At 39.1% G+C, this 117,520-nt stretch overlaps 3 protein-coding genes across 5 annotated transcripts; 1 reads left to right on the forward strand and 2 right to left on the reverse strand.

Moving 5' to 3' along the window:
* The first annotated feature begins 16,416 nt into the window (after positions 1–16,416).
* On the forward strand, positions 16,417–17,784 carry LRRC10 (leucine rich repeat containing 10). Its single transcript, XM_032855396.1, has one exon. It carries the CDS (start codon positions 16,497–16,499, stop codon positions 17,334–17,336), a length of 840 nt encoding a protein of 279 aa, XP_032711287.1. The 5' UTR covers positions 16,417–16,496; the 3' UTR covers positions 17,337–17,784.
* A 3,834-nt stretch (positions 17,785–21,618) lies between these two features.
* On the reverse strand, positions 21,619–39,323 carry CCT2 (chaperonin containing TCP1 subunit 2). The gene is made up of 16 exons (XM_032854840.1): positions 39,214–39,323; positions 38,391–38,465; positions 38,223–38,288; positions 37,508–37,619; positions 36,915–36,991; positions 36,682–36,794; positions 35,583–35,785; positions 33,417–33,517; positions 33,098–33,225; positions 30,948–31,051; positions 27,882–28,001; positions 27,391–27,519; positions 27,090–27,193; positions 26,706–26,805; positions 25,630–25,771; positions 21,619–21,908 (listed from the first exon to the last, which is right to left on the reverse strand). Exons 1-16 carry the CDS (start codon positions 39,214–39,216, stop codon positions 21,878–21,880), a joined length of 1,608 nt encoding a protein of 535 aa, XP_032710731.1. The 5' UTR covers positions 39,217–39,323; the 3' UTR covers positions 21,619–21,877.
* A 6,419-nt stretch (positions 39,324–45,742) lies between these two features.
* On the reverse strand, positions 45,743–108,613 carry FRS2 (fibroblast growth factor receptor substrate 2). Of its 3 annotated transcripts, XM_032854842.1 has the most exons (10): positions 108,518–108,613; positions 107,495–107,537; positions 96,496–96,542; positions 71,397–71,501; positions 59,162–59,256; positions 53,354–53,445; positions 51,920–52,106; positions 50,948–51,106; positions 50,397–50,560; positions 45,743–48,777 (listed from the first exon to the last, which is right to left on the reverse strand). In XM_032854842.1, the coding sequence occupies exons 6-10, from the start codon at positions 53,417–53,419 to the stop codon at positions 47,827–47,829; spliced, it is 1,527 nt and encodes a 508-aa protein (XP_032710733.1). In that variant the 5' UTR covers positions 53,420–53,445; positions 59,162–59,256; positions 71,397–71,501; positions 96,496–96,542; positions 107,495–107,537; positions 108,518–108,613; the 3' UTR covers positions 45,743–47,826. The 3 variants fall into 3 exon arrangements, with proteins under 3 accessions (XP_032710733.1, XP_032710734.1, XP_032710735.1); XM_032854843.1 differs by lacking the exon at positions 96,496–96,542; XM_032854844.1 differs by lacking the exons at positions 71,397–71,501; positions 96,496–96,542.
* Positions 108,614–117,520: the final 8,907 nt, after the last annotated feature.

Genomic DNA, 117,520 nt, shown 5'->3' on the forward strand with positions numbered 1-117,520 from the left:
GGCTGGTGACAGAAAGGCATCCACGCTGGGTCTCCATATCACTGATCCTAGAAACTGGATCCTAGAAATCCAGTTCCTAGGAACGCAGGGTGGGAAGGAAATTCTGGTGTCGCCTAGTTCAGGACCCCACTGCATGACCGAATCCTCTCTACAGTAGCATTGCCAAGATTCTTCCAGCCAGAACCCTCCAGTGGAAGGCAGTTCGCCCCTCGTGACCCTTTCATGCTCTACGACTGCACTCAGTAGATGGCCCTCACCACACTGAGCCAAAAGCTGCCTCCTGCCAGACGGATCTCACCATTCTCATACCCCCTCTGGGTCCATACCTAATTTGTCCATCCTTCTCCATGGTGAGGACCACCTGCAGACACTTGAAGAACGCCATTATGCTGTGTCTCTAGAAGCCTCCCACATGCATGCACGCTCTTACACACGTGAACACACACACACGCTCACCATTCCTTGAAAGCAAATCTTGCCAGATAATCTTTACATTTCCTGATCCCCTCACCATCCTTCTCTCTCTCTACACTGAAGTGTCATAAGTTCACATGGCCCTACTCAAATGTGCACCCAGAAGCAAGTATAATACTATAATTTTTTTTTTGTTTTTTTTCTTACCAGTGCACAGTGAAGCAGCACAATCCACTTCTTGTTACAGACGTTTGGCTTCTATCCATATAGCCCCATAATGGGGGTGGGGAGAAGGGATCAAGCCTGTTCTGCTCACTGCTGTGATCCCTCCCCAGAGGTTAGACCAGTGTCTGGCACTAGGTGGACACACAAGAAATATTTGTTTAGCAAATGTATGACATTTTGAGAGTATGGGCTCACTTTTGTTTTTGTTGTAGTAGTTGGTGGTGGTGGTGGTTGTTAGTAGTCAGGAAGAACAGTTTTATTTTGGGTATGCTTAACCTTATCCAAGTAGACACATCAAATGACAGCTGGCTATCAGACAAGTTTGGAGATTAGAGGAGAGGTCAGGGCTGGAGAGAGAGATTGGAGTCACCAACTCAGGGAGTGTGGCCTTCTTTCCACTTGGCATCCCAGAGCCAATGACCAGTAGAACACCAGCCTCTCCTCTCCTCCCCTCCACCCCCCACTCTTCCCAAGTAGTAGAATCCCCAGACTCACTTGCCTGCCCCTCTCTATCCCCACTCTCCCCAGAAGATTCCAGTCCTGAAGGCGGAATGCTTGCCCTCTTTGCCGAGCTGAACTCCACAGGAAATATCGGAATCCTTCGCATACGCATTTCTGTGAGCAGCACAGTCAGTTTTTTTGTTACTGCTAGAGAAGTTCAGCCCTTCCAGCTGTAACACAAATTTTCATCTCAGCACATGGCTGGGAATTTAGAGAGCAATGAGCAAGGCAGGGGCACTTGTGTGCTGTCTCCTCACATCCCTCCACCCAGGACAGGCACACGATAGTGGAATCCTGGTGTCCAGCCATCCCGTGGACTACCGGGGCCAGGAGTGCCCTCTGCTGGTCACAGGAACACTGAGGCTCCTGAGAGTAACTAATGACATCAGGAGCCAATTAGTGATCATGATGACTACCACTTCTCACGAGCATTTACCATGAGCCAGATTTGTAATCAAAATTTTACCCAGCTGGGGCGCCTGGGTGGCTCAGTGGGTTAAAGCCCCTGCCTTCGGCTCGGTCATGATCCCAGGGTCCTAGGATTGAGCCCCATGTCGGGCTCTCTGCTCAGTGGGAAGCCTGCCTCCTCCTCTCTCTCTCTCTCTTTGACTGCTTGTGATCTTTGTCTGTCAAATAAATAAATAAAATCTTTAAGAAAAAAAAAAAATTACCCAGCTAATGCCATTTAATGCTCATCCTAACCTTACCAAGCTCACTATTTTCCCATCTCACAAATGAGGAAATTGTTCAGGGCACTCAGATGATTTTTCTCCAAGTCCCAAAGAGGAAGGTTGGCTGGTTGGCTGGTCTGCTCCTGGCCATCCTTTTCAAATGCCTCAAGATAGACATAAGCCACCACAAAAGGAAAGGGGGAATTTAAACATGTATATTTAAAATAAATAAATAAACATGTATGTTTTCCCTTGTAAAACTAAACACATTATTTTCTGGAAAAATGGAAAGAAAAATACATTGCCACACATCTGAATGACTGTTAGCATTTTAACATGCTTCTTTTCAAATCTTTTTTTTTTTCTCATATCCATCTTTTTTTTCATGACTGAAATCAAGGTCTAGGGCAAATTCTTCACTAAAGAGGATTCTTAAAGATTTCTTTTCTTCAAGAATTTTTGTTCTCAAGGGGTGCCTGGGTGGCTCAGTGGGTTAAAGCCTTTGCCTTCAGCTCAGGTCATGATCCCAGGGTCGTGGGATCAAGCCCGACATAGGGCTCTCTGCTCAGGGGGAAGCCTGCTTCCCCCTCTCTCTGCCTGCCTCTCTGCCTACTTGTGATCTCTGTCAAATAAATAAATAAAATCTTAAAAGAAAAAAAAGAATTTTTGTTCTCTGATGAAATTTTCACATTTCCTAGTCAAAGCAACAGGTATCTACTAGGACCTCCAGGAAGAATCTGACCTAGAGCTCCTTGCAGGAGTTCTGCAATACCCCAGCCTGCGCAAGCCTACTTCCCAGACACCCAGGGGTGCTATGGAGACTGAGCGTGGGAAACCTCAAGGCAGGTCACACGGCCAGTCAGCCAAGCGCACTGTCCACAGGGCAGATGCTGAGGGCGAACTTCGGGGGCTGGAGCCTGGTTCACGTCCAGCAGAGGTTAGCACAGAGGCTCTGAGCAGGGGGTACCCCCAGGCAGCCATCTCCAGGGCTTGGGATTCTTGGCGAGTTTCCCTGTGGCCACCAAAGGGACGTGGCCTTGTGGCAGCCCTCTCTGTGAATCTGTTTCACTTTTCTGCACTGTTTCCTGGAAAGTGGCTCTTCTTGCCAGAAGTCTCTGTGCCTCCCTCTGCCTTGGAAAGAAGCTGTTCCCCTCCAGCTCAGTCCCTGTGGAGCTGTGGCATCTTCGGTCAGACTCCCAACTCTGCCCCGGAACCAGCTCAACGAGCTGAGCACAGCTGAACTTCTCAGACTCATTTCCTCATCTGGAAGATCAGGGTAACTGTTCAGATTCCCCAAGAGGAGTGAGGAAAGGTCAATGGATGTTTATCTGAGTACTGCGCACATATCAAAGGTCAAGAAATGGTGGCTATTCTCCAGGTAGGCGGCTCCTTGAAGGAACGTGGAGAGCAGTTTTCTGTACAGAGGGCAGCTGGAGACCACTCTTCATTCATTTGGAATGTCCAAATTCCTACATCCTCTTAGTTCTATGCAAATGCCAGGGAAATGGACATCCTGCCAGAATCTTCCCCTGCTCCTCCTCCCCTTTCTCCCCTCTTCCCTCGACCATTTCCCAATAACACAGGAAGGACTCTACCAGGGGTAATAGTCAAATTATGTAAAAACTCAGACTGAAGAAGTATGACTCCAGCCGTGGAGCTGAAGCAGGGTCTTGGGAGCCTCCTGTCACACATTACCGCCCTATTTCCTGGATTGTGGGGAGGTAAGGGGTCTCAGGAAAGGGCCAGAGAAACTGGGGCATCAGCACACTCTGGGTAACGGTTCTTTACCAACCGGTAGAGCAATATGTTTACATTTTGACAACAAATATGACCAAACCACCATGTACCAACTGATTTATCTCCAGTTGAGACCCCAGGAAGGGCATTTTGGGACCCCCACCCCAAGAATATAAGGGGCCACAGAATGCATTAAGCCCATTCGGGGTTCATGCTCTGCTCACAGAGTTGGTGAGCTGGGGAGAAGAGCGTTGCTGTTCAAGAGTCCACCTAAGTGTTGAAACACCCCTACCCATGGCATTCCTCACTGCACTCCCTGCTCTTGCAATAGGAAGAAGAAATCCAGAAGTTGGATTACCCCAAGTCAAACACCATGGTGAATGCCTCAGGTGGGATGTCAATGCCGATGTCCCAAACTGGGTCTGGAAAAAAAAACCACCAAACCCAGTGTTGCAGTCCAGCACCAACCCCTTATGTCCAGTCATTCAGTCATTCATTCCACTAATACCTGTTAACCCCACCTTGGGGGCCCGGTGTCATCATGGGGGCTGGACATACAACAGTGGACAAGACCTCTAGCATCTCTGCACTCATGGCGCTAACCCTAGTAGGGGAGCCAGACACAGCAGTGTAATACAGGGCGGCAAGAGCTACAGTGGGGAAAAGACAGGGTGCTAAAAGAGCAAAAGGGGGCCCCTGACCCAGAAGTCTCACTGCATTAAATAATGTGGTGGCCAAGCTCTGAGGGCGAGTGGGAGCTGGCCACATGAAGAGGTGGGGGAAACGTGCAGCAACATGGACGAACACTAGAAAATGGCCGAGCCCTCAGAAGAGCAGAACAGTCAACCTGAATTTCAACATCACCATTTTAACCTGTCCAGTTTGGGGTTAATTAATACTCACATGGGAACCTGAATTCTGACTTCACCAGAGAATGGGCTGGAAAGACTATAACCCTGTGAGTCTCAACTTCCAAGCCAAAGATGCAGGTGGGTTGGCAAGGAGACCAGGTTGGGAGAGGCGGTGTCACAAGGGGCTAAGGGTTGGACTTTGGTGTCCCATGATCTCACGCTGAAGTCTCACTTGACTCAGCTTCTTTGCTGGGTGACTTCACCTGAGTCAGCGCAACCTCTCTGGGCTGCAATTTCCTCACACGGAAATGGAGAACAAGGCAGGTATATACTGTGTAGTGTCTTCAAAGGAGACCTAACAGGAAGTACTCGGTGTGGGAAACGGTCGGGGGCCGACTCTCGTTATGTGCAACCCAGCCCCAACATACACATCATTTTGTGCCCAAGAATCTCACATGCTTTTGAAAACAGAAATCCGACCGAATCCAAACGTCACAGTTAATATTTCTTGAGAGTGTACATACCATGCCTTGTGTGAGTGGCTTTATTTCATCCTCACGACAACCCAATAATAAAAGGCGCTGTTTTCCAGATTTCACAAACTAGGAAACCAAGGCTTAGGGACTTGTCTCAGATGATCAAAGGATTCAAAAATCTAGAACCCTGACAATAGCAAGTACTGGCAAGGCTGTGGGACCACAGGGTCTCTCATTCATAGCTGGTGTGAAGGCAAAACAGTACAGACATTTTGGAAGACCTCTGGGCCATTTCTAACAAAACTTAGCATTCTCTTCCCATATGACCCAGCAATCACACTCCTTGGCATTTACACAAAGAAGTTGAAAACTCCATTCATAATTGCCAAAAATAAAAAATAAACACAAAAACATGGGAGGAAGCAAGATGTCCTTCAATTGGTGAGTGGATAAACTAAGGTACATCCAGACACCAGAATATTAGTTGGTGCTAAAGAGAAATAAGCAATCAAGCCGTGAAAAGGCATAGAGGAAATTTAAAGGCATATGACTAGGTGAAGGAAGCCAATCTGAACAGGCTACAGACTCCATGATTCCTATGGAAAAGGCAAAGCTATGGAGACAGTAAAAAGACTGGTGGCTGCCTGGAGCGCCTGGGTGGCTCAGTGGGTTAGGTACCCAACTCATGATTCCGGCTCAGGTCCTGATCTCAGAGTCACAGGGTTGGGCTCTGTGCTCACTAGGAAGTCTGATGGAGGGTCTTGCTCCTTGCCTCTGCCCCTCCCCCAGCTCATGCACACACAATCTCTCTAAAATAAGTAAATAAATCTTTGAAAAAAGATCAGTATTCTGCTGTTAGAGGAGAAGGAGAGACAAGTGGGCAGAGTACAGAGGATTTTTAGGGTAGTGAAACTACTCTCTGTGTTACTACAATAGCAGACGCCTCCCTAGCCATTTGTCCAAACCCATAGAATATACAACACCCGGGGTGAACCCCAGTTAGACTCCGGACTTTGGATACTAATGACGGGCCAGTGTGAGCTCACTGATTTTAACAAACGTACCATCACATATGGGATGTCCATTTTAGGGGACAGGACTGTGTGGGGACAGGGCTATGTAGGAACTCTCTGTACTTTCTGTCCAATTTTTCTATGACCATAAAACTGCTCTAAAAAAAAAAAAAAGAAAAAGAAAAAGAAACAGGCTTCAAACCCAGGAAGTTTGGCTCCAGAGTGCCCGTCTTTAACCACTATGTTATACTATCCCCCAACTTCTGGTGGTAGAAAAATCCAATTTTTGGTAGAAGTTAAAAAAAAAAAAAATCTGTCCATGTAAAGTGAAACAAGGAGCTCTCTGGGCTTTGGAATGTGGTTCCAGCTCCGGCTGCCAACACTTCATAATCCTTTCTAGAGGTTCTGGCAAGCCTTACAGGCTGATGACGCCGACTCCGGCTTCACACATCGTGTTTGATGAAAAGTGCCTGACATGAGGGGCAAGGCCAGTGTCCCCAGGGCCCTTTGGTCTGAAGGACAGCTGTGAGCCATCTGGGGCACTGGGAGTAGACGGTTTTATCAGCTGGCCTGTCTCGAAGCTGCTGGGAAGACTGTCTGCTGGGGGAACCACACCTCCAACTGCCCTATTTTTAGGGAAAGGCATTTTTTGCAGGGCCATGCTTCTGACAGAGGAGCTCAACCCAAGGTACCGCCGGCGACCGTGGAGCCACTTCCACGGGTTTGCCTGACTTAGGGCTCGTTTTCTTCACGTCTGTGGACCGCCATCCAAAGCAGTAAAGGAAAGGATTTATCAATGCTCCCTCTTCCTCCAGCAGAGGGAACCTGGTGTGAGGCTGCTATCTGCCCCTGGAAGGAGACATAAGCCATTGCCAGATGCTATTCAAACAACGGCCATCTGGCCAACATGTCAAAGAATATCATTCAAGGTCAATACAAAGCTGTTTTTGCTGTATGGAAACAAAACATCCGTATGGGAGATCATAGGATTAATTTCTGTTTAGATACGCCATGGTGCGGGGAGGAGTTGGGAGAGTGTATAGTGGACCAAAAGGATATAGAATTGGCCCAGTGGGCTTTGGGTCTTCCCAGCACCGAACCAGGAAGCCAACTAGGACCCAGGAACTGAGATAAACAGCTGGCCACTAGGGCTCCCTGCAATAATCCCAGCCCCATAGCTAATCATAACACTAATAATAAAAGGATAATAATATCAACCATTTTTCAAGTGCCTTCTAATGTACAAGATACTTTAAACACATTATCTCGTGACAACCCCATGCGGTGGGTACGACTACTCCAATTGTACACGTAAGTGAACTGAGGCTCAGAGAAGGGAATGGCAGAGATATGCAAAAAAGGAAAAAAAAAAAAAAAAGGAAGGCCGGGTCAAGGTCTTTGCCATTTTAACTTAATGTCCCAGAATTTAAACTAAAACAGAAATAACGTTTTTCTCAAGCACAGTCTGCACCCTAATGAACCTCCATTTGTCCTGCTGAATGTTACACTGTGTGTGGGGACACTGAGATCATGCAGTGGGAGGTCTCTGCTGCCGAGCTTGATGGGGACCTTATGGCCCACCTGGTCCAACCCTTTCGTCTCCAGATGAGGGAAAGGAGAGGGCGAGAAGTTAAACAACTTGCCTACAGGCATACAGCAATTAAAGAAATTCCAACACAGACTCCTGGAGTCCGAATAGGGGCCTTTCCCACAGCAACCCCTTCCCATCAGTGTGACTCTTAACTGGGCAGGCAGGACTCAAATTGAGCCCCACAATCTGAACGACACCGTTGACTGGGCAATATTGAATGAATGCTGGTCCTCCCTCCAAAAGTAGATGGGAGAGGGGTGCCTAGGTGGCACAGTGGGTTAGGCCTGTGACTCCTGGTTTCGGCTCAGGTTGTGATCTCAGAGTTGTGAGAATGACCCTGGCATCGGGCTTCATGTTCAGTGTGAAATTTACTTCGGATTCTCTCCTTTTGCCCCTCCTGCTCATGTTCTCTCTCTCTCCCTCTCTCAATTAAATAAATAAATCTTTAAAAAAAAAAAAGAAAAAAAAAAAGTAGATGGGAGAAACTCTCCAACAAGAGAAAAAGAGAAAAACACAGCTTATCCCAGGCCTCTGGGGAGTTCAGGTTAGTTTGTGGCCTTTCAGGGCTAATGTCCCCAGACCCCCAGTCTACTCACAGAATCTACTCTGGTAAATCACATTAACTGCTCTTCTGTCATTCTCTCATGTAAATACACTTCCTAAGGGAAGTGTCACAGATAGCTTCCAGCAAAAACTTGTGGCTGGTGGTCTTTCCCAAACTCCTCCAGAGTCCCTGCTTCTCCAAGATGAGGCCTGCTGGGTTTTACTTGGATCAAAGAAATTCTGACAAGGTAGAGAGGGATGAGTGAGCTTGAATGGTCAGGCCAATCCCCAGTTTCAATTTGTCCCATCCCAGTGTCAGCTCAGCAGGGGATGGGGGATGGCAGGTGACAGTCAAGGAGAGACAACATCACAGCCTCTGGCTGTGCCAAAGTTCTCTACCTCTCCATGCCATGATGAGCTGAAGGCACAGCAGAGCCTCGAAGATCAGCTTCACTGTCCTTGTTCAGTGGCTCTCTGCTACTCACCAGGCTTTTTTGACAGCTCACTGGTTGCAAAAGTTGTGAGGTTGCTCCATCCATTCTAGGAGGTTCTAAGTTAGCAGCGGTTTTAGGGATGTAACTGGAGCCTGGGCAAATACTGACATTCCTTAAAGACGTGACATCATACCAAGCCAGTATTGATTGATAAGAGAGAAAGTATGCTGTGGGAAGGTGGAAAGCCGACATTGTATTAAGGTTCTCCTATGTTCCGGGCGTTTACCGTCATTCAATCCTCACCATGACATTCTTATCATCTCTATTTGACAAATGTAGAAAGACTTTCAAAGAGATTCAGCGACCTCTCCAAGGCCACAGGACAGGAAATGCTAGAACTACAATCCCATCCCAGATCCACCGAACTACCAACCCACACACGCTAGATGTGCCCATGGCAGGCACTGCTGGTTTCCCTCCTAACCTTTCCTTTCTTCCTTGTTAATGGAACCCTGCTCGCATGAGGCAGCGATGGGCTCAGCTCTGGGTGGTCCCAGAATTCAGTAGCACCAACCATCCTCTGAAAGCCCCTCTGGCTACTGGTCCTGATGCTTGTGCCGCAGCTCAGCATCCATTTCCTCATGGAAACCATCTTATACACTAAAGTCAGTAAGAATGCAACCACTGTATATCATCCCGGCACTTCCGTTGTTCTATGGATTAAGCCAATTCTCGTAGACTAACTGGGATTTCCAGTTTCTACTGGGAAATGCATTAAAGATTCACCCACCCCCTGACCACTATTCCTCAAAAAACAAAACATAGGAAAGACCCAGCAACTTAGAAGAGAATTCATGAGTCCTTTATAAAGTTCACAAGCAATTCCAATTTCCAAAGCTACTTTCGCATTATCAACCCTTTACTTGTCAGAAAAATCTAAGAATATTGAGAATGCCAAGGAATTTCTCGAAGGTATAGTTATACAATGGGTCTTTCAATACCATCCTACTCCACCTTATTAAAACGAAAGAAAATCTTTCCCATGGCTGAAAAATATGTATTCTAGTCAAGAAGATAAAATACTAGCTACAATGTATGCATTTTACAAATTCACTGCTGCTTTTCCTGGAGAGGACGGCTGGCATTAAGATATGGCCCATGGCGTCTCAACCTCTACAACAGTGGCTTTTTGAGCCAGACAATTCTTTGTTGTGGGGGCTCTCCTGTACACTGTAGAAGGTTTGGCGGCAATCCTGGCCTCCATCCACGGGATGCCCGGCGCCCTCTGAGTTGTGACAGACAAAAATGTCTTCAGACGTTGCCAACTGTCTCTTGAAGGGCAAGATCACCCCTAGAGAAGCACCACAGGCAAAGGCTGACAAACTGGGAGGACCTATTGCCTTACAGGCAGAGCCGGGAGACACTCCAGCGAAGTAGAAAGTCCTGATCCGTGCTCTGGTAGCAAATCCTACCCTCCGCACAGCAGGGAGCAGAGGGTCTCTGAACCGGCCTTCAAGGAAGCCCGCTTCAGAAGAGGTGTCCCCTCACAGCTGGCTCCTGAGGGTTGCCAGACAGAATCCCCTCAAGGCCCATTTTCCTGAGCGGGTCCTTTCACTCACCTGCAGGCTGTGAGGCGACTGCCATTCCACCTTCCGGTCCGCTCCAGCCTGGCTCTCCCTCCAGTGAGGCCGGAGTCCGTGGAACTCCCTCAGGGCCAGCGTTTCAAGGCGCTGCTCACGTTGGAAGCTCCATTTTCTCAGAATAATTGTCTTGGCTCAGCAGTTGCTACTGAACCGATTCCAGCAGTTCACGCCTGAGAGACAATCTAGTGAACTTGACAGAGTATCTTGGGAGCTGCTTGGGAATCCACCGTCGGACCTGTCCACGGGGGGACTCGGCCCATGCCAGGGTCATGGGCTGCAATCTCTGCGGAAACCCTCAGCTTCCGCCCCAGCACGGCACTCGGGCAGGTTCAGAACAGTCGTTCATTCTACTGGCCACCAAGTGGCTGTGACCTCCGTTCCGGGTTCTTCCAACTATCCTGGGTAAATCCGAGTCTTTCTCAGAACCTACTCTCTTTTACCTCTGTGATAATCAGTGGTAGAAAAAAATCTATTTACTCAACATACATTGTGAGTCACTGGCTGCTAGTGATTGGAATTTCTGTTATCAAACTGAGAGCAACGCATCCTTCTTTCCTTCATTCAGATGCTCGAGGAAGACGGGGAATTCTGTCTGCAGTTCCTCACTTATTTGTGGAATAAATTGATGCCCACTTTGTCTGAGGTGCTGTCGTTATTCCGAGAGCGAGAGCGCAGAAGTGAATGCAATTGGCACAGCCCTGGCCTCAGGGACTTCACAGCTCTGCAGGAGAGCAAGACAACTAAGAAAGAAAGAAAACAAACGCAAACTGGTATAAGAGCTAAGACGGGGCGGCGGGGGACCACTGTAGAAAGGAAACAGCCTCACTAAATAGGGTGGAAATGCTTGCTAAGCTGAGACAGGAAGATGAGTTGCTGGCCGGAAAGCATTTTCAAGGAACCACATACATGTACACAGGCACACATGCACGTCTGCACACACACATGCATATACCCGCGCACCGGCATATATACCACATGCATATACCACATGTGGCAGCCACACACACACACATGAATATGCACGCCACATACATACACACAGAGATATACACGCACACGTGCAGCTACATGCACATGCCACATGCGTGCATGCATAAATATGCATGCACAGATACATATGCACAATACAGACGTGCATGCACACACATGCAAACACACATGTGCACACGTGTGCGTGTGCACCACACACGAATGCCACATGCATGCACACATAAATATGCATGCACACACACAGATGTGTACACATGTTACACACACACACACCCTTTGCTTCAAGGGAACATTTCAGGGCTGAGGGAAACGACTCGAGTACAAAGACCCTGACACTTCGTTCTCTGTATTACTTAGTAAAAAGGGTAGAAGAAGACACTCTTATTTCCCATAACAATTACCACAACACTGGGGGATATATATGTAAGAAGACCTTGACCTAGTGGAGCTGGAGGTGACAGGAAAAGAGAAGCCTTTATTCCCAGGCCTAACCTTGGACTTCCTCCAAGATATATAGATTTTATTTTTTTAAAGATTTTATTTATTTAGAGAGAGTGAGCAGGGGAGAGGGAGAGAGAAACTCAAGCAGACTCCATACTGAGTGGGAGCCCAACACAGGGCTCGAACTCACGACCCTGAGACCACCACCTGGGCGGAAACCAAGAGTCAGATGCTTAACTGACTGCGCCACCGGGTGCCCCAACAATTACTTTTATAATGTGAAACTTTATACTTATATATCACATTCTAAATACATTGTAAGTACAATCAGGTGTGTGTGTGTTAAACTCAAGGTTTTTTATACAAGGTACTCTCTATAGAAGTACTGATGAGCATAATAAATCACATCTGTGTTCCTTCCTATATTTAGTGCTGTCTTTAGTACTTAAAAATAATATCTTCTGAAAAAAATAATAATATCTTCTGTTTGCAAATCAAGGGTTACTTCAGGGTGCCTGGGTGGCTCAGTGGGTTAAAGCCTCTGCCTTCAGCTTAGGTCATGATCCCGGGGTCCTGGGATTGAGCCCCACATCAGGTTCTCTGCTCAGCAGGGAGCCTGCTTCCCCCTCTCTCTCTGCCTGCCTCTCTGCCTACTTGTGATCTCTGTCAAATAAATAAATAAAATTAAAAAAAAAAAAAAAAGGTTTACTTCACCGGCCAGTTAGCATCAGCTCATTTATTGTGGCTTGCTGAGGACCCACCAGGGGCCAGGCACGGAGTGGGAGACAGACAGATTGAACAGGAAGGCAGTCCCAGCAAATCTGCCCTCATGGGGATTATAGTCCCTTCATGGAAGCGGACGATCAGTTTTATAGGAAAGTATCATCAGCACGGTGTAAAATCACTAGATGGAGTGAAACCCCATCTGAGAGGTCAGGACATAACACACACGGTACAACAGCAGAAATCAGAAGAGTGGAAAGGGTTGGGGCTTGGGGAGGGCATCCCAGGCGGAGGGGGCTGCATGGGGTGGGGCAGCGACGTCCCCTCTGATGCAGGACAGGTGGCACATTTGATTGCGCTCCAGGAGGCAACAGGGGAGGAGAGAAGCTCTCAATGGACTGGAGAGATGGGCAGTGGCAGATCCTGGAGGGTCCTGTACGCCTCTCTGAGGAGTCTGAGCTTCGTTCTGCGGGAATCAGAAGCCCCTGCTGAGATTTGAGGTGGGGCTTTGACGCCACAAGGAGGCATTGCGGCAGACAGGTGGGAAATGGGTAGGTGGGGGCTGGTAAGGGCACAGTGGATAGAACAGCAGATGGAGGGCAGAGATGAAGCAGTCGGTGCTATTCTCCTGAAGCCTCAAGATCACAACCCTATGTGCCTTAAGGAGTGGGGAGCTATGAGCATGAAGCCCTTGGGAAACCTCCCAGGAACCGGTCATTGTCAGCAGCAGGCCTGTCTCCCCCATCTCTTGCTTTAAACCGCTGCTTTCTTACACTGTTCTGACACTCCCTTTGAGAGACTTCTCACCATCTTCAGTTCTTGGCTGCGCTGAGCCTTGAACATCTCCTACCTGTCCCTTAGATCAACCAGTACAGAGCCCTCTGGGGTCACAGGGGTCATGTGATGCATTTTATGTATTCACAGACATCTGTAGCCAGAGAGGATGGGGTCTTTTGTGAAGAGGGTCGTGTGGGCCTATGAATGCCATTGAATCTGCAGGCTGTCCCTTTGCCAGGGACAACCACTGAAGTGGGTAAATACACCAGTCATGGTAATGGTTAATCCATAACCCTCTGCGCTTCCTAAGGGATATTTTATTCACTTAAAACCCAGTACAAAAGCATGAAAAATGAGGGCAGGACAAACTATGAAAATACTGTAGTATGGCTCGTTATAATCCTCTCCTCTCTCCATTATTTTTGGTTTTTGTTTTTATTTTTGTTTTCTTTTATTCTGCTTATTTCCATCTCCATCTTTGATTAAAAAAAAAAGAAGAAGAACTTTTCTCAACCACAGTGTTATCCTTAGCTACCTGCTCATATTTAGGGGCTGGTATTTAAGTGCCGAGTGGAGGGGCGCCTGGGTGACTCAGTTAAGCATCTGCCTTCAGCGCAGGTCATGATCCCAGGACCCTGGGATTGAGTCCCCCATCGGGCTCTTTACTCAGCAGGGAGTCTGCTTCTCCTTCTGCCTGCCTGTGAGCTCTCCCTCCATCAAATAAATAAATAAAATCTTCAACAACAAAGACATAAAAAATGCTGCATGGAAGTTCTATGAGGGCAGAGTTTGTCAGTTGGTGGGACTGTCACTCCAGGAAGAGAAACCACCATGCCCGCTCCGGTGGAATTGTACACTTAGTGAGCTAGAATCCTAGCTATCTTGTTAGCCACAAGATTCCCTGCATCTAAAACATAGTGGGTGCTCGATAAATATTTGATGTTGTAAGGTAAACTTTTGGAGCCTCCATTCTCTCATCTGAAAATGGGGGATAAAAAATATTTATCTGAGGAGTGCCTGGGTGGTTCAGTCAGTTGAGCATCCAACTCTTGATTTCAGCTCAGGTCATGATCTCAGGGTCCTGGGATCGAAGCCCTGCATCGGGCTCTGTGCTCTACAGTCCACTTCTGTCTCCCTCTGTCCCTCCCACGCAGGTCACTCCCTCTCTAAAATAAATAAATCTTTTTTAAAAAATGTATCTGGCAGGTGTTCTGAGAAGAGATGGTAGATGGAAAGTACCTGGCACAGTGTTTAGTATTTAGCAGATTAGTTACAAATAATAGTAACAGGTAGCAATCATTGTTCTCGTTATTTCTAGGGGCAAGTATTTAGCAGATTAGTTACAAATAATAGTAACAGGTAGCAATCATTGTTCTCGTTATTTCTAGGGGCAACAGGGCAGCGGCTCCATGACCATCTGTGGTCACCAGTGGCGAGGCTAAATATAGAAGGCAGGCACAGTCCTTGTTGAGAGGCTAGTTATTATAGTACAAATCAACAAAGCAAGGAGAAGGCTCAAGATAATAGCCTCTGACATTCAATGTGTAGAAAGTCCAAGGACGTTCAGTTTTGGACTGAGTTGTGACTGAGAAGGAAGGCAGGTAGTGGCGCGGCATCACCAGAGAGCTCCGGAACAGCCGTCCACGCAGAATGCTCTTCTCCTGCTCCGCTCAGGCTGTCAGGGGCAATTTGAGCAGTAAAGGCCCTGAAGGAGAGTAAAGAGTATGCCAAGCCTGCCTCAAACCCTAGCCCCTGCCCATACGGCAGGCAGGCTGACGGATTATCTCTTTTGGAATAGGTTTAAAATACAGGTCTATAGTTTAAAAGAGAAAAAACATTCAGACAGTGCAAGAGGATACTTGCAGAAAGATGGAAAGGTCAGGATCACCCCCAAAACCTTCAGGCAGATACTCACTCTTATGGCTCAGCGATCTTTTTATGCACAGACAGGAATATATGCATATCTGTTCACAGATGGGCTCATAAAATAGTTTGGAAATGAGCCTCGCCCCACACACTTCACTTACCCTGAATATCTTTGCATATCAGTCTCCATAGACTTACCTCCTTATTTTTAACGAATATTCTATTCATTAAGATATTGTAATCCATACGCTCTCAGATCTGGATGGCTTAACAAAAGTGAGGTTTATTTGTCACTTACTAAATCCAGCGGGTGGCAGGGAATGTGTGTGCAGGGAGGCGGGGAAGTGTTCTGATCCTAGCACTGATTCAGGGATCCAGGATGACCAAGGCCCTGCCAACTTCAACATGTGACTTCCACACGGTGGCTTGTGAGGTCACCCTGGGTGTTGATATCCAGCAGGCAGATGGGGAAAGACAGTGTGCAGGAAGGCAAGGTTTGTTTTATATGAGCCAGGCCTGGAAGAGACGTGTAGCACTTCTGCCCACATTCCACTGGCCAGAATTAGATTCTCTGCCTGAGACCAGTACTAGGCCCTGTCCTGGCTGGCCAGCTGCTTCCTACAGCTGGACACTGTGGAGGAAATGCAGAAACCTTAGATTGGCAGTTAGCTGTTCTCTGCCATAGACAGCTGGAGAAATACATCCTCATTTATTTAAGCTTCAGGAGGCTGGCCTACCTCTTCTCTCTTTTCTGCTTATCTTTTGTCAAAGGCAAACTGTAAACTATGGAAAACCATTACCTGGGAAGGGTACGTACACCAGTTCAGACGTGGTAGGGGTAGGGAGGAACACTACCAAGGAAAAGCCTTTAAAAGATGTGTATCTTTGACCCAAGAGCACATCTAAGGACATGTCCTGGGAAATTAGTGGATGACTGCTCACACTGCATGTACGAGGAAAACTGGAAGCCAGCTAGGTGCCCGACATTAGAGACATGTATGCACTTACGATGCCTCCATATAATGGAATACAGGTGGTTAAAATAATTGTGTAGATACCTGCAAACACAAAAATATGTCCATCTTATGATAAAAGACTCCTAAACAGTATAAGTAAATTTTTTTAAAATAAATTGGTTACTTGTAGCAAAAAGGCTAGAGAATGTACATTAAAATGTTTACAATATTTACCCATGAGTAAGACATTAAAATGTTTACAGTATTTATTCTGGGGCAAGAGATCTATTTCCTTCTGTTACACATTGATATAATGTCTGAATGTTTTATCCTTAGAAAAAACAGCAAAGCTATTTTCAGCTTGAAACGAACAAAAAAATGTAGATAAAGGCCACAGGAGCTTAGGTGACTGAAAGTGAGTCTGCAAGTCAGACCTGGCCTCCCAGACCCTGTGCGTCAGGCTGTCACCCGACACTCAAGTGGCTGTCATGAGCACTTTTCTCTGTTGAAGAGACTGGCTTTCGTCAGGCCGATCCCAGGTTATAAAGGAAGAGAGGAGAATGGGGCTCTGGGCAATCCACCTCCCCCAGGGTAGCCCCTCAGCGAGTCAGTGGGCTGGGGCTCTCTGTGCCTCCACCCTCTGCATGGGGAACGCCATCCGGGCCCTGGTGGCCTTCGTCCCCGCCGACTGCTGCCAGAGCTACCTGGTCAGAGACCTCCGGGAGATGCCGAAGGACAAGATGGTGGATCTGAGTGGGAACCAGCTCCGCCGCTTTCCCGTGCATGTGTGTTCCTTCCGGGAGCTGGTCAAGCTCTACCTGAGTGACAACCACCTCAACAGCCTGCCTCCAGAGTTGGGGCAGCTCCAGAATCTGCAGATCTTGGCCCTGGATTTCAACAACTTCAAGGCTCTGCCTCAGGTGGTGTGTACTTTGAAACAGCTCTGCATCCTCTACCTGGGTAACAACAAACTTTGCGACCTCCCCAGTGAGCTGAGCCGGCTCCAGAATCTCCGGACCCTGTGGGTCGAGGCCAACTGTCTCACGCAGCTGCCAGATGTGGTCTGCGAGCTTAGGCTCCTTAAGACTCTGCACGCCGGCTCCAATGCCTTGCGTCTGCTGCCGGCCCGGCTCCAGTGCCTCCGGGAGCTGCGGACCATCTGGCTCTCAGGCAACCTGCTGACCGACTTCCCCGCTGTGCTGCTGCACATGCCCTTCCTGGAGGTGATCGATGTGGACAGGAACAGCATCCGTTACTTCCCCAGCCTGGCCCACCTGTCGGGTCTGAAGCTGGTCATCTATGACCATAATCCTTGCAGGAATGCACCCAAGGTGGCCAAAGGAGTGCGCCGTGTGGGAAGATGGGCCGAGGAGACGCCAGAGCCTGACCCCAGAAAGGCCAGGCGCTATGCCTTGACCCAGGAGGAAAGCCAGGATGGAGAGGCACCTGCCCTGCCTTCTCTACTTCTTCCTCCCAACTCCTGAATGCTTCAGTTGTCAGTCGAGGCCAAGGACACAACTCTGGTGTCTTCTGGAGACCTTCTGGAGACCTCTCCTTTAGAGTGCAAAGGATTGCTTGGGGACATGTGGGGTGCCTTTGCAAAAAACTTCTGGCCAACATCTCTACCAAAGCGAAGCTGTGTGCTCTGGGGAGCATGAGGACTTCTTTGCAAGAAAATCAACTTCTCCAAACAGATATTTTGAAACACTGAAGATCAAGAAGTGCTAGGACATTTTGTCCTTCTCCCTCTCCAGAAATGGCTGGTCACGATGCTCATGACCTCCTCGAATAAGGTATTTATTAAAGAATTCACCCGAGTTCTGGTGGCCTGGCTCCAGCTCTTTGCAGGGTAGATTGGTGTTACTGTGAATGACCATAAGTGATATGAAAATATTGCTAATTCAGGTCACTTTTTAAAAGACATTTCTACCTAGTCAGACTCAGAGACTCCGTGCTGTTGCAAAGGCTCAAGATGAAGCTTTTTCCCTGCAGCTCATTGCATGCCAAGAAGACCCCTGATGGAAAATGCCTCCTGATGGAGTCTGGTTGCCACTTCACACTTGACAGAGGTTCACGCTGACTGAGCTGGTTTATCCCTAAGGGGTTTGACCCAAGGTCTGCTCTCAACTGCTTACTGTTACTACAATGCTAGAAGTCATCCAGACAGTAGACAACGTGGTCTTATCAAAATCAAGCCCAGTTGTAATCCTGCCTGCCTTTGTAGAGCACAGCCCTTCTGTTTACTCACATTAATGAACCAGAGCAGAACTGAATCCCATTCCATTGAGGGAAACCACATTTCCAGAGCCATATTAGAATAAAGGTAGTAGGTGAAAAAGGTTTACTTGAAACAAGCATCTGGAAATCTGAGTTGCAGGTTGTGGTATACATAGGACACTTCTGACTCTAGCCGTAGCTTCTCAGCCTTTGTTCTGATTTGTTTTGATTTTTGTAGATAGGGACTTTTGATGGTCAGTGTAGAGCTTAGATATTTTGGCTGTTTTTTAATATGTAAATTGTGAACTTTCCTTCTTCCCACAAATACATCAACCTTAAAGATGCTGCTGTCACAATGGGTGATTTAATATAGTACTTAATGTTCTTGAACCTTTCCGTCAAGGACACAAAATGTATTATCTTTACTAAAATGGTTTTGTTTCGTTTTTAGTTACTTTTGCTGTACAAGCATCTTTACCCAGCAAAGTCTGGTCCTAAAATGACACTGCACAGACTATTTTCATGTGTTTTCCTACTATAAATATTTCTTGCTAAACCAGAGGAAGTTTGGTATCACAATCTCTTCCTATTGCTACCTCCCACTATGCAGAATATCTACAACCCACTGATTAGACTGCCAAGAGATCCTTTTAATCATTCAATGTCATAGGCTATCAAATATTTAAGTCCTTTAGTAACCAATCCAGATTTCTATTAGGCAGCTAGGATTTACAGTTTATTTTCTCATGTTTGACTGAAATCAAACTATACTCAGCTGATGCTAGAAACCTTATGCCAACAGAACTGCCTTCTGGACTATATCTATAGTCAGCCTTATAGATGGCTCATTTTCTTTTGACCCTGTCTTCCTCCTCCTGAGATTAATGGGCCCACCTTTTCCAATACAGCTGTAGGCTGCAGCCATCAAACAAGTGTGACACCAGCTGACGTGTACACACTGCTCATCTAATGAGCTAACTGCTCTGAACTGAATGCAAATTATAAACATTTGGCACACAGTCAAGAGATTGTCTTCTAATATACAACAAACATTTTTCAAACAGTATGTTTAAGATTTCACCACTGATTTAGCTACCCAAAAATGTTTTTGCTACAGGATTTCAATTTTATAAAGTAACCATGTAAATGCATATTAACAGTTCCACAACCCACTGATGTTTTCTTGAAATTCTGACGTAATTAGAAAGTTCAAAAGGGGAGAAAGCACCACCAAATATAACTTTTTTCTTCATAATTTTAGAAGTCCCCAAACCCAAAAGGTTATGTATCAGGAGAAAAATCTTTTTAAGATTGATTTGAGAGAGAGCACACAAGTGCACACATGGGGTGGGAGGGGCAGAAGGAGAGAGAATCCTAAGGAACTATTACTAAACAAGATTGATGGGATGGAAGGAATCAAGAGAGTACTGAGACAGCCAGATACGTAGGCTATGAGCAGCAGTCACCACTCATGAGGCTAGATGAACAGGGAACAGCAATGTTATCCTAATTTCCCAAGAGCTAAAAGACATGAAGAAAGGGGCTACCAGCAGAACAGCACTGATAGGTCTCACAAGGATGCAGACATTTCCAGAGACAAAGAGCAAAAGCAGGAAGAAAATACCAATTCCCTATCTCCACATCCTGCCCGTGCCTCCTGAAGTTAAACCACAGGAATCTGAGAGGCAGTCAGCAAGGAAAGTGGGCCAGTGGCCTCCAAGCAGGCAAAAAACGGATCCTCGCTTGAAGACAGTAAAAGGAGAATAAAGAGTATACATATTAACCTTCAAAGAAAAACTGAAAGCTACTTAGAATAGACTTAAAAATCCCAAGAACTTAGACAATTTTTCATGTGGTTACTATTTACATTCCAAATCTCTACTTCAATGTCACAAGTTTTGTGAAAAACTCGTTGCTGCCATATTTACGGTTTCTGAGTTATAAGAAACTCCATCCTAAAATTCTTACAGGAATATGGGGGCCTATGCTGATAATTAAGTTCTGGTTGAGGAGACATTAAAATTCATGATCATGAGATAGTCTAGGTTTATGATAACAATGTAAGGGCTTCAAAGGTTATGAATTACAAAGAGGATAAGAGGCATGGGTGTATCCTTGGATGTAACAACGAAGCTCCCATGTTTCCACCTCTTTTTAGATTAATACTTAAAGGTGTATTCTTTTTAAGACCTCTGGAGAAAACATGCCCAAGTATCCTTTTAAGATCTTACACCAGACTATCTAGTACTCTCAGCACAGATGCTTAAACCTACTTCTACTGAAACCTCTGTAGGTTTTCTTGGTCGTGATATGCTCACCTGTTCCACTGGAGGTGTGGAGATGAAAAATGATGTTATGACGTGATAAAGTACTTAAAAAAAATCAGTACAATTCTCTTTGATAATCTCAGGAAGTTTCTCCTTTATGTGAATATTGGAGGACATACATACACCAGGACCACAAAAAAAACACAAGTTTTCCCAGTTTTAATAGCTTCTACAAAAGTAGTATTATAAAGTTCAAACTTTTTGGACAAAAACAAAACAGATTGGGGGCGCCTGGCCAGCTCAGTCGGTAGAGCATGTGACTCTTGATCTCAGGGTCATGGGTTCAAACAGCCCTATGTGGAGCCTCCTTTAGAAAAACAAACACAACAAAACAGGTTGTTTTATCAGCATTTCTTTGGAAAATCCTTTTGCTCCTCTATGGGAATAAAATATCTCTCCATTAGGTAGCAGAGATACCTTGTAAGAACTCAACCAATGGCTAGGCTTTCTCATTTCTTGGACATTCTGCTATACACTGACGCATTAATAACCTCCAAACCTGGGGCGCCTGGGTGGCTCAGTGGGTTAAAGCCTCTGCCTTCGGCTCAGGTCATGATCCCAGGGTCCTGGGATCGAGCCCCACATCAGGCTCTCTGCTCAGCGGGGAGCCTGCTTCCTTCTCTCTCTCTGCCTGCCTCTCTGCCTACTTGTGATCTCTGTCAGATAAATAAATAAAATCTTTAAAAAAACAAAAACAAAAACACCTCCAAACCTAAATTCACCTTTAAACCATTAACTCAGTACAAAGCTATCCCTATTCCTACTCTTTCTTGAATCCATTTGCCAAAAACAAAAAAATCCTAAACCAACAATGTCTAAATCTAACCACATCCATCTTCTTTAAGTGAGAGGATATTACCCGTTAAAGCATAAAAGATGCTTGAGAAGCAGCCTGTAACAACTTTTAAAACAGGACTCTTTCAACCCTGAAGTAACAGAAACCACAATCATTTTGTCCTATGTTAACAGACAGTATTTAGACAACACAAAATTAAATTGGGAACTAAACTTTAAGATACTTTCACTAAACAAAATTAAACAGCTAATAAAGGTTACATATGATTACAAACCAAGAGATTAATCTATGTTTATCACATCTGACTTGGACTTGACAAGATCATTATTTCATAAATGTGTAAGATCAACCAATAGTTAAGCCGAACAACTCCATACTGAGAGGGTACAATCACTTGCTCCCATTAAATAAAAAAGTACAAATAAGAACAATTAATTGTTCAAATTTTTATTTTGATGCACAGTATGAGAAATGAACTTTTAAATCAACTGAATTTTATGGAAAATGAAACAGTAAATAAATTAGACCCATGTTAAAATAGAAGGCCAGTTAAATGTCCAAACTTAAGGATATAAGAGCCACAGATAAACTTCGATTCCACAGTCTTCTTTAAAAGGTCGAAGTCTTTCAAACACAACTCTGCTATGAACTAACTGGTCCAGAGCTCAACAGCACATGGGAATGTTTAACAGGGGTGATGATCAGGGACACGTTTCCTGCAAGTATTACAAAACAAACATTTAAGAAAACGCAATGATAAAATTAAAAAGCATGATTGTAACCAAAGGTTTATATAAAATACAAACACAGATGAAATCCTAAATTTTATCAAAACCATCATAACCAATTCTTTAGAGCAAGTATGTTTCTACCTCATTACTAACATCCCTCAATTATTACTATACTAGTAAAAAAAAAAAAAACAGTACAGAATCTGTGGAATGTGAAGACCTGTAGGTATTTAATAATTTTCAACTTCTCATCCAAACACCCTATTTAACAAATACATATTCTCCAGAAAAAGATTAATTCATGTTTTCAACTAATATGTTAGGGCATTTTACTAGATCAGTCAAAGACAAAGAGAGTTTACTCTTAATCAGAAGTTGTAGAATGACAAGGCTTTGGGGCCTCTAGATGAGAATCTCTGTATCACTTTTCTAAATGAATGAAAATGAATGCCAGTAGATAGGCTAATGACAGGGTCAGGTAACTCACCTAAGAATGAAAACACTGCTCTTCACGTACATCTTAGATGTTAAACTTTTATTCTTTGGTGAGGAGGCATGGCAGGGTACTAGAGAATTTTTTTACTTTACACCTAAATAAGCACTGCTTCTAGAGTCAAGTATAATAATCATTTTAAGAGAAGCAAAAAAAGTGTAAAAACAAATTCAGAGAGTACAGCATACTGGAACCATATAAAGAAAAAGATCTTCCAACCCTGGAAGCTTATGGAAATATAATTAAGGATGCTAAAAGATACCAATACAGAAAAAGTTCTCCAGCAGCTATCAGAGGGCAACTAATCTGGAAAATGAGTCCAAAAGAATCCTTTGGGAAGGTTGAGTTAAACACAATTACCCATGTTTCTTTATTGAAAATTACTGAGTACAGCTACTAAATTTAATTGACACTTAAACAGGGGCGCCCCGGTGGCTCAGTCAGTTAAGCGGCTGCTTTCAGCTCAGGTCACAATCCTGGGGTCGTGAGATGGAGCCCTGCATTGGGCTCCCTGCTCAGTGGGGAGCCTGCTTCTCCCTTTCCCTCTGCCTGCAGCTCCCCCGATTGTGTGCTTTCTCTGTCAAATAAATAATTAAGTCTTTAAAAAAAAAAGACACGTAAACCACTGAAACAGTGGTCTCAGATCAAATGAGGTATTTTAGTGCATATTTCAAATGTGGTTGAGGGTGCCAAGTCATGGAAAGATTTCTGAGGGTGGGTGTGGTTATGTGACCTTGCCACCAAGCCAGAAAACTTAATGGACCTCAGTTTCCTTTTGCTATCATTCTGCTTAAAGGCAGGAGAAAACAGAACCAGACTCAAGCATCTTTGCTTGCCCAGCTTCCAAGAAACTTTCAACTCTTCCTTCCTTCATCAGTGCTCCATTCCAAAATAGGACTATTCCCCATTACCCTACCCTACCAGTGCCCAAGGTGGAGAATCTTCAGTTTTCAGCCCAGTCCTCCTTCCACTACACCACAGTAGATTTAAATACCACTCCCCTTTTCTCTCCACATCCAAATCACTATTTTCTCCTCTTTCCTTCTAATAATAAAGGGACAGCTACCATTCACAGAAGCCAGCCACTGATGTGGGTGCTACTGGGTTCTGCACAAAGAGATTCCTCGTGACAGAGTCCATTTAAGGTGCCATCTCCTGATAGTGCTCCTCCTTCCCTTCTGTTCCCAGGGATAAGCTCTCCGCGCTCCCATTCCTTCCCACAGCTACTTAGCGGGCTGCTCCCTCTTCTGCATCCATCACCCCCCTACGAGATCACTCCCACATACAGCACTAACTGTTCACAGTAGAGACCCATGTCCTCTAGCTCCCATCCCACTTCTCTGCTTCTGTTCACAAGAGACTCCTCAAGAAAGCAGTCTATATACACATCCTCTGTTTCTTCTTTTCCTGGCTTCATTGTACCTACTTCGGATTTTTGACCCCTCCACTCCACAAAACTGCTTGTCAAGAATACCCATGGCCTCTGTCACTAAATCCAATCTTTTAAGGTCAATTTTCAGTTTTTATCTTACTTGACCAATACAGTTGTACCGCTATGGCAGTTGATCACTCCCCATCCCTAAACACTTTCTTCATTTGGCTTCTGACACACACATTCTCTGGTTTTCCTCCTACCTCAGGGGCACCCATGCTCCCAATCTTTAAAATTTTGTATTATGGAAAATTTCAAATGTACAAAAAAGCAAAGATTAGATACCGAATCCCCAGGTATCCATCACCCAGTTAGTAATTACCCTTTATCTGCACTTCATGTTCCTTTTTAGTGTCCTCTGCCACTTGCTCTGAATCTCTCCAAACTTATTACTGGAATTCTCAAGTGTCTAGTGCCTAAAACCCCTTCCTTCCTTTAGCTACATTCCCTCTTTTGGGAACACTGTCAGTCTCATGGCTTTAAATACCACATGTAGGCCGACAATTTCCGAACTTAGAATTCTAGCTCAAGCTTCTCTACTTCAAGCTTTGATTACCCAACTGGTTTCTCAATGGAAAGCTCAAATGTCCAAGACTGACACCCCCAACCTCCTTTCCAAAGTTTTCTGCATCTAGAAGAAACTTTCTTATCCCAACAAAAACCTTAGATTATCCTCCATTCCCTTTCCTTTCACACCTTATACCCAAACCACAATCAAATTTTGCTGGCTTGGGGCGTCTGGGTGGCTCAGTGGGTTAAAGCCTCTGCCTTCGGCTCAGGTCATGATCTCAGGGTCCTGGGATCGAGCCCCGTGTCAGGCTCTCTGTTCAGCAGGGAGCCTGCTTCCCTCTCTCTCTCTCTGCCTGCCTCTCTGCCTACTTGTGATCTCTGTCAAATAAAAATCTTTAAAAAAAAAAAATTCTGCTGGCTCTACCTTCAAAATCTTTTATCAACTCCTTCTCACCACCCTTACCTCCATCTCCTGGTGTAAGCAACCATCGTCTCCCATCTCCCTGAACCACAATAGGCAAAATTTAACGTTTTAGTAAATACTAGTAAGAACAATTACAATTATTAACTGAATCTTCAAAAGTTAAGATTTTCTGGCTACTTAACTATTTTTTGTGTGAATGAATTTCTGAAAGAACCTAACAACTTAGAAAAACTGACAAGGGGCCCCTGGGTAGCACAGTCAAGATAAGCATCTGACTCTTGGTTTTGGCTCATGATCTTAGGGTTGTGTGACTGAGTCCCACATAGGGTTCTAAGCTCAGCGAGGACTCTGCCAGAGTTTCTTTCTCCCTCTCCCTTTTGCACCTTCCTACACTTGTGCTCTCTCTCTAAAATATATAAAACTTTAAAAAAACAAAACAAAAACTGCTGAAATAGGAACATGTTAGGAACTCAGCACATTATGAGCTTAAGATAATCTATATGAAAAGTGAACAGGACAGAAAACGACTGGAGCGGACTCAGCCTGGGGAAAAGACATTTGTTCTTACCACTACAGCCCTTGCCCCCACGCAGTCTGGTTCTTGACCTTTTCAAGCCTGGCTCTTCATGTGACCTTTCAATCCTGAGAGCTCCTCCATGTCACACACACGTCTTTCCCTTTATGCTTTCCTGAGTTCAATCTAAGAGTTGTGACTATGTATTTTAAATAATGTGCTTAATACTTTTAGCTGGGCAGAAATGCCTTTTACTATCAATTACAATTACCAAATACATGCAATTACCTATTTTTTGCTTCCTAAAAAATGTCTGTTACAGTGCTACGATACCTTGGTGCTGCTTTGATAATGTTGTCCACACGAAGAATCACCTCTGCTGCTTCAGCTGCGCTCAAAAGAACTTGTCGCTTCACCTGGAAACTTTCTGTTATACCCAGTACTGCCATATCTCCAATGGTACCTTCCTTCATATCTGAAAAGAGAAAAGTATTTACTAAATAAACAATAGTTTTAACATAAATTATCAAAATCTCTAATGACTTACAAGTAAAATTAATACTTTTATGAAAAGTGGGATTACAAGACTCACCTACTCTATTTAGTACATTCTCATCAGCTTAACATTCAAGAAAAGCCTTTTAGAAAATTAAAAGGTCAACGACTGATCATCTGTACTAATGGAGGATAACTAGCTCAGGTAATGGAAAATTTACACAGAACACTCTGACCTTTTCCAATGACCTTTTTTACATACACAGATGTACATGTGCGTGCCTATGTGTACATATAAATATATATATAAAATTATTACAGAAAATGTGCTTGTCACTAATTACCACAGATTTTTAAGAACTGGAAGAGAATTTAAAAGTCACCTACTTCTCCTCTTGTGAGAAGAGTACTTTACCTTCTGAAAGATCATTAATTATTCATTTTAACTCTCTTCTCCAGTGGCAGGATTATCTACCCTCTATTGACTATTCCTGTGTCTTGGACAGTACACTGGGAAATTTTTCAATTTGAATTAAATTTACCCTTTTGGCCACTGTTATCTATGTAAAGACTACACTCCAGAATACCCCATAATATGTTTCCTGTGAGAACAGGATTTAATATAAGAATTTAATAAAGTTTATACTTATTTCAGGATATTAGTACTACTTACGAATTTAAGTCCTATAGTCACCACATAATAAATTACAAGTCTTCTAACTAGTTTTATACCCCTTATGGAAGAACAGTTCTGACAATGTTGAGAACATGAAGTTAAACATTCTCCTAGGAAATACAATGGTGACAGATGCAACCACCACAGAAAGCTTCTCTATGATTATCCTAAGAATTCATCTTAAAAATAAAAAAATTTAAAAAAAAAAAGAGTTATATGTCTACAGTCGCTTTTTTACCCAGTCCAGCAGTCGTGTTGCCTTCACTATGGGCAGCTCGGAGCTGTGCCACCAGGTCTGCACTGTCATAGCCTGCATTATCAGCTATGATAGTTGGCAACTGTTAAGTGAAAAAGACAAATGGTAACTATTCTACAATAAGAAAGTTGATTTAGTCCAAACTAGCACAGCTTTTTAAAATTATACATTTAAGAACAATGTAAAATTGTTCCTTTTAATTACTGCTCATAAAGATAAGCTCCAGAATCAAATTTAAGTGTTATGAACCAGTTCTTTTTCTTAAAGACAAAAATTAGCAAACATGTCCAAGAGAGAAAAATGTATTCATTTAAAGAACCATCAATACTCACAAATGTGTAAGTTCAGATGTCTTTATTAACTTACCATTCTCAGTGCTTTAGCGTAAGACTCCATCGCAACAGCTTCTTTGCCTGGTGTTCTACTGGCAAGCTGTGTCACAGCATGAGCCATCAGCATCTCAGAACAGCCTGCAGATGAAAATGAAATTCCAAGAACTATGATGTTTAGTTCTCTCCAACACACTGACTTACTGATTTCCCTTAGACATGTCAAACATTTAAAAATTAAATGCAAATGCATTACATACAAATTTTCTAAAAATCATTAAAGCCAAAACCATTACTATACTTGAATAAAACATGTTTAATATTTTTAAAACACTTACCTCCTCCATAAACTGTTCTAGAATCCTTCACAGTTTGGGCAAGAACACAAAGAGCATCATGCAAAGATCTTTCTGCCTCATCTAAAATTTGCTGAGTGGCACCACGAAGAACAATGGTACAAGCTTCGCCTAAAGTTAAAAGAAAAATATTCTTAGGTCACAGTGATTACAAAAAATAAGAGTTTGCCTTCTATTATTTATGTAGATACTGGTTATGATTATTATTTGGTTTTAAAAGCTGACATGTCCTCTCTGCTGTTACACATTCTTTTTGATAATTATCCATGTTCACAAACAATCATGTTGAATACACACTGTTCACAAAGGCAAGGTTAACATGAGTTTGACCTCGACTGAAATTAACATGCACCCTATGCTTCTCAGGAATTAAGATACATCATACTCTAGTAAATATAGTAACTATTTCTTTTAATGTCAACAGAGCCTCTCAAAGCCTTAGGAATCTTATCAGGATCTACATAATCACTCACCAAGGGCTACCCCAGAAAAGTGGATGAGTTTATCCTCTCCAATCATGACTTCCTCAATAAGCTTGCAACTTCCAAGCTTCACTAGTTCTGGGTGGTCAAAGGTAGAGGCAATTTCACCACCTATGAACATAAACACATATAAATTAAATGCACAATATGTTTAAAATTTGTTTTCTAAAGAGAACTAATGAACAGACTTTAAGTTGACTGCTTACCATATGCCAAGCACTCTTGAAGCACTTCATATAAACTGACTAATCTTTGTAACAACCCTCGTAAGAGGTGCTCTATTATCTGATACAGAAGTAAAAAAACTGAGGCAGAGATATTAGAGTTTCTTATTCAAGGTTACACAACTCAAACAAATATATGGTGAAGCTGGGATTCAAATCCAAGTAGTCTATCTTTAAATTTAAATGCACATACTGTATAATACTATTTCCCAAAGGTTAAATTGGGACTTTAACATTTACTTTTAAGTCTGAATTTAAATTCAGATTCTCTTTTCATTTAGTACAAGACCAGTACTCCTATGATCCAATTTCCCAAAACCTGAAGCATTTGACTAGTTCTATCATGTCAACAGATACAGCCATTAGAAACTGCTGACAGGAACACCTGATACCTGCTAATCATAAGTGAAATCTCACAATGCCCCTATAAGGCCCAGGAAAAGGGGAAATGTAACTGAGAATATCCCAGAGCAAAACTAATGAGGTATCAAAAAAGTGAATTATTTTGGGGCGCACGGGTGGCTCAGTCAGTTAAGCATCCAACTCTTGGTTTTGGCTCAGGTCATGGTGAGATCTAGTGGTCCACCAGGCTCACACTCAGCATGGAGTCTGCTTGTCTCTCTCCCTCCCCTTCTGCTGCTCTCCTCCCATGCACTCTCTCAAATAAATAAAATCTTTTAAAACAAAAAGCAAATTTTTTATTTTTAGGTTTTATTTCTTTTCCTATTTTCTCTGCATCTCCCACAGTGTAAGCTGAAAGATTCAGCTATTTCCTTCCCTGGTTCTTAACTGCTAAAAAGTTTGGTTTCCACTTTAAAATCCTTTTCTCTAGTTCTTTACTCTTTTTTAAGAAAGTAGATTTCCTCTACCATCAACAATCAACCCCTCATTTCCTACTCTTTACTGGTAAGTTTGATTAGTTGGTACTATGTATCTATTTTCTAAAAAATTTATTAAAACTCTGGTCTTTCCAACTCCACTGATTTATAATCGTCTATTTAGCTGACTTTTTGACTTCTGACTGGCCTGAACCTGAGACTGCTGTGTGTTCTAGATTGAGATACAATAGATATTTAGGATACCATACCTCCAAATGAGACTGATTGGCTTATGAGAATTTTCACTTATCCTAAATTCACTCACTTATGTAGAATTTGCTGACAATGTATTTCTACCGACATTTATAAACCAATTTCATACACCTTGACAACACATAAACTAAGGATGGGAGGCGCCCTGGGGTCAACTTTGCAGTGGGTTGTGCTTGGTACAGTGAATTTTCTTCTGAATATACATGGCAATTCATGTACCAACTTCTTATGATATCAACTTATCCCATGAACATGCTATCATTCACATTTATGTCATTATCTTTAATTTTGTTGCCTTAAAGGAGGAATTACACCATAAATTTTATCACCTTAAGCATCAAGTATGTAATGGCTCTTAAAGAACTTTAATTAAAGCAAGTAAACGCACTTCAAAGTAACTGATTAAAGAAAAATATCTCTTTTTAGGTAAGAAGACACGTTTCTCAAAATATTAAAGGTGGATTTAGAAGTTATTCTGAGATGAAACCAATTCTACTCTTTCCAGTAATTAGTAATACTTTTTATTTCTAATACTTATGGCATTTGAAAACTGAATTCAACATTCCTAATAGCTTTATATCTCAAACCCCTCTCCTTAATTCTCATTGCAAGATCTCAAGTCAACTTTCCAACCCATTCATTCATTATCAAGGGCCTGAAAATTAAATAAAGGCTACAAAACTTAGTCTTTCAAGGGCTACTTAGCAGTTACTTTAAAAACTATTACTATAAAAAGTAAACAATTTGCACACTATGTCATTTTGGCGTAAACATTTCTTACTTATAAATACATTTCTATTCCACGTAACTGGGATTAGGAAACTCATACCTCTATTGAAGAAAATTACAGGATACTAACTTTTCATTATTCACTGGATTGTTTCGCACTATTTCAACATTACTTCCACAATTTTTATTTTTATTTTTAATTTTTTAAAAAGATTTTATTTATTTATTTGACAGACAGAAATCACAGTAGGCAGAGAGACCGATGCGGGGCTCAATCCTAGGACCCTGGGATCATGACCTGAGCCGAAGGCAGAGGCTTTACCCACTAAGCCATCCAGGCGCCCCTACTTCCACAATTTTTAAAAAGGATTTGATGGGTGGCGGGGTGGGGGTGGGGGGTGGCATGAACACACGAGTAGCAGCAGCAGAGGAGGGAGAAGCAGGCTCCTCACTGAGCAGGGAGCCAGATGGGATGCGGGGCTGAATCCTAGGACCCCAGGATCACGACCTGAGCATAAGGCAAATGCTTAACTCACTGAGCCTCCCAGGCACCACATTACTTCCACAAATTTAAAAAAATTAACAAAAACAATATTTAAAAGCACTTGACCCATTCTCTGACATATAGTTAAGTGTTCAATAAAGTTATTATTACAACTTACTACCACAAAGGGCACAGCACCAGAAATAAACGAATAAACTAGATAAAACTTAAGAGAGTCCTTTTTGAAGCTTTAGTTTCTTTAGACAAGGAGTGGAACATTGGTCCTGTGGGTTTGTGAGAAAAGATCTGGTATCTTTAAAACAATGTAACAAAGGTAATTATAACCTATGGCAAATACGACAGATAATTTGGTATCTAAGGATGTAAAAAAACTGTAAATCAGAATTCAGAATATTTTTATTCAAAGTCCCTTAAAAAGTATTTCTTTGTACTCTCAAAAGTTACATATACTAACCATCAATAAATCAGAGTGTTTAGCATTAGAAATTAATGCCTTTTTTTCCCATACCTGTGACAAGAGCTAGGCGTTCCACACCTGCAAAATCTGCATGTTCTATCGCCATGACACCGGCAGCACCAAAGAGCTGCTCAGGATAATTATAAATTAACTGCCTACAAATAAAATAAAAATGTTCGCAATTGTTATTTCACAGGTCTAAAATTCATCGGACTAAAAAACGTGGAACCATTTTTACCTTACCAAATAAAGAAATACAAATTAGAAATATCATATACAATAATACATAAATTACACAACTTAGTGCCTCCATGCTAGCACTGCAAGCAAGTTGTTTTTTTTATATTGCTGCTGATACAGTAAACTAGACCATAATTCTGAAAACCAATGTAGCAGAAATGCATCAAAAATCATATAAATGTTCCCAAGCTTTAATTCCACTCCTGAGGCTCTACAGCAAGAATATTCAGATACTAAAAATCTTTAGTGAAAGTATGTAGAAAAATTTTACAGAGAATGGCAAAACCTGTCAATGACTTCAATGTTCACTAGGAGTGTGCCTGCGTACACACAGTTTACCAATTATAAAAACTGTAATTTTAAGTAAAAATTTATACTGTTGGGTTAAAAAAAGGGCAAGTTACAAAAGTTAGTAACATGTGTTCACAGCTAAGTGAAAAACGGAAACTTGAACACCATACATACATACATACACAAGTCAGCTTAATTAAAGAATGAATTTCAGGAAGGTTAGACCTCAGATTCTGTTCCTTCTTTATACTTTCCTATTTTCCAAAATGCGATCTTATTTTTTTTTTTTTTTAAGATTTTACTTTTATTTATTTGACAGAGAGAGAGATCACAAGTATGCAGAGAGGCAGGCGGGGAGGTAGGGTCAGGAAGCAGGATCCCCGCTGAGCAGAGAGGTCAATGCAGGGGCTTGATCCCAGGACCGAGATCATGACCTGAGCTGAAGGCAGAAGCTTAACCCACTGAGCCACCAAGGCGCCCCAGATCTTATTTTTTAATAAGAGTAAAAATGACATGTTTAAAAGTATGGGATGTAAAAAAAAGGCCAAAATTTTTTTTTAATTAGTGTAAGGGACCTCTGGGTGGCTCAGTCAGTTAAGCCTCCAGCTCTTGATTTCAGCTCAGGTCATGATCTCAGGGTCGTGGGATCCAGCCCATTGGCTCCATGCTGGACATGCAGCCTGCTTAGGATTACTCTCTTCATCTCCCTGCAAATATTTGATTTTTCACCAAATATTAACTGTCAAAGTTAACCACTGCCATTTCATTGCTAGAATTAGGCTGTTCCTCTTGGTATTTTCACCATTTAAAAAAAATCTGAGAGATCTAAGCAGAGGGAAAATTAGACACAAAGTCCCTGATGTGGGAATGAGCAAACAGTTCAAAGCAGTCAGGACTTCTTGCCAAAACTCCAGCCTGAGCTTCTGGGGGCAAACAAGATTCCTCTGCTGCCCACTCTAGACCCTGATATGAGGTAGCACACAGTACCACTGGATCCTAGGTACTTGACCCCGTAATATCAGGAACCCAATGGTAGGAAATGGCCAGAGAGCCATGGAAGAAAGCTGTGAGCCCAGACTGCCTGCCACCTAGACACTGATTCCACATCATGCTGCCTCAGTCCACTGGACTGGATAGAGTCATGACTTTTACAGAGCCTTTTCTAGTTTTACTGAAAAAAATTTTCCACTGCCTTGCCTTCGGAAAAACAATCCATAAACACCTTTGATACTAACAATTAAGAAAGAAAACATGGGAAAAGTTACACATACTTTTTCATACAAATTAAAGCCCTAAAACTATTACTTTTCATTTCTTCATTCTTATTTTATTCCTTTGCTATTAGCTTTTTGCTATTTCAAAGTCCCACCATTAAATATGAAACTGAAGCTCTCCACCAAATATATGTATACAACAGCCCAAAACTACAATGTAACTGCCAGATCAGAAAATTCACTATTAATATAAAAAGGTCAAGTATATTAACCTTAAACATCACCAAAATGGTGATGGAAATGCCTTGCTGTAGAATGGTGGGAAAAATACCAGTTCGTAAATAACAAGTCACTAATAAAATGAAGTCTTTGCAAATGCCTTTGTAGACAAAAATCATTAGATTGTTACAAATAATAGCAAAAGCAAAAGCAAAATTAGCAAAAGCACATACAGACCTGTTAATAAAGCAATTTATGCCATGCTTAAGAATTCGTTCAACTTTCTCCTTCATTTTCTCCTTTTCGGCATGTTCTATTTCAGCAACCTTTGCTGTAGAATCAACTCTTACCCTGGAACCAAATATCTAAGACAAAGGAAAGCATAAAAATAGCATCATTTTCATTACTCCTGAATCCCACAACATAAATACTTTTATGTAAAGACACTAAAATTATGTATTTGAATATATTCTAGGTTTTTTTAGTGCAACTGCTTCACAGCCTGAATTCATAAAGCAGCTAACAATTAGAATTCTAAGAAATGTAGTTAACATACCTTTATTTTGTCTGTATCCATACCAGTATTTGCAATGAGAATTTTAGCATTTTCAATTCGCTTTGGTTGATTTACTCCAATTTTTTTATCCAACAGAAAGCCTACAATACAGATTATTTTAGTAAATACTTCAAAGCTATATTGATAAATCTTTATCTCTGCTTTATCAAATTACTCTTTCAAAGAATCCATTTAAGTCCAATTCACCAAGTCCCTAGAAGCTATAAAGCATTCCACTAAAGCAAGTGACCATAAAAATCAATTTAGCAGGAAGAAATCTAAGGGCACAGCACAAACCTTAAGAATAAACACAGTATTCTGAAACTTTTGTTTCACATACATACACAATACGCAGGTGTGGATTGTAATTAAAGCTGGTTAAGTCCACTTTCATTAGTAAAACTAACACAACAGAAAACTGAAGATTCAGGAAAACGAGGTATTGCTAGAGAGTACTGAACTTTTTAAAGAACTGACACTGGTGATAAAATGAAAAACAAAAAAAACCCCAAAAAACTATGTATAATGGAGTCAAACGAACCTAACCCCTGTCTTGCCCATGCTGCTTACAACCCTGAACAAATTAACCTTAGCTATTCATCTGTAAAACAAGAGTTAATCACTGCACTAGTTTCCAGCCTACGGGCCTGCTATCTGGAACTCTCTCTCCAGACTTCTTTTAGATGCATGCGTAACTTTTACCTTTTTAAGACATTATCATCTTGGGTTTCTGCTCTAATCAGATGAACCTAATTTTCAAACACTAGGTCAACATCATGAGGAATAAATAAGATTTTAAGTAAAATTCCCATTAGAATGCTTGCACAGAACATTCAAAATGGTAGCTATCCTTGTTCTCATTATCTTACCTTAATTAGCCTCTATAAAAAATGCTACACAGCCCTTGCATGTAAAATCAACAGTATTTTTAGAATTGTTACTCCTCTGAAACGGGGACAAATGGGGTGCCTGGGTGGCTCAGTTGGTTAAGTGCCTGCTTTCAGCTCGTCATGATCCCAGGGTTCTGGGATGGAGCTCTGCACTGGGCTCCCTGCTCAGTAGGGAGTCTGCTTCTCCTTCCCCCTCTGTGCCTCCTCTCTCCACCCCCACCCCACCCCAGCCTGTGTTCTCTCTTCTCTCAAGTAAATAAAATCTTTAAAAGAAGCAAAATAGAAATATAACAAAACCTGGAGTACAAATCACTGGTAAAGCACAACTTGTTCCTGTTTCTCCTCTATAAGAGAACGTTTACACATTCCACTCCGTAAGCCATTTTGTAAACACGATATAAAGATGTTTTGAAAAATTCATACTCTAAGAACAAAATACACTGTTACTAAGGAAACAGCAGTTACTAAGACTTATTTACTACTTTTTAAGAACACCAACAACTGTAACCTCAATACCTACCAATAAATGATAGGACTTACACAAACTCTTCCTGAAAAAAGCCATTTAAGAAGAGCTGACTTACTAAAACTACCATTTCTCTTTATTAGAGACTGCACAAACTTCAAGGTATAAAGTAAAACCTAGAGATTATCAAAGAAATGCTGGGATGGTGTGAAATGAAGCACAAAGTATAATAAATGGATTAAAAAGACAAAAATAGTTGTAATATGATCTGTATTTTTTTTAAGATTTATTTACTTGACAGAGATCACAAGCAGGCAGAGACACAAGGCGGGGGCAGCGGGGAAAGCAGGCTCCCTACAGAGCAGAGAGCCCAATGTGGGGCTTGATCCCAGGACCCTGAGATGATGACTTGAGCTGAAGGCAGAGGCTTTAACCCACTGAGCCACCCAGGTGCCCCTGATCTGTATTTTTTTTTTTTTTAAGATTTTATTTATTTATTTGAGACAAAGATCACAAGTAGGCAGAGAGGGCAGGAGAGAGAGAGGAGGAAGCAGGCTCCCCGCCGAGCAAAGAGCCCAATGAGGGGCTCAATCCCAAGACCCTGGGATCATGACCTGAGCCGAAGGCAGAGGCTTTAACCCACGGAGCCACCAGGCACCCCCACCCGCCGATCTGTATTCTTAAAGACAAATTTTCTTTGTAAAGTGTCACCAGTCCTGATTAGCTAAAACCAGGATTCACTCTATAGCCCTCAATGTCTGATCAAAGCCTGTTTTCCCATATTCAATATATATATACATATATATATACCTTCATCTAAATAGGAATCTGCCAGACTTCCTCCTAGCTTCTTGATGACGTGAATTGCCTCCAGATTACCAGAACCTTTCAGTCTGAGAACAGCTTCTACAGCTAACTGAGTAAAATGGTCTTTGTGATGAGTAAGAAGTTTTGAGGACAATGTTGTTCCCGCAATGTTCATTAAATCTTGGCGGAATTTAACTTCATCAGAACTAAAAGAGAAAATCCAGAAAGACTCATGCCTGTTTTTGAAATGCTTCTTCAAAGGTATCAATCCTATTTTTCTTTTTAAGAAAATACTTGTCAATAGATAATTTCACCCCAGTTAGGGCTCAAAGCCATAGCAAAAAAATTAAAGTTCACAGTAATCAAACAATGCAAAATTAAAGGATACTATTTTCCCCACCAATCAGGCAAAAAAAGAAACACAAAAAGAGAAACACAAGCAAACAAAATACCAAATTCTTCAAGGACATGGATAAATAGGTATTGCTATACAGATACCAGAAATGAAAATAAACGAGTGAAATTAATAAAGAATTAATTAAGAATGAAAATAAAGATTACTTATAAGTAAAAATGCCATAAAATACATATGTGTTTAGACCCAGCAATTGTACTTCTTGAAACATTCTTGAAGTTTGTCACAATTATAAATCTAAAACTTATTAAAACAGACTATAGATAGGTAAATTACACTACAGTCGCATAACCAAATGCATAGCCCTATTAAACTACTGCAGAAAAATACTGACACCCAAATATATGCTTATTGATCAACTAAGTTAGAATGATTATGCAATGATTCTATTTGTTTTGTTTTTTTGTGATTTTTACCTACAAAAAACTGGAAACCCAAACTATATCTGGAGTATAATGTGGGGGTTTGTTATTGGGGCAGGATGAGGCAATAGAGTCATATTTGTGTATGCTTTTCACTCTTTTTCAGACATCCTGCCTATTTTAAGCCTATTTTAAAATTTTTTAAATTTTAACTTTAATTTAAAAATTTTAATTTTATTTTAAGCCTATTTTAATTTAATTTTATTTTAAGCCTATTTTAAAAAGAATGTTAAATTTTAAAATGGTATTATTTTGGTATACCAACCCATGATCAACTGCAGAATTCAACAGAGCTTGTCTTGCTGCCTTTGTGGCTTCTCTCCAACCCGCAATGATGGTCTGTGGGTGAATCTTTTTTGCAATCAACGATTCTGCTTCCTATAAATAAGTAGTAGAAAACATTCTTCAATAGAAAACACAAACAAAAGTACCTGACTACTTCTGATACAAGAGTAAAAAAACAATAAAATGAGGTTAAAGTTTCTCGGATACTCTTACCCTTAGTAATTCTGCTGCTAAGACAGTAACAGAGGTAGTGCCATCACCAACTTCATCATCTTGAACTCTAGACATATCTAGAAGAAAGAAGCTAGTTAGTTAACTCATTTATATTTGATACAAATGCATTCTAGGGACGCCTGGGTGGCTCAGTTGGTTAAACCACCGCCTCTGGCTCAGTCATGATCCCAGGGTCCTGGGATCAAGTCCCGCATCGGGCTCCTTGCTTGGCAGGGAGTGTGCTTCTCTCTCCGCCTCTGCCTGCCTCTCTGCCTGCTTGTGCACTCTCTCTCTCTGACAAATAGATAGATAAATAAATAAAATCTTTTAAATGCATTCTAAGTTACTTCTCCATAGCTCACCTAATTCTCCAAACATACCCACTACCAACCAGAATCTCACTTATCTAGGTTTCCTCACCTGACAAACTCTTTGGAACTTCTTACTGTGAACATGTTTTATCATTAAAAACTGCATGAAACCACAGAGACTTATATTTTAATAATAATTAAAAAGGGGACATCAATTAATTGAAAATAGTCAACAAAGCCTATTTAAAAATGTTAATGAAAACTTATCATTTTCAGACTCACCAACTAAAACTTTAGCTGCTGGATTGTCTACACCGATGTTTTTTAGAATAGTTGCACCATCATTGGTTACCATAAGAGAGGCATCTCGTCCACTGCTTAACAGAATTTTATCCTAAAAGGAACATACTTGATTCAAGTTAAGATATAAATACACCTCAAGAATGCCTGGGTCAATATGTACTCTGATTTACTAATGTGTAAATACTCTGGATGGCAATTTGGCAGTATCCATTCACACTTTTTTAATGCATACGCTCCAAAAGCAAACCCTGGTGTCTGTCCCTGAAAATACTGTAACAGGGAGACACTAACAAGGTTGTTTCAGCATTGTAATAGCAAAAACAAATGAGTAAATATAAAATATAAAAATCTACAGCAAAAGGGATTTTAAAAAGCAACCTTCAGAAAAATACAAATACTTACAGTAAAAATACTTATAACAAAACACCTAATACATAATATGCACACATATCTACATAAAAACAAGTATTAGGAAGACTTACATCCAATTATAACTATGGTTGTCACTGGGGAGGGGATTGAGGATGGTGACCCAAGGGGACTTTAGCTGTAGGAGTACGGTTTTGATTTTCAGGAAGGAGAACATATCCATGTCTTAGGCATACAGGCTTCCCAAAAAAGTGAGCTATTAACTAGATTTCCAAAAACAGCTGTAAATCAGTATCAAAACACAAAAATTCTTTGTTTTTCTTACCATGCCCTTAGGTCCTAATGTGCTCTTTACCAAGTCTCCAACAGCGATGGCACCAATAAAAGAAGACTGCAGTAAAAATCAGAGATTGAACAGTAAAAATCAATTTTACAGTCTTAAAATTCCTGAAGTTCAACTGGATCTTTAAAAGAATGGGAGAACAAGGCTTACCAGACGAGCAGTCTCTGCCCTCTCTTCATCAGCCCCAGCCTTGAAGATGTTAACAGGTGCAAGGGAAAGGGACGCCTAAAAGGGAAAAATCAACAATCAGTTTGAATACCGATTCTTTAACGCGTATAGATACATTCCGCCAGAAATACATATACATATTTAAAAGAAATTTAATTTATAGCACAGCGTAATTTTTCAAAGAAATTACGTTCTCCATCGCTGGGACGCTCATTCACTAAGGGGGCGTGAGGGACTTACACAACTTGTACAGCAAGGAGGGTTTGCCTTTGGGTCTACAAGTACTCCATGAGTAAAAATTACACACCAAAAAGAATGACTGTTAAATACGGCAAGACTTGAGATGACTTTAAAGGTAAGACAGGCGGGGGGTGCAGACCACTCGCGCCAACAACCGCCAGGCGGACGAAGCAACGCGGCCGACTCGCCTCCATCTTCAACCTCCAGCTCTTCCAGCCCTGCTGCCGCAGGCTCCGCCCCGGGAGTGAGGGCGGGGCCTGTCGCGCCGACCCGCCCGGGGCACTAGAAATTTCTCTCAGGTTGACCCCCGGGCCTCGGGGCTGAAACTATGGAGAGGCCGAGTCGGCACAAGACACTGGCATGGAGGCCCACACCTCCCCGTTAGGTATGGAGGGCTTCGCCGGCGGACCCGGCGCAGGCCACACGCCGCGGCCCGCGCCATGTGCTACGGTCTCCGGGACAAACATGAGGAGCCTGCGGCCGTGGGAGGACAGAAGGGGCAGCGGGAGGCAGGGCGCGGCGGGACGCGACAGGGTTTAGATAGGGCCAGCGGGGCCGGGCTCACCATGGTTCCGAGGAGTTCGGCACACACGCGAATTCCTCAGCTCACGCCCGGGACCAGAGGGAAGAGAAGCCGGAAATGACGGCACACGTTCTCCCGCATGGGGCGGAGCCCCGGAGGGCGCGCAGCTCCGGCCTGGCACCGCCCTCTGGGGAAAGAGAGGGCGTGCTGGTTTTGAGTGGAGGACCGCGCTCAGAAACGCCGCTCCTCACGCTGGGGGGCGGGGCTTTGACTCGCGCTCCGCCCCCTGCGACATCCGCTCCGCATGAAGGAGGGGAGGATCTGACATATTGGGTGGAGCCCGGGAGTAGAACTCCCCGAAGAACAAAAGGAAAGCTGCGACGTGGAGTTGCTATAACAACGGAGTTTCTGCTCGCGTGTTTAATTTTTCTTAAATTTAATCTTTAAAAATTTGCCTTAAAGTACCACATATACACAGTTTAAAGTGTTATATGCTAATAACGAAAAAACAATGCACCGATCTCACCACTTCTTTCCTCAGAAGCAAGCGCATTCAGCTTTTTCAGTTTGTGGAGGTTCTGGGATTACGGTTACCTTACTAAATATTTCTGTTGCGATTTTAATTTTAAACATTATTGATTGAGTTACGAGGAAGTGTTACAGTCCTTTCATTGAACTTTAAAAAGTGTCTTTTAACTGGACGTTGACTGTCTAGGACAAAGTCTTGTGAACTTTGATGGAGACATTTTATCTTTGCCCTGCTTGCTCATTTTCATGTATCACATTTCACTCGTTCTTTTCCCCTCCACTAGTAGAGATGACTAATATACTTTTACATAATGTGTTGGTAAAGACCAAGATTGAGTCAAAATATTTCAGTTTATTAAAAACAAAATTTTCTACAAGTTGACTGCCTAGGACGGTTACAGTAAAATGTGCTTTAAAAAAAAAACTTTTAGTTTTATATCATCTACTGATACTCTTTTCTCCCTCTGAATAATTGATCACTTAGCAAATGCTTGGACTTACTGGTAATTGTTAGATTTCACTAAGTGAAATAAGTCAAGCAGAGGAAGTCAATTATCATATGGTTTCACTTATTTGTGGACATAGGGAATAGCATGAAGGACATTAGGAGAAGGAAGGGGAAAATGAAAGGGGGAAACCAGAATGGGAGAAGAACCCTAAGAGGCTATGGACTCCAGGAAACAAACTGAGGGTTTTAGAAGGGAGGGGCTGTAGGGGGATGGGTGAGCCTGGTGATGGGTATTAAGGAGGGCATGGATTGCATGGAGCACCGGGTGTTATACGCAAACAATGAATCATGGAACACTACATCAAAAACTAATGATGTACTGTATGGTGACTAACATAACAATTTTTTAAAAATGGGTAGATGTTTACAATTTTTAATTGTTTTAACTCTTCAGATATACTTTAAGAGGGTTAGTTTACATCAGGGGTTGACAAAACTATGGGGAGGGAACCAAATCTAACCTCCCACCTATTCTTTATGGCTAGAGAGCTAAGAATGTTTTTTACATTTTTTAAATGATTGGGGCAAAACAAGAAGGCTATTTCATGATACATTAAAGTTATATGAAACTTGTATTTTGGTGTACATAACGCTTAGTTGGAACACAAGCAGACCCATTTTGTTTAATATATATAGTTCTAAAGTTGTTTTTTTGTTTGTTTTTAGTAATCTCTACACCCAAAGTGGGTCTCGAACTCATGACCCTGAGATCAGGCATCACATGCTCTTCTGAGCCAGCCAGCTGCCCCAGCCCACTCATTTTTATACTGTGCAGCGCAATACAGAATTATATACAATAGCAGAGTGGTTATGACAGACTGTCTAGCCCATAAAGCTTAAAATAGTTATTATCTGATCCTTTCCAGAAAAAAATATGCTGACCCTGGTTTACACTATTCTCAAGGTCCATCATGAAAAGTGGTGTTCACATTGGACAAATTGCTGTTTTAAATAAACCAAGATTTTGAAAACTTGCTCTTCTTGCAGGAAATGCACTTTAATGGGCAGATCCCAAAGCACATACTGAGAAGAGTCACAGTGAATGCCTGCACAACATTAAAAAGGGTTGTTTTCATTGTGGACCAATGGACCCACAGGCCTGAGATTTACCTAAGCCTGAGACTGTGGGTGATGGAGAAACCAATCAATGCCCCTCCCTTCTGGAATTTAGCGAAGTTGGGGGGATAGCCAGGGGCATTTGGATGGAGGACAGAAACTAGGAGCTAGGACATTTGGAGCTAGGACAGAAACAGCCAGGAGACCCCTTATTTGGGGACTCTAGGCAATCTGTCCTTTCCCCTTTGCATGTGTTTTTGACTCTTCCACCTTTCCGACTTCCTTTGGTGTCACCCTTGTACCCGAGGGACTAAACGCTCAGCTTCTGGGACCAGGCTGCCTGGGTTTGGATTTCAGCTCCTCTGTTTACTAACCTTGTAAACTTTGGATGGGTTCCAAGGTCTGCTCACCCTTATCTATAGCTATAGCAATGGGAGAAATAACAGGATTTGGTGCTTTAAGCCACTATATTTTAGGTGGTTTGTTGCACAGCAGTACCTCACCTGTACATACTCTTTCAACAATGCCTTTGAAGAGGCATTTATCCAGTTTAGGTTCCATTTTTACAAGAGCCTAAATCAATCTCCCTGCTTCATTACAATGTCACACCCTCCAGTGTTCCTCTATGTTGATGTCAAAGTCATCTTTCTAAACTATTGTTCCTCCAGTGGTTAAAATCCTCCAAATTCTCACCTCATTTAAGCAAAAATTCCTTCGTGTTCTACACCTTTGTGCTCTCATTTCTTCCTCCTCCTCTATCCCCCACCCTGCCTTTGCAATCTATGCTCCAGTCATACGGAACCCCTTGTCACCACTGAACAATCATGATCTATGTATAGTTATATACAACTGTGTCTTTTGTACCTTATTCCTTCTCCCTAAGACATCCTTTGCTCTCCTGCTCTAAATCTACAAAGACTCTCATCAGACACCTTAGGGATTACCTTCTCTAGGTTTTTCTTGAAAATCTCCGCTCTTAGACTGAGTTCGATGCCCTTCGTGTGTATCTTTATCATACCACTTTTATTAATAATTGGAGTAACAATTTTTTTCAATTCTCCTAAGGTATACAGCTAGTACCATTCTAGAAGTATCAGAAGAATTTATTATATTTGTCTCAGGGCTTAGTTCTCCGGGATGGGGGCGGGGCAGAAGGGCACTGCCCCCATTAGAAAAGCAATTCTAAACTTTTGAGCACAAGGACTGCTATCTTTATTGGTAGCACAGGACCTAGTTCGTGCTCATCCATTAAATAAGAATAACGTGTGAATGGCTAGTCTTCAAAGAAACTCAAAAGAAAAATACAGAAATAATCCAAAGAAGTTTTAAATTTCTGAGAACAAATGCTCTAATTTCCCAAGATGCCATCTCTGCCACATCTTAACCAATCTATGGGTTCCATGGTATCTGGCACACAGTAAGCAGCCAATCATACGTGAACTTGTGTACCCCTCCATTGTTTAAATGATCTCCATCTTGAGCTGTACCCAAATAGGCTTTGCAGTGCTCACGCTGTGACTCAAAAATAGGTTTGGAGTCTCAAAGCTTAGAACTACTAGTTTGAATGGCCACATGGATAAAACTGTGAGAGAGTCTGTCAAACACTTACAATTTCATTTCACTTTGATGAAACATGGTCTTTTAACCCATTCATTACACGATCGCTTTGAAAATGGGAGGCAATGATAGGAGACTAAGAAATAAAACCTCTTATCATAAAGTTTTAAGAAATGTATGAAATATAAATACAGGAAAACTTTAAATAGGTATCCAACCAAACTTTTATTGGGGTTTTATTGCAATCTACTTTCGGCAAGAAGGGGAAAGTAACCATAAGAACTCCAATCAGATTTTATTCAACAAAGCAGTTTTTCATGAATGCTTAAGGTCAGTGTATAGTCAGCTCAGATTCCAGTATCAACTTGAGTACCTCATTATGGAAATTTATGCCAGAATGACAACAGTAAGGCATTGCAAGATTCTAAATCATCTAAGATTAAACCATATTTTACATATAATTTTTAGGACAGTATACTAATACTCTACAATAAATAAGGATTTTAAAAAATGTGTTGCTTAGCCCTTGTTGAACTAAATTCAATTATTAGCTTATTCTTTAAGTACTCCAGTTAATAAAGGTTTGATTGTACTCCAAGAACTGTGTCTTTTCCAAAGATAAAAAAATTAGTTCTTATTTGTTATGACAAAAATTAAGCTTAAAAGCACATTCACACTTGTCCTTAAAAGCATGTTTACATCATATATGAGATAACTTCTCATGCCTGGAGATATGGTTTATATGGCAAAAAGTCATATGCAAAGAACGACTAGAGGGCAATCCTCCCAGCTCCACGTCCTCCAAAAAGCCACACTTGGCCTCAGTGTAAAAGTTATATTTTATTGCCATGCTACAAAATGTATGAAGTTGGCACTGATAGGGAGAAACAGAGAACAAAGGGTGGGAAGGGATAGAGGGCAAAAGATGTTGTTACATATACAACAAGGTTTAATCAACAGTGGTAAATTTTGCCAATATTAAAAATGCAAACCAAAATTTAAAATGCTGATATGAAACAGCATTAATATACAATTTATGCATAGTACAGTATCACTTATGTCTTTTATTAGAGAAATATGGAATGTTTATAAAAGAAATTAACCATAGGGGATAAAATTCCTATTTCATATACAATTTGGCAATGGTAGTCCCACTGTTAGACAATTTTTATAAAAGAAAAAATTAAAAATCTAACAAGCTACCTTTATACAAAGTTGCTATATTTATGCCTTTACGTAGGAAAAAAACATTTATAATGCAAATTAGGACATACAATAATCTTACAGTATTATACAATGTAATGAAAATAAAAAACGTAACACAAAATTTTTCCTTTATAAAATGTATATTTTGCATTTACTAATGCAAATGTGGCACACCGGTGACTACTGTACTATTAATACCAGTCCGTTTCCATGCTACTATTATTGTCCAATTGTCATAGAATTGTAATTGTATTGATGCTACAAAAGAATTGTGTTATACCAAAAAATGAGGAAGTAGGAATGGGGAATAGGGGTGTAAAGAACAGGATAGATAGGGTGCTGGTTTGGGCAGAGTATACTGTGGTATGTCATAAAATATCTGTTAGTTTTTCAAGCCAAAAACATTTTCTATACATTCTGTAATTTTGTACCAATGCCTTTATTCAAATTTGGCAAACATCAGGGAAAAGGTAATTAGTACCGTATACCTCACATATCAGAAATATGAACAAGATGCCAATACATCAGTTACTTCTGAATGTTGTCTCTGATGGTATGTCTATTTCAAGGAGATATATACATATATATGTATATACATATACATATATATATTTTTATACACACACACTACACATTGCACAAAACACTTGGGCATTATGGGTTAGGAACAGCACAGCGGGGAGTGGGAAGTACTTTTTAGCTTGTTAAAACCTTTACCTTGAGGCAAAAATATGGTGGCACATTATTGGGAAATTATGAAAACATAAGGCCCCTGTCCCATTTTTAATAGAACATTATTGAGGTACATTTTTATATGTTGTGCCACAGATTTTTTTTTGAGGAGGGAAGGAATAAACAAAGACTAGCTTGACTTATAACATTGAACTGTGGGGTCAACATTAGTATCTATAAAAAACAAAGATTGCTTGGCAAATTTTCATAAGTCCCAAATGTGATCTATTCTGGATATACTGGGAAGTGAAAAGCTTTTTGCTGAGTCTTCAAGAGTAAAGTGCATATCTCATCACTCCACAGCAGCAGTAAATAAAAGGAACTATTTGCCAATCTTCCTGGAGGGAGGGAAGGCACCATATTTTCATTTTTAAAGGAAGATGAAACTGGGAATTAAAAGACATGACAAAAAAACACAGGTAATACCCATATCAGTTTCCAACCTCTGATCTGGGATAAAAAGCTGTTATCACCTGTATGGGTAAAAGAGGACTCTATTGGGGGGAAAGCATATGAACGATGATTCTATTTCCAAAACCAAAAAGTGGGATCCCATGGTCTACCAACGGGAACAGAATATCTAAAATTAGGTCTGTCTCAGAAAATCTGAAACATATGGCCACAATTATATCCCAATAAAATATCGCATTCTAAAATGCACCTAGTAACAGGTACATTCTTCCAGGACAGAGCTTAATGCCCATGACTAGACTACTGCAAAGGACAAGTAGTGTTCTACATTACTTTTTATTAAATAGGAACACAGGTGATTTCCAGAGACATCTAGAAATAAACACCAGTTGTATACATCTTCCTAATACTCATAGTACCTAAAATCAAATTCTTAGCAGACAAATTGGTCCCATTTTCATTTTTAAAGCACACAGTATTTAAAGCATAACCTGCAATGATTATATTGGCGCTACCTAAAATACATAAAAACTAATTAGAATCTGGAAGGAAAATGAAAATAATGAGGAAAATAAAGTATCCAACCTCCAAAATGAATCAATAGGTCAGCCCTTTCATTTGGAGGTTCTGTCTTGACTGCTTGTTTTGGAGAAAACCACATGTACTGGTTCCATCATAATTCTTATTCCACATTACAAAAACCATCACATAAATTTGGCACGATTAGCAATCTACTCAGAAGAAAGCATAAATGGAACGATATATTAAAAATGGAAACTGCACACCTTTACCACTGCTCTCTTTTTAGAGAACAGGGAACACTTTATTAAGCACCAAGTTCACAGAAAAAAAAAAGAAGAAAGAAAATTCTGCTATGCACATAAACCAATGGCACTGAAAATAATAAAGACGCCTTTAATAATTTATTTTCTTTATAATGGTCCCACTCTATTATTCTGCTAATCCATCCACTGTCCTATAATTATTTACTCATCAGGTTGGGTGCTCTATGACTGAAACCTTTTCATGCTCAATTAACCTTAGTTACATCTGGCAGAGAGATCCAAATCATGATCTCAAACTTCCTCCTATTTAGAGAAAACAGGAACCTACCTAGCCTTTCCACTGTACCGTCCCTTGTCTTCTCTAGCATTTGAGAAACTGGAACACTCTTGATTTTCCAAGAGTTAAGGACTCATGGACTCTCTTCAGTTTATATAAACTTCAATTCATTCTAAATCCTAAATTATGACACAATCTCATTGCTCTAAGACTTCCACTGTACCTGCTATGCCGGCAACACTCCTAACATTCTAATGGAATCAAGGGATAACCGAAGCTCCAGCCACGAGTGAAAGGAGAGCAGAGCTGAGGAGCACTACTGTGGGCAAAATATAATTGCAGCCGCGTGACGAGGGAATCACTGTTAAAGTGCTGGGGAGGGTGCCCACAGAGAGAACACAGTACCTTTAGGGAACTTTGCGTGTTAAAAGTAGCTTCCTTTTTTTCCTCGGCTGTTCAAGAGATCACCTATGGACACAAGTGAAGTTTCAAATTGAGCGAATGTTTTCATCAACTTGAAAAGTAAACAGCATACAAATAAATACTGGACAAGGGCAACCCTGTTATAGAATAACAGTAAGTTCCAAATGAACCTTCAAAACCACAATTTGACAAAAATGCAAACGAAACGACAACGAACACGTAATCCAATTTCAAAACTATATACAAACTCGAACATTTTAAATGGAAAAAAAGACATTAAGCGACAAAATAAGACATCCCGAACACCAAAGGAAAAAACTGAAGGTAATTGGCAACCAAATGGCACAAACGCCTCCAGAAAACAATGTCACTGTTCATAATCTACAGGAGAGAAACTTGCAGGAGATCGTGGTTCAGATTTCCAAATGTTTTTGGGTAAAGTGACCTGAGACTGATTTCTTGAGTCTAGTGTAATTCTGATTAAGATATCTGGGCATGCCCTTCAAATGACATCATGAGATGAGTAAACAGAAAATCTTGTCTCCTTCCTGCCTTTCAACACACCAAGAGCAAACCATATTCCCGGGCGCATGACTCTTCCTAGTAACGCAGAAGGCAAAGGAACTGACTGGTATATAAGGAGGTGTGGTACTTCTATTTCCTTTACATGTTTTGGCTCAAGTCAAAAAGCCTACAATTAATGAAATACAGGATTCCTCATGTTACATGCTGGAGGCCATATACCTGGAATAGTGAATCTACAAATATTACTTTCAACGCCTAGAGTTATCTGTTAGCAATGCACGTTATCAAGAGGCTTTATAAAATGTTTTAAATGCCAACCATGACTTAGACATGAATGATATGCGTAAGTCCAGACTACTGATAAAAATCAACCAGCATGTCACTCGCTTCAACTCTCATTTGAAATAGGCACTGTGAAAATGGGAATGCTGCTGTACAGTAATGAGTAGTACATACTGAAATTAGTGTTCTTTAATGAGTACCTGCTCTACATTAATTCCCTTTAGTTAAAGAAGCACAGGAAATATTCAGAAAAAAAATCTTATCAGTCTATAAAAGGAGTTAGTGTTTAGAAATGACAATGAAGCACTTGCATCTTCATTGGTTAAAACTTCACAAAGGTGCAAACAATGTACCGCTTTCCAGGCTCACATGGGCAGGTCAGTACTATTATGTCTAGTCTTCCTAGATGTACCATCGTCTCGCGGCAGCGCTTTCTGCAAATTTGACATAGCAGCAGTTCTCTCGATGTCTATCACAGCATACAGCTCTGTGCGCCTGGTAGGGGTTTGCGGAAGGGGAGTGGTAGGCGTTTTTGGAGTCTGAGGGTTGTCAGAGTCACTGCCGCCTTCCAAGTCCACCTGTATGTAATTGAGCTGCCTGTGTTCTAAACTGGGGCGTCTGATATCAAAGTTAAAGACTGTTGGCGTACAGTCCCGACGCCTCGAATATTCTATTTTGTGAGCACTTGCCGGCACTGTTACATTCTCTGTATTTACATAGTTATGCATTGGATCTAGATTATTATGGTAGCCATTTAGAGATGGGGTCTTTGGTCCTAAATTGTCATCTTCATCCCTACTAAGCTTGCGGGCTTCCCAAACAGGAGGCAAAGATGGTAAATTTTCATAGTTTAATAATGCAGTTCTTCTCTGAGCTGAGTTGTTGATATTCTGGGTATCTGAGGTACTGCTGGATGTCAGACGACCTCTCCTGACCCCTGAGGCACTAGGGATAGATAACCCATTTATATTTTCATACACCAGCTTGTTAACAGAGGGCGCATCTCTTCGCTCGTCACTGTCATATCCAGTGTCCCATTCTGTGCTATTGGCACCACTTCCGCTGACTTGGTCTCTTCCAAGTTGCTCCAGTTTCTCTTTTTCCATTAACTGCTTTTGAACAGGGGTTGGTCCTAAGACAAATTTGACTCCTTCGGGTTCCAGAAGAATCTGAGGGTCCCTGTCCTCAACACGACTTGGTTCTTCTTTTGGTGTGTTGCTTTCAGCATTCGAAATCCTCGCCTCCAACGGGACATGCACACTTGTGCGGTTTTTCCGCTCTTCTTGCACTCCTGTAGTGTTGACATAGGTATGTACCTAAAGCAAAACAGAAGAGTGGACAATAACCAATAAAAGGCTGACCATATCTGTTAAATTTTATCGATTAACTTTCCCTCTCCTTCAAAGCTTTTGTCTTTGTTTTTCACTAATAAAAAGGTGGGGAGAGAGGAGGATTGTGGAAACACTTTCTTCACTTGATAAAAGAATAAATAACTCCGGGGTGCCTGAGTGGCTCAGTCAGTTAACCACCTGCCTTCGGCTCAGGTCATGATGTCAGGGTCCTGAGGCTGAACCCCAAGTCAGGCTCGCTGCTCAGAGTGGAGAGTCTGCTTCTCTCTCTCTGTTTCAAATAAATACATAAAAATCTAAGAAAAACAAAAACAAAAACAGAGTAACTACTCTAAAATAACACATAACGTTGTACTTGATACATGAAAAGCATTCTGTCAAAAAAAGTCAGGAACATACTGGGATTATCATTTTGATGTTTTTTAGAAATTCTCATAAGTATTGAAACATAATTTAGAAATAAGGAATAACAAGCATTAAAAAAAAAGAGACAAATTTATCATGATTTGCAGATAATGTGACCAAATAAAGAGATAAACCCTGCCAGATTTAATAAGAGTTCTATAAAATGCATTGGTATAAAATAAATGCAACCTACTAAAAAAATCATCACTATTTAGAAAAGGTCAATGGTATTTGGAGGAACAATATAAAATGTTTGTGGAAGACTAGGGGCACCAGGGTGGCTCAGTCTGTTAAGTACTGACTCTTGATTTTGGCTCAGGTGATGATCTCGGGGTCAAGCCCAAGAGCTGTGTTGGGCTTCTGGCTTGGCGGGGTTGGGGGGGGTGGGAGGGTGGCAGGTTAGAGGTGAAGCACGGTTGCGGGTGGGGGGGGGTCTGCTTGGGATTCTCTCCTTCTCCCTCTATCCCTCCCTCCACGCTCACAAGCATGCACGCGTGTGCGCTCTCTCTCAAATAAATCTTTAAAAAAAAAAAAAGTTTGGAAGACTATTCATAAAATTTGAAAAAATTCAAAAAATGCAAAAACTGAAGGAAGTGTAATTATAGTTTGACTTAGACATGAATGATAACTAAGTAACTAAGAATTCATTTACTATGTAAAGAACACAGAGAAACAGATTTTAAAACAGTAAAAATTTCTTAATGATATGTGACCATTTGGTTTACAAGAGATAAGAATAACTAATTAACATACAGACGATGTTCAACCAAATACTTCACTCCTCAAATGAAAAACAGAATAGTTAGAAACATTAAAGAGCCTCATACAAACACTGCCAACGAAAGCCACCTTGCTGCTAGTAGTGCACTGATATAAAAAGCAGTACAAATTCCAGATCCATTGGAAGTTATTGTAACCGGACCTGACCATTAGTTCTATCCATCCTTCCCTACAGACGCTCCTCTCCTGTGAGTCCACAGGCTGCTGTGATGCTATGTCTCCCTCCATACCTGTACGTATTTGGCGTATGTTAGAAAATATATGCTGTTTCCTCTGATTCTACACTACAAAAGTCATAAACAGTGAAAGCTAAAATTCAGACTGAAATTTCCACGCATCAGCGCAGCAATGCTTTAACTCCACCCAGTCTGTCATCCCCTTAGACAGTAGCACACGCTTACTTGCTCCTCGGCCACAAGCAAAGGATGCGTAGATTCTTCACCCACGGAAGGCAGCCGTGCACTCCCCACGGAAGGATGTCTGCTTGACGGATGGGAAGAAGCATCTCCGAATGAGGGATATCGGGGATATCCATTCGGTAAATTCTGAGCAGCAAACCCTGGAGCTGAGTTTTTGTTTATTGGTTTAAGAAGAAAAGCAGGATATGGGGGGAAGACAGAGATAAAAGTGAATGAGAATGGAATCTAAGCTGAGAAAATTAAGCAAGGTGTTTCTGGTAAGACGCAACAGAAACCAGAGCACAAACAACATCCTCCTTCCACTCCAACTTTCCATTCACATTTTAGATAAAATAGAACTTTTAATATTTTCCTACTTAAAATATTAAAAATATTTATAATTATAGCTCTAAGCAGCTTAAAAAAAAGAACTGACAACCATTACACTTATCTTAGCCAATGGTGATTTCTAAGGCGTTACAGATTAAATATCCGTAATTCAAAGTTTATGAATGTCTATTATTCAAAATACAAGAGGGAAAACTGGTACTTACTTGTAGGTGTTCGAGGTGTTCTGGGGACTTCCAATTCTGTCTGATGATTATTCCTTTCGACAACTGGCTCTTCCACCACATTTATACTATTATTTTGCATAATTTCTTGCAACATGTTAAATAATTCTTCTGCACGGGCACACTTAAAGGCAAAGATTCCTATAAATATAAAAGAGAAGGGGAAAATGGTAGCTGTAGCTTTAAAAAAAATACAGGAACACCTGTCAAAGAACAGAACTGAAAAGTAAGCATTCTATGCACTGACAGGAAGAAGGGTCTTTTAATCAAATGTCTGATAAATTAATGATAGTCTCTGTTTCAAAACATAAACCCAAAAGGAAATTCACAGAATAATTTTCCTATATCCAAAACAAGGCAGACAAAAACAAGATTTGAACACTTCCTTTGGTCTGCTTTTTAACAGCAGGGGGCACCCAAGTCACCATTACCAAGGTGATCCTTCACCATTTGTCCGTGCCTCGCTCCATGGTTTACAATCCTTACCTTGTTTAATTATTACAAGAGCTCTGTAAAGTAGGGATCAGCATTCCTTTCTGACAGACAAGAAATCTGATGTTCTACAGAGATCATGTAACTTGTGCAAGGCCTATCATGCAGCAGGCCACAAAAAAACCAAACCATGTTCGGTTTGACTCTAAAGTTTAGGTTCTTTCCCCACGAAGTTGTAACAATAAAGATACATAGTCAATTTACTGGAGCTAATCAACTACTGAAAATCTTAAATAATATGAGTCAAAATTCTGGACATAGAGAATGTGCTGAGTAAATGCCTGATAAATGAAGCCATGGTTTACGGCATCTCTTTTCTTAATCCACTTAGTCGGGGGATTTTTTTTTCTATCAGGAAAAAAGTAAAGTATTAATTTAAACATTGTAAATAGAATAACTGAAAGAATAATTTTCAAATGTGATACTGTTTGGAGAAGAAAAAAAATTAAAGGCTCCACCGACCTTGTCCAGTCTGACACCTTCGGCCACTTTCAAAAGAAAAGAGATTTGAATCATAGCCATAGCGCCGCAGGCAGAGGTAGTGCCATTTTACCGAGTCACGTTTCCGAGTATATAAAATCAGTTCTGTGTCTGTCAGTTCCATTATGCCAGAACCTAACTCATTCCCATCATCATCCACATTAATGACCTAAAAAAGAAAATTTAATTAGTACCACCCTAATGTTCCCGCTGGACGGTCATACATGTATTTCGCCAGTCTGTCAGTAAAAGGCACTGTCGCTGACTGGTTCAGTTATTCGCTCCTTTGTTAATCCATCCACCAGCCAACGTGTGTGTAGCGCATGGGCTATGCAGCAGTGTAAGTCCTGGTGCCACCCACAAGAAGCTCACATGCCCAGTGAGCGTAACAGATACACAAACATGAAGTCAACAACACAAGGCTGTATGTGAGCAACTGACAAATGGGTGCAACCGAGGCGGCAAAAGGCAGGAAGTGCGGCCTAGGGTGGCTGGAGATGCCTTCACGTGAGAGGAGGAGGGACTTGGGCTGGGCCTCAGGAGAGAACTGGTGGGTCAGGGATTGTGGGGCATATCCTGAAGGTGCAGTGCTACAGCAGACATGAAAAAAGTATGTTTCAGAGAGACCAAGACAAGACCGGCACAGAGTTCACGGAAGGGCAGGCCTCGCACTGCTGAGTTTAGGAATCGGTAACATTTTGAGAGAACAGTCTGTATTTCTGGGATTGGCAGAGTGCTTTCCGAGTATTTCCCCATTTAATCCTCAAAACAACCCTAAACTGCAGATAATATTATTTTCGCCACTGTACAAAACTGGAACAAACACACAGTGATAAGGTAACCTGCCCAAGTCACAAACCTACAAAGCAGCAGGGTTTCGACTTACACATGGGTCTGTGTGATCCAGAGGCCATGATGTGTAAAAACCTGAGGTCAGACTACAAGAGACACTAAATGGCTGTGGAGAGGTAAGAAATGGAGCATCTGGGCTCTAGGTAACAGAACACCAGGAGTTTTAGAATGATGAAAGAGGATGATTAATATGATGTCAACTGTAAGATGGATCACAAAGGTGACTGACTCAAGGCAGAGTTCAGCTAAGAAACTATCCAGGCATGAAGCAATGACTGGGAGGTGGTGACCAGACTGAAGAGGCACCTATAAAATGGCATTAAAAAAAAATTTACTAGAACTGTATGGCTCTAATTGGATGGAGAGGACCAAAGGGAAAGTAAAGAGGATTCCACACTGTCAGTAAGAACATATTGTCATCATTTGTTAAAACAAGAAAAGGCAGAGTGGACACAAAGAGAAAAAAAAGAGTCGAGAGATAAAAGTGAGGAAATAAGATATATTATGTGGAGAAAAAGAATATCCGACTAGGCAGAGAGATAGAACTCAACCAGTTTTACTAACCTTAAACTTGTTCCGATGGTTATCTGGGACAGTGTCTTTATCTGGACAGCTACAACAGCTACCCATGGCTTCTTCAGAAGACCATGTGAGCACTACACGAAAGATAATTTGGAAAAAGTTATTAAATGTAGGATACAAAAATCACAAAACAGAAAAAGACTTTAGAAATCATCTAATACAAGGCCTGCATTATCCTGATGAGGAAATTTAAGCCCAAGATGGTACAAGGCTGAGCTAGATTTCACACACTCAGCTGGTAAACTCTGCTCAGTGACAAGGAAAATAATTTTGCGAGGCAGTCTTCATAGAAATCTCAAATTTCCAGTTTAATTTGCAAAGGTCTGCCTATTTTTAAATTATCTTAAAAAATTAGGGTCTCATCTCATATGGAACCTATTTAAATAAAGTCATCTGTGGAATTAATCTTTAATGGTTTATCAGAAATTTCATGTCCCTCTTTTAATAAATTTCCAAAGGGATGTTGGACTTCAAGGTTGGAAGGTATTTTGATTCTTATTACTCATGCAGTATATCCTTCATGTACCTCACCAGGCAGAAGTTGATTGGTAAATAAGACACACAAAAAAATTTGGAATAGTTCATTAAGAGAGAAAAACGACCCAACAATCAAGGAGTAACTCAACGTAGAAAGTATCAGCGAAACTGATAGAGCGTGTCTGTCTAATCCTTCTTTCCCACACAAGGTTAGAGATCATAGATTATAAGTGACATTAAGTGTTCAGGAAAACACCAAATGAACAAAGAAAAAATTTAAAACATCACTTAAAAAAAGGGGAAGAATCAGAACGAACATGACAATATTTGGAAAGGGGAAGGGAAGGAAGCACAAGAAGCTATTAGATAAAAAAGAAACACAAATCTGATAAAACCAGCTTAAAATTCTTCAAGGGCTCTTCACTACCTTTAGGAAAAAATTTGAAGCTCGTGAACATGACATGAGGTTCTTTATAATCTCATCCCCGGCTACAGATCTAGTCTGAGCTCTGTCTCTGTTTCAAGCCCTCCCAAGTCACATTCAACAGTCCCCCAGAGCAACGTGTCTTCCCACGTCCTTCCACATTGCTCCTTTCCCTTCTCAAGATCCAACTGCGCAGTTCCTTCACGGAGCCTCCTCTGATTCCAAGCCACCGGGAGAGTCATACTTCTTGTGTAGCCCCCAAGGCACCCTTGGCTTCCCAGTATCACAGCATTCTTCACATTGCTTCCTTAGTAGAAATTGTGACAGATCATCTGTTTACTTAACTCTCACTCCTACTCCACCACAAGCTCCTTCCCAAAACTAATTTGCATTTCCCACGCCTAACATGTTACCTAGCACACAGCAGGCACTCTACGTCTCTTGTGAGCTGGCTGGACTGAACTGTACTAAACAAAGGTAAAGGATGCTGGCAGGTGTGAGTATTAAGCAGATGAAAAAGTATACTGGTACACAAACCAAAAGAAGTAAAATAGTAAATTAATTAAGACTCATATGTGGCAGCTTACTCTAAGTAATACGCCAGCGAATAACCAGGCACAAAGATGATTAAGTCACAGTATGTACCTCTGAAGAGTCATGAGTTTAAAGGGAGAGACAGACATGTAAACAGATAACGCATTATGATTAAACATTGTATGAGAATATGAGAAGGGTCCTGTGGGCACAGAAAAGAGAGCAAGTAACTTTCTGGGTTAGTGGGGTGGGAAGCACCATCTGAGCTGGTACTTAAAAAGGTGAACAGAAAATAGTTATTTTCTCGGCATAAAATAGACACAGGTACTTGAGATAGATAAGGGTACAAAGAAGGCAAAGACAAAGGTCATGGCAGATCATGAAAGGCGGCACCACATTCAGAAAAAAGGGAGGTGTCTAAGATGACCGGAATACAGGGTCGGCTGTAACACAAGTATGGCCAAACCACAGAAAGGGTCCTGAACAATGAGATGGGGGTCTGGGACTCCAGGTAACTGGAAGCTAGGTGGCATCCAGTGTCTTCCCAATCAAATGAACATTACTCTCTTGTGGCATTTATCACATTCTATTATAATGTTTATCTGTCTCAACATTCACGTCACTGTGATCTCCCTGAAGATAGGAACCTTATCTTCTGAATTTTCAAGGGCACTAAGAACATCACCTGAGTGTCTTAACGTGGCCCATAAGGGTTTAATTTAAAAAAATTAATACAGGCATATCTTGGAGATATTGCAGGTTTGCTTCCAGACTGTGGCAAAAAAGCAAGTGTCACAACAAAGTGAGTCAAATCAAGATCAAGTTTTTGGTTCCCTGATGCCTATAAAAGTTACGTTTGCATTATATCACAGTCTATTTGTGTGCAAGAGCAGTATGTCTAACAACACAATATATGTATCTTCATTAAAAAATACTTCACTACTAAAAATGCTAACCATTGGGGTGCCTGGGGTGGCTCAGTCATTAAGTGGTTGCCTTCACTTCAGGTCATGATCCCAGGGTCCTGAGATCGAGCCCCACATCGAGCTCCCTGCTCACCGGGAAGCCTGCTTCTCTCTCTCCCACTCCCCCTGCTTGTGTTCCCTCTCTAGCTGAAATAAATAAAATCTTAAAAAAAAAATAAAAATAAAAATGCTAACCATCATCTAAGCTTTCAGGAAGTCATTATCCCTGATCCCAGTTCATCATAACAAATATAATAATAATGAAAAAATTTGAAATACGGTGAGAATTACCAAAATGTGACACAGAGACCCCAAGTGAGGAAATGCTATTGGAAAAATGGCGTTGACAGACTTGCTCAAAGCAGGGTTGCCACAAACCTTCCATTTGTAAAAATCACAGTATCTGCAAAGCACAATAAAGCCAATTCAGCTCAACAATGATTAATGAAAAGTCTAAATGCAACAGAACCAGGAATGCCTGAAACTGCTTAATAAATTATGGGATGAGAAAGAGGCAAAAGATTACTAAAAACATTTTTTTTAAGTAGAGGGATAAATGATGGAAACAAAGTCTACTTGAAATTACACATCCATCCTCACCACTGACCCGCTCCTGAACATGAAGCGCTAAGAGATCACTCCAGTGCAGCTTCTGCCACAAAAGGTAACGCCTCAAAGGAATGTTTTTGGTTTTAAGATTTTTTTTTTAATTTATTTATTTGACAGATAGAGATCACAAGTAGGCAGAGAGGCAGGCAGAGACAGAGAGAGGAGGAAGTAGGCTCCCTGCTGAGCAGAGAGCCTGATGCGGGGCTCGATCCCAGGTCCTGGGATCATGACCTGAGCCGAAGGCAGAGGCTTTAACCCACTCAGCCACCCAGATGCCCCTCGAAGGAATGTTTTTAAGCTATTTCTTCAAAGGAGTAGAAAAATCATTCTTTTTGTTTTGTTTTGGTTTGGTTTTAAAGGGTTTCTTTTAAATTACTTTTTAAGTAATCTCTATACCCAACTTGGGGCTCAAACTCACAGCCCCGAGATCAAGAGCCACACACTCCACCGACTGAGCTGGCCAGGGACCCCTAGAGAATCATTCTTTGACTTGCCACCTTCACGGGCTACCTGTCAAGGCAGCACCTCCCATGCTGTCAAGGGTATGCAGGTGGTGGTACAACCTACTTGAAAACTCTATCCACATGGAATGTTCCAATTCAGCTCAACAATGATTAATGAAAAGCCTAACATGTGACCTAAAAGCCTTGTATGCCATACTAAGGAGGATGGATTTGCTCCCACATGTGATGGAAAGCCAGCGAAGAATCCGAACCAGGAAAGTGAGGTGCTTAGGACTTCATTTTAAATACATCTACCTGCAGAATAAATTTAGGTGGCAGTTCAGTTCAGAGAAGAAAAACCAGTTGGAAAATACTGAAAAATGAAATATGCTACAGACCTAAAACCAGAGCAGCAATACTGGGAATAAAGACAAAAGAAGATGAATTTTCAAAATATTTGGGGAGACCAGTGAGCAGTATGGAGCAGGTGGTGAAGCAGACAGGAAGGAAGAGGCAGTTTCCAGAGTGGCAGGTGATGGGCGCTGGTTCCACTCCCCGAGACAGAAAACACCATGCTGGTCTGCAAGTGCAAGTGATGGTGGTTAGCTCAGCTTGAGACAAGTGGAGATTCTAGAGAACAACCAAATGGAGATATGCAATAGAGAGTTAAATACGTGAGTGTGGATTTGAGGAAGGAGGTAAAATATTGATGTACACGTGGTATTTGAAGCCATAAAACAGAACACACTGCCCAAGGACAGTACAAGGAGGGGTGTAGAGTTCAAATTCTAGGGAATTTCAATTCCAATTCTTGGAAATGTGGAAGTACTAGAGGAGACAGAGAAGTAAAGGAAGAAAAAAGAATCAGAATAATACCCACTGAAAAAAGAAAGTGTCGAGAAGGAGGGTTCAATTCAGAACCCTCTGGTAGAGGCAGAAACCAAACTGAAGTGAACAAATGGAAGATAAGGAGGAAGTAGCCCCCCCAGAGAATGGAAACTGCTCTTTCAAGAACAGGTTCAAAAAGGAAAGGGCAGAGTGCTTTGGTGTAGACAGACGTGGTTTCAAAAAAAAATACATTGTTTGAGTTACTTGTTTTCAGATGACATAGACTGATGCAGGTTTGTGATCAATAGATCAAGATAGGTTAAAATTTTTAGAAAAAAAAAAAAAAAAAAAACAAAGGAAAAAGATGTGCTACATGATGGATCAAGACTGGAGATTGGAGGGGAGACTGGAGAAGAAGAGTTGCAAGAGAAGTCTGCCCCTAGAAGTAGGAATGCCTTGTCCTCTGAGGAGAGAGGGAAGACAGTAAGGATGGGTGGAACACAGCGGAGAAGCTAAGTAGGTAATACCTATCATCCTAAATGTTTTTTGTGCAAAAGAAGGCAAGCCTGCAGCATGAGGGACCTGGGGAGGACGGGAGGATTACTCTCAGAGGCGCTGCCCGAGAAAGGTAGCAGGATGATTAAGCAGGCTGCCCAGAGAGCTCAGCGGAGGCTGGAAAGGAAGATTCGCTGCTTTTACAGCAGCGCTCAGCAGTTCAGAGGGCACACTGTTCAAGTGACCCGGGGTCAGAGGGTAAGAGGACAAGGAAATTAAAGGATACTGGCAATAATCGGGGCCTGAAGTGATAGATCAACCAGGTCTGGTCAGGATAGAAGTAAAGGAAGAGGAGGCCTGGATGAAATGGGCAAAAAAATGGAGGCAAAAAGGAAGAGGAAGCCTCACTAAGGCTGAAGAACAGCCTTAGTAGGAGTGAGAGCCTGACACAGCTGGAAGACAAAGAGACTTGAATGCGGAGTCTCACCTGCATCTCTGAGTCCTCCTCCTGAACCACAAACTCCGAGGCAAGGGGAAAGGCAAGATACTAGATATTCTGCATTAATGACCACCAGATTCATATTTGGAGACCACATCTGAGTTGTGGAAGACCTAATAATGTACACTAATACTGCGAACACTTGATGAGAAACCATAAGGCCTCACCATCTTGCCCAACCAAATTTATAACTCAGCAAAAACTTTGTAACTATGCTCTCTCGAGAAAGCAACACGGGAAAGTAACCAAGGGTACGTTCAAGGACAAAAGGTAGCTACTGTTTGGGAAGATCAACACTGCAACAACCTGGCTATTTTAAATTGGTAAACACTGCCTTAGTTTAATTAAAGCCATCTGTCCTTATTTGTTGGAGGTGAAAGCAAGTCAGGAGGCAACATTGACTGCATTCAAGAAAACATAACAAAACAAAACCTAAAATCTCTTGTTTAAAAGAATATAATGGGAACTTAAATTTTTTTCTTTTTTTTTTTTCCCCAAAGGTAAACCTCAACTTACCTAGATCTGGCCATTAATATTCTTAGCCTCTTCTGCAGCATCAGGAGTTTAATCATACTTCAAAATACCATGTTTTCTTTGTTTGCTGACTTAACCTAGGAACAGAAAAAAGTCAAGAACTTCTTATTTCTTTTTAAAACAATGATTTCCTTATGAGACTTCTGGTAGCACTGTTAGTTCAATTAATCTATTTCAATAACCCCCAAAGTATAAAATTCTGATTCATATAAGATTTCTTTTTAAAAAGAAAATGACATGTACAAGTTATCATTCACACAGTCAAGTAAAAATGCTATAGTCTAAGTTCTAGAATGTTTGGGTATCAGAACCTTTAGAAGCGGCTGACTCTGGCTTCTCCACTATAGCTACGACACTGGACAAATCACTTCTCTCTATACTTAGTCTCCTCAGCCATACAATGAGAGGACAGACCAAACCACCTCTGAAGTACCTTTCCAGCTAATTTCACCCAGTGGTAGACTAATTCTCCACCTCCAGTCAGTTTTCTTTTTTTTTCTTTTTTATTTATTTATTTGACAGAGAGAGAGGTCACAGTAGGCAGGCAGAGAGAGCAGAGAGCCCGACGCGGGCCCGATCCCAGGAGCCTGAGATCATGACCGCAGCTGAAGTCAGAGGCCCAACCCACGGAGCCACCCAGGCGCCCTCCAGTCACTTTCCTTAAACTTCACCATCACTCCTCCCAAGACTGATTTTAGAATCCACCCACCATACCTAATCTAGAAGAGCCCTCCAGAACCAAATCAGGAGTCAGGCAACAGGACACAGTCGATATGAACAAGCATGCCACGCAGTCACAGGATAATGATATGCCTTATAGCAATAAATTACAATCTAGAGTTTCAAGAGATTTCAATAAACTTTTGGGAAATTTCTGGTCAATCTATTCCTTTTTTATGACACAAAAAAATCAAACTCAAGCACGGGCGCTAACATTTACTGAATAACTACACTGTATCAGGCATTAGGGGTTTTGCTAATAGTCTCATTTTAATCTACATATTGACTAGAGTTAACAAACAACTGGTATCCAAAAAGAACATTTTAAAATCATGAACCCACATGCAAACAAAATTTTCAACTCTGGACTTCAAACCTACATACAAAATAAACAGACTGGCCACGTGCTTGCTTGGGCCCCCCATAAGCTGCAGCGATACCCTATGTTAGAAGGGGAAGCAACCCAGGGCCTCTGCCTCAGAACACCCTGCTTTTCTCCAGAAGCTTAATATATATTATCTTATATGACTATAATTATATGATTATGCTTTGTCTTCAGCTTGTAAAATTATCTAGCTGATTAGCTAAACAAATCAATTCTCTTTTTTGAATATATTGTTTGTTCATCTCTCTCTTCTGGGAGATATCAGACAGCCAATTAACTCAGGAAGATCTCTCTTCCTCTTTTTTATTCATTCCATTTATAAGCATCTCACAACTCCCATCTTGAAGTAAGTTTAATCATAGTAAATATGATTAAAAGAAGGGAGAGTGATCCTTCCATAACCATAAATCAAGGAAAAGTCTTAAGTCTTGAAGTGAAACATATTAAAGAATCTATGTACCAACCTACACAGCTCTTGAAAATACTAAAAAGCATCCAACAAAATCTCTGAAAATTTATTCTGTTCCACCTTTAGACTTTTTCTTTTCTTAATATTCTTTAAGTAAAAGACACACAACATAAAATTTACCTCCCTACCTATTTTTAAGTGCACAGCTCAGTCCTATTAAGTATATTCAATAGTGTTGTGTGACCACTGTCCAGAACTACTTCCTCTTACAAAATGGAAACTCTGTACCCATTAAACAGCTCATTTCCCCTTCCAGCTAATCCTGGCAACCACTATTCTACTTTTTCTTTTTATGAGTTTGACTACTCTAGGCACCTCGTATAAATGAGATCATAACAGCATTTATCTTTTTGTGCTTCTCTTACTTCATTCACTAGGCATAATGTCCTTGAAGTTCATCCATGTGGTAACAGATGTTAGAATCTCCTCTTAAGAGGCGCCTGGGTGGCTCAGACCTTAAGCGTCTGCCTTCGGCTCAGGTCATGATTCCAGGGTCCTGGGATCAAGCCCCACATCAGGCTCCCCGCTCAGCAGGAAGCCTGCTTCTCCCTCTCCCACTCCCCCTGCTTGTGTTCCCTCTCTCACACACTCTGTCAAATAAATAAATAAAATCTTAAAATAAAAATTAAAAAAAAATTTTCCTCTTAAAGCCTGAACAATATTCCATTTACACACACATATTTTGCTTATCCATTCATGTACTGATGGGACATTTAGCCACCTTTTGGGTACTGTGAATAATGATATAGCTATGAACATGAATGTACAAGCATCTCTTTGAGACCATGCTTTCAATTCTCTTGAATACAGACCCAGGAGTAATATAGCTGACCACCTGGTGATTCTGCTTTTTTTTTCTGAGCAATTGCCATGCTATTTTCCACAGCACCTGCACCATTTACTTTCCCATGAGCAGTGCACATGAGTTCCAATTTCTCCACATTCTCACTAACATGTTTTCTGTTTTTGTTTGTTGGTATTAGCCATCATAATGGGTGTGATGCGGTATCTCAATGTAGTTTTGATTTGCATTTCCCTAAATAATTAATGATCTTGGGCATCTTTCCATGTGCTTATTAATCATTCATGTATCTTCTTTCATGTATCTATTCAAGTCCTTGACCTATTTTTGAGTTGGAATGTTCTTTAGTTTTGGACTTTTAGAAGTTCTCTATATATTCTGGATATTAATCCTTTATCAAATATATGATTCACAAGTATTTTCTCCCATTCTGTGGGTTGCCATTTTAGTCTGCTGAATAGTATTTTTTTTAAATATTTTATTTATTTATTTGAGAGAGAGAGACAGTGAGAGAGAGAGTATGAGTGAGGAGAAGGTCAGAGGGAGAAGCAGACTCCCTATGGAGCTGGGAGCCCGATGTGGGACTCGATCCCGGGAATCCAGGATCATGACCTGAGCTGAAGGCAGTCGCTTAATCAACTGAGCCACCCAGGCGCCCAGTATTTTTTGATATACAAAAATTTTTATTTTTCGTGAAGTCCAATTGTCTATATTTGCTTTTGCTTCCTATGCTTCTGGTGTCACACCCAAGAAAGCACTGCCAAATCCAGTGTCAAGAAGCTTTTGTTTAATGTTTTCTTTTAAGAACTGTACCATTTTATGAATTATATTTAGGTCTTTGATCCATTTTGAGTTAATTTTTACATGTGGTGTTAGGTGAGGGTTCAAGCTCATTCTTTCACATATGGATATCCAGTTTCCCCAGAACCATCTGTTGAAAAGATTGTCCTTTCACCATTGAATGGTATTGGCACTTTTGTCAAACTTTAGTTGACATAAATATGAAAGTTTGTTTCTGGATTCCCTATTCTATTCCATTGGTCTTGTAAGTCTATCTTTATGCCAGTACCATACTGTTTCTATTACTGTAGCTCTATAGTAAGTTTGAAACTTGGAAGTGTGAGTCATCCAGTTCTGCTACTCCTTTTAAAAAATGTTTTGGCTATGTGGGGTCCCTTGAGATTCTATATAAATTTTAGGATGGGTTTTTCTATTTTTGAAAAAAAATACCATTGGAATTTCGGTAGGGATTGCACTGAGTCTGCAGATCTCTTTGAATAGCATTGACATTTTTAACAATATTACATCCTCTAACCCATGAACATGGGGGTGTGTTTAGCTATGTATTCTTTAATTTCTTTCAGCAATGTTTTGTAGATTTTATTGTACAAGTCTTTTATTCCTTAACTTAATTCCTAAGTATTTTATTCTTTTTCTTTTGTGTGTGGAATCTTTCAATACATATAAGATCACATCATCTGCAAACAGATAATTTTACTTCTTCCTTTCCAAATATGGATGCCTTCTAGTCCTCTTTCTTGCCTAACTACTCTTGCTAGAACTTTCGGTACTATGTTGAATAAAAGTAATGAATGTTGGCATCCATGCCTTGTTCTAATCTAGAGGAAAACCTCTCAGTCTTTCATTACTGAGTCTGATCACTGTGGGTTTTTCATAGGTGGCTTTTATTATGTTGAGGCAGTTTCCTTTTATTCCTTGTTTTTTTAATATATCTATGGTGAAAAACTATTGAATTTTGTCAAATGCCTTTTCTGCATCAAATGAGATGATCATGTGGGGTTTGTTTCTTTCATTTCATGAATGTGGTATATTACATTGACTGATTTTTCTATGTTGTACCACTCCTGCATTCCAAGAATAAATCCCACTTTGCCATGGTATATAATCTTTTTAATATGTGACTCAATTTGGTTTGCTGGTATTTTGTTGAGAATGTTTACATCAACGTTCGTAAGAGATATGGGGGGGCGTGCATCTGGCTGGCTCAATTGGTGGAGCATGTGACTCTTGATCTCAGGGTTGTAAGTTTGAGCCTTACACTGGGTATAGAGATTACTTAAAAATAAAATCTTAAAGTCAAAGAGAGAAAGTCAATTATCATATGGCTTCGCTTACTTGTGGAGCATAAGGAATAACACAGAGGACATTGAGAGATGGAGAGAAGGGAGTTGGGGGAAACTGGAGGGGGAGATGAATCATGAGAGACTGTGGACTCTGAGAAACAAACTGAGGGTTTTGGAGGGGAGGGAGGAGGGGGGTTGGGTGAGCCTGGTGGTGGGTATTATGGAGGGCACGTATTGCATGGAGCACTGGGTGTGGTGCATGAACAATGAGTTCTGGAACACGGAAAAGAAATTAAAAAAAATTTTTTTTAATTAAAAAAATAAAATCCTTAAAAAAGGGGGGGGTATTGGTTTATAGTTTTCTTATAGTGTTTTTGTCTGGCGTTGGCATCAGGGTAATGCTGGCCTCACAGAATGAATTAAGGGGTGCTCCCTCTTCTTTAGTTTTTTTTTTTTAAAGTTTGAGAAGAGCTGATACTAATTCTTTAAATGTTTGGTGGAATTCACCACTGAAACCAGTCCTTTTCTAGTCAGGATATTTTTAATTACTGATTCAATCTCCTTACTAGTTACAGGTCTATTCAGATTTTCTATTTTTTTGTGATTCAGCCATGGTAGGTTTTGCTTCTAAGAATTTGTCCACTTCCTCAATGTTATCTAATTTGTTAGTAAAAACTGTTCATAGCACTCTCTTATAATCCTTTTTATTTTGGTAGAATCTGTAATGATAAGAAATGAAAGTGGGGAGAGGTTTTCATTTCTTATTTTAGTAATTCAAGTCTTGTCTCTTTTTTTAAATTAGTCTATCTAGCTAAACATTTGCCAACTTTGTTGATCTTTTTAAAGAATCAGCTTTTTTATTTCTATTTTCTATATCATCTATCTCTGCTCTAGACTTTATTATTTCCTTCCTTCTGCTAGTTTTAGTTTTAGTTTGTCTTCTTTTTCTAGTTCCTTAAGTTATAAAGTTAGCTTGTTAACTTGAGGTCTTTCTTATTTTTTTTAATGTATTAAGCATTTATAGTTGCAAATTTCCCCAAGTACTACTTTCTCTGGGTCCAATTAGTTTTGGCATATTGTGTTTTACTTTCATTTATCTCTAATTTTTTAAACTTTTATCTATTTATTTGAGAGACAAAGAGTGAGAAAGAAAGCATCAGAGGGGTACCTGGGTGGCTCAGTGTGCTAAGCCTCTGCCTTTGGCTCAGGTCATGATCTCAGGGTCCTGGGATCGAGCCCCACATCTGTCTCTCTGCTCATCAGGGAGCCTGCTTCCCACCCATACCCTGCCTGCCTCTCTGCCTACTTGTGATCTCTGTCCACAAATAAATAAATAAAATCTTAAAACAAAACAAAACAAAACAAAAAAGATAAAATCTTTAAAAAGCAGGGGGGAGGATCAGAAGGAGAAGCAGACACCCCATGGAGCAGAGAGCCTGATGTGGGACTCAATCCTGGAACTCTAGGATCATGACCTGAGCCAAAGGCAGACACTTAACCAACTGAGCCACCCAGGCACCCCTATTGTTGATTTCTAACTTCATCCTTTGTGGTTAGAGAAGATACTTTGCATGATCTCTATTAGTTTCATGTATTTAAAAAATAAAAATAAAAAATAAAATAAAATCTATTAAGACTCACTTTGTGGCCTAACATATCATCTATCCTGGAAAATGGCCCATGCGCACTTGAGAAAAATGTGGATGCTATTATTGGTGGGTACAGTGTTTTGTATGTGTGCTAGCTCTAGTTGGTTATGCCCTCTATATCCTTAACTTATATTCTATCTATTATTTTGAGTAGGGTACTGAAGCCTCCAACTACTACTGTGAAACTCTATTTCTGCCTTCGGTTCTGTCAGTTTTTACTTTGTGTATTTTGATGGTCTTTCATTAGGTATGTAAGTGTTTATAACTCTTATACCTTCTTGCTCTGTTGAATATTTTATTAATATATAATATCTTGTCTTTTATAACCTTTTGATTTTATTATTTTTTAAAGATTTTATTATTTGACACAGACAGAGCACATGTAGGGGGAGCAGCAGGCAGAGGAAGTAGCAGGCTCCCTGCTGAGCAGGGAGCCCGACATGGGGCTCAACCCCAGGATCTTAGGATCACGACCTGAGCCAAAGGGAGATGCTCAACTGACTGAGCCACCCATCTGTTCCACCTATAACCTTTTTAAATCTGAAGTCTACCTCATCTGATATTAGTATAGCCACTCGTACCCTCTTTTGGTTATTATTTGCATGTAATATACTCTTCCATTTTACTTTCAATCTATTTGTCTTTGGATCTCAAGTGAGTCTTGTGTAGATAGCATATCATAAGATCATGTGTTTTTATCCATTCTGCCAATCTGTGTTTTAACTGGAGAGCTTAGTGCATTTGCAATTAATTACCAATAAGGAGTGACTTCTGTCATTTTGCTCTTTGTTTACTATATGCCTTAAGCTTTTTGTCCCTCATTTCCTATACTACTGTCTTCTTTTGTGTGTACCTGGTTGTTTTATAGTGAAATGTTTAAGTTCCTTTCTGATTTTCTTTTTTGTGTATGTTCTATAGCTCTTTTCTTTGCAGTTACCATGGGGATTAGATTTCTAATCCTAAAGTTATAACAGTCCAATGTGAATTTATCCCAGCTTAACATCAATAACCTCTACTCCTTCATAGCTCCATCTTCACTCCTTTCAGTTACTGATGACCCAAACCTACCTTATATACTGTGAGTCCAAATTGATAAACTAATCATTCTTCTAAATGTGTTAGTCTCTCTCTCTTTTTTAAGATTTTATTTATTTATTTGAGAGAAGAAAGAGAGAAAAAGCACAGTGGTGGGGAGGGAGGCAGCAGGCAGAGGGAGAGGGAGAAGCAGACTCCCAGCTGAGCAGGGAGCTCAATGTGGGACTTGATCCCAGGACCCTGGAATCATGACCTGAACCAAAGGCAGACACTTAACTGAACCATGTAGGCACCTCTGTATTAGTCTCTTATATAGAAAACAAAAGAATTACAAGCCAAAATTATAATACTAGCTTTTTTTCCCCTTTAAAATGTATTAATTTCCTAATCATATTGAAAACAAAAAGTGCAGTTACAAATCTTTGTTACAATAGTACTAGCTTTTATAACTCCCCTGTATTTATCTTTAGTGAGATCTTCATTTTTCCATATGGTTCAAGTTACTGCCTACTCTCCTTTTGTTTCATCTTGCAGGACTCCCTTGCACATATTCTTACAGGGCAGGTCTAGTGGTAATGAACTTCCTCAGCTTTTGCTTTTCTGGGAATGTCTTAATTACCCCATCACTTCTGAAGGACAGTTTTGCCAGATACAGAATTCTTGGTTGACAGTTGTTTTTGTTTGTTTGTTTTTTTAAAGCACTATGAATATGTAAGCCCACTGCCACCTGGCCTCCCAAGTTTCTAATGAGCAATTCACTAATAATCTTATTGACGATCCCTTATAGGTGATGATTTGCTTCTCTCCTGCTGTTTTCAAGATTCCTTGTCTTTGGGGTGCACCGGGGTGGCTCAGTTAAGCATCTGCCTTCAGCTTGGGTCATGATCTCAGAGTCCTGGGATCAAGCACCACATTGGACTCCCCACTGAGCGGGGAGCCTCCTTCTCCCTCTTGCTCTGCCCCTACCCCCCAATCGTGCTCTGTCTCTGTCTCTCTCTCTCAAATAAATAAAATCTTAAAAAGAAAAGAGTCCTTGTCTTTGGCTTTAGGAAGTTTACTGTCATGCATCTTGGTGTGTGTTTCTTTGACTTAATCTTATTTAGAGTGCAAAGAGCTCCTTGGATATTTATATGTGTCTTTCATAAAATTTGGGAAGTTTTCAGCCCTTATTTCTTTAAATAGTCTCTCCTCCCGGTTCTCTCATCTCTTTCTAGCACTTCCGTAATATGTATGTTGCTCCACTTGACTGTGTCCCACAGGTCTCTCAGGCTCTCTTCGTTTTTCTTCAATCTGTTTTCTTTCCATTCTTCAGACTTGATGATTTCCATTGGCCCATCTTCATGTCTGCTGACTCTTTGCTCTGCCTACTCATACATGCCTTTGAATCTACTGAATTTTTCATTTTAGTTATTACACTTTTCAGCTCCAGAATTTCTATTTGATTTCTTTTTGTTTTCTCTTTATTGGTATTTTTGTTTTCCACATTTTCCTTTAATTCTCTGAGCATCTTTAAGACCGCTGGTTTTCATCTTTCTGTAATATTACTATCATCAGGACTTTTTCAGGGGCAATTACTGATTTATTTTTTTCCTTTAAATGGCCCCTCCTTTCTTATTTCTTTGTATGCCTTGTGATTTTCTTGCTGAAAACTAGACATTTTAATCTAAAAATAGGTAGTTCTGGAAACCAGATTCTCTCCTTCTCCTCCCTTTTGCTGTTTCTTGTGATTGTTCTTATTTTTTTCTTTTTTTCAAATTTGTTGTAGGCTGGCTCTCTGCCAAGAGTCAGTCTGACATGTGCACTTAAGGTCCTGTCTTCTCAGATCTTTTCTGGGCCTTTTTCTGGACATGTGAGGTCACCTTCAAATTTTCCCTATACATGCAGTTGTTTTTGAATATTGTAGTCTTTAATGTCTGTTTCCCAAAGGGAAAAAAGAGGAAAATGAATGGGGCAAAAGACAGTGCTAGTCCTTAAAATCCTAGAAGTCACTTTAGCTGGAGGGGAGGGGCTTGCAACAATGGGGGTTGCAACAACAAAGTTGGTTGCCCACTTTTTTTTTTTAATTAACATATAATGTATTTGCTCCAGGGGTACAGGTCTGTGAATCATCAGGCTTACACATTTCACAGCACTCACCATAGCACATACCTTCCCCAATGTCCATAACCCAGCCACCCTATCCCTATCTCCCCACCTACCAGCAGCCCTCAGTTTGTTTCTCGAGATTAAAAGTCCCTTATGGTTTGTCTCCTTCCTGATCACATCTTGTTTCATTTTTTTCTTCCCTACTCCCCACCAATCTGCCTCTCAAATTCCTCATATTAGAGAGATCATTTGATAAGTGTCTTTCTCTGACTGACTTATTTTGCTGTATACACACACACAATGGAATACTATGCAGGTAAAGAAGATGTGGTCCATCGTGTTTTGATGAACATCTAGGCTCTTTCCATAGTTTGGCTATTGTGGACATTGCTGCTACAAACATTCAAGTGCATGTGCCCCTTCGGATCACTACATCTGTACCTTTAGGGTAAATACCCAGTAGTGTGATTGCTGGATCATAAGGTAGCTCTATTTTCAACTTTTTGAGGAACTTCCATACTGTTCTCCGGAGTGGTTGCCCACTTCTTTTGTGTGTACTTCTGTGATCAGAAGCAGCAATCAGTGACCCAAGTACAGATCTCTGACATTTGGAAAAGATGATCTTTTTTGCCTATCTTGGCTCTCACAAGCTGTGTGTAAGCTGCACAGGGCTGGGAGGAAAAGATGGGTAGCTGTGCTAAGAACTGAAGCTGATTGAAATTAATCACAATTTATAGCCAAGCCTGCTGGTACATGCAAGTCTCCAATAACTTCAATAACTTGGAAGTACCAAAGCAGCTATAAAAGATTCTGCCAGTGCAACTGTTGCCTAGGTAGGGAGCTAGATTACTAATGCTTCCTATTCCACCATACTTTTTGAGTATCAATATATATTCAGTTTTACCATTTTATTTCCTTGATTATTAGCACTGCCAAAGTACTGTGAAGTTTTTACTTGCTTTTACTGTTTATCAATGCAAATATTCAGCATGTCAGTCTTGTGTCAGGGATTAAAAGACTTTATGGGCTTTTTTTTTAAGATTTTATTTATTTGATAGAAGACACAGTGAGAGAGGGAACACAAACAGAGGGAGTGGTAGAGGGAGAAGCAGGCTTCCCACTGAGCAGGGAGCCCAATGTGGGGCTCGATCCCAGGACCCTGGGATCATGATGTGAGCGGAAGGCAGAAGCTTAACGAGCCGCCCAGGAGCCCCTATGGGCTTCTTTCTATACTAAAACACATTCTGAGTTCCTAATAACTGATATACCACAGCACTCCTGGAATGAACATAACCTAAACAGGTGTCCTGCATTTGACTCTGAAACATGAATGCTTTAGAGACTATCCATGACTTGTTAACTGTCTTTGGTTTCTTCTCACTAGCAAAAGACTTAGAACCAAAAGGTGATTTGGAGGTAGTGAGAAGAGGAGGTAGCTATAGACACTATATGGAGCTATAATCTTGTTGTAACATGGAAGTTACTTTGTAAAATAGGTATATCAGATCAACTATGACTCCATACTCAAGAAGAATACAATGATTTTGTCAGGAAAATTATCAAGAAGCTAAAAATTATACTAAGTATTATCTATTAACACCTTATTTTTCTATAGCAAACTGATTTTAAAGTCTTCATTGTACACTAGACATAGATTCACTTGGATTATCTCAATCTATACAACCACTCTATGAAGTAGGTACTATCATTATTTCTATGTTCCAAATGAAGAAACCAAGACTTGAAGAAGTTAAATAGCTTTTCCAAGGTCAATAGCTGATAAGGAGAGCCAAATTAAATCCAAATCTGACTCTAAAGCCTAAGCTCTTATTAATTACTATTTATAAAAAGCTTAAACCAGTGCCTAGTATACAGTAAGCAATTAGTAAATGCTAGCCACTGAAATAATAACAATAATTATTTTAAAACGATGTTTCAGATGGCAGTCGGTCAACCATTCTGTGCCTAAATTTCCTCATTTATAAGATTAGAATATCTATTTCACAGAGTTATTGTGAAAACCAAATTGTAGCTATCAAAACACTAAGAAAAATATATAGTGTTTAAAAAGACAAGGAATTATTGTATCACTGCTACAGGTAAAATCCTGTCTCTTGTATTACAAAGGAGCCTTTTCCACTATAAGCATAGAAGCCTAAAACTTAAGCACTATCCTCATAACAAGAGTTACATTAATAAATTTAGTAAAGCTGTCTTAAATTATTCCAATATGATTCTTGCAGAATGACAAGCAAAGAGAACACTGAACTCTATTCATGAGTGTGATTATAAATTTGGTGCTTAGGAAGGTATATTTGCTCTTGCAGTTCACTAGCACTGAGGGTGAATTTGGCTTATACTACAGTAGTTCTGTTCAAATGGAGCCAGGACAGAATATCTATAGTTAGAAGCATAGCAATATAACTCTAAAATTGGGGCACAGCTAACTGCCACATTTAATTACATTAAAACAATCAAGAGAATGACATTCAAAAAACTTGTTCTTTATGTCAATGGTCTGACTAGTTATTGGGACATATTGGTTTACTGATTATTCTTAACACTGCTAAGGACTTTTTATTCTTTATATTACTCTGATGAAGAGTTAAGAAACAAACAAAAAACAAGCTAAGGGGAGAGATTTCTCAGTGTATTTCTGCTAGTCACCAAAACCAGAGCCATTCTGTGAAAAGTAAGGACACCTGCAACATAGTTTCCTTGTTAGCTGAAAACTGAAGTACCACAATCACACACATACACACACACACTCACACACACACACAAAGTACCCAACTATTTTTTAAGCATCTATCTATGAATATGGTTGTATCTGCATATTCTTAAGTCCATACACGGAGATTTTTCTCCCTTTATAAAGGTTTTTTATTTTACTAGGGTCTATGTTGGTGATCTACTTTGCAATTCATAGCCATCTAACCACACCACCCTCCTTCTTAAATTCTTCAAAAAATTGATTACATTACTTACACACTTCATTCAATATCTGGTACTTTATTTTCTGGAAACTCTTTATGTCTAATCTAAATTCCCGGTACTGCAATTTAAACCAGATTCCTCTCATTTCTGTTTTCTCTGTAAGAGATAAGTAAAACCAGCATGATCAAGAAAAATTAAGCATATACCTATGTATATTTAAACTGTTAACAATTCATTTTCCTGTGGATAAATCTAAAATATTAACAAAGCAAGTAACATTTCCTTATTTCATTATAGTTGTTTGACTGAAGCTAGCAAAAAATTACTTAGTAAGTAACAATAATTTATAAACAATTATCAATATTAAGGAGAGAATAAAAAATAAAAAATTGAGTTCATTCATTTTTTCCATCTTCATACTGAAACATTCAACAAGTTATTTCCTGAGCACCAATTCTCTTTGCCAGACACTGAGTTAAATGATAGAAATAAGATACAGACATATTCCCTGATTTCAAGGAGCTTATTATTTGGTGAAAGAGGCAGACAAGAAAATGAAAACGTGATTGAGTTACAAACCCATACACAAGTGCCATCAAAACATCTCACAGCAGAAGCAAAGACAAGTGACAGGAGGCCTCCTGAGAAAGGTAACCTCTAAGTCAAGTCCTAAAAGACTGAAGGGAGTTTGCTAAGGCAAGGGCAATCCAGATCAAGAAGAATGCAGGCAAAAGCATGGAAGCATAAAAGGACATGGCCTGCTCGAGACGCAGCAAATAATTCTTTACAGCTGGGATGTAGGGTATGCATGGGAAAATATTAAGAGATATGTAGAAAGATAGGCTCATGCCATTTCATGAAGGGTCAGTTTGCACTTCCACAGTTCACGTTCTCACTTATAATCTTAAAGATGCCACTAATATCTTACCAAAATACTGTCCTATATAAGCAGAAAATCTAGAGTCCGTACAAGGAGAATTTCTAATTCCAAAGAATACAGTTCATGATGTTTTACTGTCTATGACACCCGAAGTCTAACCTATCAATCACAATATCCATCAATAAACATAAGCATTCTCCCAACAGCACCTAGACTTGCCTATAGATACTCCTTTGAGACCTAAAAAGTTACCCACTTTAATCTCATATTTCACACTGAATTGGAAAAAGTCCTTTTTAAAAAATAATTTTCCATTTAAAAAAAAATTATTTATTTGACAGAGATCACAAGTAGGCAGAGAGGTAGGTAGAGAGAGCGGGGGAAGCAGGCTCTCCGCTGAGCAGAGAGCCTGATGCAGGGCTCGATCCCAGGACCCTGAGATCATGACCAGAACCGAAGGCAGAGGCTTAACCCACTAAGCCACCCAGGTGCCCCGGAAAAAGTCATTTTCAATCATACACTTTAACTTTTAAGAATGAAAAAGAATCGATAGCTATACCTTTACCATTTATCTACCTATCAACAATTTTATGTGTATACTTAGCAAATACTCAGAAAATGATACTAAAATGGCTTGATAAAAATAAAACAAGAGAAATTAAAAAGGAAGATGATATAAAACACCACTTTGCCTTTAATTATACTGGTCATTATTCAATCCTGGAGTCATCTATAACCTTGGAATATACTTATACCCAGAAACACTGGTGATGAAATTTATACAATGGGGGCGCCTGGGTGGCTCAGTTGTTAATCATCTGCCTTCGGCTCAGGTCACGATCCCAGGGTCCTGGGATCAAGCTCTACATCGGGCTCCCTGCTCAGCAGGAAGCCTGCTTCTCCCCCTCCCACTCCCCCTGCTGTGTTTCCTCTCTCCCTGTGTTACTCTCTTTCAAATGAATAAATAAAACCTTAAAAAAAAAAAAAAGAAATTTATACAATGAAGTCTGTCCATAATCTCTGACCTAAGATAGAAAAACACAACTAGAGATGTGCAAACCCAACAGATGAGTCACTCTGCCTTAGCTAACTCAACAATGTAATCAGTACCAATGGCAACAATCTAAGCACCTTCAATCGTAGGAAAAATTATCATCAACCTTGGGAACTCTCAGAGAAACTCTCAGTTTAGTACTTTATGCTGTCACATAAAAATATGTACAAGGAAATCAAATACCATCCTCCAGTAACATCAAAGTGATAACATTCTATGTAACAGGTCACAGAGCTCTCTCCACTAAAAATCCACTACAGAAAGACGACATGTAATTTTAAGATAGCAATAAGAAAGTATGAGGCATTCTCCAGAAAATATTTATCACTAACTCTGAAAATTGGAATAAATATATTTCATCTTACAGACATAGTGCATTCAATTTTCTCTAAGTACTGTGTATCAGAATTCCATGTTCATATTCTTCAACTCAGTCATTTCCACATATTAATTCATACAACTGTGCCAAATTAACAAATGATTACTTACCCTCATAATAAACCTCTAGTTTATATATTTCCTAATAGAGAGTAAGTAGTCCACTATCCCAGACTGAACTCTACCTATGCAACCTATGAGGTTTCACTGAACAGAGCAACAGTAAGAGGTAAAACCTAAGTATGAATTTTACAGTATTTTGCTTATTAGTAGGGTACACCAAATAGTTCTTAAAAAGCATCTGGCTTAATTCTGTAAACAACAAAACACTAAATGCAAGCCACTCTAACTTCAAACTTCATTCTTTTTTTTAAAGATTGTATTCATTTATTTGACAGAGAGAGAGATCACAAGTAGGCAGAGAGGCAGGGAGAGAGAAAGGGGGAAGCAGGCTCCCTGCTGAGCAGAGAGCCTGATGCGGGGCTGGATCCCAGGACCCTGAGATCATGACCTGAGCCAAAGGCAGAGGCTTAACCCACTGAGCCACCCAGGCACCCACTTCAAACTTCATGTTACATATGAAACTTATTCAATATCAATCAAGCTGTAAACATCTACAAAATAATACAAGCCATGCAAGAAAATCTCTAGGTATCTTCACTTTGTCTTTTATATACTTAACCTAGAACTAAATAAACATTAATGAAGGACATCAGAAAAGGAAATAAAGTGGTAATTTTCAAAACTGAATATTTAAATGTATAGGTAGAATATATCATAAATCTGTATTTCTAAACACAGGTGGGTACCATGCTAGTAAAAAAGCTAAATATTGATTTATGTATATAAAATGTACACAATCTGCCTAAAGTAAGGTCAGGCAAATGCCAAGCAACTCTAAATAACCCTCAAACGAACTGCTTCATGAATAGCTCATCAGTGTCTGCATTTAATTCAACCTAAGATGCTCTTAAACATGTTCTCAAAGGAAAATAAACCTGATTATTTTCTTATTTTAGGGTAATGCATTCAAAATTATTGTTATAATCTAGCATTAAAATCACCTGATTCAAGTACACCACTTAAAAAAAATGGCTGGTTTGTGTGTGTTTTCTACAACTCTTCAACTTCACAAGAAGCCACCCAACACACAAAGTTAACCATTTACATTAGAGTACACCTACGCATCTGATGAGCTTCTATGGGGTCATTAATAAGCATTGTTTAAAGAACACCTAATGACAAAAAAAAAAAAAAAAAAGTTCATGGTATAAAGTTAATCGGAAAAAAAGAAAAAAAAAAAAAAGGAAAAAACCTGTTCTTTTAAAATGCAATATGGTACCCTGGATTGGATTCTGGAACAGAAAAAAGGACATGAGTGGATAAAGTAGGGTAGTCCAAATAAAGTCTGTAGTTCATAGCATTGTGCCAGTGTTAATTTCTTAGTTACATAAGATTAACATTAGGGAAGGCCAGGTAAAGGGCATGTGGGAATTTCTGTACTATCTTTCCAACTTTTCTGTGATTCTAAAATTGTACTGGAAAAAAAAAAAGCTCCTGTTAAAAATTACTCTCTGTGCCCAGTAGCAAATATAAGAAGCTTCTCATTTTAAAAAATAACATTCACACTTATTTTTCTCTCTCCCACCCCTACACACAACACCTAAACCCAGAAAAAAAAAGACTAGACCAGAATACACTAAAATATTAACATTTGTTCACTGGTGGCAGGATGAAAAGCAAATTTTTCTCTTTATATTTTCTACAGTGAATTGCTTTTATAATCAACAACTATTAACTAAAGAATATACAAATCAATACTTCATTAAAAACTTCTTTTGAAAGAAAAGCTATAAATGTCAAAGCGGAGCCCAAAGGCAGACTGCATACAAAACAGGTTAGGGCAGAGTGTGAAGAATGCAGTGGTCAAGGGAAACTGCCAGGAGTATTTAAGTAGGCATAACCTAATTAGTAAATGCTGGAAAACTGCCAACACACAGAACTTAACATCCATTCTGAGGCTAAAGGTGTTTACAGCCAGCAGAGTCACGCTCAGAATTCACACGTCTTAGAGGAATGTCCTGAAAGGCTCCTATAATACTAAGAATTTGTGGAGATATATGGCTTGAGTTTATTTCAAACAAAAATAATGCAGTTGGGGGTGACTGGCCAGCTCAGTTGGTGGAAGATGTGACTCTTGATCTAAGGGTTGTGAGTTCCAGCCCCACACTGGGTACAGAAATTAAACAAGTAAAATCTTAAAAAAATAAATAATAACAATACAGTTGGATATCTGGTACACAACTGGCCACTGAGGGCTTCCAGAAACATTCTCCAGTACTATGATGTGCTCTTTAAGTATTTCTCCTCTACCTTTAACTTCTCTAGCACCTTCCTACAACCTATGCCCAACCCTTAGCTCTAAGGCCTAAAAATGTCACTCCAGAAAGATCAGGATCTAGAGACCACTGGGATTACATAATCAAATCCTATTTCAGACGTCTGAAAGGTATCACAAAAATTATTATTCTGATACCCTCAGGGCAAAATATGTTCTAGAACTCCATTAAGCAATAAGAGGGGAAACTAAATCAATAACAAATGTTTCCTACTCTAAAATGACAAAATCAAATACATTTTGTCCCTTAGAGGAAGTGCCAGTGGAATCAAACAGACTGCATTTTGATAAGAGTTTCTTCCAAGCTGTAATGAGGCTGATTAATCTGTATCAGGCTATCTGTCCCTACTAAACTAACACTATATAGCCAGTTCCGGGTTTGTGTCGTTTTTTAAAATGTTTTTTAACTCTTTGTTTATGGTCACCCTCATTCTCAGTTGGTAGTACAACAGGTCCTAGAACAGTCCTTAAACATGTATGTGCATTTTTTTAAACTTCTAAGTCCTTGAGGACTCTATAATCGGATAACTAAGCCTATTAAGAATAGGTGCAAAATACAGCCCTGCACTCAGAGACAAAGGAATATTTTATGTTAAAATGCATGGTATTTACTTCAAGAGCTTTATTACAACAATTTTAAGTGTTAGAACCCTTTTTTGCTTACTTTCTAGTCCTAGTTATGTTTAAGAAAATAGAGGCGACCAGAAAAGATCCTTAGGTATGGAGGCCACAATAACAATTATTTATTATTGTTAGTATTTTGTTATTATTGTCAATACCAATGGAGATACACACTGTTTTTCATCAAAGCTAAGACACAACTGAGTTTAAAGCTGATATTTTATACACCACTAAGAAAAGAAGTTGCCAACTGAACTATGACATGCCACTGGTTTAAGATACACATAAATTTCTATTAATAAAATTGGAAAAAGTCTCTTAGAATCAATGAAGTACAGCATACAGTCAATAAAAACATTCAACTCATTACAAATGACACTGAGGGAAGTGTGTTAAAAATCCTTTCTTTGCTCCTTCCCAGATGCTAGAAGATAGTTACAATGAAGTGACAGGATTTCAGAGTGTCTAAAACCAATGTTCTTTTGAGCCTTGATAAATACTTGTCTCAAGAACAATCTTTCAGGACAGAGAGTTGGGAACTATTTTCTTCATTCTTCAAATGGAGAAATGAAGTGAAAAAATTAACCAAAATTTTACTAAAAGCCAAATTTAGAATTTTTAGTTTCTCCGTCTACCACTTTAATTAACAAAGACAATATGCACTCTTTACCTAAAGGTTGTTTTTTACATCAGTTTTTACCTTGATCTTAAACTCAAGATATCAATCACACAAGGTCAAGGTAATCCTGAAGAGCTGTCTTCAAAAGTACAGCTCAGATCACTGGGGTTATTCCTTTTGAGCACAACTTACGATAAAATATAATTTTAAAGCAATGGTGGAATCTTTCTTTTTTAAGGGCAAGTGTGGAGAAACAAATGTCTACATAAAAGAGAATTTCTAAGATATTTTACTCTGTCTCACTTTCCCAGTATTTTTTCACCAGCACTGGCTGAAAGCTATCACTTTACTCCTTTTAAAAAAAGAAATCTGTGAACTTAATTAATTCAACAGTTAGCTACAAAGAATATTAGTCTCATATAATTAGGTACATGTAACATTCTTGTCAAAGCCTCTACATGCCAACTGCAAATGTGAATTCTCAAACTAGAACCCTGCTAAATAAGGTAGAATGCAGTGAAGGCAAGATCTTAATTCTCGCATAATTGATAAATGGACTACGACAGCTCTGCTGTCTTAATATATTTTAATATACTGTATCAAAATCTAAAATAAAAGGCTTTGCTTTTAGCATGCTAAATTCCTCCAGCAGAAGACAGTATCAATCTCTGCTAATGCCAGCAAGGCAGGATGACAGAATGAAAACAGCATGGGCTTTAGGGCAACAGAAATCTGAACTCTTACTTAACCTTTCTGATTTTATGTTTCCCCATAGGCAAGTTAAAAACACCACCACTACCTACCTCATATGGTTGTTACAGGTTTGGAGGAGGTGGCAGTAATAACAGTTGGGGGCAGGGTCTGAATTAGGGTAGTGAACAATGAAAATGGAGAAAGATGGATTAGAGCAAAATATAAACATGAGCATCAATAACACTTGATGACTGATTAAACCGGGAAGGAAAGCAAGACTCAAGGTATGTACACATTCACTGACCTGGGCTGGGGAATACAGGAAGGACACAAGGTTTAGAGAAATAGGTAAGCTCAGTTTTGAACACATTGTGATGCCTATGGGATATCCATGTGGGAAAGAGATCTGAGCTGGAGATAGAAATCTACATCGTCAACTTATGGATGCAAGGCATGAGATAAGATGAGACTGCCCAGTGAAAAGAAAAGTAAGACCTACAGAAACTCAGAAATACCAGTATCTGAGGGGACTGCAAAGGAAGGGAAGTCCACAAAAGAGACTGGACAGGCACTGTACAAGAACCCAAAAGAAAATCTCGAAGAGGGTGCTATCACAAAAGCCTAGGAAATACAATGATTCAAGGTGAGATGGGGTAAGAAACAGTCTCACTGGAAAGACTGCAGAAACCATGTAAAGTTAGTTTGAAGAAAAGAATATTTAGCAGTAAGGATAAGCAGAGCAGAAACAGTCAGCTGTCATCAAATTTCTTTCTGCTTCATGGAGTAACAGACTTCACTTACTCCTGAAACAGAAATCGGACCAAAACACAGAAGTCTATGAGAATAAAACAGATTTCATCTTCTAAAAAGAATTGTGTTTCCAGTCACTAGCAAGGTTCAATAGATTCCACTACTGGTCAAGAAGGGGATGAGAGGACTTTGACCTTTCATTCAATTGAAGTACTTTCCAAGGACTAAACTAAATCTGAATACCTGCATTAAAAGGACAAAGGGAAAGATATAGCAAAAAGGTTTTTTAATATTTAGTAATATAAAGTAATGGTTCTATGAAGTTTTAAAAATCATTTCCAATTAATTCTACGTAAAACGCATAAAAAAGAGAAAGGCGTTTTTTAAAAGATTGATTTAACTTAGAGAGACAGCATGTGCATGTGAGCAGGGAGGAGGGACAGAAAAAGAGGGAGAGAGAATCTCAAGCAGACTCCCTGCTCAGTGCAGAGCCTGACATGGGGCTGAGTCTCATGACCTAGAGATCATGACCTAAGCTGAAAATCAAGAGTCAGACTCTAACTGAGCCACCCAAGGCACCCTAAGAAAGGCATTTTTAACCTTGTGAGTCCCAAGTAAAACATTTAATATGATATAAAAACTTTTAGAAAGTTGTCCAAGATGGTGGCATAGGAAGAGCCTGAACTTACTTCCTCCCATGAACACACCAAATCTACAGCTACCTATAAAAAATTCCCACTAAGAAAGAACTGAAAATTAGCCATCTCAATAGCTCCCCCCAAAAGGGATAAAAGGGCCACATCAAGTTAGGTAAGTGAGGGACAGACATGGTCTCACCAACTATTCTACCTCCTTACCCCAACCCCACAACCACCCACAGCAAGTCATCTCATAGTCTGAAGCCTCTCCCCAGGGAATAAAAAGTCTGTGCCCCACTTCAGGCACCCCAACCCTTGGGACCTACACCAGAGACAAGTCCCCAAAGACATCTGGCTCTGGAAACCAAAAGGGTTTATGTCCAGGGGACCTGGAGAGCTGTGAGGTTCTGAGGTACTCCTTTTGAGGGACTTGTGTATGGACTCACTTATCCATGGATCCAGTGCAAAAGCAGCAGTTTGAGAGGTAACTGAATTGTATGTGAAGGAGATTTATTTACTAATCTTAAAAGTTATCTGCTAGAGAAGCAAGAACCAGTTGGGAGTGTCTTTGGGCAGAGAGGTACCAGCAAGTGCCATTTTTGTACTCTCCCTCTACCTTACCATGGCAGGCAGGCACATGCAGACACAGCCTTGCCAAAGCCACGGGCATGCCCCACCCCCAAAGTTCTTTCCTTGCCTTGCTAAAACTGCAGGCTTATTCTACCCTTGGCACTCTCTAGCCGTCTCATAAAACCCACGGGTGAGCACAGTCCATACAGTGGATGCCCCTTGACCACCTGGCCCCAGTAGCCAAAGGGGCTTGCATTTCTGGGCTCCACAGGACTATAAAAGTCAGAAAGACAGTTCTAGGCAGGTTATTATACCCAAGGCACTACACAAACAGCAAACAGAAACATACCCTCGGTACCAAGAGGTATAGGCTTCAGTTCTGTACCTCAGTTCTGTCACATACTTATTACAGAGGTGCTCTCAGGAAATGTAAGCAGGGAGGCACCATCTGAGCACCCTCCCCGGGCTGCACCACAGATAGCTGGTACTTCCCAGAAACGAGCTTACAGACTCCTCTGAAGCCCTGATTTTTTAACTGTGGCCCGGGGGATACGTCCAGAACTGCTGGTCTGGAAGTCAGCAGGGTTTATGACTGCAGTCCCTCAGTACTATATATATTTGCATACTTTAAAAGCCTGAGGATCTGGCTTCCAATTGGCCTGAAACCAGGTACTGATTGAGACCATTCCCTCTGGAACACTGGCAGGTCTTGGCACATCCTCATCAACTAGGACCTGTTGAGAATAAATCAGGCTACTCAGACAATCAACAAAGGTTTGAGAAACAACCAAGAGCTAGAGCAAGGATGAACAATAGGTTCATCTAGGTTCATCATCTACACAAGGCCACTCCTTCCAGACTGGGAGAGATAGGTTATTTACCTACTACATAGAAACAAATGCAGAAAGACAAGCAAAATGAGGAGACAAAGGAGTATGTTCCAAATGAAAGAACAAGATAAAGCCCCAGGAAAGACCTTAATGAAACAGAAATAATTTATCCGATAAAGAGTTCAAAGTAATGGTCATAAAGAAACTCACCAATCAGAAGAAGAATGAATGAGCACAGTGAGAACTTCAACAAAGAGGCAGAAAATATAAGAAAGTACCACACATTAAGTCACCAAGATGAAGTATATACTAAACTGAAAAACACACTAAGAGGGGTTCACCAGCAGACTAGATGAAATAGAAGAAAGGATCAGTAACTTGTAAAACAGAGTAGTGAAACTCAACCAAACAGAGCATCAGTCAATCAATTAAAAGTGAGGAGAGCTTACGAGACTAGTAGACAAAAATCAAGCTAGTCAACACTCATATTATAAATGTCCCAGAAGGAGATGAAAGAAAAAGGGGCTGATAACTCATCTGAAATAATGGCTGAAAGCTTCCCTAGCCTGGAGATAGAAACAAACATCCAGGTATAGGAGGCACTAAGAGTTCTAAATAAGATGAACCCAAACCAATCCACACAAAGATATTATAATTAAAATGTCAAAAGTTAAAGATAAGGAATCTTAAAAGCAGTAAGAGAAAAACAACTTGTTACATACCAAGGAAACCCCCATAAGACTGAATTTTCAGCAGAAACTCTACAGGCCAGAAGAAAGTGGCACGATATATCCAAAGTGCTGAAAGGAAGAAAGTTCCAACAAAGAATATTCTACTTAGCAAGGTTATCATTCAGAATTCAAGGAGAGATAACAAGTTTTCCAAACAGGCAAAAGCTAAACGGACCTTATAAGAAATGTTAATGGGACTTATTTAAACTGAGAAGAATAAGAGAAGAATAACTAATAAGAAAACAAACTAAAACTCTCATTGGTAAAGGTGAAAATATAGTAAAGTTGGTAGATCAACCACTTATAAGCTAGAATGAAGGTCAGAAGACGAAAGTAGTAAAATTAATTATAACTATGATAATTTGTTAAGTCATACAACAAAATAAAAAGATGTAAAATATGACATCGGGGCGCCCAGGTGGCTCAGTTGGTTAAGCGGCTGCCTTCGGCTCAGGGTCCTGGGATCAAGCCCCACATCAGGCTCCCTGCTCAGCGGAGAGCCTGCTTCTCTCTCTCCCCCTTTCCCTGCTGCTCTGCTCTCTCTCTAGCTCTCTATCAAATAAACAAATAAAATATTTAAAAAATATATGACATCAAAAAACTGTAATAGAGCCACAAAAGATAATGAAAAAAAGTCTAAACACAACACTAAAGAAAGATATCAAAACACAAGGGAAGAGAGCAAGAGAAGAAGAAAGGATGAGAGAAGAACTGCAAAAACAGCCAGAAAACAATTAATAAAATGGCAATAAATACATATCTACCAATAATTATTTTAAATGTAAGTAAACTAACTTCTCCAATCATAAGACAAAGAATGGCTGAATAGACTTTTTTTTTTTTAAAGACTCATCTATATGTTGCCTACAAAAGACTCACTTCAAATCTAAAGACATACAAAAACTGAAAGTGAAGGGATGGGAAAAGACATTCCATGCACATGAAAACGGAAAGAAGGCTGGTGTAGCCACACACTGATCAGACAAACCAGACCTTAAAACAAAACGTGTAATAAAAGACAAGGGTATTACATAATAATAAAGGGATCAATCTAAAAGAAAATATAACATTTGTGAGTATTTGTGCACCAGCACAGATCACCTAAATATAGAGAGAAAATATTAACAGGCCTAAAGACAGAAATCAACAGCAATACAGTAATAGCAGGAGATTTTATATCCCACTTGTATCAATGGATAGATCATCCAGACAGAAAATAAAGGAAACATTTATTTAAATGACACATTAGACCAGATGGACTTAACAGATACATACAGAGAACATTCTGCCCAAAAGCAGCAGAATACACATTCTTCTCAAGTGCACAGGGAACATTCTCCAGGATAAATCATATCTTGGGCCACAAAACAAATCTTAACAAATTTAAGATGACTGAGGGGAACCTGGGTGGCTCAGTGGGTTAACTATCTGACTTCACTCAGATTATGATCTCAGGGTCCTGGAGGAGAGACACGATGGTGGTGGAAGGGATGTCCATGCTTAGCAGGGAGTCTGCTTTGCCCTTTCCTTCTGTCCCTCCCCCCAGCTTGGGCACTCTCTATCAAATAAATAAATAAAATCTTAAAAAAAAAGTTAACAGGACTGAAATAATAAGCATCTTTTTCAACGACAATGGTATGACACTAGAAATCAGTTAAGAAGAAATTGGAAAAATCACAAATGTGTGACAATTAAACAACATGCCATTGAGCCACCAAAGGTCAATGAAGATATTGAAGAGAAAATTTTAAAAATACCTTGAAATAAATGAAAATGGAAATTCAACCATCCAAAATCTGTGAGATACAGCAAAAGCAGTTCTAACAGGGAAGTTCACAATGATACAAGCCTACTTCAAGAAACAGAGAAGAACTATCAATCTAATTCCATACCTAAAGGAACTTGGGGGAAAAAAAAGAACAAAGCTCAAAGTTAATAGAAGGAAGGAAATAATAAAGACCAGAGCAGAAATAAATGAAAGAGAGACTAAAAAATACAATAGGGGGAAAAAAAAAAATCAATGAAACTAAGGGCTAGTTCTTTGAAAATATAAAAAAAAAACTTTAACCTAGACTCACCAAGAAAAAGGCTCAAATAAAATTAGAAATGAAAGAAAAGTTACAACTGACACCACAGAAATACAAAGGATCATAAACTACTGAATGAACAATTATGAACAATTATAATCCAACAAACTGGACAAAGAAAAAATGGATAATTTTAGAAACACAACTTCTAAGACTAAGTCAAAAAGAAACAGAAAATCTGAATAGACCAATTACTAGTAAGAAGATTGAATCAGTAATGATAAACCTCCCAATGAACAAAGGTACAGGACCAGACTTCAGTGGTAAATTCTACCAAACATTCAAAGATGACATTAATACGTATCATTTTCAAACTCTTCCAAAAAGCTGAGGAGGGAATGCCTCCAAATTCATTTACAAGGACAGCATTATGATGTACTAAAACCAAAATCAAAAGCACCACAAAAAAGGAAGTTACAGGCCAATATCCATAATGAACATAGATGCGAAAATTCTCAACAAAATATTAGCAAACCGAACTCAAAAATATTAAAAGGATCATGCATCATGATCAAATGGGATTTATTCCAAGGATGCAAAGATGGTTAAAATTTGCAAATCAAGCAATATGATATACCACAATAACATGCTAACAGATGGAAAACAGACTCATATCATAACTTTGTGGTGTATAAAATATCAAATTATGTTGTATACCTGAAACTAATAGATTCTATGCCAATTTTACCTCAATTTAAAAAAAAAAAAACTTTTGGGGCACCCCTGGCTGGCTCAGTCAGTGGAGCATGCGACTCTTGATCTTGAGGTTGTGAGTTCAAGCCCCATAATGAGTGTAGACATTATTTTTAAAAATAAAATCTTAAAAAAAAAAAAACAACTTGTAAGCCTTAACCAATTTTTACGGTTGATTTTTAGCCATAATAATCCTGTTTAATGTCATCAAAACCTATCCAACTGAGTTTTCATAACTTCTACTACTAAAAAAGTAATTTTTTCTCTTCTTTTTTTTTTTAAGATTTCATTTATTTATTTGACAGACAGAGATCACAAGTAGGCAAAGAGGCAGGCAGAGAGAGAGGAAGGGAAGCAGGCTCCCCGCTGAGAAGGCCCGACGTGGGGCTCGATCCCAGGACCCTGGGATCATGACCCGGGCCGAAGGCAGAGGCCTTAACCCACTGAGCCACCCAGGTGCCCCTTTTCTCTTCTTTTTAAAGCCCAAGCACATGAGTTTGTTTGTTGGCTTGCTTGTTTTTAATGGCAGAATTTAAAAGTTATTTGCAATTCTGGCCATTTTCCATTTGACCCTCCAGAGCCACTCTGCTCTGTTCCCTGAAAGCCTGACCTGCATGGAATGCCAACAGACCAGGTTGGCTGTGACTCCATTCCCCTCATAGCTTTTCTGATGACTCCTATCAGGCAACCCCCTCCTGTAAGTATGGTTCTTGCTGGTTCAGGTACTCATCTGCTCCCCTGTCCCTCTCAGATCTAGAAGTGGTAACAGCTTCCTGCTATTGCTAACTAGCCTGCTCATCTTTCTTGCTGGTTTCCTTTAATGTGCCTACACTTTGCAAATAAGCCCATCACTGAATTCTTTTCTATTATACTTGTCAGTGTCCTGTTTCCTGCCAGAACACTGACTGATACAAGCTGCTACTGATGTTTTCAATACAGTAATTATGTATTGCCCTCTAACCACTGGAGAAAACACCTTATGAGAAAGGAGCCATGGTCACCAGCTTTTACGTTTCTTACTCAAACCAATTAAAATACCTAAAAATAGAAAATAAAAATTACCAACCTAAAAATAATTAAAAGGGAAAAAGATTTTTAATGAATTTTTAGGATTAAAAAATCTCTTTAACTTTATTGAATTTTATTATGATTAATAACCCCAAATCTTGTAGTCATCCTTGACACTCTCTCACTTTCCAATCTATTAATCCTTTTCAATCTATCTTCAATATATCCCAATTTCAAACACTGCTTACCCTCCCTACCACTGATTCTCTGGCTTAAGTTACCACCATTTGTCTGAAATTTTGAAATAGGCGTCTAATTAATCTCTGCCTCTGCTCTCGTCCTGGTCCAGTCTTTTCTCAACAGAGCAACCAGATTAATTCTATCAAAAAGCGTTACTGAAATTTTCTTCAATGGTTAAAAAATCATGACTCATACATAAAGTAAAATAATATATCCAAGATATTATTTTTCATTAATTAATAAGGGAGTCATTAAAATGTTACAACTGGTTCAAAGAAAAATTCCAAGAACTACAAACACACAAAGAACAGGAATTCTGGTGTAAATTTACAAATTGATGTAAAATGGGTCTATTTACAGGGCAATAACCAATTGTATTCTGCTAGACACAATTTTAATTTGCACTCCTATGAAAGAGAATTATTACTTCTTTAGCAGTTTTCTGCAAATTACAGAATTGTATAGTAACTCAAAGAAAATGAGACAGAGATAAACCCAATGGATGAGCAAGATAAAAACCTGCTTATCGTTTTCTGCCCATTTCAAAGTTGTTCACAACTTTTCTAGACAAAACTTTGCAGGTCTCCTTCAATTCCCCTAAAAGTCAAAAATTAAAGACCTTTTTTTTTTTTTTTAAAGATCTTATTTATCTGTTTGACAGAGACAGATCGTAAACAGGCAGAGACAAAGAGAGAGCGGGAAGCAGGCTCTGTGCTGAGCAGAGAGCCCAATGCGGGACTTGATCCCAGGACCCCGAGATTACGACCAGAGCCAAAGGCAGAGGCCCAACCCACTGAACCACCCAGGCGACCAAAATTGAAGGCCTGGACTACAAGATCCCAAATATTTTAGTATTGTTCCTTGCCCTTCCGGCTCCCATTACAGATTTCACATACTAACTCTCCCCCTCCACATCTGTTCCAGCCACACCGGCCCCCTGGCTGTTTCTGAAGACAAAAAGCAGTCTCCTACTTCAGGGCCTTTGCAACTGTCGTCCTGTCAGAAACCGTCTTCCTCCAGATATCCTTGCTCCCTCACTTACTTCAGGTCTTTACTCAGATCAACTTATGAGAGAACTTTCCTGAGCATCTTATATGAAATACGTAAACCCCTACATCAAAACAGTACTTCCTTTTTTCCTTTTCTTTTTCTTCCACTGCTATATTATTCTCAAATGACTTATTTCCAACTAGCATGCTACATATTGACTTATTGTTGGATTCCCTGCTTCTCTCCTCCACCGACAGCACAAAATGTAAACTGCACAGGAAGGCAAAGGCTTTGTTTTCTTCACTGCTATCTCCCCAGTATCTAGACAGTGCCAGACACATACTATATGCTCAGTAAGCTTCAGATGAATGAATACATAGGTACTGAATAATGGATAATGTTTCACAATTACAACATACTAATAAATTTCACCCTGAATTTCTTCAACATAAAACATAGCAATAAAACTACAACCAAGGGGCGCCTGGGTGGCTCAGTGGGTTAAAGCCTCTGCCTTCAGTTACGGTCATGATCTCGGGCTCTTGGGATCAAGCACCGCCTTGGGCACTCTGCTCAGCAGGGAGCCTGCTTCCCTCTCTCTCTTTGCCTGCCTCTCTGCCTACTTGTGATCTCTGTCAAATAAATAAAATCTTAAAAAAAAAAAAAAAAAAAAAAAAAAAACTACGACCAAGGGGCACCTGGGTGGCTCAGTCATTAAGTGTCTGCCTTTGGCCCAAGTCATGATCCCAGGGTCCTGGGATCGAGCCGTGTGTCAGGCTCCCTGCTCAGCAGGAAGTCTGCTTCTCCCTCCCCCTCATCCCCTGCTTGTGTTCCCTCTCTCATTGTGTCTCTGTCAAATAAATAAATAAAATCTTAAAAAAAACCTACAACCAAATAATCTTACATTTTAACTAATTAACATGTTACTTAATAGTTACTTCTTAAGATTATTTTTTAAAATAGAGCTCAAAATTTATTACTTAGATTGGCCTGAACCCTGACAGTTATTTCATGAAAAATGCTTTAAAATTTAGCATATGGTACCACAAAATTTCTCTCAGAAGCAATGTCATCCCGTGGCTGTCAAAATGAGCAACTATACTCAAAAGACTTGGGTGGCACCAGATGTCCTCCTTCTCCTACTACACAGATTCAAATGCTGTCATTAGGACTGCAGTTACAGCAGAGGTGATACCTGAAGAGTCTAAGTGGGCAACTCAATTATCTCGAAATCATTATCCAGCCATATTATTTTCACCAAGCTACATCACTCCTTGAAGTTCTACAGTCTTGGCATAGACGTAGGTGAAGGTGAATAGACTTCTAGGGTTGAGACTACTATTTATGTTGGATTTCTGATCCTGAATCTTTCCCTAAGCTCTTGTAATTTTTAACATCAAAAGATGCCTAACAAATTAGTATGTTCTTTGCATAACATCTGAATTACCTGCCATATGCAATTCCAATACCAATATCTTTGGTCTAATATTTGGTATTTCTTTGGAATTGTTATTTGGTAGATATTTCTGCTAAAAGAGAAATATGATTATGTAAGTAGAAAGCAGGAGTCTGGAATATCACAGGCCACTAAAATGGTTTAGCTATTAATATTAGTTAGGTTCTTCAAATATTTTCTCTCTTTACACTAGCTAACTCAAAAAATCTGCTTAAAAAATCTGCTTAAAAATTCAAAGGACAAAAGGGCTCCTCTTTTTCTTCTTCTATCTACAAATAAACCAAAAGTAAAGCTAACAAAATAAGGCTGTGTTCCTCTTGTTGACATGGTTGCAACTGTTTAAGATTGGGTCTGTTAGCATGTACATTTTCAGTTTTTAATTAAAATGCCACAAATTAATATGTCTATTTTTTCAAAACTAAGTATATTAGTAGGGAAAAATATCCAGTACACGCTTCCCCATTCCCACTCCCCAACAAGAAAATAGGTGGGCTGGAGGCAATAAATGCTATTTTCCTAATATATGGCCCCAGTGACACCTGCTTTAGTAATAAAAAGATGATCAAATCACCATTCAAGTGTCTAAGGCAAATTTAGTCTAAAAAACAGAGAAATAATTTATTGTTTAAAACCACTACTCTTTACTTTTTTTATTTTTAAAGAAGATTTTGTTTATTTATTTGACAGAGGGATAGAGAGTACAAGCAGAAGGAGAGGCAGGCAGAGGGAGAGAGGAGACACAGGCTCTCCACTGAGCAGGGAGCCCGACACGGGACTCGACCCCAGGACCTCGGGATCATGACCTGAGCCAAAGGCAGACGCTTAACCAATTGAGCCACCCAGGCACCCCCAGTAGTCTTTAAATTATTAAAAATGTGTTAAGATTAAACTAATGTAACATTGTGCATTAACTACACTCAAATAAAAAATTAATTAAAAATATGGTAAGATTTAGACTCCTGGGCAGTTGAGTTGCTTAGGTGACAGACTCTTGCTTTCAGCTCAGGTCATGATCTCAGGGCTGTGAGATAGGGCTCCACACTCAGCAGGGACTCTGCCTGAGATTCTCTCCCTCTCCCTCCACCTCTGTCCCCAACCCCCAGCTCCTGCACACCTGTGGGCACACTCTCTCTCAAACAAATAAATCTTTGACAAAAAATGTCATAAGATTATATCAAAGAATAAGAGAGGGCTTTCACGTAACAAGTTATACATTCAAAGGTATGGTCAATATTTTTTAATAAAATTTTTGATTTAAAGATTAAAAAATTTAAAATGATATTAAAAAGGACTTAAGATCAATAAATACAACTTTCTACCACTTGTGAGTACGCCACAAGCTGGCATTAAATACAACATAATAAATGCTGGGTCTGTTTATAAGAATCAATTATGCAACACCCTTAAGCAAACTGTTCTTTTACTAGACTTTTAAAAACTTGGGTTGCTCCAGGAGTAATATGTTTTTAAGAGTGGAATATGAGCAAAAATCTGGTCTAAGTTGTTAAGTACATGATTTCTGGGTTTAAAAACGTACTTAAGGGACTTGTTTTTTTTTTTTTTTTAATAAACTTTATTTTTGTAACAGTTTCAGATTTAGAGAAAAAATGGGAGGATAGTACAGAATCCCCAGATTGACTCCACGGCTGGTGTTACACGTTAATAACATGTTACTTTAGTATGGTACATTTGCTACAATTAAAAAACTAATATAGTTATATAATTATTAACTAAAATACATATTTTATTCAAATTCCCTTAATTTTCACATAATATGTTTTTGTTGCAGGATCTTATTCAGGATACCATATTATGTTTAGTTATACCCCCTTAGGCTCCTTTTGGCTACGGTTTCTCAGATTTTCCTTGTTTTTGATGACCTTGACAGTTTCAGGGAATACTGGTCAAGTATTTTGTAGAATGTCCCTCTACTGCGATTTCTTTAGTGTCTTTCTCATGATTAGACTGGAGTCATGGATTTTGGGGAGGAAGATCAAGGAGGTAAAGTGCCATTTTCATCACAGCATATCTTTTGGAACAAACTACCAATATGACTTATCACTACCGACCTGGCTAAGGTAGTGTTTACCAGATTTCTCCACTGTGAAGTTACTCCTCCCAATCTCCTTTCAGTAGTGTACTCTTTAAAAGGAAGTCACCATGACTTCCCACTCAAAGAGTGGAGTTCCGCTCTACCTTGCTGAAGATGGACTATCAATATCAATTATTTGGAGTTCTTTTGCACAAGAGATTTGTCTCTTCACCATTTATTTATTCAACAACTTATTTATACCATATGGAGCCATGGGTATTTATTTTATACTTTGGGTTATGATCCAATACTACATTACACTTATTTTCTTGCTCAAAATTTTCCACCTTTGACCACTGGGACTTCTTTCAGTTGGCTCCTATGTCCCTTTGACATAATCCCATCATTGTGAGTTTGTTTAAGCACTTTCTTACTTTTTGGTACTACAAGATGCTCTAGGCTGATCTTATATATTCCTTGCCCCAGTCCTCGAATCAATCTTTTCTCCAAGGAGCCCTGGTTTCTTTTCATAAAGAACTGTATTAGAAACCAAGATCTGAACCAGGTGTGCTCTTGCCACTGGGAATTCACTGCTTCCCAGAGGGCCTGTTTTTAACTGAATTTTATGTTATTTTGGGGTAACTTGCATAACAAGATAAAGAAATACATTCATGCACAGACTGTACTAGACCTATGGAGTTTTAAAATTAGTTAATGCAATTACAGATGTATTTATCATCATTTTACAGATTTATTTTGAAAATAAGCTGAAAACCATAAAGGAGACTGATTATATATATATATATATATATATGTATATATATATATATATAAATAAAAATTGGGACATGTCCTTTTATTTTGAAAAAGGAAAGGGGGACAAATGCATAATGTCAGAAATACAAATGATATGTCATTATGATTTCTGTAGGTCAGCAAGCAGTTCAGCAATTTTTTGGTCTCAGGATCCCTTTATACTTCTAAAAATTATTTGAGAAATTTTTCAAAGAGCTTTTAACTGGATTATCTCTTGATACTTACCAAATTAGAAATTAAATGTGAGAAATGTTTAAAATATTAATTTATTTAAAAGGATACACTTATGAGGTGTTAACATAAATTACATCTGTATGAAAAAAACTGTTTAAAAAAACTTATTTTCCAAAAAACTTTATAAGTGAAATATTTTTGCAAATATCTGTAATTTCTGGCCTTATAGAGGAGAGCTAGTTTCTTAAGACTGATTCTGCAATATGCTGTTTTGGTTAAAGTATATAAGCATATGAAGAAAATCTAGCCTCACAACAGATATACAGTTGGAGAAGAGAATATTTTAATCATTATTTCAGATAACTGTTGATATTCTTGAAACCATAATGGAACTCAAAAAATGGTAGTTTTCTGAAGGCTAATTACACTGTGGATTCTAAAACCCTAGCCATGAACTTCTCATGTTCTATTACATTAAAATCCATTGATTTATCTTGCACTTTGAATGGATCTTTGACCCTTATGTGATTTAGTATCATTACACATTGGCCACCTGGAAAATATTGATTCAATGAGCTATGCAGGTGTTCCAAATTGACACAATTCAGAATACAATACGAAGAAAAGAAAATTCCATTCTTTAATATCAATATCCACTTCACAAGAAAAGCCTTTAAGTATCTGGGAAGCTGTCAAGCTCACAGTATTAGGTACAAGTTTTCCAAAATTCTAAATTTTACTTGAAAATTTTATTTTAAGATTGGCTACAAATACAGCTGTTTTTCTTGAAGTGTTAGGCCCACTTAGTTCATTTTTGGAAAAACAAATCTCAAATACATTAGTTCAAATAACCGAAAACTTTCACTTTTTCTTTGGGAAAAAAAAAGGAGGTTTTACAGAAAAAAGCAGCTGGTTTAGCTCACACCTTGGCTGAGCATGCACTTTTTCTGAAGATGACTATCATGCTTTAGTACACAGGACGAGTACTCAAAGTTGAGATCTAATGAAATTAATATTTTTGGTGGTTCAGTCCGTTAAGCGTCTGCCTTCAGCTCAGGTCATGATCCTGAGGTCCTGGGATCGAGCCTGCATCGGGCTCCCTGCTCAGCGGGGACTCTGCTTCTCCCTCTATCCTTCCCCTATGCTTGTGGTCTCTCTCTCTCTCTCAAATAAATAAATAACATCTTTAAAAAAAAAAAAAAAAAGAGCATTCTTTTTTTAAGGGGAGGAGGGGCAGTGGGAAAGGCTAAGCAGGGAGCCCAATGCAGGGTTCAATTCCAGGACCCTGGGATCGTGAACTGAGCTGAAGGCAGACACTTAACCAACTGAGCCACCCAGGGACCCCACATCAAGGTCATTCTTAAATAAAACTAGATTTTTTTTATTTCTTTATTTTTTAAACTGGATTAAAAAAAAAAAAGAAACTATGAATGTATGACAAAGAAAAAACATTAATAATTGGTTTGGTGCCACCGCCTTAATCTGTGTTCAGGTGTTAGCAGTTTTACTCACCATTGCTTTTAGAGCAGCACTGCAAATGTCAACACAGTGGAAAATTATGAAGATAGTTTTGACATTCCAGATCATCTGATACCAGGGACCCACAAAGGTCCCCAGTACAGTCTGAACACTGCTCAAAATTAGATAGTCAAAGGATAAGATAGTATTACAATAATATCATGCCAAAAAATCAGAGATTTTAGGTGAAATAGATAAATTCCTAGAAAAAAATTAACTTGCCTAATCTAATTCAAAAGGAAGCAAAAATATGAATAGTCTTAAACATCTTAAAATATTCCATTAGGAATCAAAAAATCCTCCCATAAAGAAATTCTTGGCCTAGATGGCATCACAGATGAATTCTGTCAAACATGCAATTAAGAAATAATTTTATATAATATGACAGAAAATAAAGATACCCTCTCTGAATCATCTTGAGACTCGTATAACCTTGATACCACGCACAGCACAATAAAAGAATATTAGAGGCTGATGTCCTTCATGAATATTGGTGCAAAAATTCCTAACATACTAGCATAGCAAACAATGTCAAAGGTTGGTTTAATATTAGAAAAACCAAAATAATTCTTCATGTTAGTAAACAAAAGAAGAAAAAAAACATATCAATATTAATAGTTTCAGAGAAGATAAATCTTTTCAGAGATTTCTCTCAACAGAAAAGTGAAGCTTTAAGGCTGTTTCTGGGAGATCCAAGTAGCTGAAAAGGACTAGCTTCCTGGCCTCAAGGAAAAATGAAGCCACAGTACTCCCAGAAAGGGGAAACCGCTGCAAGAATAAGGTGCTACCAGTATCATTTTTTCCAAAAGAAAAAAAAACTAGGGTCAAAATCCTAACCAAGTTTTTTTTGTTTGTTTCATATTAAATGTGGTCATGCTTGGTGTGCCCTCACACATCTGTTCCAACAGTCTAACAAATTTCTTGTAACAGTCAATTTGGAAGACAAAGATGGACTATAATGCTGTCCCCAACTTTCTACGAATCATCTGCACTAAAGGGGAAATGAATGGTACAACTGTTCTTTCACTATTATTCAGAATACCTGGGTATACTTACCTTTTTCCTTTTCTTGTTGCTACTCACATAAGGGCTCCCCACATAAAGGAAGCAATACTGTTCCCACTGCCACAGATATTAAGCAAGTTCAGTAAAAACCATCTTGTCCAATTTAAAACAGAACTTAAGTTGGCTAAATCAGAAAACTAAGTGTAGGTGTAGGTGTGTGTACCTTAAACATTTTATTTTAGCTTACACATTAAAAAAAAAAGGAATGAATTATCCAAACTTAAAAGTTAGGAGCTTTGGGGGCACCTGGGTGGCTCAGTGGGTTAAAGCCTCTACCTTCGGCTCAGGTCATGATCCCAGGGTTCTGGGATCGAGCCCCGCATCGGGCTCTCTGCTCAGCGGGGAGCCTGCTTCCTCCTCTCTCTCTGCCTGCCTCTCTGCCTACTTGTGATCTCTGTCTGTCAAATGAATAAATAAAATCTTTAAAAAAAAAAAAAGAATTATTCTCATGATGCATGGAAGGACCAAACATCCCCACCCTAATTTAAACCTACAGAGCTTCCCCATGACTTCTGCCAAAGTCCACATAAGGAGCTGAGTACTTAAGTTCTGAAGAAAAACTGTCCCTGATGGGGAAAGAAAATGTTACAGAAGGAGAAAATAAGGAAAATAATGGACATTACTCAGAGATATAATGGTCAAGAATTTAACATAATTATTCAAAGATGTCCTCAGATCCAGGAAGCCCAAAGAATCCCAAGTAGAATTACAAATAATAAAATAAAAAATAAAGTTAAAAAAATTTCAATATATTCTATAAAACTAGGAACACTAAAGGAGGTGAAAAAGCTTAAAAAACAGTCAAATAACAGATTATTTTCAAAGGGAGGGCAATTTTACTTCTCAACAGCAACAGTGGCAGTCAAAACATCAAAATAATGTCTTCAATGTGATGAGAAAACTTAGAATTCAATACACAGTGAAATTATCTTTCAAGAATGCAGATGAAATAAACACATCTTCAGATTAAAAAAAAAAAAAACATAAAAAAAAAATGTCATCCACCTTCGCCAAAAGACTTTCATTAAAACAAATTCTCAGGTAGAAAAAAATTGTTTCATATGGAAGGTCTCAGATAATGCACCAAGGAAACAGTAAACAAAGATCAACTATCTAAAATAATAATGTTTAAAAAAATTTTTTTTAAAGATTTTATTTATTCATTTGACAGAGAGAGAGATCACAAGCAGGCAGAGAGGCAGACAGAGAGAGAGGAAGGGAAGCAGGCTCCTACCGAGCAGAGAGCCCAATGCAGGGCTTGATCCCAGGACGCTGGGATCATGACCTGAGATGAAGGCAGAGGTTTTAACCCACTAAGCCACCCAGACGCCCCATAAAATTTTTTTATATATGCAAGAGATAAATATATTAAAACTCAAATAATAGACAATAGCGTTATTGATTTCTGGAAGGAAGACAATCAGAGCATTTTAAGTTATTACATTATTCAAGAATAGATTAAAGATACTGATTTAAACTCTTCCTTTTAGAAAGGACGTCTTAAAAAAGCTAGAGCAACCATTGAAAAAATAAATAACATTAATTTACAAACAAGAGTACATGTGTGCAAGGTGTTAGGGGGACTGAAATGAGAAAACATGCCTACATGAAGGCTTCAAACACATTAACTCCAAACAAAAGACTGGAAGAACAGGAAGGAAGGCGAGGAGGAAAAACAGACCACAAGACAGAAATCAATCTAAATCTAGCAGTATCACAACTGACTAAAATTCCAGTAAAAAATATTGTCATTCAGAACAAAACACAATTTAACCATACCCTGTTTATAAGACACAAACTAAAATACAGGACCAATGAAAAGCTAAAGGATGAAAAATACTATTAACCAAAAGCAAGCTAAAACAGATATATTAACCCAAGAAAACAGCCAACCACGAAAAACAAAACTATAAGGCAAAATAGTTTTGAATATGGCCTTTCAATCCAACAAAATGTTCGACTTAAAAGAAAAAAAATTGAAATGTAAGTACTTAATAGCACAGAATCAAAATACATAAAACAAAAATTACCACAGCTAGAGGAGAAACTGCCAAACCTACCACCATGTGAGAGGCATTAATACGCCTTTCTCAGAACAGAAACTGAGAAGTCCCAAAATCAAACCAAACCCAAAGCCAAACAACACCTAAGCAAACCATGAAAGATGTAAGTAGAACAGCTAACAAGCTCACGAACATATATGAAGCACTATACTAAACAACTGATTTCACATTCTTTCCAAATGCATATAAACATTCATGAAAACTAGCCATATACCAGGTCTTAAAGTTAGTCTCTACAAATTAGATTATGGTCTGTGACCATGAAGAAATCAACTTGGAACACTATCACAGAAATTATATTTACAAGCTAAATATGTTGAAATTAAATATATGCTTTTGTAATAATTCCTGAGGCAAGTAAGTGCTTTTTTTAATGGAAAAACACAAAAATACTATATATCAAAACTTGTAGAAAGGCAGCTCAAATGATACTTAGAGGCAAATTTAAGCACAAAAACCCAAATTCAAAAGTCTTTGTAAAAGGACAGAAAAAACCCAAAAACCTAAAAGTTCTAAGAAAGAAGAAAGAAATAATAGCAGGCCCTGAAAGAACAGAAAATACTTAAAACAAGATGATAAACTAGAAGTTCATTCTCTGAAAGAGTAATTAAAATTATAAACCTCTGGAAAAACTAATTGGGAAAAAGATAACATAAACTAATAAAAAGGAAAAGGAAACTTTACAGATGTTATAGGGATTAAGCTGATCAGAGGATATTATGGACAATTTAATGATAATAAATTTGAAAGTTTGGAAAGATTTTTGAAAAGTTTTTAGAAAAATACAATCTATTAAAAATGCATCAAAAAGATTTAGAACTCACACTTTCCAATTTCAAAACTTACATTAAAGCTACTGTCATCAAGCATCAAATCACCCAGTGTGGTACAGGCTAGAAGAGAAATATAGATCAAATGAAACAAAACTGAGAATCTAGAAATAAATGCATACATTTACAGTCAACTGATTTTCAAAAGAGGAGCCTAGATAATTTGATATAGAAAGAATAGTCTCTTCAACACATGGTACCGGGACCTCTGGATTTCCAATTGCAAAATAATAAATTGGGACCTCCACCTTATACTATATATAAAAATTAACTCAAAATGGATCTAAAACCTAAATGTAGGAGCTAAAACATAAAACTTTTCAGCACACAAATCTTCAATACCTTTACGCAAAAGTTTCTTTGATACCAAAATCACAAACAATAAAAGAAAAAAAAGATAAACTGAACTTCATCAAAATAAAAAACTTTTGCCCTTTAAAGGACACAATGAAATAAAATGAAAAGACAAAAGAGCTAGAGAAAATATGTGGAAATAGAGCTAGAGAAAACAGAGCTAGAGAAAATATCCCGAATATATAGAGAACTCTTACAACTCAACAATAAAAAGACAATTCAATTTTTAACAGATTTTTAAAAAAGATCTTATTTATTTATTTGACAAAGAGAGCACAAGTAGGCAGAGCAGCAGGGAGAAGCAGACTCTCTGCCAAGCAGGGAGCCTGATGTGGGGTGGGGGTGGGGGGCTTGATTCCAGGACCCTGGGATCATGACCTGAGCCAATGGCAGCCACTTAACCAACAGAGCCACCCAAATGCCCCAATTTTTTTTTCAAAGATTTTATTTATTTATTTGACAGAGAGACAGAGAGTACCAGAAGGCAGAGGGAGAGGGAGAAGCAGGCTCCCGGCCAAGCAGAGAGCCCAACATTGGGCTTGATCCCAGGACCCTTAGACCACGACCTGAGCCAAAGGCAGATGCTTAACCGACTGAGCCACCCAGGTACCCCAAGACAACTCAATTTTAAAGTGGACAAAAGCTCTAAATATGCATTTTTTCCAAGGAAGTTATACAAAAGGCCAATAAGCACAGGAAAAAATGCTCAACATCGCTTGTCATTAGGAAAATACACATCAAAACCACAGATTCCACTTGGCACACCCTAGGATGGCTACCATCAAAAAGACAGACAACAGCAAGTGTTGGCCAAGATGTGGAGACACTAGAACACTCACACATTGCTTATGGGACTGTAAAATGGTGTAACTGCTTTGGAAAACATTTTGGCAGATCTTAAAAAGGTTAAATATAGTGTTACCATATGAGCCCAGCAATTCTATTCCTAGACACACAACCAAAATAACTGAAAAATCTGTGTATGCAAAAACTTGTTATTTGGAGATTCATAGTGGTATTCATAATAGCCAAAAAATGGAAACAATCCAAATGTGTGTCAACTGATTAATGCATAAACAAAATGTGGTATATCCACATAATAACAGTCCACCAAAAAAGGAAAAATGTACTGATACTGGCTACAATGTGAATAAACTTCGAAAACATTACACTAAGTGAAAGATCCTAGACAAAAAAGGTCCCATACTATATATTTCTATTTACAGGAAATGCCTAGAATAGTCCAATCTATAGAGAAAATAGATAACTGGTTGTCAGAGATGGGTTAAGGGAGAATAGCGAGTGATTGCTAGTGGGTACAGGGCTTCTTTTGAGGATAATGAAATGCTCTAGAATTAGACAGTGGAGATGGTTATACAATCTTGGGAATATTTTTAAAAATTGAATTTTACACTTTAAAGGGGTGAATTTTGTATGTGAATTACATATCAGTTTTTAAAGGACAAATGTATCAATGGAGCGTTTAAAAATAAGAAATAGAGAATCTAAACAGAAAAATAATTATTAAAAAATCAAACAGTGGGGCCCCTGGGTGGCTCAGTCATTTAAACGTCTACCTTCAGCTCAGGTCATGATCCCAGGGTCCTGGGATCGAGCCACGCATCAAGAGCTGCTTCTCCCTCTCCTCCCTGCTCGTGCTCTCTCTCTCACTATCTCTGTCTCTCTCCCAAATAAATGGAACTTTAAAAAAAAAAAAATGAACAGTTAGTTTAAAATCTTTCCACTAAAAAAATCATCAAATCCAAATAGTTTTACAAGTAAGTCCCACCAAATGGTGGAGAAACAACAAATATATAAAAAAAGAAATAATTACAACTTTAAACAAATTCTTCTAGAGAATAGTGAAAAAAGAAAAACACTTTCTAATTCATATCAAAATCCAACCAGGACAAAGGATGCCAACACCATTCAATGGAGGAAAAGATCATCATTTCAAGAAATGATGCTGAGAAAACAAGATATCCACATGCCAAAGAATGAACGTGGACCCTTACCTTACACTTTATACAAAAATTAATTCAAAATAAAGTCCTAAATATAAGACCTAAAAGTATAATACTCAGAAAAAAACTAGGAGTAAAGTTTCATGACATTGGATTTGACAATAATTTCTTGGCTATGACACCAAACCCATAGGCAGCAGAGGTAAAAATAGATAAACTGAACTACATCAAAATTAAAAACTTTTAGGCATTCAAGGAAACAATCAGCAGCCTGAAAAGGCAACCCAAAAGACACAGGAGAAAATATTTACAAATCATATATCTGATAAGCAACAACAGTAACAACTACACAAGTAACCTGATTAATGGGCAAAGGACTTGATCAGACATTTCTCCAGAGAAAATGCACAAATGGCCAACAATTTTATGGAAAGAGCCTCAACATCACTAGTTAATAAGGAAACGCAAGTCAAAACTACAATGAGATACTACTTCATAACCATTAGGATGGCTACTATCAAAAAAGAACCAAACAGAAAATAGGGGTGCCTGGGTGGCTTCCGTTGGTTCACCATCTGACTCCTGATTTCGGCTCAGGTCATGATCTCAGAGTCCTGAGATCAAGGCCCCAGCTCCAAAGGCTCAGGTCGTCTGAGATGGAGTCGCAAGCCCCACAGGCAGCTCTGCTCTCAGCAGGGAGTCTGTTTCTCTCCCTAGCCCTCTGCCCGGCTCCCTGCTTATGTGCGGATGCCCTCTCTCGATCTCTCTCAAATAAATCTTTAAACACACACACACACACACACACACACACACACACACACACACGGTGGGGGGAGGGGTGCATGGGTGGCTCAGTCCTTAAGCGGCTACCTTCGGCTCAGGTCATGATCCTGGGATTGTAGGATCAAGCACAGCATCGGGCTCCCTGCTCCGTGGGTAGTCTGCTTCTCCCTCTCCCACTCCCCCTGCTTGTGTTTCTCTCTGTCAAATAAATAAATAAAATCTTAAAACACATACACACACACACACACACACAGAGAAAATAAGTGTTGGCAAGTATATGGAGAGGTTGGAACCCTTCGTACTGCTGGTGGGAACATAAATGGTGTAGCTGCTACGAAAAGCAGGATTGCAACTCCTCAAAAATTAAAAATAGAATTACCACATTATCAGCAATACCACTTCTGGGTCTGTATCCAAAGGCATTTAAGGAAGTGTGCAGAATTTATTTGTATGTTTATGTTCACAACAGCATTATTCACAATAGCCAGAAGGTGGAAGCAACATACTTGTCCACTAATAGATGAGCAAATAACAAAATGTTTATACACACAATGGTATATTATTCAGCCTTAAAAAGGAAATTTTGATACATGCTACAACATTATACTAAGTGAAAAGCCAGGCACGAAGAGATAAATACGGTATGATTTCACTTCTAGGAGATATCTACAGTAGTCAAACTCATAAAAATAGAAAGAATGGTGGTTGCTACGGTGATGGGGAGGGAGAGATGAAGAGTGTTTAATGGGTATAGAGTTTCAATTTTGCAAGACGAAAAAGTTCTGGAGATTAGCTACACAGCCAATGTGAATATACTTTACACTACACTAAACCATACATTTAAAAACGGGTAAGATGGTAAACTTTATAATACATATATTTTAACAAAGCTAACATTTAAAAAGAGAGATACGTTAAAAATCCAACCAGGATAATATAAGAATGGAAATTTAAAAGCCAATCTGACTCATGAACATTAATGTAAAAATCCTAAGCAAAATTTAAGCAAACCAGATCTAATAATTTATAATAATAAAAAAAAGATAATCCCTACATGACTAAATTGGGTTTATCCTAGCAATGCTTAGTTAACCTAATTTGAAAAATCAATGTAACTGACTACATCAACAAATTAAGGAGAAAAACTTTCAGTCACTGCTGAAGTTATACAAAAGCCTTTCAGTATAGTTCAGCATCCATTCATGATTTAAAATGAACAGATAAACAAAAGTCCTAGCCAGGTAGGAACAGAATGAAAACTTCTTTAATTTGGTAAAGACGGTCATTTAAAAAAACTACAAGTATCATTTTAAACCGTGAAATTTGGGCGCCTGGATGGCTCAGGGGGTTAAGCCACCGCCTTCAGCTCAGGCCACAATCTCAGGGTCCTAGGATCGAGCCCCACATCGGGCTCTCTGCTCGGCGGGGAGCCTGCTTCTCCCTCTCTGTCTACTTATGATCTCTCTCTCTGTCAAAAAAATAAATAAAATCTTTTTTAAAAAATAATAAACCGTGAAATTTGAAAGCATTTCTAAGGTCATGAACAAGACAAGAAACAAAACTTAGTATCTGAGATATCTGAAATAGTATGATTCAGGGGTAGACAAAAGATCAATGGTACAGAAGAGAGAGTACAGAAATAAAACTACCTATATGAAAACTTGATTTATGACATAGGAAATTTCATATATCAGGGAAGAAATGAAGAATAATTTTAATAAACAGTACTGGAATAACCAATTATCCACATGGAAAGAGTGAATTCATATCCCATACCTGTCACAAAAATCAATTACTAGGAGATTTGAGAATTAAATGCAAAAGGCAAAACCATGAAGCATTTAGTTGATAGAGAATGCCATCAAAAGTTATCAAGGCATACCATGAGAATAACCAAATGAATTCAATGATCAAATTATTTTCATCTTTTAATTTCTCTCCATATTTTATAAATTAATCAATTAAACAGCAATTGTATCAAAGCACATAGATTATCTGAATAAGAATAGGATGCTTATGTAACACAGAACTGCCAATGTCCAGTGACTTCACATCTTAAAGATTCTGCACATTTATGTTCTCATTTAAGATCAACCTGTTATTGTCAGGATATGTTAGCAAGGATAAAAAAGCAAAAAACTTCATATTCATTCAGTAAGTGTCTATAGCAATGGATATGGCTGTGTCTCATTTCAAATATTAGCAATGATGTCCACGGTAAAATCTAAATAGTATTTTAGCTAAGTGGGCTTGTTAGTTTGACACTTCCCACTGTTCCTTGAATTATATTTTTTACCAAATGCCAAACCTATCTTTGGAAGCTTCAGGGAAGAAATACAATGTATTAAGATCTCCCTTGGGAAGAGAAAGAACTATTTTAAAAAGGGGGGAGAGGAGAAATGACCAAATAGACAACATACTCTTAGGAGTTTCAAATAATTCTAAAACTAAAAGTGCCCAAGATATAATTACAAGGAACACATCATTCCCTTGGGGAACTAATAACACCGTATATAAGACAGAAAGGGATGAGATAGAAAGAACATTTATCCCAAGATAATTTTTGTCCACCATATGAAAGTATGTGTCCATCATACAAAACAAACTCAATCCCAATGTATCTACTACCATCAAACACCCTCCTCTACACGCAAAACACACACACACACACACACACACACACACACACACACACACACACACAAAGGTAGATGTTTTCAATCTAAACTGTAAGCCTAAGGCTCACATGGAAACAAAACGATTTTAACCACACACAAGCTGTAGCCCTCAGATTTGTAGTTTCTCCATGCTGCCCACACAGCACTTTGTGAGCATGTGATTAGGAGGAATGATGCACAATCACACCACATTCCTTCCCTCAGCTCACACATCAAGAACTTGCCCTCTCAGCTGCATTCTTCTCCAAACAGCCCTGGTCACCTTAGCAACCCAATGCTCCTAATATGGACAGCTGGTCCATTTAAAGTCAGCCCTTCTTGGCAGGAAAAATGCTTGTTCTTCAAACTGGGCGAGAGAGGAGAGGTTTTCCTTTCAACACACATTGCAGGGGCTGATTTAACTTGGTCAGCATTTTGTGGCAGCAGTTTGTGTCAAGTTTCAACCTATTCGGAGTTTTTGGTTTTTTGGTTTTTTTCTTTTTTAAATTCGAAAGCAAGTGGCTTTTAAAAATAAAAAAGGGCAGCTCATATGGAATTCTAAAGAAGACTGGAACATGAAACAAAAAAGGTATCTGAAATAACTGTATTCTTTTATAAAAAAAATAGTTATCCACATTTTTTAAAGTTCATATTTACTTAAATCACATTTGAAGTCTTAATATACAATAAGAAATCAGAGTCAGAAGACCTGGCTTTTTAACACCACAGCCTATTTTTGAATAGCAATAACATTACTAAACTTCAAAGTCCTATAACTCCAATCTACTCAGTAGATTATGAGACAATCTGGGTTCCTTTATCCCACCACCTACATGTGAAATCTCTCACAATCTTTCCAGAGGATCAAATGTCAATGAGGTATTGAAACCAAATGGTCAATATATCCAAAGACACTCCAGACCTAGAATGCCCCAGGATAAAACTGGATTACTCAAAACCAAACTTGATCTGTACTTACACCACTAAAGCTGGGCCTGAACCAATTTAAGTCACTCAGGGGAAAAAAATACAGGTTTAGACATAGTTTCCCTGATTTTCATACTACAAACAAATGATTTGGGGGGAAGGGATTACCATATTCTGAAATATGTGAGATCATATTGCTTGTTCCATTCCCACAAACTGGGGATTCTAATTGTCCCATCCATCTACCTAGACCCCAAATCCTTAAGTAAACAGGCATATTCTAAACTTAAAAGAAACTAAATTTATGGTATTTGTTATAAATTGGAATTTTTTAAAAGATTTTATTCATTTATTTGAGAAAGAGAGAGTGCTAAAGTGCACAAGTGGAGGTGGGGGTGGTAGAGGGAGAGGGACAAGCAGATAACCCACTGAGTGGGGAGGCCCACATGGGGCTGGATCTAAGGATCCTGAGATCATGACCTGAGCTAAAGGCAGATGTTTAACCGACTGAGCCACCCAGCTGCCCCAAAATGGAAATATTTTTGAAATAATGTTCTATAGTAACAGTAGCAGACAAAAGTGAAGTGAGTTTATTAAAGCTTTTTAATGAACCTTAAGGTTAAGTGACTATCAATAATTATTCATTGGTTATATTTTTGTTTGTATATATATGTTTTTAAAACTTTTTGGGCTATGAGGTTCTTCCAGGTCAGAAACATTTCTTTTAAGTTAAAACTAGTAACTAGTTTGACAGGGTGGCAGTATAGATTAGTAAAAAAAAAAAAAAAAAAAAAAATCCTAAAGCTCACTCCACTTCTAGTTTCATCATTTGTAAAATGGGACTGTTTTACTTATGCCATCTCTTTTTTTTTTTTTTTTTAAAGATTTTATTTATTGATTTGACAGAGAGAGATCACAAGTAGACAGAGAGGCAGGCAGAGAGAGAGAGAGAGGGAAGCAGGCTTCCTGCTGAGCAGAGAGCCCGATGCGGGACTCGATCCCAGGACCCTGAGATCATGACCTGAGCCGAAGGCAGCGGCTTAACCCACTGAGCCACCCAGGCGCCCCTTATGCCATCTCTTAAGATAACAAAGTGAAAGTAATGAAATTACTAAGCCATATAAAATACTCAGAAACCAATCAAACTAGAAAAAGGGACTATGTTACCTGATGTCTAATCTAATTCTCCAAACTGTTATTTTTAAAAAGAGTGCAGGGAGTATTAAACAATGCATGGGATACTAAATCAATAACAACCTCCAGAGTTGCTGGTCTTCCCCCCAAAGATCTTAAAAATACTTAAGTATTGACATATAAATAAATAAGCTTCAAACTGGCTTCACTTTCAGCAAACATGAATTCCCTTACCCCTTGCCATTCCATTACTGAATCAGTAACATTTTCTCCTAGCTCCCAGAACAAAGTGCCCCTAAAATCCTCCTTCCACACAAACTGCTCCCCACAAGGTACCTTTAGCTTTTTCTATCTGTTGGAAGCCCTTCCCTGATCTGATCACAGCTGTCATTATCCTTCTTCTCAAGTCAGGAACCACCCTATCCCCTCACAGAAGTGTTCCTCTTTCTATCCTTTTCATTGGTGCAAGGCATACCATCACCATGGACACAGAGCTTCTGAAGTTCCCACTCTCTGATAGTTTCTAGTTAGGGGATCCAAGAGAAGCTGCTTTGCTAATAATGTGCTACTACAGATGAAATTGTATTTCTGCATCCCAAATTTAGAAACCTGCATTTGTACTGTTCTTACTCTGTATTAGATTCGGTGATGGGAATTCACAGAACATGGTTATGCATCAAAGAAATATACTACAAGGTAGAAATTAATGAAGTAATAGGTAATGGGGAAGTTCCAAAATATTACTGGTATCTTTCAATTATTAAGTTATTGTGGGCTAACACTGAGACCAGAGCATTTTAACACTGTTTCTAGAAGAAAAATACATGTTTTTGTTAGGCTCCACAATTCTTTCCTTTGACTGTTCTAACAGACTCTTGGCCTTTGAGACAGATGTTTATGTTTCCTCTTCTCTTCCACAGTATTTAATTCCATCTTTTAGATACAATTTTTTTTTTAATTTGTCAGAGAGAGATTACAAGTAGGCAGTAGATAGAGAGGGAAGCAGGCTCCCCGCTGAGCAGAGAGCCTGATGTGGGGCTCGATCCCAGGACCCTGATCAGATCATGACCTGAGTCGAAGGCAGAGGCCCAACCCACTGAGCCACCCAGGCACCCTAGATACAATTTTAATATTAAAAAATGAACACAAATTGGACTTCTCTTAAATGTTCATTTAATGTTCCTTATACATTTAAGGAATTTTACATTAACAGTTTCATTTTAATAAATAACCTAAAATACAATGTACCAGTTAGACAAAACAAATTAGACAAACATTCAGCAACATGGCCAGGTTTTAGAAATAAAGAGGGAGGTGAGTGAAGGGGACTACAAGAATTCGACTAAAGCCTAATGTATAATTAAAATACATGAAATAATAAAACCTTTTATATGACATAAAGGGATACACAGCAAATATATTAAAGGGTCACTTATATAGGGACTAGTTATAAAGGAAAACAGAAAAACAGTCCTTTAATGAACAGTGATGATGGGTATGACACAAACTAAGGAATATCACTAACTCAATACTCCAGTAATTGAGGTTAAAAACTGATACTTCAAGCATAGCCATCCTCTTTCACAGTAAACAGAGTTGCTCAAGAATTTAAACAATTTTTTAAATTGTGGTAAAGTATATATAACATAAAATTTACCACTTCAACCATTTGCTAGTGTACAGTTAACAATTTTTATTAAAGTTGTCACTGTCTTTTTAATAACTTTGACAGTGTAGGAGGATGATACTATATAAATATGAATAATCTTATTTTGATTATCTTCTACTCTAAAAAAAAACTATGAAAGGATCTGAGCTTTTATAAACATACGTATTTACTGAACACTTACAGGCGAGCCCTAAGGATATCAGATAGCATGATCCATCACCAATGTATCACAGACTATATTAATGTTTAAGAATTCAAACTCCATTTGCCCCAAGAACAGGGACAAAGGACTAAAATTAAATCTTCTGAAATTTCTGTTTTCACTTTAAGCACAATAGTCCAAAAAAAGAACGATCTGGATTTCTCCTGAAGCACTGCCTTTGAGTAGCACCTGGAGGGTCAGATAGTGCTATACACAGGTTCCATGACTCCCTCCCTTAACCCTTCAAAGATAGAAGAAAAATACAGGGGAAAAGCTTCACAAGAAACCTGGAAGTGAAAACTAGTGATGCTTTGCTCCCCACTCCCTCTTCATGAGCCAACGGGTCTCTTTATTTTAACCCTGTGTTTTCAGTTATCAGGATAAAAACTGACCTGATTAAATCTGTGGTAATTTCAAAAACAGGTGGGAAAGATGTGTTTGAGAGCCCATGTTCCCCTCAGGACAAAGGACAATAAGTGAGAAACAGTTATTGATCTGAGTAATTCATTTTATAAGCATTTTTCCAGTTGACAGATTAAATTCACCTGCAGTGATCACTACTACCCGTACCAAAGAGTTCCCGTAAATGTAACCTGTTAAAGCCAAGCAACTGATTTTAAGTTCCTAGCATAGGGTAATAAGCACACCAAGAGGTGATTTTACTACCTACTCACTTGAACATATCATCCTTCAGAAGTCTAAAAAGACTAACAATCTAAATCAATGTTGATTTAAAATTCATTGTAAAGATGATATTTGGAATTTTTTTAATACTAACTGTTACTAAACATTTTACTAATTACCTAGGAGAAAGCATTACACTTTTTAAACTGAACGTAGGAGTTCTATAATTTTCATAGGTGGAAACCCAGGTAAATAATCTCCCTTAACTTAAGGCCTCTAATAGAGCCTCTATGACTCCTCTACCACCCCAAGTCATTTAGGTAATGTCCACTGAGGTAAAAAGCTAAATGGGTCCCAAAGGAAGAAGAAAACTTATTTTCTAAAATGGACAAACCCAATCCTAAGGATCCTAGGAATTAAGTTCCTTAATAATACTAGGAATAAGGATACCATGAAAAGCAGTATTTGAGTTTCAAAGGTGACTACTTTTATCATACCCTTTTAATCTTAACTTCAAATAAGATGAGATGTACTGTGTTTGCGAATTCTGAGGTAGTAAAGGAGGAGCTAAAAAATTTGTGATACTCTTGTAATAATCAAGAAAATATATGAAATAAATACAGGGAAAGGATTAAAAAATAAAGAGTAATTAAGCCTATATTCAACTATATTCGTTTACTACTATAGTAACAATTTCTTACCTTGTGGAACTCTCTTCTGAGAAGAATAGATACAATTCTGTTCCTAAAAAAATTTCAGGTAGAAAAGTTAAAATGTTGGTTTTAAAACAGGAAGCCTCTTAAAAATAAAAAGTTAACAAAAGCTGATATAGTACATTCAGAATGTCATGACATTTGGTATTACCAAAACTTAAGAGACAGTAAGTCTCTTAAATAAAATAAATAAGTATAAAAAGTATAAAGTATATAAAGTATAAAATTATAAAGTATAAAAAATAAAGTATTTTAACATTTGTATTAAAATATTATAAAATTATTTTTATTATTACAAAAAGACTATTTATTCTACTGACTATCAAATCATTTCTTCTAGGTACATAGTGATGTCTCAGCACATTTTCATATTCTAAAAATCGGTACTCAATTGGGTTTTACTCTTACCAAGATTTGAGATCCCGAAAGGTAGTTTTTAGGTGTACTCCATATGTCATAAAATTCATCCCTTTAAAGTGTAAAATTTAGTGGTTTTTACTATAGTCACAAAGTTATGTAACCATCACCACCATATTATTCCAGAACATTTCATTACCCCAATAAGAAACCCTGTACTAACGAGTACATTTTTATTCACAGGGAGAAACATCTAAAACATTTAATTTCAAAAGATATAAGAGAAGCATACTCTTCACAATACTATGATCAAAATGATGGTTTTTTAAAAATGTACAGAACAGAGACTGGGAAGGAAAACAAATATCCAAACATTTTTAAAGGAGCTGTATTCAGATAGTGGTAACATAGTGACTCATTTTCATGTATTTCCTCTAAAGCTCTGATTTTATAAAACTACCTTTACGGTTCTTAAAAAGGTACAACATAGGCATACATTCTGTAGAGCTACATGCTCTAATTTGTACTACAGTCCAAAGTAACAAGAGAAATACAAGCTGACACTTAAAAAAATGTCCACTATACTTTCTAGTAAATGTTTTTCAAAGTAGATAAAATAAGTATAAAGTTTTTAAAAATTTGGGCCACACTTACTAATCTGGTTGAAAAGCCACAGCTGCATCTTACTTTATGACAAATTGACTGTTTCATCACTTTTGCATCTGGGCCTCTACTTCTTAATGGTCATTTCTGAAATAAAGACATAGTCGTTAAGAACATATCATAACAAAAACATCAAATCTTTAAGGACAATTTCCTAAATTTTAGTGTCTATAAAAAGAGTTATCAAAAAATTTCTTGAGCAACCTTCTAATAAAAAACATTAACAGGGCTGAGGATGAAGTGAGAGAGCTCGAATATATGCTGTCACCCTATGGGACCAGAATTATGTTACACATACTGAGTATAAAAATCTATAAATTCTTCAGTCCTAAATGCCTCCACCCAGCAGGGTCTTGCAATTCGTAAGAACGCCATTTACAGACTGGAAAAAGAAAAAAGGAAGAAGAAAAGAAAAAAGGAAAAAGAGAAGCCCTTAAACTCCACATTTGGAAAAAATTAACTGATAATGTATGTTTGTATCTTTCCCCCCACACACCCCTATAGAAAGAAGGCTCCAGAAGAGATTTTTACTGGCTTTATTTACTGATATCTTTTGAGCACTTAAGACAATGACTGCCGTGCAGTAAGTGCCCGGTAAATATTCATTGAAAGAATGAATAAAATGATGAGTGATGTAATTTTAATTGATGAAATATTTAACCTGGTACTATTTCAAAATGGTAAATCCTCAAAATAATATTTCTTCCACACATATACCATTGATATCAATGCCAACTACATCATTGTTATTGTATTTTCCCCAGCAAACAAAGCCGATAATTAAAAGACAAGGCCTGGTACCAGCCTTCAAGAAACAGAACAAAGGCATACATCACTATGTAATTCTGTTACTGCAATCTTTGGGGGAAACTCCAAACGGGGAATTGCTAGATATGTAATTTTGCTAAATATTGCTAAATGTTGCAAATAGGCTATTTTTTTCTTATTTCTTTTTTATTTTCTTATTATTATTTCATTAACACATAATATATTATTTGTTTCAGGGGTACAGATCTGTGATTCACCAGTTTTACACAATTCACAGCACTCACAGTAGCACATACCCTCCCCAATGTCCATCACCCAGCCACCCCATCCTTCCTACCCTCTTCCACTCCAGCAACCCGCAGTTTGTTTCCTGAGATTAAAAGTCTCTTATGGTTTGTCTCCCTCTCTGGTTTTGTCTTGTTTCATTTTTCCCACTTCCCTTATGATCCTCTGTCTTGTTTCTCAAATTCCTCATATCAGTGAGATCAGATGGTAATCATTCTCTGACTTATTTCACTTAGCATAATACCCTCTAGTTTGCCACATCACTGCAAATGGCAAGATTCCGATTTTTGATGGCTGCATAATACTCCTGTGTGTGTGTGTGCGCGTGCGTGCACACACGCGTGTGTGTACCACATCTTCTTTATCCATTCATCTGTTGACAGACATCTAGACTCTTTCCATAGTGTGGCTATTGTGGACGTTGCTGCTATAAACATTTGGATGGACGTGCCCCTTTGGATTAATACATTTGTATCTTTGGGCTAAATACCTAATAGTGCAATTGCTGGGTCATAGGGTAGCTCTATTTTCAACTTTTTGAGGAACCTCCATACTGTTTTCCAGAGTGACTGCACCAGCTTGCATTCCCACCAACAGTGTAGGAGGGTTCCCCTTTCTCTGCATCCTCTCCAACATCTGTCATTTCCTGACTGGTTAATTTTAGCCATCTGACTGGTATGACATGGTATTTTCAGGTTTTGATTTGTATTTCCCTGATGCCAAGTGATACTTAGCACTTTTTCATGTGTCTATTGGCCATTTGGATGTCTTCTTTGCAGAAATGTCTGTTCCTATCTTTGCCCATTTCTTGACTGAATTATTTGTTCTTTGGGTGTTGAATTTGATAAATTCTATATAGATTTTGGATACTAGCCCTTTATCCGATATGTCATTTGCAAATATCTTCTCCCATTCTGCCGGCTGTCTTTTGGTTTTGCTCTTTCCTTTGCTGTGCAAAAGTTTTTTATCTTGATGAAGTCCCAATAGTAAAGTAGGCTATTTTTTTTTTTAACATGTATGTTCTTTAACTACTAGTTGTGGAGACAGGAAGAAATATAAGAAATTCTTTTACATGGAATAAAAAGTTGACAAGTCTCAAGAATAACCACGAAGGAAACCAGTAACTCTCTACTTCCCATACTATACCTGAATTAGTATTTCACACAATGCTATTCTTTTTGTTTAATAAAAGGGCGGGGGTGGGGGGAAGACTATAAATATTAATACAGACCTCGGGGTTTTTTCTTTCAAAAGGAAAAGAGCATTGGAAGGATAAACCAAAATCATTTTTAAATGGTTATCTAAAGGAAAAAGAGAAAGCAGGATGGAAGGGACAGGGATGAAAGTCACGACTTCTCAACCTTGTTTTACAGTTTGTATGCTGGAGAAATGTTTTAAGATCAAATGAACATCAAATGGTAATGACATTTTGGGCATCAAAGTGGTAATGACTACCACTGATTGAAACATTAAATATATATTTTTCTTTTAAAGATTTATTTATCTGAGAGAAAGACACTGCACATGAGCAGAGAGAATATACAACCAGACTTCCACTGAGCGTGGAGTTCAACGTGGGGCTCCATCCCATGACCCATGAGATCAGGACCTAAGCGAAACACCTAGAGTCAGATGTTAAAATGACTGAGCCACCCAAGTGCACCCAAAACATTAAATATATTTTTAAAGGGGTGCCTGGGTGGCTCAGTGGGTTGGGCCTCTGCCTTCAGCTCGGGTCATGATCTCAGGGTCCTGGGATCAAGTCCCCGCATCAGGCTCTCTGCTAGGCAGGGAACCTGCTTCCTCCTCCCTCTCTCTCTCTGCCTGCCTCTGCCTGCTTGTGATCTCTCTCTGTCAAATAAATAAAATCTTTTAAAGAAAAGAAAATATATATATATTTTTAAAAATCACGGTCGTCTCTGGAGGTTGCTACAAGTGCTAACCTATTACTCTGAAAGTTAAAAAAGGGAAAGAACCAAGCACTTATCCTGGCTTTCTTATATGAAAAATACCCTACAGTAACCAAGCAGTTAATAAGTGAAAGCTCTTTTTTATAGGATTCCAAATTATAAAATTTGAAATTCCAAATTATAAAATTAGAAATATAAATATAAAATTAGCAAATCATCATTTCGTAAACCCTAATGAAATAATGGATGTAAACAATGATCGATGGGGGCGCCTGGGTGGCTCAGTGGGTTAAAGCCTCTGCCTTCTGCTCAGGTCATGATCCCAGGGTCCTGGGATTGAGATCTGCATCAGACTCTGTGCTCAGCAGGGAGCCTGCTTTTCCCTGCTCCCTTCTCTCTGCCTGCCTCTGCCTACTTGTGATCTCTGTATGTCAAATAAATAAATTAAAATCTTTAAAAATAAACAAATAAATAATGATCAATGGTTGCTAAAACCATTAGGTAAAAAACTAAAAGGAAATCTTCTAATAGATAAATCAAGTAGACAAACTTTGAACCCAGCAATTAATCTTAACATCATTTAAAAATGGGTCAAACACTATGTGCAGAAATATTCATCATTACCCATTAAGTGTTCATCCTGGGAGCTCCAGTTTCAAAAGACATCCATAATGTTACCATTTTTAACATTTCCACTCTAACCACCATGGTCCATGCCACCTTAGTTCTCATCCGCATTACTCTAATAGCTCCCTATCTGATCTCTCAGCCTCTCCCTTTGCTCACCTCAATTCAGTCAGTCAGATTAGGCCTTTACAAAAGAAAGTCAGATCATGTTACTCTTCCGCTCAACCCTCTGAGTCCATCTCACCAGTCTAAAGCCCAAATCCCTAACAAAGGCCATAAGGACCATGATCTTATATTTCCCTTTCACTTCTCTTGAACATGATCTCTTACCATTCTCCCCCTTGTTAACTCCATTCCAGCCACACTGGCCTCTTTCCTTGCCTTAAACACTTCAAGCACGTTCTCACTTCAAGGACTTGTCTTTCCCTCTGCCAGGAGCACAGGTGTTCCTCCTCCACTTCCTCTAGGACTTAGTTTTTACAAGTTATCTTATCAAGAGATAGGTCCTGGTACCCTAGGTGAGCCCAAAATATAAAATATCTGCCTCAGATATTCTTATCTGGCAGAGAATATGTAAGGAGGAATATTTTGGAGATGGTAATTAACCAAAATATGAAAGTGACCAATTACTGTATCTTTGTGCCTAAACATCTGCAGAATTATACCGCCCCTTTTAAAAGGTTCTTAAGGTCCCAACTTCAAGGAATTAAGGAAGGTGAAGACACAACAGTGGTTTGTTTGTTTGATGTTTGTTTTTGGTTTTTGTTTTGTTTTTAAATCATCTGTATCATAACTCTAGGAAGGAGTGGTAAATGATTTGAAAATTAAATGAGTCCCATTAAAGGGGAACCTGGATGGCCCAGTCAGTTAAGCATCTGCCTTCGGCTCAGGTCATGATCCCAGGGTCCTGGGATGGAGCCTTGAATTAGGCTTCCTGCTTAGCAGGGAGTCTGCTTTCTCCCACTGCTTATACTCTCTTTCTCTCAAATAAATAAAATTTTTTAAAAATTTATTTTTTTATTTACTTGACAGAGATCACAAGCAGGCAGAGAGGCAGGCAGAGACAGAGGTGAGGGAAGCAGGCTCCCCGCTGAGCAGAGAGCCCCGATGTGGGCCTGGATGTGGGGCTCGATCCCAGGAGCCTGGGATCATGACGTGAACCGAAGGCAGAGGCTTTAACCCACTGAGCCACCCAGGCATTCCAAAATTTTTAAAAATAAATAAATAAATGAGTCCCATCAAAAAACAACAACTAGCAAAATAATTGGCCCTTTCCTCCACTCCTTTAGGGACTTCTCTTTGGGATTACATTATAAAGTTCCAAGTAATCTCAGAAAAAGTTTAAACTATTTTCGAATTTGTTACCTTTAGGTACCATGACCACCAGAAAGAATCAAAAGAACTCACTAACTCTAACATGATTAGACTAGCTATGACATGGTAGGGATGTTTGAACTTAATTATTTTTCTTTAAATAAACTCCCCTGGGCTGAAGCCTACTCTGCCTTTTAAACATCCTGTGGCTGGCAAGCTTCAGAGTCTTAAGAGAGATAGCCAGGGGACAGAGAAAACAGCAAGTATGACTCAGTGATCACATTTAATAGTCTCTGAAGACCAAAACAAAGATACCAGTTCTGGCAAGAGATCTCTAGAATTGCCCCAAAACTGACTTATCCACATACCTTTCATCTGAACAATCTATTTTCACTTAGTTTAAGGTTCACAAAGCACTTGTTATGTGCCTATCAGACCTTAGGTACAAAAATAAACCAAGAGTACAAGAAAACAAACAGCAGGGATTCTAAGAGCTGGATGATGAAATTTAATGTTAAAATCTGCTTTGTCTGGGGGGGGGGGGGTTGAAGAGAAGTCTTGGGTATTTTTGTGCAGAAATACCCCCACTCATTTAGAAATCAGACTTTAGCAAGTTCAACCACTTCAAAGAAGGCTTGTGATATCAAAGTAACCTTTCTTGAGCAACTCCTTTTTTTTTCTTTTTTTGGAGAGTACCTGCGCACACAGAAGGTGGCAGGCAGGGCAGGGCAGCAGGAGAGCAGAGACAGAGGGAGAAGGAAAGAGAATCTCAGGCAGGCTCCATGCCCAGCACAGAGCCCCAAGCAGGGCTTGATCTCATGACCCTGAGACCATGACTTGAACTGAAATCAAGAGTCAGAAGCTCAGCTGACTGAGCCACCCAGGTGCCCCTTCTTGAGCAACTTCTGTGTACCAGTTATTTACATTAGCTCACTTAATTCTCAGAACTTTTCGATGGGAAAGCTATTAACAAAGCACACGGAGTGGTTAAGTAACTTGTCCAAACCAGAAAGAAATACCTCCATGATGCAAAATCTTTCTTTTCACTAGTATGATCTGTAGTAAACTGGAATGAAATTATTAGTCACAAATACCACATCTGCCCTATAGGAGTAACATGTAAATCCAGGCAGCTCATACAAGAAATGTGTTCCATTCTTCAAAAGCTGCTTTAGATAAAAGGACAAAGGGGAAAGTTCACTGTCACATATATTGAAAAGAAACCTATGGCATTAAGAGATGAATCAGAAAAATATGCTACACTGAGGTCTAAGGGAACTGGGTAACTAAACTAGTCAAACCACGCCTCAGTAACTAGTATTCTCTCACTGTGACTAACTTATATCTCCTCTAAGTCACTGATGGTTATTCCATACACTCAGAGAAGTCAGGCAAGAAACACTAAGATATAATAGATTGGGTACACAGGTGTTTATCAAAAATAGTTTCTGTACTTTTCCAGATGTTTGAAATATTTCTTTCACTCCTGGTAATACAGATATAGACAAATACAAATATTAAAGTACCCCCATTAATTTCTTAAAATTTAAAACAAAATTAGTAGAGTTAAGATTGTAATTTTCCTTTTCTAGAGAATTCTCTCATGTGAAACACCTTAGTTCCTGACTCCATGGGATAGGATAACACTTACTGGCCTCACTTCTTTATACTGAACAGAACCTAATGTTTAATGAGTCATCAATCAGAAAATATTTTGTAACCTGGCGATTCACAGACCTGTACCCCTGGAGCTAATAATACATTATATGTTAATAAAAAATAAAAAACTAATTTAAAAAGTTATGTAGAAATATTTTTTCAGAAATGTAAATTTAATTATTATTAGATGGACCCACTGCCTATGACACAATAAAATAAAGTAACATACCTATTGTAAAATAAAAAGACAAATACAATCAGGACACATCACTGGGGAAAGGTAGCCTTGCTTCACTAAATGTCCTTAGTCATGTAAAGAAAGTGAAAACTCCTTGGAACAAATTATCCCCATTGACTAAAAAATGCACCATTTAAACAATGGACTTCTTCACAGAGAAGAGACTCAACAGATTGATGATTTAAAGTTTCCAAAGGCCTAAACAGTTATGCTGGTCTTCTAAATACTTGATTGTGACCTGGGAATTGTCAGCACAAATTAACACTTAAAAAAAAAATCTCTCTCAATTTTAAGGGAAGGACACACTTCCCCAGGACACCAATTATGAATAATACAACCTTATTTTTTTCAAAATAACTTTAGGATTTTAGTGTTTATTTCTCAATGACAAAATACTTTGTGTGCAGGCCTATCGTTAAGACTAAATAAAGATAATGGGAATGCCTGCCTGGTTTTCAAGTCAACATTGGGGGCATTACCTACAGCTTTGTTATTTTATTTTATTTTATATTTTAACAAAATGTAAGTGCATAGCACACACAGTATTGTTTCTTAAAACTTTATCACATATACAATCTCTTCTTACAGTTAATGTTTGTCTTTTTCTCTCTCTCCTTCCTTTCTTTACCCTGGCACTCACACACACAGAATGAGTAACTATTATTTTTAAAGCCTTTTGTTTTGTATACAAACATGCTAGGCACACGCTGGCCATGATATAAAATGTATTTCTTAGTAAGAAACAACAGGACATCTTAACATGTGATTCTACCTAGAACATCAAGGTAAATATTTCCAGAGTTAATTTCTTCAGTGTCTTCAACATTACACTTAACAAGGGCATTTACACAAATCTAAGTATCAGAGTCTGCAGGTTTATTGTTTTTCATGAATTTTAATACTACACACAATAAAACAGTCACTAAGGAGAGTAGCCTGATATTAAAGCAGGTTTACCTTTCTTTCAGGGAGTGGAGTTACTTGAATACCGAAATACCTCAGTATTTGATACCTTCTTCTTGAAGATGCTGTCATCATACGTATGTGTCCCAGGAACTATAACCCAACACCATTAATGCCCTCAAAAGGAGAAACAATTTTTATAATGCTCACTTCTGCCCTTTTCTTTTCTAGGTGGTAACCCGTAACTTCAAAAACAGAAATCAACCAAGAAAGCGTTGTAATTTTTTTCTAAATTCCTCCTTTATCTGTTAGGAGGAAAATATCACCTTCATTCTTTAGTAGTTCTGGTGGGCTCCAAATAGTTTTCAGCAATATATTAGAGACTTTTTTTTCCACAACCAAACGTTTTTTAAGATACTCTCTCATGATGGGTATTGTACAAGGGACAAAAGAAGGAATGACCAGTGTCTTCAACTAGTTTCCAGTGAATTAAAAAGCAGAATTCATGTCACAGGAAAGGACCTTCAATAAATCCATATCCTGAAGTACTAAATACAAGCTATACCTGTTTTCTTTGAACTTCAGCTATTAAATACTTTTCTCCTAAAAATCCATACAACTTTTAGATAATTCAAAGGAATTCAGTGGCCCTACATAACTTGTGCCTCCTTCATGATACATAAAGAACTTGCTTAATATTCTATATTTAAATGGCACGTAGAAGAGGAAATGCTAGGAAGGAGGGTAAGAAAGACAAGCCTTATAAATTGGCCATATTAGAAATAACAGAACAGATTTTGAGAGTAATGGGGGGAAAAAAAACCTGTGAAATCATTTTACATTTTACAGGTGAAGAAACTGAAACAGCTTATGAGCAAAGAAAGAACTGAAGTTCACATTATAAATGGTATTTCCCCCCAGAGTTACCCATTCCAACAAATTTATAGTAATTATTTTAGCTTAATGCATACATAGTACAATCAGAACGGAGTGCCATGCTGGAGTTTAAAGGAATGCATGAATTCTGAATACAGTATGTAAGTTAAGGGAAATCAGAAATGGCCCATGTGTCCTTTAGGAATGACAGAATTCGAACAAGTAAACTGTTTCCTTGCTGCAGCTCTTTAGGTCTCAGGTGGACGGATCACTGTTCTGGCCCAGCAGGACATCTCTTAAAAGATGACTATTTAAATTCACATTAGCTTCCTCCTCTCTCTCTGCCTGCCTCTCTGCCTGCTTGTGGTCTCTCTGTCAAATAAATAAATAAAATCTTTAAAAAAAAAAAAAAAA

This window comes from Lontra canadensis, unplaced genomic scaffold (genome assembly GCF_010015895.1).
Source record: "Lontra canadensis isolate GAN:19392208 unplaced genomic scaffold, GSC_riverotter_1.0 scaffold9, whole genome shotgun sequence".
NCBI classification, from domain to species: Eukaryota; Metazoa; Chordata; class Mammalia; order Carnivora; family Mustelidae; genus Lontra; species Lontra canadensis.

Bases quoted from the DNA above. Each gene is read 5' to 3' on its own strand.
- LRRC10 (XM_032855396.1), top strand. From the start codon at position 16,497: ATGGGGAACGCCATCCGGGCCCTGGTGGCCTTCGTCCCCGCCGACTGC.
- CCT2 (XM_032854840.1), bottom strand. The intron at 33,226-33,416 runs GTATGTTAACTA...CCTTTGTCTTAG, and splicing joins TGGATACAGACAAAATAAAG to ATATTTGGTTCCAGGGTAAG. The intron at 25,772-26,705 runs GTAAAAAAGCGA...TTCTCTTTTCAG, and splicing joins CAACACGACTGCTGGACTGG to ATATGAAGGAAGGTACCATT.
- FRS2 (XM_032854844.1), bottom strand. From the start codon at position 53,419: ATGGGTAGCTGTTGTAGCTGTCCAGATAAAGACACTGTCCCAGATAAC. The intron at 52,107-53,353 runs GTTAGTAAAACT...TTTCTTTTTTAG, and splicing joins ACCATCGGAACAAGTTTAAG to GTCATTAATGTGGATGATGA. The intron at 48,778-50,396 runs GTAAGCGTGTGC...GTTTTGCTTTAG, and splicing joins TGCTTGTGGCCGAGGAGCAA to GTACATACCTATGTCAACAC.